The sequence below is a fragment of the Dipteris shenzhenensis genome, chromosome 2 (assembly GCF_047967505.1).
Source record: "Dipteris shenzhenensis isolate YYH24624 ecotype China chromosome 2, Dip_SZ_1.0, whole genome shotgun sequence".
Classification (NCBI taxonomy): Eukaryota; Viridiplantae; Streptophyta; class Polypodiopsida; order Gleicheniales; family Dipteridaceae; genus Dipteris; species Dipteris shenzhenensis.
This window is the reverse complement of record NC_141597.1, coordinates 54961369-55105547: the sequence shown is the minus strand read 5'-3', so window position 1 is coordinate 55105547 and position 144179 is coordinate 54961369. Positions and strand designations below refer to the sequence as shown.

The 144179-nt window shown below is 43.4% G+C and overlaps 4 protein-coding genes across 7 annotated transcripts; all 4 read left to right on the top strand.

Annotated features, from left to right (window-relative positions):
• The first annotated feature begins 13000 nt into the window (after window positions 1-13000).
• Window positions 13001-15519, top strand: LOC147905003 (HMG1/2-like protein). Of its 2 annotated transcripts, none has more exons than XM_087396380.1 (9): window positions 13001-13173; window positions 14060-14128; window positions 14222-14287; window positions 14381-14512; window positions 14600-14657; window positions 14765-14809; window positions 14921-15001; window positions 15093-15191; window positions 15286-15519. In XM_087396380.1, exons 3-9 carry the CDS (start codon window positions 14241-14243, stop codon window positions 15301-15303), a joined length of 480 nt encoding a protein of 159 aa, XP_087252506.1. In that variant the 5' UTR covers window positions 13001-13173; window positions 14060-14128; window positions 14222-14240; the 3' UTR covers window positions 15304-15519. The 2 variants fall into 2 exon arrangements, with proteins under 2 accessions (XP_087252506.1, XP_087252513.1); XM_087396387.1 differs by having other exon boundaries at window positions 14921-15006; window positions 15107-15191.
• Window positions 15520-34262: 18743 nt separating this feature from the next.
• LOC147905002 (RNA-binding NOB1-like protein) lies at window positions 34263-63909 on the top strand. Its single transcript, XM_087396366.1, has 5 exons — window positions 34263-34539; window positions 34735-35857; window positions 52769-52937; window positions 63549-63665; window positions 63756-63909. The coding sequence occupies exons 1-5, from the start codon at window positions 34263-34265 to the stop codon at window positions 63888-63890; spliced, it is 1821 nt and encodes a 606-aa protein (XP_087252492.1). The 3' UTR covers window positions 63891-63909.
• Window positions 63910-73292: 9383 nt separating this feature from the next.
• On the top strand, window positions 73293-118783 carry LOC147905001 (WD repeat protein). Of its 2 annotated transcripts, XM_087389294.1 has the most exons (10): window positions 73293-73373; window positions 73406-73506; window positions 75205-75335; window positions 75429-75715; window positions 75918-75980; window positions 76501-76643; window positions 76814-76851; window positions 76983-77031; window positions 77121-77285; window positions 118206-118782. In XM_087389294.1, exons 2-10 carry the CDS (start codon window positions 73467-73469, stop codon window positions 118373-118375), a joined length of 1086 nt encoding a protein of 361 aa, XP_087245420.1. In that variant the 5' UTR covers window positions 73293-73373; window positions 73406-73466; the 3' UTR covers window positions 118376-118782. The 2 variants fall into 2 exon arrangements, with proteins under 2 accessions (XP_087245420.1, XP_087245428.1); XM_087389302.1 differs by lacking the exons at window positions 73293-73373; window positions 73406-73506 and adding an exon at window positions 74019-74980 and having other exon boundaries at window positions 118206-118783.
• Window positions 118784-132846: 14063 nt separating this feature from the next.
• Window positions 132847-135250, top strand: LOC147905000 (protein trichome birefringence-like 14). 2 transcript variants are annotated; one of them, XM_087396354.1, is made up of 4 exons: window positions 132847-133559; window positions 133675-133710; window positions 133864-134059; window positions 134192-135250. In XM_087396354.1, exons 1-4 carry the CDS (start codon window positions 133268-133270, stop codon window positions 135024-135026), a joined length of 1359 nt encoding a protein of 452 aa, XP_087252480.1. In that variant the 5' UTR covers window positions 132847-133267; the 3' UTR covers window positions 135027-135250. The 2 variants fall into 2 exon arrangements, with proteins under 2 accessions (XP_087252480.1, XP_087252472.1); XM_087396346.1 differs by having other exon boundaries at window positions 132848-133559; window positions 133666-133710.
• Window positions 135251-144179: the final 8929 nt, after the last annotated feature.

Below are 144179 nucleotides of genomic sequence, written 5' to 3'. Positions count from 1 at the left end.
TCTATCTGTTATTGCTGGTGCAGTTTCATCCCATACACAAATAACTCTCACCCCATACCAAGGTATTTATCATTCATAGACATGGTATTTACAATGATCCATTCCACTCATCCTCTCAATCCCATACAATATCTTAGAAAATAGAAATAAGTGAGAGCCGCTAGGCTATCACTTGATACTCAAACTCTTATTAGAGAAAAACAATACCAATCCCAAATAAAATATATCAATTTTTGGTGCCACATCTTCCCCCCCCCGTGGATCCTCTCTAGTAACAGAGAGGGCTGCTGGCCCTCAAAGTGGTCAAGCATAGAAGAATTTAAGGTGATACTCATTGGTGTGTCCAGGTATCACCATGCCATCAACATCCTCAAGCTGATAGGTTCCTTTAGTGAACTTCTTCTTGACTCAATATGGTCCCTCCCATTGGTTGATAAACTTTTTGTCCAGCCGCTTGTCCAAACGGCTATCAAATCTCGTGACCAAATCTCCTTCTGCAATATCCTTCTTCTTGTGTAATTTGGTATCAAAATGGGCCTTGCGCCTTTTTTGAGAAGCTTCCAAGTTTTGTAAGGCCTGTAATCTTCATTAATCCAAGGCTTCTAGCTGTACCAAGCATTGAGCATAGGCATCTTCCTATCCTATTCTTGCAACAACAATGCGAAGACTATGTATCTCCAATTCAATGGGCAAAATGGCTTCTATCCCATACACTAGTTAGAATGGTGTAAACCCAATAGCCAACTTGTGTGTGGTTTTATAAGCCCAAAAAACTTATGTCAAGTGCCTATCCCAATGCCTTTTCTTGGTGTCTACAAGCTTTCCTATTGAATTGCACAACAATCCATTTGTTTTCTAAGCCAAGCCATTAGATTGGGGATAGTATGGCGTGGACATGCTATGATTTATCTTGAGCTTATGTACCACATCTTCAATTAGTTCATTTCTAAAAGAGGTTCCTCCATCAGTGAGAATTTCCAAAGGACAACCAAAGTGTGAAAATTTTCTATCAAAGAGAAATTTTGCAACTATGCTTGCCTTGCTATTGACTATGACCTTGGCCTTTGCCCACTGAGTCGCATAATCTATGGCCACCAATAAATAATTCTTGCCCTGAGATGAGCGAGGGAGTGGTCCCACAAAGTCCAACCCCCACCTCTCAAAAGGTCCATATGCTGGAATAGGCTTCAAGGGCCCAAGAATCAACTATCTTCTTCCAAACTTTTGGCATACTGTACAACTTCGAAGCCATTCATATACATCCTTATGGAGGCGTGGCCAAAAGTAACATGCATTAAGAAGTCTCCTAGCTGTGCTCATTGAAGCAAAATGACTGGAGCATTCATGACACATTTCTAGGATTCTCCTAGTCTCCATGGGATGGACCACCTGATGGAGAATCTTATCTTTTTCCAATTTATAAAGAGTGTCATTAACAATAGCCTTCTTCCACATTTTTTTGAACATCTTGTAGTTCTAGCCATCTAGTGTCTACCAGAGAAACCACCCCTCCGTGTTGTACTACAATGGCTTGAGTAGCTAACTCATTTGCCCTTTGATTTTATTTTATGTTTATATGAACAAACTTGCAAAAATCAAACTAACTACATAGTACCATAGCCTTCTGATTAAGCCCCTTTAAATGAGGACTTCTTATCTTGTAATGCCCTTGCATTTTCTTTATAATAAGTTGAGAATCTCATCTTACTTCTAATTCTTTAACTTAACTTTGAAGACAACCCTCCAAACCAAGAATCGAAGCATTATACTCAGCTGCATTATTAGTTGTGATTCTTGGAATATCTTGCCCTCTTGCCCATATCTCTTGACCTTCAAAATTCATCAAGACCATCACCCCGGCTCCTTGTTGGCATGAAGGACTAAAAGCCCCATCAAAATACAAAACAAAAGCTGCTGGTGGTGTCTCCCTTTCATCTTTAATGTTCTCCTTACATTTCTTTTCTTCTCCTAGATCCTCCCATCCTGTGAGCAAATCTGCCATAGTGCACGTAGTGGTATATTCAATGACAAAAGAGAAAGATAACTCTTGAAGCTTTGACAAACATTTTGCACATCTCCCCCCAAGATTAGGCTTGCAAACTAGGTATTCTAATACAAATTGAGAGGTAAGGAAGAAAAATGGTAGAGGTAATAAATAGGAGCAAAACTTTTTGACTGAAAACACCAAAGAGAGATCTTAATGCTCCATTTCTTCATACCTTATTTCCACCTCTGAAAGCTATCGACAACTAGCATAATAGATGGGTTGCATTCTACCTGCCTCTTCTTTTTGTAGCAATATAGCACCAAGTGAATGCAAAGATACACTTGGATTTACATAAAAGTCTTGAGATCGCCGATCAGAGGGCATCAATATTGGGACTTCACTCATGGCCTCCTTAAGTTGCTGAAAAGACTCTTGTTGCTCCACATCTCATTGGAAAGAAACTCCTTTTCTTGTCATCAAGTTCATGGGATGCACTATCTTTGTGAAATCATCACAAAAGCATTGATAATACTTGCTCTTTCCTAGAATTATGTGAACACCAGTCACACTATCAGGATTTGGGAATGACACGATTGCTTGAACCTTGGCAGGATCCACACAAACCCACCACTTATTTCCTTTCTTTGGTGTAACAATATATTCAAAAATTTTGGACTTTTTTTCCAAATAGGTCACCTAGTACACTCAAAAATGGGTATTTTTAGAGCACTACATATATTCACTTGCACACAACTATGGCCTACAAAACAAGAGTAGAGGTATAGTGCATAGGGAAGAGAATGTGAGGGAAGGAAATTTCATTTTTTATAGTATTTTGCACATTTGAAGTCATAAATGAACTCATTGTCCCTTTTTCAATAGTTTTGACAACAAACATGACTACATTCTCAAATTTCTAGTGAAAGTTATAATGGAAACAGGCTAGCGTTTTTTACAAAGTTTTGTAAGTATATCAAATGCCTAAGGCTAAGAATGACAAAACTTTGTTTAAAAGACATTTTGGCAAGGTTAATTTATCAATTAACAAGAGTGGTCAGCCTAGCAAATTGCATTATAAGTCAAATTTCATAAATAAACATCTTTTTATACTACACATGATAGCCAAAAAGTGTCATATATTAACTATAACAATATTTTATCATAAGGTAAAGTTACTGCATCTCACAATAAAGGCTAAAACTAAAAGATATTAAGTGCTCCTAATATCAACTACCAAAACGGGTTTCGCATTAAATCTCACTTTGAGAGTTTTGAATTATCATGTATATAAGTGTTCTGCATATAAATTTTTTTAATTAGTATCACTTTCATGATTAGAGGCACTCTATAAGTATAATTTTAAGAATATTAAGGTTCTTATGATATCCTTTAACCCTTCTATGATCTTGAATTTAGCATGAATTATAGCACAAGGAACGATCAATATACAATTTGAATTTGGTGTTCTACATGACATTAGGTCCCCTAAAAACTCATGCTACTCCATAATATCCTATTAAAGACATGTAATAAGTATGGTTGAGTTTGGAACTTGTTAGACGTGTCAAAAGATCGAATTTTCCCTTGCCATCAGCATTCACTAAAATTACATTTAAGGCCATAGATCATAATGAATATAATTATCTAGCTCCGAGGAAATATAAACATGTGTTATAGTTATCCTTATACTCTAGGACTTACAAACTCTAAGAAAACTCATTCTAAGTAAGAAGTATGGCCGTTTTATTTAAAACTTGAGAAAAAAGCTTGAAATGTCGATGTTAGGTTGACCTTAAAACTTTAGGTAGAACTCAAAGTAATAGGTGCACGTTCTAATCCATATTAATTCCAAGTTTTTTCAGAATATAAGCTATTATGGAAAATAATCAAAACCCCAAAATACCTTATTGATGCTTTTGAATAATTCTAGGAAGTTGCTAAATTGACATGACATAAAAGTGTCCTAGGACATTTTTATGTCCTTCTACCAAACTAGTGTTAAAAACCAATCCGCACATCTATGAGTACGTCTACACTGTGTTTTAGACGTGCCTATAGATGCATTCCACAGTACATACACGCTTATAGACGCTCTTTTAGATGCGCTACAGAGTTTTCTCATTAAATACTCAAGGAAGAACACATTTTTTGGGTTGTTTATCTATAGGATGTCTTCATCTTCAACAAGTACCTCCAGTGCGGATGAATCCCTCCGTATCGACCATCAAGAAACGTGGTTGGAGCAAAAAATCAAATGTATGTGTGATCAATGTCAAGGAAACATGTATCATGCACATAGAATTACACTCAATCACATCTCAAAGTACAGAGAATGGCATGCTACCATATCCCAGGTAAGTGTTAAAGTGTTGAGGCTGATTGAGATACCTATAGAAGAGCATGGGGTAGAAGAGATGAATCAAGGCACAAAGAGAGAGAGCTCAAGTGAGGTAAAATCCATGTATTAGAATGAAGGAATGTCCCCATTTTATAGAATGAGAGGATGGTGTAGGCACATCCCCTATATCAGTGGCAATCAACCCCTACATTAGTGGAACTGGCCTAAATCAAAGGAACCTCCCATGTGGGGGCCTTTGTGCATACATCATCACTTAGGTCACACACTAGACACCTCATAGCACTAGATGTGCTTCTACAACACACAAACACACACACACTTGTGACTCCCCTAGATGCACACATGCACCTTAGAGCAAGCTCTTAACCATACTTATCCCAACATATCCCCCCTCAAGGGTTTGCCTCTTGCAACGTCAAGGATACATCTAGTCACATAGTTGCTCATGTCATCTCATGGTGATCACACATGCCATCTTAGGGTGGTCAAGGATAAATCTATGGCTAGGATCTCATGCTAGCAAAGGTGCCCAAGGGTCAAGGTTTACAAAACAGGGATAGACCAACACATATCACATGGCCTACATCATATGGTGACTAGAGGTGATTTACAAAAGACAAAACACATAACATTTTTCTTGGAGTACTACTCCAGGCAGAGAATCTTAAAATTTGGCCAAGTGATGATAAACAAAAATTCAAAGACAAGTTGCGCAAAAGGCAAAGGCCTTGTCTTCGGCCACAAAGTTTGATGCTTCATTTGTTGATATCAGGCTTCAACCAAATTTGTCATAGTCTTCTTTTTCTCATTGCAAAACTTTTTAGAGTGATTATTCTTGCCACAATAAGAGCAAGGGTTGATTTTATAGCAATCCTTCTCAAGATGATTGTTTTTCCCATAGTGTTTGCAAGCCTTGTACGTACTTTTTGAAAACTTCACTGCAAGTGCTTCTATGTGCATTTTGCCCATTCTTGAAGTGTTGTTTCTTTCCTCTTCTTGTAAGGCACTGATGATGCCTTCTAATGTGGGTTGAGGAAGATTTTTCAAAGTAGTAACCACATAGTCAAAATCTTGAGCATGCTCTTTAGAAGCACTTCCATAGCATCATCCTCAGTGATAGGAGAATTAATTGAGGCTAGTTGTGTCATAAGGCTCCTCATAGTGTTAACATGAGTAGCAACATTATCTCCCTCGATTTTAAGTTCAAAGAACTTAATTTTCAGATTTAATTTGGAAGTATGAGAGCTAGCACCAACTAATATGTCTAACTTATGCCATGCTTCGAAAGGGGATTCCAAATCTGAAATGTGGTGTACATAATCATCTCCCAAACCTAATGCAATTATTGCATAGGCTTGCTCTATCCTTTCTGCATCTGTAGGTGTAGAAGTAGAGTTAGTGGCCTTTCCTTTACCTTTGGTTGTAGTTGATTCACTTTCCTAAGAGGATTGAGTTCCTTCCTACTAAGTCCCATAGATTTTATTTCATAAGCAGAAACTTTATCTTCATCTGCCAAGTATGGAAGCCTTGGCCATTGAACTTGCTAATTTTATAAGTAGCCATGAGAGGGTCTTACCTTTTTTAGGTAGCGTCTACTCTCTTACAAAATGGCTAATCTTGTGGAACAAATAAATCTCCCTCACCATACAAATGTAGATTGCTAGAGATAAATTCAAAAAATCCTAATTGTTTAGCATATTCATACCTAGTTGGCTTCTCCCAAAGTTTCTTGGTTGGGATCTTCTTCACTTTAAACTTTATCCTTCTTGTAGTCTTCTTCAAGTGCTTAGCATTGGAAGAACCTTTAGAGCTTGGCATTTTGACAAGAGATCAGTCCCAACTGAATTTTAACCTGAAATTGCATTCTCTGATTTGTACTTTAGCATTACTTCAATCCTCAAACATCATCCTAGCATTTACTCTAGCATTAAATTTCCAAAACTATGAAAAATGCTTTGCAGAAGACTAGCTCAACTTGGAGGGCATAATTCACACAATTGGAGAAGAGTTTGAGAGGGATTTCTATGCAAATCTAAAGCTTGAAAACCAAGGTAGATTCAACACAGAGCATAGGCAAAATACTAGTGTGCCATCTTGTTTGGGAGAGCTGTGCCTTCTTCGATTGTCTTTTCCTTGATTTCTCCTTGCTCTAGCATGCATTGGCCTTCAAAATTCACCAACAGCAGCAAGCTCTAGGGATGGACCGACTTGTACTAAAAGGGCTCTAGCAATAGATGAGCACAGAGGCAGAATTGTGTGATTTTTCATCACACCTTGCTTGGATCAGTGTGGGTGATATAGTCCATCTCTGGGGGAATGCTCTACGCTAGAGGTGCACCCCATAGGATAGAGTATTTAGCTTGGAGGGCTTGGCAAAAGATGCAAGGGATGAGGAGAACAAAGCTAAACCATTTCTAAAGAGGAAGGAAGAAGAAAGTTCAAAAGGAGGAAATGGAGAAGATGATGAGGTGGCACTACCAAAATGAGTTCTCCAAAGCTACCAACTTTAATACCGAATATAGAAGAGTGTGGGGTAGAAGAGATGCATCATGGCACAAAGAGAGAGAGCTCAAGTGAGGCAAAATCCATGTATGAGAATGAAGGAATGTCCTCCATTTTATATAATGAGAGGATGGTGTAGGCACCTCCCCTATATTAGTGGCAATCAGCCCCTACATCAATGGGACTGTCTGGCCTAAATCAAAGGAACCTCCCATGTGGGGGCCTTTGTGCATACATCATCACTTAGGTCACACACTAGCACCTCATAGCACTAGATGTGCACCTTAGAGCAAGCCCTTGAACATTTTCATCCAAACAATACCTATGGGTGTTCATGTGTTTGATATATGATCCTTTTTAAATTTGATACAGGATGCAGTTTACACCCACATATGTTGCCCTATGCTTGTCACATGAGGAGGTGAAGCGTCGAAGATATGAGGTGGGATCTTTAAGAGGGACCATTATGGATGCATGGAGTGATGGTGATAGTAGCCCTCCACCATAACCTCATGAGGCCATGGAGGAGGAGGTGTTTGATGATATGGTGTGGGATTTATTTTTCCATCAATCTTCAAGTAGGGATGATAGCATGGAGCAGGACGATCTTTTTACTGCAGCATTAACACCATTGTTTGAGGGGTGCACATTCTCTGTTCTACGTGCCTCCCTTGAGTCACTAAACTTGCAGACCATCTATGGATGGAGAAATGCAAGTTTGAATACATTGGAAACAAACAAATTGTGTGCCGGAAATTCGCTAATGACAAAAACCTCACCCTGGCAAATGACCCCAAGTCAGTGGACTAAGTGCTGAACTACCTCACCTCGGCAAATGACCCCAGTGGACTTAGTGCTAAACTGCCTCGATACCTTTTGTCTAGCCTCTGGGTCAAAACATCTCGACTCTCAATTGAGACCACGTCTCAATTGCTCCTTCATGAGCATGTTTAACATGAGTTGAAATGTGGGAGGAGCATCTCGAGTGACTAATGCAATCATAGATTGCCCATAATTTGATCCAAGTCCATTGATGGTGGCAAGCTGGACAGGTCTTTCTTGTTTGATCTTGTGTCCAAGTGATGCAAGCTGATGCCAAGGTCCTTCAATTTGACTAAGAAGTCAAGACCTAATTCATTTGGAAACATTGGATTTTTGTTTAGTTGATTCTCCAACAAGAGAATACATGACATGTTGGCATTGTACCTCCTTTCCAAAGCTTTCCAAGCAAGTACAACCGAGGTCTGTCCACGAAGAAGAGGGATCATCATATCTTTCACATTGAAATTGATGATATTCAAGGCAATTCGAGCCTTGGTATCCCACTCTTTCTATTTCTTTGTGAGCTCTAGTTTTGCTGATCTGCCATAAGAGTTGCCGGTGTTGGCTTTGGTCTCTTTTCATCTTCCATGACTATGTCCCACAAGTTCTTCAGTTTAAAAATGTTCAGCATTTTGAACTTCAAATTGCCATAGTTGTTTCATAAAGCTTGCTACTCTAATCAAGAAATATGACATCATCATGTGTTTTCGCCATGGTGCACCAAGGATCAAAAAATGTATACAATAGCAACCGAGTGCCGATGATAGCCAGAGGCTTTACAAGGTTTGTAAAAGTGGTGCAAAAACCGAATGCCAAAATACTCAACTAGTGACTTTACAATGTGGCATGTGCATGCAAAGGCACAATTGTTCTCAATCATGAACCCAAACTATCAAGTGACTCCAAAGGACGATGGAGATGATGATCCATATATATTCTAAGCATGTTCTATTTGGCTACTCTGCCCTGGGATGTTTCCCAAAAATGTATGCAATAAATCATGTGTGTTGAGTCAATTAAGGTCCTCTATCTTGGATAGTCCTTTTAAAATGATGTATTGCTTTTATATTTATGGTGTGTGGCTCCATGTCCCTACTTAGTCCCTGGAGCCAGCAGGAGGGGGATGTGTATTGTGGGAGCCATGTATGTTTGACCGAAAAATGCATCATTGTATGTTTGACCGAAAAATGCATATCACAAATCCTCCCCTCCAGTATGCGGTAAGAATGGTAAAATCAAAGATCGCTAGTAGCGAATGGTTGGCGCGCATGTAAGATATGTTCTTGACCACATACATCACAACACCATTGTCAAAGAACTCTTAGATCAAATGTGTCATAGTGTGACAACAATCTGCTACGAATGACAACTACACAAAACAGTTTGTGATTAGGTGCAGGGCATGAATCCTTCCAACTCACTATTAAAGGGGAGTGTGGCTTACCATTGCATGGTCATGAGGGTTAGGACCATTCGCTATAATTATCTGCTCGGAGGAGGAGCCTTCAAGGTTGATCTTGACAATCACAAAGGTGATAGTTTCCATGATGGACATGAAGGGCACTCTCCCAATTTGCATCTACTGCATAACCCATGGCATATACGCACTTATTGTTTTCTCGGGTACGAAGGATAGAGTACCGTCGAAAGGCTTTGTTTTGTGGATACTAGTTGTTACGTCAACATGTAGAGATACCAAGGATGTGCCAATGTTGTCAATGATTCTCTTTGTGATTGTTGGACCCTCTATACACGAATGTTGTTAACTGTCATTTTCCATAGTTCCCTAAACTTATTTAAATATTCTCTTTTTAAGACCACATTAGCAACACCAGACATTGAAATTGTGTTTGTTAAGTGACATAAATTAACTTTAGCAAATCAATTCGAAGTTTAATGATAAAAATGATGCCTGATGATATCATTCTTTTCACTTAGAAAATTTGGCCTTCTATGTTGATTTTTAAAGAGGGTCCATTGCTTTGTAAATGTCACCATGGTTGAGGCCCATTGTAGTGGGAGATAAAATATCTTTACTTATACCAAACATGAAAGTGATAATGAGTTAGGAAAGACCTCTAGTAGGATATGCACAAAAACCATGCCTCTTAATCAAATAAAATGAACTAAATAGCATGAAGACCGTGGACAAGAATACATATTAGATCAAGAGCGTAAAGAAATGAACAAGATAAGGTGAGAATACAAGAAACAACCAAAGGATACTAACTTATACTATTTTAAACACGTCCAAAGCACCAAGCTAACACCAATGAAAGCTTACAAGATTAAGAGACTGAGAATGCACTAATGTGAACGATGATGAGCACCCTTACTTCCATACCAAACATAAAAACAAACCAACGTCAATCCAAAACACAAACCACACTCCACCAATAAGTTCAAAACTAGATAGAGGAACTAATTAAGAAAATCTCACAATGAAATCAAGCCTCATTGGCTACATATCCCAAAAATTAAACTTAACCACATACACACAAAGAACTAAAAGGAATACTAGTAGTCAAAGAGGAAATTCAGCAAGAAGGAAAAAAGGGGGGACATAACTTACATGCAAGTAGAGATAAAGGAGAAATATTTAAACTTATAATAATGTGTAAAGCATTTGAAGTTCAACATAAAAAATTTCTCTTTCATGAGAGAAGCAATAAAAATTGGCCATGGATGAAGTGCAACTCTTCTGATGTGTCAAAATCTTTGTGAAGTCTCTTTCATGTTGGATTTTCTCCTCCATAGTTTATTTTGCACCTTGTTCCATCATCCATGTTTGATTCCAATGATTTTGACAGCAACTCAAATTTTCACAACACTTTCATTTGTGCATACATGTATGTGCATGTACTTGAGTGTATCTATGCATGTACATGCACGTATGCATTTGTGTGTAAGAAGGATGAGGAAATTGTTAAAAGTCATTCATGTCTTAACTAGTTTGTAAGGTGTGGGCTTCCTTGCCAACTCTTGTGCAACATGAACTATTTGATTGACATGTCTACTCAAAGGACACTAGTCCCAGATGGGTTCAATCTCCATCTCCTTTATATTTTTTCCATTCTAGACATGAGTCCAAATGTCGACTCTATTTAGATTTGTGGCTTGTACCTGAATGGGGTATAGTACATTGTTCAAACATTACCACGAATGACAATGGTAATGGGACACACCATGTTACCATGGATGGTACACCATGTTGTTCAAACATTAGGTTTTGTAACTTATTTGAGTAGCTAGTTGACATGTAAAAGGATGGGTCTCAAAGGCAATGCCTTGTGTAAGGCATAATGACTGTAGTTTCTTTTACATTACTAGTAAAAGAGGACTTGCTATGAGGCGACTTGGGAAGAATTCCATTGGAATGAGCTAGTGTTTATAGTGGCATCAGACACAGGGGCTATGCACCACAAATAATACTCACTAATGGTGTTATTAAGCAAATGGGATGTAAGAGTGGCCCATGACTAGTGGCTTGTTTAAGAATTGGAGGCCTTTTGAGGCATGTATCAAGTTGAGCAAACTAACAAATGGATTGTTTTACATAGTCTAGCATTGGTTACATTACATCTTACTCAGGTAGTTAGGCTTTAGTAGTAGCTTACAAAGCAATGGCCATTATTGCTTATTTCCATAATGGCTATGATATGGTCACTTTGTAGCATGATTGTGATGGGGTCGAGTTATTTAGGAAGGCATGTTGCTTGCAAGAACCCAAGCCTAGCAAAGTGAAATAATAGTACCATTAGGCTGTGCAACATAGCAAGGGCCATAGTGTCCCTTGCCACCCTTTTTGTAACGTATAAAAAGGACTAATAAAGGGGAGAGGGAATGAGACACTTGCATCATTGTCACCATAGGGTTGTGGCAAATGAAGTAGTATACATAACTTAAGAAAGTAAAGTTCACCTTTAATCTAATTGATTTTTATGACCTAAACACACCCTACAATTTATTAAATATACATTAAAGTCCGATTTTCGTAGGGAAGGTAAAGTGCAGTAGGGAGACGTTAGTAGTTCCCACAATTATTAAGCAAGGATTTTTTACCTTGAGCCTCAAGACCTTCAAGCTAATTGATTTTCATAACTAAAGAAATAAAGGTTACCTTCAATAGTAATTGATTTCCATGACCTAAAACACACACTACAAATAAATATACATTAAAGGCTGCTTTTAATGTGGAATGTAAAGCGTATGGGAAAAGGTTCATGGTGCCCACAATTATTAAGAAGGCCTTTTGGCCTTGGGGAGCATCTATAAGATGTGCAGGTAAAAGGCATGGCCAAGGTGCCTTATCAGAACTAGTCTTTAAGAACAATGTAGGTAGTACATACTTGTTGCATAGGCATGGAGTGACCCAAAGCCCACAAGCTCTAAATGAACATGGGGACATGTTGCAGAGCCACTTAGTTGTGGAAGCTCATTGGCATATGCCCTTTCTTGAATGCCATGAAGTTGATAGGTAGGTTGATAGGTAATCATAATGTTGGCAAAAGTCTTCAGGTGTGCAATCATGTAAGATTTTTGGGTGATATTTTAGAGACAACCTTGAAAAGCGTGTGATTGGTGATTAGGATGATGATGGTGACAAGGCACTAGTGGCATGCATCTCTCATATTTAAAGAGTGTCCTCCAAATTTTAGTTATACCGAAATTGAGGAGTTCAACTTCTTGACAATATATTAGAAATATTGGAAATTTCATGAAGTTAGCATGCATCATTTTAGGGGTTTGGAATGGAAACTCATAGCACATGGGTTGAGGTCCTTTGATGGTGCAGGGTCACTCTTACCTTAAACTATTAAGAAATGGGTTGCCATGCTGTTGTTTGCTTCAGATGTGCCTGTTCATTCGTGCCTCCACCTTTCAAGATGTGTAAGGTGGGACAATATTTCTTGGTTGAGGAAAGTAAGAAAGGAAATTGGTTTTGAGTGTGATGATTGGGCTTGCAAAAGAGAGAGAGAGAGAGAGAGAACTCCTCCTTTGGTTTTTTACTTGGGAGGGTGAAGAGATGTAGCAAATAGAAAAAGAGAAGTTTTGAAAGGGGGAGTTGTGTGTGTGTGAGAGAGAGAGAGAGAGAGAGAGAGAGAGAGAGAGAGACCAAAGAGAGAGAGAGAGAGAAGAGAGAGAGAGAGAGAGAGAGAGAGAGAGAGAGAGAGAGGGAGAGGGAGAGGGATATTTTGAAATTTGAAGTTTGGGGGGAGGGAAGGAGGGCATGAGAGGGGGGAACGAAGGTGACCGGCTGGGGCCGGTAAACCGGTGGCCAGTCCTTATAGTGACCAAAGATGAAACCCTCAGTAAATCCGTGCTAAAAAAGCACACAAAACCACTTTGCTCCCAACAACAACAAAAGCAACAGCAGCAACAACAACAACAACAACAACAAGGAAGAAGAAGAAGCACAACAACAACAATAACAACAACAACGAGAGCTCTCTAGCCTCTCAGAAATCGATCGCTCCCAACTCTCTTCCATCATCCCATCACTGTAAGCTCTTCTTCTTCTTCTTCTTCTTCTTCTTTTGCTCTGTGCTTTTGCTCTTGTTTTGCCATCGCCCATCCCCTCCTCCCCCCCCCCCTGCCTCCTTGCTCCTCCTCTGCTCCCTCCCTCTCCTCTCAACGCCTTCCGTCTGTAACCCACCTTCCCAAATTCTCCTCTCTTGCTCCTTTCCTGTTGCTCTTAACGCTTTCTCCTTTCTCTGCGCTTTCCCCTTTCTCTTTAGCTTCCTGGAGAGACAAAGAGGAAGCTTCACGAGTTCTAAATCAAAGGGGATTGATTTGGGCAGCTCAGGTTCCTCTTGGGTCCTCTCCTTTCCTCTCTCCCTTCGTGCAACATGCTTTTTCCCTCTCGAATTTTCCCCTCCGCGCTTCCCGACAGTATGCCCGTCTTCAGCTTCCCTCGCTCTGTTTTTTTGGCGGTTGCTGCCTCCCACAGGCAGCCAGATCTCTTCCCAAGTTGAGGGTTTCCTTTCTGCTTAGTATTTTGTACTCCTTGTGCCTGAGGTGCGCTTCCTCTTGAGCTAGCACCCTGAATGGAAACCTAATTTACAGCTGTACTGCATTTAGCCTTACTCCAGTAAAACGTTAGTCACGCACAGAAAATGGTCCACTCACCTGTTATGGATTTGCCCATGGCAGACCTCACCTGTTGGTCGTCGTCGTTGTGTCAGTGCTCTACAATCCGAAAAGCCTAATTTGAGCACATTTTCGGCTACTTATTAGACCTGTCTTGCATGGTAACGATGTGCTTCAATGTTGTGGAAGCAAATGCTTGAACTGCAGCATGGAGTGCTGATGCTGATTTTTTACCGACGACGTTTTCTTTCAATGGAAGATTTTTGTTGACACTTACAGCTTATTGTATTGTGACGCAGAGAGAGTGTACTTCAACAGGCCTATAACTGTAGTTGTTGAATTCTGTCTTCGCCACTACAAATTTAAAGGTGACTTTTTCTATAGACTTATATAATTACGTGCGATGCTCTTAAACTCTTTTTTGTCGAGTCAGGTCGTAAGTAACTTTTGATTGTATGCAGCTATTACATTTATTGAACAATGAAGGACACGAAGGTGAAAAAGACATCTGAAGCCAAGGAGGCCAGGTGAGTTCTACTTATATTTCTGGCAGTTTTGCTTCGTGATTTTGTGAGGTCTATGGCTGGTAATTGGTATTGTTTGTGTTTGTTCACTACTAGGGAGGCTAAGAAAAGACAACAATTGACAGTCAAAGAGCAAAAGGCAAAAAAGAGGCAAGCCAAGATGGAGCGTAAGGCAAAGAAGGATCCTAACAAACCAAAGCGACCGCCAACAGCTTTCTTTATTTATTTGTGAGTCTAATTGGTTGGACAATTAAAGGGGTTTTTTCAAAGCTTTGCACAGGGTTCTCACTTTGACATACTGATATTTTTGTTCAGGGCAGAGTTCAGAGAGCGTTATAAGGAACAGCATCCTGATGTGAAGGGCGTGGCAGCAGTATGTCAAGCCCTTGCAGTCCTTTGTAGTTAATTGTTGCCTTCTTTTCTGTTGTGCTGTGCCATTGTGTTTCTAACCTACTTCTGGAATGGTTCTTTGGTGTACAGGTTGGCAAGGCATGCGGGGACAAGTGGAAAGAAATGAGTGATCAGGTGCTCTTCTTTATCTTGAATCTATCATCATAAAATGATGCAGTTCTGTTTTTAGATCATGGATTTTCCTGTGGTCTGCTCTTAAGTGACTTCCTCCATATCTGTTGTCAGGAGAAAGCGCCCTACGTTGCAAAGGCTGCACAAGAGAGGGCTACATTTGAGAAAGCCCTTGCATCTTATAATCAGAAGAAGGTGAGGTCCAAAGCAGATCTTTGCATGTTAAATGCTACTGTTTTGCAATTTTTCTTTTTCTTTAATGTAAATTTGTTTTCTTTGAGTGAAGACTACTGGAGGTAGTGCTCATGGTGGTCAGGGAGATGAGGCAGATGAATCAGAGAAGTCAAAGTCAGAGATTAATGATGATGATGATGAAAGTGTAGAGGTGGGTTGATTTTAGTGTGGTCTTGATTATGGATTTTGTTTCTTGCAGTCTTCTGTATTCTTTCTGTAACTCTGAACACCTTGGTCAATGGCAGGAGGAGGATGAAGATTAAGCATGCTTCTTTTGTGGGCTTGAAATGCCCCTCCCGGTGACAGGGTTTATCAATGTAGTTTAGTTCCAGAATTTTGAAGCTGACTAACCCTGTTAGCTTTTCAAGCCACTTTTATGCTCATTTTGTAACTCTACAATTACAAGGCTGTTGCCTTTTACTTGCATCGGCAAGTGCAGTTGTATCAAAGACTGCTGGCCAAATATCAAGCTTTCTTGATACATTATTGTCTCTAGAGCTAAAATTCAAAACTCTCTAGATGTCATCTTTGCTCTCCTATTATGTGATCTTTTTGTCAAAGGCAGCTAAACCCCTGGTGGGTCTGCTGATTATTTAAAGAACGTTACCAGGCAACATAGTGATGCTTGTCTTGTATTTCTGTCAGTAATATATTGTAACATCCTTACCATGCCAAGTTTTTACAGGGTAGTAGTCCATGAGTATCTGGTGAGGGAAAATTGAAATTTGGCCTTGTTCTGGTTCATTGGTTAAAAACTTGTTGAGGTTTTTCTGGTAAAGGAAGGGTCAGCAGTATGATCCAGCAACTGGAAATTTGATACTATCATGTGCGGATTTTGAATCAAGTGCTGCCAAATTACATTTCATAATTGAAATTGTTTGTCTTGCAAGTGTCTTTATGACTGGAACCGAATGTTTTGCAAAATTGGGTCCCACATTTAAGTAATGATTCTTAGGACCCAGGACAAATGTAATGAATAAGCTAAAGAAATTATAAAGTGGCTTCTATTCTTGACAAAGCAGATGATGTCCAGCTTGCCTAGGCCTATATTAAATAACTGAGTCGAATTTGATCTTTGTGACCCAAATTATTGTTCAACCAAGGGAAATCAGCATTCCATTCATCTCCAATTTCCAAATTAACAAAGCAGATGAAGTGCAGCTTAATATGCCTATTGAAATTGTTGGGATGAACCTCTTGTGTTCCATACGAGCTTAGTAGCATCAATCTTTAAATTGAGTTGTGTTTTTCCCTTTTGCATTTTCCCTTTTGCATACATGACCTCATGTTTCAAACGTCCCCTCAGGGTTTTGATACTTCATAATTGGTGTTTGGGTATCCTAGGTTTTACATTGGAATAAATTTTTATGCATTTCTCAACAATGTTCCACTAGTCGTCTGCTTTCTATGAAATTTGGTCTTGTGCTCATTTTTTATAAAACCTCTTGAGCTTCTTGGTAAGCAATATGATGCTTAATTTGTTCCAGCAACTGAAAATTCTATATTATCCAGTAATTCAAGCTGCCAAATCACATTTTATATTTGACTTGAATTATGAGCTTTGTGAAATTGGGTTGACATATAATTGATAATTTTTATGGTTTGATGGGGCCCATGATTAAAGCAATTAATAAGCTTAAGAAATTTACTTGTGATAAAGGAGATGAGACTAGAGTAGGGGCCTTTCTTGTCGTTATATAATATCTTTGGAATTTTGGCTTTGGGTATGTTTAGGATCCTTTGACTTAGAATCAAAATGTGATTAAAATAGATGAGAGATTTGATGAGTTGTTAGTACACGTCAAAGTGTAGGCTTTTGTGGATCTTTACTAAGTTTCAAGTCCATGGGAGTGGATGCAATCTTACAATTTGCCATATGAAACCTCTTTATGAGACTATTCACATATTTATAGGGGCTCATGAAGATGCTATTTGAGTCAATTTAGAACTCAATATAGCAAAGGTTCAAGATCTTCAAAAGATGCTATCTAAGTCAATCCAAACTTAATTCCAAGACAAGAAAGCATAAATCCATGACCTTTCATGTCGAACTTTATTACAGTGTTGTATTTTTGCAAGCGATGTATCGATACATTGGTTAACAAGAGGGCATGTATGCATGAAAACATTGGCTTCAACTTATGAGTTGTGTGGGTCTCTAGATACTATTAATAATTGAGTAAGAAATAGTAAAAAAGAAACGGTTTGAGCGCTTGCAAAATTGATTAGGTTTTGTAGTGTCAAGGAAATTTGACTAAGGATGGGAAAGCAAGTTTTTTGTTTGAGGGCTACTAAAATTGGTGCTTTAAAAAAATACAAATGAAAAAATAAAATTTGTAAGGCATGTACTCGTTTTGCTTTGAACATTGGCAATTGCATTGGGGATTGATATGCAATGTAGATGAGGTCATGATCCAGTCCAGTTTGTTTTGAAGAAATTGCTTGTCAAATGTGAATGCGATTGATTTGAGACTTGTAAATCGATGTAGAGGTTTTGTTCACTAATTACAGATGATTTTCTTCCATGAGATTTTGTAGTTGCATTTGCTTTTCAGAAGTTTGTAGCACATTAATGTTGAAATCCCCTTGCAATAGAGTGATGGTCTTTGTTGTAACACACATGCGACTTGTTCCAGGAATCTTTGGAGGTTGCATGCTTTGGTACAGTATATTGCCAGTATAAGCGTTGCTTGCCTTGGATTCGTTGCCTTGGATTCGGTTGAAAGTGTGCCATGAACATTTCGAGGCCAGTCATTGTAAATGTTTCATGTGAAACCAAACAAAGCCTCCATTTGTATAAGAGTGATGTACCCATTCTTGCAAATGCTACGAATGTTGTTGTGTTGATATAGTGTGATGGGTCCATAGTTCTGGCTTTGTTAAGGCAAAGCAAGTCGGAGGCTTAGATGTTATAGTCCGCATTAATATGCTATTCAAGGTTTTGATGAAATAAAGGTTTTCTTTAGAAGTACTCTTGAGAGTGATGTATATGCGATGTCGTGTTGTGGGCGACTTGTAGGTTCAAAACACAATGTTTCTAGTGTTGAGCCTTGTGCACAGTGGACGGTTCTTACTGAAGACGGTTGAATTCTGCGTTCGTGAAATGATGTAGTTGCTATTGCTCCATATTTGTATTTCCTTTGTGATTGGCCATATTGCAAGATTGGTCAATATGATTTTCATACAAGTGTTGAGTTTGTTGACATGTGCATGCTCCCATGGTGGACTAGAGAATTGCACCCACATAATTGCGTTTGAATTAGATGTTGTTGTAGGTTTGAAGTGGCCATGCATCATTCACAAGACCATTAGTTGTGTTGTAGTTCCGTGCACATAGCTTGACAACGATATTCAGTTTTATTTTTATTTCTTTATGTAGGCCAATAATCTTGCTGGGGTCATTCGTAAGGAAAGAGTGCCAGGGCAATTGCCATGTCTTTTATCTATTGCTTCCATTTCATTATGTGCATGCACTAGTTTGTTTGTGCAGAACAGATAAGGTACCATCAAGTCTAGTGGTGGCTTACCGTAACATATTGAATTGATTTTGTCAATGTCTTGTTGACTTTGTGTGTTCGGAATTCGTTTAAGATGTTAGTGAACAATAAATCATTTTGGTGCATGATAGTGGTGAGTTGGTAGCACTTGATCCTTTCGTTCCAAAATTTTTGCTTTAAAGTATTTCACAACTAGAATAGCCATTTATCACACGCAAGGGGTAACTAGTATAGGTCTAATGTTACTATGACGTCCAAGCCCCTAAACGGAATGTTTTGAAGGTGCTTGATGGCACGTAACCACTTATCCACAAAGTTAAGTATGCATTTTCCCATGAGAGAATACCTTGTCTAGGATAACAGCTCAGAGGTCCAAGTATTGTATTGTGAGCTTGTCTAGTTTGTTAGCTACCAATTCAGACAATTTTTTGTAGTTTGTCAGTATATTCAACGTGGAATGGAGAGTTGCACCGTTCATATGGCAAGCATCCCTTCTTGCGTAAGCCATTTTTAATATTTTCATATTCAATGGGTAAGAGGTAGAACCTTTATTATATAGACACAACACAACTCTTGGTGAAGAGCGCTTATGACAATTGTCTTGCCAGTTCTACTTCCTCCAGTTAAGAATATGTGAGGAATATGTAAATTGACTCATATGGCAAGGGGAAAGAGTTCTCCATGAGATGTCTGGTATCAATTGATTTGTTTTGATCCATTGTTGTTGTCCTAAACGTCAAGCTTGTCTTTGTTTTTTTAATTTAAAAAAACCAATGGTTGAGCTTTATAGTTTTAAAATGGATCATTCGCTGCCCCTTCTAAAAGCCTTGCATAATTAGAGAAAGCAAAAAATACAATGAAAAGAATTAAAACAATGGAGACTTTCAGAACAATACCTCCTGGACCAGTAGTTCCAAACAAAGTTTTGATGGCAGCTTTCTTTCTTTTTTCTTTTCTTTTTTTAAAATTCAGTAAACAACAATCTTTTTATTGGCAAGAGTAAAACCCGTTTGGCAAGCAAAAGGCCCTTTGGTAGTATTGGTTTTTTTTTGTTTTTTTATTTTTAAAAAATAGAATAAAAATGGAATAGCTGCTTGAATAATATCTTCTTTTTGCCAGGGAAACAACTTTTTCTGGCAAACAGGTTTTTGGATAATTTTTTTTTTCTAGGCAACAACTTTAGTAGCAAACTTGTTCTTGGCTTCCGAGTTTTGCAATGGATCTTTGTCTTCAAGATTTGTTATTGGTGTGTACGAAACCAGTACATTCCCATATAGTCCAAATTCTCTTGCAGCTCGTATTGAACTAATTTTTCGTAAAAAATATTTATTGTTCTTGTTGAAGTATTGACCAACAGTGGTGGTTATTCCAAGCAGTGCTGTTATCCAAGGATGTTTAACATTGAACCATACTTGGTTGCCGTCTTCTATTTTGATTGTTGTAATCATATGATTGACAATTCCAGACTCGATACAATGTTTGAAGTGAATACAGTTGTAATTGTTCTTTCCTATTTATTGCAACCCGGCCTGCATCTTGCAAAGCATACAAGCAGTGTAGAGTGGCCGAGTAGTTTGGATGAATGCTAATTCCCCACAAATCTGTGCAACAATTAACATTATAGTAAATGAGACAATGCTTGGTAATAACAATTAGGAGTAAAAATCACAAGTACTATTCTCTGTTATCACTCACCAACTCAGTATTACTCTCTTGGTTTTTGTAATGTTCAAAAACTTTTGTAAGCCACTTTATGGTATCTTCATCAACCATTGGTGCTGCTATTGAGTAGGTAGCAGCTGCAGCTACTTCCTCATCTTATATATTCCAATTGTTGCATTCTAAATCACATATCTAGTGGGACGGCCTTTGTTTAGTGCACCCACCATCTCGTCCTTCATATGCTCACGATCACTGTAGAATGCTAGTTGCAACAAAAAGGCAAAGAGTACACGACAGTAATAGTATTACCCATAGCTCCACTCACAATTGGAAAAACAAACATTATTGTAGTGCTACTTATAATTGAGCAATCATCTGGACCCATTCCATCAGCCACCTTTAAGAAATAATTTGAGAACCTTTCATTCGTATGTATTCTGACATCTTTCAAAACCATGACCGCAATGTCGTTAGCTAGATATGTTTATGGGCTTTGTAGTAGCTCTGTTACGATTTTTTTATCATAGAAATTCAATTGGATTGTAGGCACTAGCAATACTATGATAACTGTACTCGCTGTCACTTTTAACGTCAACTCAAAATCTCTTTCTCAAATTTTGGTTTTTTTTTAAAATCTAAAAGTTCTCGGTTCTCACGTAGTTACCAGGCTTGATTATTTCCTCATGTTTTTCGATCAACTCTTTATCAAGTTGCAATGTGGTTGTTGGGAGGATACCTTTTTCAGTCAAGTCTGCTCTTATGTTTGGGTAGGATGAATTTCTTTTCCTACTATACGTGCTGTAATGGCTCAAAATTAACCCCTCAAATAGAATCTTTTGCATGTTTGGAATCATATCCTTTATCATCTTGGAAAACAGTTGCATCTTCAAACTACGCAACAACCTGCCTCGACCTCAACAATACCAAGTGGCACCCATGCCAGTGTATAGGCAATCGGCACTTGCACAAGCGCCCCTAGCTCCGAGGCTAAATCTTGTTCCTGTTCGGACACAAGTCCCACAATTACTCAGGAATCTGAATCCACGACCATATCCAAGAGCACCAAATCTTCTCAGGCAGTTCCAATACATCAATTACAAGCCAAGGAAGTAGACTCGCCATTTGAGTATGAAGCAGAGTACCCAGTGTACTATGTAGAAGGTGCAGAGGGACTAATACCAATCTATGCAAATCAAGTATGTCCCAACACATATTGAGCACCAATCAAGTGCTACGATTGTGGAGAAAATCACCGAATTGAAGAGTGCCCTTATCGTGGTAGCCTTGCTACTTTCTAACCACTCTACAAAGATTGTGGCATAGGACATGCCTGTATGGATTGCCCCATGAAAAATAAGGTCCCACAACAAACAGAGGTTAAGCTTGACATCCCAATGAACATCATTGGGTTGGACCATCAATGCCTGGGGCCGGCAAGCATAGTATCACAACCTGTGAATGTAATTACACATCAGCAAAAAGAGGCCACCAAGGACCCTAACATTCCAATCCAACCAAAATGACTTCTTAAAAAGAAAGCACAAGTGCCTCCACCTCCGCCAAGCAATGAGCAGCCGAGCTCGTCCACATTAACTCCCGAGCCTCAAATAAAAGAAGCTCCATACCCAAATGCAAAGGTGGAGAAGGTTTGTTTTCAGGCACTTCAACAATGGGTACAAAAGGAACAAGCTCAATTTGAGGCTGAGAAGCAAGCACCGGACCCAATCCATGACTTGGCCCCACCAAGTCATATGTTCATGTGCCAGATGAGTTGAGATCCAAGTTGGATCTAAAAGCTGAGAAGTGCATCTTTATTGGTTATTCTTTGCAACAGAAAGGGTATAGATGCTATAACCCTTCTACTCGTAAGTTTACAGTGAGCAGAGATGTTTTTTATGAGATGAGCAGTTGGTATAAACCAGTAAATGTGATTGACGATGTAGATGCACAAAATGGTAATGCTGCACATAATTCACAGTAGCAATCACAAAATATTAGTGGACCTGTAGTGTCCTCTAGCAATGGTTCACATACTTTGCCATGGACAAGCAGATTGAGATTAGGGGGATCTCCTCAAAGCAATGCAGATAGTGGTATGCAAGTATCACAAAAAGCAAAAGAGAAAGTAGATCAGCCCATGTTTGATAAGAATGCAGGTCACTCTTATCTGGATGGTGAATCTAGTGGCTCAGAACAGAGCCTTGATGATGAGTTGGGGTATTCCTTTTGTTGTTACACCTGGAGTAAGGAAGACAAGGGATGTTTTGAGAGCACCTAGTAGTGAGCCTATTTTGCGCAAGTCTACCAGAGCTAGGTATCCTGTGGATAGGCTGAAATATGATGGATTTACAGCCATTCACTATGCCTATATGGTCAAAGTGATACATGAACCAGAACCCACGTCTTTTGAGCAAGCCATGGGAAAAGAAAAATGGGAGAAAGCCATGGATGAAGAAATGGATGCCTTGGAAGCAAATGCTACATGGGAATTGGTGCCTTTGCTTAAAGACAAGAATGCAATTGGCTGCAAGTGGATTTATAAGGTGAAGCACTGAGAGTGCTCTCAACGGAAGCAAGAACGAAAGAGGGAGAGAGAGAGACAGAGAGCCACACAAGTTTTGGTGGGTGCAGAACACCCTAATCTTCTTTTTCATTCATTTATATATGTGTTTGAGTATTGTACATAACCGAGGTAAAGGCATAGTGACCTTTAACCCCCACAACCTCCCACTTAAAGGACAATGTGCCTTTAAGGGAGAACAACCAGTGAGCATACTATCCAATGCCCATCAATACACGACAATACTCAAACTGCTGACTAGGTAGACTCTTTGTCAGCATATCTGCAGGGTTATCATCTGTATGAACCTTGATAAGCTCTATGCGCTTGTCCTCAAGTACCTCCCTGATGAAATGGCACCTAACCTCAATGTGTTTGGTCTTTGCATGAAAGATCGAATTCCGTGCTAGCTGAATAGCACTCATGGAATCACTATGCAATGTCGGTACACCTGTATGAATCCCCAAATCTCCCACTAGCCGATCAAGCCATATAGCCTCCTTGCAACCCTCTGTGGCTGCAACATACTCAGCCTCTGTGGTAGACAAAGCAATGCACTTCTGTGCGCGAGACATCCACGACACTGCACCACGTGCAAAGGTGAACACATAACCAGAAGTGGATCTCCTACTATCCACATGCCCTGCATAGTCTGAATCTGTGTACCCAAGTACACGCATGTCTCACCAAATGTGCAAGAAATGGTACCACCAAGAACTCCCATAGGTATACAATCAAGGGTAGATGATGGATCATCTATTGGTGGAAATGATGAGCCAAATGTGGCTGATATGGAGGTGGGACAGCAAGCTGAAATTCCCTTGAGAAGATCATCTAGAGTGTCTAGACCGCCTGATAAGTTTGTTCCAGGGGTAGACTATGTGATGCTTACTGATTGCGGGGAGCCTTCTTACTACAGAAAGGCTATGATGCACGAGGATCAATGCAAGTGGGAGTATGCTATGCAATCAGAGATGAGTTCACTTATGAAGAATAAGACTTGGGACTTGGTTTCTTTGCCACATGGAAAGAAAGCATTGCCATGTAAATGGGTCTACAAAATGAAGGTCACAGGTGATGATGTGCCTAGGTACAAGGCCCGTTTGGTCGCTAAAGGGTTCAAGCAAGAGAAGGGTGTTTGATGAGATATTCTCTCCGGTTGTGAAGATGACCACACTTAGATGCATGCTTAGACTAGTGGCAGCAGAGGATATGGAGCTTATAAGGGCAAAGAGCATTTAGTTTGCAAGCTGAAGAAGAGTCTCTATGGTCTTAAGCAAGCGCCTAGAGAATGGTATCAGAAGTTTGATGCTTTCATTCGGTCCCAAGGTTTTAGAAGGAGTGAAATTGATCACTGCCTCTACACTAAAAGGGCTAAGGATAATAGCCTGATAATCCTGGCACTATATGTGGATGATATGCTATTGGCTAGCAAGAATACTTATGAGCTAGATGCATTAAAGGCCAAGTTGCATGAGGCCTTTGATATGAAGGATTTGGGACTTGCAGGTCATATTCTTGGTATGCGCATCACACGTGATCGGAGTAGGAAACTCCTTTGGCTTTCACAAAAGGAGTATGTTACAAAAGTATTGCAGCATTTCAATATGGAGGGGGGGAAGGCAGTGAGTACTCCATTGCCTCCATATGTGAAACTGAGTCATACAGATAGTCCCAAATCAGATGAGGAAAGGGCCATGATGGCCAAGGTTCCTTATGCATCAGCAGTTGGGAGTCTTATGTATGCTATGATAGCTACTAGACCAGACATTGCATTTGCAGTGGGAGTTGTTAGCCGGTATATGGCTAATCCAGGAAAGAGGCATTGGGAGGCAGTCAAGTGTTTCATGTGGTACATGAAGGGTACCAAGGAGATGTGCATCTTTCGGCACATGTGCATATGCCTCACACCCAAATATACGTAAATGAGAGTAAGAGGGCTTCTTGCCACTCCATGCCTCTTCAGGAATACCACCATCCAAACTCTTACTAGGTGATCTATTGATCACATGTACTACAGTCTTCATTGCCTCAGCCCAAAACCACCAGAAAGACTTGCGTTGGAAAGCATGCATTGCAACCTTTCTTGAATGGTACGGTTCATCTTTTCTACAACTGGATTTTGCTCTGGAGTACGAGGGGATGTGAGCTCCCTCTTATTCCCACGTGTATCACAGAAATGCTGAAAGTCAAGAGAGAGATACTCTTCACCATTGTCAGTCCGTAGGCATTTAAGCGTTCTACCTGATTGATTCTCAACCAAGGCCAACCATTTCTGAAATACCTGGAACACATCACTCTTTCGAGCTATAGCATAAGCCCACACTTTCCTAGTCATCAATGAATGTCACATAGTATTCAGCCCCGCCTAATGACCGTGTAGGCATGGGACCACATACGTCTGAATGCACCAAATCAAGCTTTTCAAACTCTTTCTTTCCCCTTCTTTTATGGGCTGATTTAGTCTGCTTCCCATAGAGACAATGCTCACAAAACTCAAAATCAGAGAAACTCAGATGCGGTACATAACCCAAACGGCATAAAAGTTTCATTCCATTCTGGCTCATGTGCCCCAACCTGCAATGCCACAAAGAAGTGCTTGGCTGCTTGGTTATTGCAACAACATGATCAAATACCCCTGATACATGTAAGGGATACAAAGTCCCACACTTGGCACCCCTGGCCAAAAGCATAGAGCCCTTCTGAATTTTCCAACTCTGAAAGCCAAAAGTGGTGTGAAAACCAGCATCATCTAGCTGACCCACTGAAATAAGACTCTTGGACTACTTAGGCACATGTCTCACATGTTTCAAAACAAATGCAGACCCATTTGCAAAAGAAAACTTTATGTCACCTGCTCCAACTATGTCACATGCATAGTCATTTCCAAGATGCACACAACCTGTCTTTCCACTGTCATAAGTGGAGAACCATTCCCTATGGGGAGTAACATGGAATGAAGCACTAGAATCCAAAATCCAATCCTGGGAATATGCATCATTTGAAGTGGTAAGCAACTCTGCAGATAAACTAGACATGAAGAGAACGTCATTGTCACTATCATGTGTGACTGCATTGATCTCCTCGATCTTCACTTTTCCTTTGTCCTCCCTTGGACTCTCTTCCTTTTGATTTGCACCTTCTTATCCTTTTGATCTCTTTTCAGCTTGTAGCAATCCTTTTTCATATGGCCCTTCTTGCCACAGTGGTAGCACTCAATGTTCCGTGCCTTGGATTTGCTACAAGACTTCCCTCTTTCTTGGGACTTCCCCCTGAACTGTGATCTGCCCCTTTCTACATTTAAGGCTGCATCCTACTTGTTGCCATCCATAGACTTCCGTCTAATCTCCTCGGCCAACAAGCTACCCACAACATCATCAAATTTCAGTACTCTACCAAGTGCAGAGTTACTCACAGCTATACGGAAGGTATCCCATGAGGATGGCAATGAACATAAGAGAAATATTGCCTTAGTCTCCGCATCAAAATTCATCTTCTAAGCTTGAAGCTAGCTGAAAATAATATTGAATTCATTCAAGTGAGAAGCAATGGAGACCCCTTCCTTCATCTGCAGCTCAAACAACCTCTTCATGAGGTAAAATTTATTAGAGGCAGCTTTCTTTTCATAAGTGGCACACAGTTTCTTCCACAAATCTTCCGTAGTCTGCTCATTTACTACTGTGAAATAAATTGACTCTACAAGATGAAATTTAATAGTAGATTTTGCTAATGCATCCAACTCATTCCAATCATCCTCAGACATATTTGCAGGCTTAGCTTCAATCCCTGCCAAGGGTTTAATCTGCTTCTTTTGAATAAGCACATCCCTTATTTGTTCTTTCCACAAAGAAAAGTTTGTCCCATCAAACTTTTTAATGCTAAAAAACTCCTTTTCAGACATGGAAAAGGATGCCATGATGCAAATGAAGCAAAAATTCCAAATGCTAGTGCCTACAAGAGAGAATCACACCAAATACCAGGTGCACCCAAATGTGTATGCCACAATAGAGTGAAATATCACCAAAACTCAAAGCTAAAAGCATCAAAAGATGCATCTGACTCATGTGCATATACTATGCATACATATGAGCAAATCTGGCCCAAAAGAAAATGCCAACTGCAATGGCAATTCAAAATGCCAATAAGTGCCAAATGACTCAAGCATAAACACCGTCCACTGGCATACGCATCAATAATATCTCATCCAAGAGAGCATAGCACTATCAGTGCATCACCTGCAATGTGTCAAAGTTGTCCCTTAGCATAAAATAGCATCCATGTGCAAAGCGTCCATAAAAATAGCATCCCACAAGGCAATCTGGGCCTATCAGCGCATCCAGTAAGGATCGCAATGCATCCAAATGGCCTATAAATCATCCACTACAACCCAATGCACACCACGAATGAGCACACATGGCTCAAACTACAGCCAGAGTGATCTGCATAAGGTATGCTCAAGAAATCATGGTCCCACGGAAAAGACCGCTACTGAAAATAGAACTTGAGATGCCTCAAAACATGGGCGCCATTGCATAATCGGACTCAACAAGAAAATCTGCAAATATCTCTCTTCTATCGGAACTCCAAAATCCCAACCGATGAGTGAGAAATGGGAGTCAACACTTATCCACTGACATGTGGCATAAATCTAAGGTTTCAAAACCTTAGAATGAAAAATGCATAACAGAGAGACGAAATCGAATACACAGAGATCTATAACTATGAGAATCCTCCACCGAATCACACAAGAACTGACAGGTAGGGGTTTTTGGGCGTCCGGAACGCAATGGGACAAACGGTTTTGAAACCGTGGTCTCAATCACTGGGTCCAACACACGGACTGAAAAACATTTTTGAAAACAGAGCTATTTGTAAACTCCACCGGAGTGTGAATGATGAGCAACATAGAAGTTTTAGGACCTCCTGAGTCCACTGGAACTGACAGATCTGCAAATGGTTGCTCCAAACTTGAGTTCCAACACCCGGGCATAAAAACGCAGAAACTGACACAGTGAGTCAGAAATCCCATGAAATGATCCCAGATTCAAGAATAAAGGTGTTTCCAAGCTCCTGAAGTGAAGTGGACACCAAAAGCAAGCAATATTTGCCTCTACAAGTCAATATGGAGTCTCTGTCATGAAACGGAACAGGGAAAAGCTCAAAAAACGACTTTTTCTTTGAAAACACTTGACAGGCTCTCAAAACCACTTCGCAAAGCCAAAGTGACTTTTCCAAAGGTTCCTCCAAGGTCTCTACACACTCAGATGCAAGTAAAGTCACCCACAAAGCTTCCCACAGAGCTTCTCCTTCCTCCCACAGAGCTGTTGAGCTTCAGGCATTCACGCACACTCAGCTAGATCACTCGGGCTCTGATACCAGTTGAGAGTGCTCTCAACGGAAGCAAGAACGGAAGAGGGAGAGATAGAGAGGCACACAAGTTTTGGTGGGTGCAAAACACCCTAATCTTCTTTTTCATTCATTTATATATGTGTTTGAGTATTGTACATAACCGAGGTAAAGGCACAGTGACCTTTAACCCCCACAAGCACAATGGAGGGAGGAGGAGAGGGAGAGGATGGGTTGCAAGGTTAGAGGAGTGGGGAGGAGGAGTTGCAAGGTTAGGACATGCTTTTGGACATGGAGTGCAAGGAAGCGTGGACACTTGAGACAATTTCTTGGAATACCAAAGTAGAACTCAACACAATTCCCCAAAGAGTGTGGGCTTCATTCCATTATGGGGTATTTATACAAGTTGGAGAGATTCTCTCTCTGCATGTAGGAATTGTAAGACATTGAGACAGCCTGACAGATGTAGATACGAGATATTTCACGACTCACCCAAGAGCAATCATTGTGCCCTAGGTTGCTGGAAACGTCCAAAAATGTATGGAAACACTGTTTCCATACGTTTCCTAGTACCTGGTGTTTTCGAAACATGGAAATGCTTGGGAAATGCCTGAGATGCGATTTAAAATAGATTTTTTGGGCTCCGTTACGATTTGGGACATTCTGAAAAGCCAACACAAATAAAACAATAGCCAATTGTTAAGTAGTGCTTTAAGGATGTAGTGAAGCAAGAAACAAAAAAACTCTTAAAGCCTGCTAGTGTACAACAAGAACAATAAATTTGAAGCATCATTAACTGTAAACATTCAATAAGAGCATGTGCAAGTAAAATTTATAGTTTGAAGGTACAATACTCCAAACAAACAAAGGATGTAACAATAGTAGCAACTAAACTACAATGTTTTTACTGATAAATTAAACCAAGCTTATTACATCGCTCCATGCCTTGCTCATCATCGTTATCCCTACAAATAGCACCACCTAGTGTATAGTTGCCACTGCTTTGCTTTAGCTGCGCTTTTTCAAGCATATCAACCAACAGACTCATGTATGGGTAATGCTGTCGATGCATGGTCTCTTTGACTAAATTCCAAACAAGTTCAATTGACTTCGGATTGACGCCATGATTTGCATTGGACTCTCTTGTTGCAAACCCATAAATAGTAACACATTAGTTAATCCTCTTAACATTTTTGGATGACAAGACTATCCAAACAACAAATAGCATGACAGTGGGTCTGCCAACCATGAAACATCGCTATGTACTTCAACATCTGTAATAGACCCATCATATGTCAGTCCAAGCTTACTTGTTTTTTGGAGGTAAAGGATTGCCTGATGTGCAACAATCTAGTGTTTTGATGTCGGCACATCTTTAAACTCATAAGCACAAAGGCATAATATAGAAAATCAGCCCTACATAGAAAGCCCAACCCTATCAAATTCTCCAATGTGGCTATTTAATGTTTAGGTTTTGCTCCTTCTAGATCCAAAGACCACACAAAACCGTCTATGTCATCATTGGGTTTGATTTGAGCATACCTACCTTCATTGGACCATGGCACTATAATGTTCAAGAACTTGTGCTGGGTATCGTAATCTCTCAACCCCTCAACATGGCTTTTGTTTTGGTATTAGAGCTCATACAACTAGTCAGCTATTGTGGCTACTAAATAACCCACGGATCTGATAGTTAGAATACTAACAACCAAGCTGCTCCTCCTCCTAGTATAAAGATTTCATATGGTTGGACTCTTGATAAAATCGCCATGTAGTAAGAATTCTATGAAAGACGCCCTTCTAGGGGCCTTGACTAAGTGCATTACTATTTTTTGTAGGGTAGATAGAGCAATTAGTAGGCAAATAAATGACAACTTCTTCTGCATCCTTTGTATCAAAAAAGCACATGGCAATTCATTTCCTTGAAGTAGAGTAGAACACCAATTCTTTTGGACTAGCCATGGCACTTGCAATTACAAACAAAAAAGTGTAAGTTCCTTTTAATAGACAAAGGAATGCAACGTAGCTAGTGGCCTCACCATGCATAGATTCAGATTTGAACGATTCACATTTGAACCTGCCCTTTGAGCTTGGAAGGATATTGAATTGATCTCTATCCATTGTGATTTGTGTGTGTGTGCACGCGCACAACACTTGGAACGATTCTCACAACATGCTTACAAAGGTAAGAAAGTAATATCATCGCAATACACAAGGAGCAGCCAAAGACTTGCAACATAATACATAAAAAATGCTTAGTTAAGCCTTTGTCTCACCCGTCCCTTTCTTAAATGTGTCCAATAGAATAGACCAAGGTAACTATGGCGAAACATCATATGTAAAACCTTAAGTAGGGCTACATTGCAATGTGCTTTCTCAATTGGCCGCATACAACTACTAGGATCAATGCCTCATGAGGATTCTCCCCATTCTTGAATGTCCAATAGAATAGACCAAGGGTAACTATGGAAAAATGTCATATGAGCAGGGATACATTCCAATCTACTTCCTCAATTGGATGCATACAACTACTAGGATCGATGCCTCATAGTGATGAAAATAAGCGACAAGCAATATCGAGAGACATTCGCCTACTAGGGTACTCCTTAAGCATTCCTGTTGAGAAACGATTAATTAGCTTAATATTGGTTGCCTTGTGACTGTGGTGTGGTAAAACCTTAAATTGCGGCATACTGTCTTCTACATAGTGATTACATTTATAAAGCCTTGATAGTGTCCACCCTAGTGAAAATATATCTTTCGCAACCATCCAAGGTCTTTTGGTTTCCTAGTCGAATAGTTCAAATGCCAGCTAGTGCTTATTAGCAAACTTTTTTCTCTCCATTTGCGTTCTTTTTTTGTACTCAGAATCCATTTCGTTCGACTACCTAGGCAATAGGCTTCCTGTAAATATTCCCTCACAAGTCATGTGGCCCCAATCTCAAATGCCAACCTGCACCTGTCCCTCAGTTGTACAGGCTTCGGTGCAAAAGTCACAGTTTGTTGCAGCTTATCAAAGTGTAGTTGGTAGCCGAGCCTCTATGCACTCTATAAAATAACTTATATAACATGCTTCCATTAAAATAAGGCACGAATACCCAATGCGGAGGACCCACTGTTAAAGCAAGTGCTCGTATTAACACATTGTGTTTCAGTTGCATCGATGCTTCTTTCAAGGATTCTATTAACTTCATTTTTGCGGTGCCCTTAAAAGATTTAGCTACAAAATATCTACCTGGATCTAGATCCATGACTCCTTGTATCCTAGCCAAGAAAATGTCACCTTCAGTCCTAGAACCAATCCTATTTGTTTTAGTAAGTATCTCATACTTGTCTCGCTGCAACCAAGCAACGTAGCTGCTTATTGATAACCTTGTATTGACAAAAATTGCACTCAAATTGGCACTTGCACCCGTTGACACATCTGGCTCTGTGTTTGCTCCTCGGGCTTTTTTTTTGCTTGGTCCATGCAATGAGCTTGGTTTGAGCTATTTGCGCCTATTGCTTTGCCCATGTCTCCTCCCAAAGTTCTTGCTTTTTTGCTTAAAAGTGTAATGTCATGAGAATAGTTTGCGTGGTGTTTGATATTTTCTATAAATTGTCGTGATTTGTTTGTATATCTCCGATGACCACACATCATGTGCTACATTTCCTAGTTGAGCATGGATAGCCAACACATCCTGTCAGTCACTAATTTTCTCGACAATGACTTGCTTGAAGGCATCTAATAAGTTGTCATTGAGTTTGATCTTCTAAATCATGCTTGCATCCATTTTTGAGATAACTAAGATCGCTTCCTTGTGTATGTAGCTATACGAAAATTTTCATTTCTTTATTTCATTCCTGTTCCCCATACCTACACATAGATTGTGTTATGAACCCAATAGCTTAAAGATATGTTGAACAACAGTTTGAAGCAAAACAAATAGACCGGTTTCCTTATACCTCCAGCAATTTAAGTCGTTCCCTCACTCATTCCCTGCTTCACAAAGCAATAATAGAGTAAAATTCCCCAAACAGAATGACAGTTATGTAAATCAAATTTAACCATGCTCATAGATTGTAGAGCTTCTAAAATCAATATCCATAATAGCAACGTACAAAGATAAGAGGACAAGAAAGATCATTATACCATACAAAATCCAAGTTAGGGGGTGGCACAAGCGTGTTCTGAGCATTGATGCAATTTGGCGCTCCCCCAGGCACGTACTGATCACTAACATCTATAGTTTTAACTACACCTAAGTGGCACATATCCACCATTATGTCAATATGTCTCTTTGTCAAAGGGCTGCCCCAACTAATGTTTCCACATTCAAATAAGATCCTCTCATCACGATTGTCATACAATACGCAAGGATACTCCTCAACCATATGCTTTGCAATATTGTGGGACATCCCTTCAAAAGCTTGCAAGGCTTGGTAGATGCCCATTTCCCCAGGTGAGCATGGAGACAAGTCACACACGGTCCCTTTCAAATCATTTTAGGTTAGTGCATGATTTGAAGAGTATTTTAATTTCTTTGCGCTAGGCACATCATCCTATAGGGATTAATTCATGGAACTCTTCGATTGCATGGCCCTGCCTTTATGGAAACCTACACATTGACTACCATTGAAAAACCTCACTTTCTCTTGTGGTACAATATTGCAAAAAGATTTTGACACTACGCAAAGTAAAGAGCACACCGGCTCAAATATGAATAATGCATATCAACCCATTCAACAATCCCCAAACTGCAAATAGTAGCTATAGCATTCAACTATTGCAACGTCTCTATGCCCCATGGGACTTCATCACCGTGGAATGATAGTATCTCCTTTTTGGGTAGGTACCATAAGTAGGGTAGGTCTTCAATGATATGAAGGGCCATCACAATAGCCTACTCGTAAATTGTGCACCCATGGACCTTTGAATGAGACTTTGTGGCATTGTTTCCCCTACAGAGCATAGTAAACGCATATCAATGCATAAAGTACACGTACCAATCCAATATTCTATTGAAAAGAAGCTCTCTGTTGTACCATACATTATCTGCCATCCTAGTAAATAAAGCTGCTAAGCAGACATCACATGTGAACCCCATGAGTCGTTCTAGTAAGCTCTTACAAGTAGACGGCCATTAATCAACAACTTCCACGATGTGTTCTTTCTCGTTAGGGAAAATTAACATATACAGATGAGGAGGAGGGTGATGCTTGATGGCATGTGTTTACAGGTCCACTCATGCACTAGGCGTGAGTAGATGATTGCCATTGGCAGATGATGCATTTCACTTAAAAATATAAGTAGAGTCTATCAGAGAGATCATACATGCTAATCTGTGTATCATGTGAGGAAGGGTGTGTGAACTGTCATAAACACATTTTTGGTCATTCGGAGATGATGCATTCACATAAATAGTGAGCATTTTCACTTGGCTCGCACTCGAGCGTTTAATGAAATGCTAAAATCCTATGAAGCCATGTGGCACATTCGAAGTCGTTAGATCAACTGACCTATTATTAGCTACTTACAATAGCCCATATAGTTAGCAGCTAGCCCATATACTTAGTAGCTGGCCAAGCATTCTAGTTGGTCATAGGCACATGATACATCTCATGTAATAGTAGACAAGAGTCCATCATATGGAGATTGAAGGAGAAGTATGGGGTGTAGTAGGGCTTGTGGCCCACCGAGAAAAAAGTTTTAAGGAATGGGCGGTTTTGCAACCATTAAGGATGGGTTTAGAAGTACAAGTGTCCATTGTGCCCAGAAGCAACCCTTGTTTGCCTGGAAAGGGTGTAAGCTTTCATGTTCCCCAGCTACTACTACTACGCTAAAGATGTTCTACCCAAAGTAAAATCCAGTGTTGAGGTGGTGTATTAAGGAGCAACGAGAAAAATTGTCATTGGACCTTGACGAGGGTGGCAGAAAATCCCCTCGTGGAAGTGTGGAGCGGGAATTGCTTCTTCCACGTGCTGATGTACGATTGGCTCTTGTGACGGATCTTCACATGGAACGGGCGCACTTGCAACCATTCACGAAAGTCTCATTGCGAGGAATGGGCGTCCTTGCAACCATTCTCTAAAGCTTAATGGAAAGTTCAAGGGCTTGATCATTTTGGAGAAAGGGTTCAGGGTTTTTTTTCTTCTTCTTCTTCTTCTCGTGTTGGCTATGGCGTGGAGCTCCGTAGTTCGAAAGGATGCTCCCCCCCCACCCCCTCCGCCTCGCTTCTTGGATTCCCTCAGCTCAAAAGATGGCATCTCCGTCGCCGTTGTCGATGCCAACGCTCTCATCACTTCATCTTCCAAGCTCCTCGGCCTCGCAGACCGGTTTATTACCGTCGCCGAGGTGCTGGAGGAGGTCCGTGATCCGGGCTCTCGCCTGCAGCTCGCAGCTCTCCCTTTCACGCTGGATTGCATGGAGCCTTCCGAAGAAGCGCTCAGCAGAGGTCTGCAATTTGTTTCAATCACGTCTTGATTTTCGACCCACGCGATTCGATCCTTTATGAAACTGGCGCAGTTTGATTAGCTTCTTTTGTAATGTTGCTTGGTCTGGCATATCTTTCTAGTCGTCTTCTCTAATGTTTGTCATGCTCGATCGCTACCTTTGACGAGTTTTCTTTGACTGTCTGTATTGGAAACAGTGGTTCAATTTGCTCGGGATACGGGAGATATCCAATCTCTCTCAGATGTTGATTTAAAGCTTTTAGCCTTATCATTCACATTAGAGGAGCAGGCCCACGGTTCCGCCCTCTTGCGTACTCGGCCGCCTCCGCTTTATGTCTCTCAGGTTAGAGGTGCACGTGATCAATCTTTGCCAGGCTGGGGCTCAAACGTGCCCAATCTCGACGAATGGGAGGAGATTTCACAGGAACCCGATGACGCGCCAGAAGGCGAGTCACATATTCTAGGTTTGAAAAGTCTGAGCTTGGGTACTGACGGCCAACGGCATGTATCTCCCAAAGTCGACGAAATTATCGTTGATGAGGGACGCAATAATGACAGTATCCTTGGACATGTAGAGGATTCCGAAAATCTATCTGACAGCAAGATGGTTGAAGACGAACATAGGCTTATCCAAAACGAAGCAGATAGTATAGTCTGCAATGAAGAAGTCACTACTGTAACGGGAGTTCACTCTGGAGACGTAGAGGAGCATTCGAGGTCTACTCAAGCAGAGAGCCTTCTAGGCGGGAAGCTCATGGTGAGTGTGGGTTTGGATGCCTCAAAAGGGGAAGAAGAGATCACCGAGGGGGAATGGCAGAAGGCAGTTAGCAGAAGTACGCGAAGGAAGTATGTCAAAAGGGCTGCTAGGGCAGTTATCACAGATCTCTCAGTTTCGGAGCCGCAGGTTCGCTCGTCTCACAATATAGCTGTGGAAAGTATAGGGGGTGATGACAAATTAGGGCACTTTGAAGAAAACGATGTCTCCCAGGGAAATGGATATTGTCAAACTATTTATTCTGAAGGAGACAACATGTGCATCAATAATGACGATGTGGATAGTACAGACGTGCAATCTGGTGAAATTATGCAAGATGGAGATGAGTCCAATGAAAGATGCTTAACTATTGCTGAAGATATTACCAGAGGGGAAGGGCCACCTTCTACTTATGGTGCTGATAGCGAGGATAGTTGGATGCTGCGGCCTCTCTCGCAGTCGAATGTGGCATGCATTACGGCAGATTTTGCAATGCAAAATGTGCTTCTGCAAATAGGTTTGAGGGTTGTCTCTCCAAATGGTCTGCAAGTTCGGCAGCTTCACAGGTACATATCAACTTAAAATGCTCTGTGTAATCTCTGTCTTGGACGTAATGACTTGTTTGAGCTAGGCTGTGCATCACAGAGATGCTTCTATAGTGGCACGCCTAGCTCTGATACCGTGTGAGATAAACGAAAAGGGACAAGCTTCTCAGCGAAGCCCTAACAACAGCAGAAGATTATGTCGACAAGGATTACACTAAGCCTTAGATCCTACTGCACATGTGCATAGGAGTACTGAAAAGAAGCCACATAGAAGTCTGGAATAGACAGCCAAAATAAAGTGTCATCAATGCTGCAAAATGGACAGATCTCTCTCAGATTTTGCCGTGTGGACACTCCATTCTGCTTCTCCAATTCATGCCTGGACTGAGGCAAGGGTCTGTTGCCCTTTTCTGTTCTTCCTCCTGCTGTGTTGCCTTCTAAAGGCTATGAATGGCTTCTCCTCAAGGGGGGCCTTTATATAGGAAAGGGTTAGGTCGTTCCCCCCTTCTGGATCTGGCTGACCAACTATATGCTGAGGTTTGTGAGCTGGATGACCAAACCTATATTAAAACCTCTTACCCCAGTCTTTTGGCTGGGTTCTGATGTCCCATCTCAGCTGTCCAGAGATTGGGAGAGAGAGAGGAGTGCTCAAACACAAGATGGCTAACTGTACACTAGATTGCAAATGAAGGAAAATGAGAATATATACTTCTTACCCCTTACTATTAGGGTTGGGGCTTTTCCGTGTCTCCTTTTAAGGTTCTCTCTAGACCTTAGTATATGGTGCAATTTACACCATTTTCAACACTTCCTGTTATATTACATAGTTACAAGGGGTGCATTACAAATCACTTTTGGATTTTTTGAAATGAAATTTGAGAATTGAAAAATCCAAAATAGTATGTCTATGAGCACATGACCGTGTCGCGGAAGTCTGTATATAAAGTACAACATTTTTATCACTTCCCCCTTTTAAGTTCTAGTTACCAAGTCATATGAGAACTTGTCGAGGGAAAGCGGATTTGCGAAGATATTTGTAGATTGTAATTCCCTCTTCATAGATATGGGATTACTATCTCCAAGTTCACATTTGGAGTTATACCTTTGCAGCCTGTTAAATGTCAAAAGGCTTAAGCCCAAAAATGTATTGTGTAGCAAATATCAATTTAAGGATTAGCAAATGCAAATAATTCACATACAACAACAACAATTCCTGACACTGACATTTCAAAGGTTGGCATTTTGCAACCGATATCTTGATCTCTTATTACTTGCTTGTGAGCCATTTGGATAGAAATTGAAGTGGCAAATATTAGTAATTGTTGCTATCTGTCCATATTGTTGTTTAAGTACAAACTTTGAGCTGTGTAATTGTACTAAACTGGGTTGTAGATCTTGTTGGTAGTTTTGCATGTTTCTTTGTTTAATAATGTTACGTCAATTATAGTCATGGAATCCTAGGGGTTTGCTTATGGTAAGGTGGAGAAGCATAAGGGCTTGTCAGTGCTAGCATTAAGGGGCTTAGAGGGTTTGGGTCTAGGGTTATTCTTAGGCTTAGGCATTAATGGAGAGGTGCAAAGGGAGGGCTTTTACGGAAGGGTCCCTTGTAGGATACATTGCACCAAAGAAGGAAGACAAGTGGCTGCATGGGGAGGGTTCTGGAGAGCTGAACTTAGGAGAATGTCTCGACTTAGGAGGAGGTCTCGAAATGAAAACCTCTCTGGGAATGGATATCATTGAAAAAGGAGGGCTTGGATGGAACCTGTGGTTGGGTGCAAAAAACCCGTCATTGGTGTTCTTGTAATATTAATATCAGAGCTTAGCATATACAATTTCAGGAATTGTGAGTGAAGTCAAGAATGCTTGTGACTATGTTGCATTCGATCATGGTTTTGTTCATGAGCGATAGTTCGCAAAACTATAGACTAGTAGCAAGACAAAAAGAGCGATGGTTGAGGGTTTGTTTCAACCAGTCCTTCTTTTGGCTAGGTCCGCAACAAAAGAACCATCTCGAGAAATGAAATGCCAAGAATATCTCTAGATAACCTGGACCACGAACTCTTACTAAGCTCTCAAGCAAGTACTCTTCTGGCTTCAGTACACCTTGTCCATCACCTTCCAGCAATCTGTGTCTGAGATTTGAAGAAGCACCTACAATTCCCCTTCTGCCTTCGAAGAAGGCCCATTCTTTCCAATCTCACATTACTTGAGACATATGAAGATCAGATTCTCTCCACAGCATGCTACAAAGGCTAAATGTAAGAACATCAAGGACATACTAGACCGTGTACTGCCTGTGTGCTTGCTCTGAAAGCAAACTATGCACCTCATCGAGGCACATTGCAATAACCTGTGCATTACTGTCCCCTTTTGAATTACAGCCATCTGAACATGAAACCCTAGGGCACTCCATGGAATCCACCCTCATGTCAGTATCAACAGCCACACCTGGAAGATTCCAAGCACTCCATGCTGTCCTTCACCTTCACAAAGGATTCAGACTCCCCATCGGCCCTCATCTCAATGTTAGACGTCATCATTGTGGTTTCTAGGGCGGCATATCGTATCTTAGTAACACATGGAGATGTCACCAAGAACAATTCTCCGATTGCCACATTAGCTTTGGCTTTTGTGTCTCCCTCTGAATTTGAGCCGGACTACTCCTTTTTGTTTTTCTAATCCACCTTCTTCTGTCCCATCCAGTTTCCCAGACTCTCCAAAGTTAGGGATGGTGAAAGAAAGAAATCTGGGGAGGAGGAAGGAAGAGAAGGGGCTGAAGAGGCTTCTGACATCAACATCTCTGCTGCTAAACCACACATCAAAATCGAGCAAACTCAACCTTCTACCAGAACTCTGTATGCACCTGACTGAACCTGAGTCATCCTCCTCCTTGCAAGGGCACTATCCTCCAGTCGTGGAAGTCGATTTCCAAGAGCTCTGAACTGAACCAGGATCATCCTTCAGCAAGTTCCCTGTCTTCAGGCTTCCACACTTGTGAGCCTCCTACTTGGGTTCTGATACCATGTTAGAAATCGACCAACAGAGGGTATGCATAGCAGAAGACTGATAGAATAGCCCAAGAGCTCACACAGTGTGTGGGGAGTGGAATCACAAACTTCTTAAACTTATGTGCATCAAATAGATGTGCAGATTCATCAATAGACAATGAACCAGTCATATATAGAAGCTACCAAAAGAATATATATTTCCGTCAGTCTGTCGCAAAAACTGACCCCACAAGCGCCTATTTATTGGGCTGTGGGCACTTCTCTAGAGCTGTGTGCTGGCTGACCTGGTTGGCCAGCCGATCAGCCAGCCCAGCCCTGTTTAAGGTCAGGGCCATGCCCATTTGCTGCTCCTTTTGGCCACGTGGATGCCGTGCATAGCTGCCCTCCTACCAGTTGAGAAGGATCACATATATGATTGTCATAGACAACATAACAACTCCGTAATGTAGGCCCTCACTCACCCAGGGTGACCTAGAAATCTTAGGATATGAATAGGTATCCAAAACATATACACTGGTCTCCTCGATGAATGAAAAATGGGAGAACTCAACACACATAAAACTGTAGGAAACTGTAGAAAAAGAACCACTTGTAGCCCTTGACCAAAATCAGGTGAAGAGAGACCCAAAACCTTCTAATCTCAGCAAAAGATCTCTGAAATGATTGAATTGACACCAAATTCTCTCTCTCTCTCTCTCTCTCTCTCTCTCTCTCTCTCTCTCTTTGAAAAACACAGTTCAAATGAGAAACATGGTTAGAATCTTCAGACTTCTAAGGTCCGTTTTAGAAAGGCCGACAAGTAAAATTCAGAATCTGAAAATCACTTTCTGGTGGCCTGGAAGACATGAAATGGAACTAATTTTGGAGGGAACAACATAAAAGAAAAACACAGGCAAAATTAGGGGCCCAATGTGCGGCGTATGCTTGCTTGGTGGCTGGTTCTAGAAGTGGGAATTGTAGAAGCGGGTGACGTATAGCAAGAATCTGAGAGAATTCTCAGTAATACGTCAAATTGGAGGTGAAGGAATAGCCGTAGCAGGTAGGCGGACAGCAGGACAGCAAGAGATGTAGCAAATAACGTGGGTAAGATGAGTGATGAAGGTAGAGGACAGACGAGTGATTGGATCAACAGTAGCTTGGGAGCGGGAGGAGCAGGGCGCCAATAGGAGAGGGTGGATAATCTTGAAGCGAGGTAGCAAGGTAGTAGGAGGAATAGGGCGCCCAAGAGAAGTGAGTCGACTAGAGCTGGAGGCCTTGATCATATAGATTTCTGGGAGAGCAAAAAGCAAGGAAAAGCTGAAAAGTTGAAGGCTAAATTTGGGTGAAATGCAGTAAAATTTGAAAAGTGAGAAAGGCTGGAAAATCTCTCGAAAAGCAGCAAAAAGCTAAAAAACGAATTCTAAAAGCTGTTGGGCTAATTAAATACTTATTAATTTTTAACACTAATTTGGTAGGACGTAAAAGTGTGCTTTTGATGTTTTGGCAAAAAAATCACAACTTGATGTAGATGTGTTTTTTGATTGTTCCCTCTCTTGAGCTTAAGGTAGACTCATAATACTATTTTTAAAAAATATAATGAGCACCAAAAACCATTACATGTGATTACAAATTTCTCACAAATATATTGCAACACAGTTTTTCATAGGCAGTATTCAAATTTGAAACTTTATCTTACATGCTTGAAAATAAAAATGATTTCAATGATCGAACATTTTTTTACAAAGTGTTATAAGTATATATCACATCTAAGAGTTACAAAATCTTTGTTAAAAAATAATTTCGGCAACATGGATTTAGCAATTAACAAGAGTGCTTAGCCTAGTGGGTTGCATTGTAAGTCACATTTGATAAATAAGGATCTATATACTACACATAATAGCCAACAAAGTGTTATATCTTAATAATACTAAAATTCTATCATAGGGAAAAGTCACCACATCACAAGGAAGCCTACAACTAAAAATTTAAGTGTTCTTAATCAACTATCAAAACAGGTTGCGCATAAAATCTCGCTTTTATAGATTTGGATTATTCCATATAAAGTGCACCTGATTGGTCCCAAACACTGTGGCGCCCCTTTCGGTATTTCTTTATATTTCACAGTGAAATGATTACACGTTGCATCTGGGAGGCCTTCCCTGCAACTAAGCACGCAACCCCAATTCAGTGAGCCTTCGCAAGGCTTTCAAGCATAGAATACCATCACAGAAGTGCACTTAACCCATAGGCTCAATCCAAAGGCATTCTCTTTTCCGAGTGCAATTCCATTGGCTGTCCAGATGCAATCACACTGCACCCCAGCTGCACTCTCTTTGAGTGGTTTCTAGATGGCATTCACAAAGCTTTTCAAAGCTCCAAAATAAAATCAGCAAAGTACCCAACCAAAGAATGACTCATGTAGCATTGCCTGGGCACCTGTGAACCAAGAAAGAGGCGGCACATGTGACCAACCAATAGGTTATGGCAAAAAGAAATTGCAGCAGCAAAATCACAACTCACCAAGCCTTGCAAACTCGAACCAAGTACTCAATCGCCAAGAGGACATAGTAGCAAATGCCCAATTGCATTCTCAGCCAAAGAGGAGTACAACGGCGTGAAGAAAGAGCATTTAGAAGAGCCGACCAACAAGAATTCTTGTGAAAAATGTGAAAAGAAGTACTTCTGTCGCGAAGAGGTGGGGGTTCTTGGGCTCAAAAGAAGCGTGCTTTAGAGAGGAATGCATTGAGAAGGTTTTGGAGAAGTTTCATCGTTGGAAAGTCCTCCAAAACTGAGAAAAATCAGTCAACCACCGCCTGGGACCACTTGAAATTCAACAGAAAGCTGTAGCTTTGCAAGAAGAGAGGCTCAGGAGATTGTAGAAGCAAAAAGGTCCAGAAAAAGCCACTTTTGCAAATTCGACAAGCAAAAGAAGTGCTCAACTGTGCCTGTTCTACCAAACGTGCGGAGGGAAAAGCATATCACTGGGAAGGGGAGGCAGAGGGGAAGCCAAACGGAAGTCCAAGAATCCAAACGGGTGAGGAGTTATGAAGAAAAACGGAATTCAGCTGAAGGAGGCTGAACAACCAGTCCAAAATCTGAACAAAGGGAGAAGATGAGAGGGAAAATTACACATGTGAAGTTTAGAAGGTCCAGGAAGGTCTAGGAATGGCAAAGGAGCATGTAGAAGGCACTAGAGCCACTTGGAACTCTAGGGGGGCCATTGAAGGTACATGGTCCTCTAGGGGGCCCATAAAAAATGCCACGTCATCATTTCCCAACAACCACTCTTTTAATTCCTTGGAACGCCTTTGGGCCTAGGGATCAATTACGCTTATGTGCTAGGCACCATGCCGCGTTTAATTACACATTATTAAGCCCACACTTGGACTTTTAAAACCAAAGTTGTCACGGTCTTGTAGTACATTAAAGTACTTAGAATTTCATGCCCTCGTGACAGGATGTCATAGTAGCTAGTCCCTGCTATGTGTGATGGAGTTTATGATTTTCAATCTAATAAGTGACTTTCATAAGATTGAAACTGCACTATGTTGTGTTTTAGAGGATATGTTTTTGGATTCATCTAGGTATATGTCAAAGAATGTGCACAAGATCAAATTTTGCCTCACTGCTGTTAGCATTCACTAAAATTACATTTGAGGCTATAGATCACAACAAGTATGATTATCTAGCTCCAAGGCAATCTAAACATATGTGTTATGGTTATCTTTAGACTCAAGGACTTATAAACTCTAAAAACTATAATTCTAATTAAGAAGTAACCATTTAATCTAAAATCTATGAAAACAACTTGGAATTTCGGTGTGAGGCCGACCTTAAACTTTAGGTAGAACTCAAAAGTAATAGGTGATACGGCATGTTGATAACATAAGATTAGGTGGAGTGAGGAAGGAGATAGTCAAATGACTCATAACTTCACTGATGTGAAGCCCACAGCATGCACTAGCTTCCAACGTCTTGTCACTAGATATGACTAATATGAATCTATCACTATACTGAAGATGGTGTAATCAAGACCGTACTAAAGACGACGAAATAAATAAGTCATAGTGGAGATGACAAATCACATTGAAGGTGAATGAAGTCATGTTGAAGGTGACATAGACACACTGAAGATGCCAAAGGCTATATTGAAGATAGCACTGTAAATAATGTGGTCATGCTGAAGATGAATAGAGGTATACTAAAGAGAAATAGAGGAGAGGTATACTCATCTAAATGATCTTGGGGTCCCCGTGAGCTCCTGTTGAGCCGCCGCGCCTCCCCTTGGTTGCTCCGCTACCTCGCCCCGTCCGCCTCCCTCTGCTCCCCCTTTGTACGCCCTCGTCCGCTCTGTCCCTTGTCTGCTCCCGCCTCTCTTGCTTCCGTCGCCCCTTTAGCTCCCGCCTTCTTGCCCCGCCCGCCTTCCCTCCCGCTTTTGCCTCTTCTGTCCCCCTCCGCCTGTTGCGCTCCCACCAGCCCCGCCCGCTTCCGCCGCCTCCTTCTCCTCCTTCTCCACTTCCATCTCCGCCAACCTCGCCCACTCCCTCCACCTCCATCTCCGCCTCCTTTCCTCCACCTTCGTCCCCCCCGCCACCTCTGTCTCTTTCGCCCCCACGTCCTCTTCCTCTCCCTCGTCGGCTCCTCCCCTCTTTTCTCTCCTGTCATTTCCTCTTTTTCTCCCTCCTCGTCTTGTCGCCCTTCTTCTGCCCCCGCCTCCCGCCCTCCTTGCCCTCCTTCTTTCACTTCTATCCTTGCCCCCTCCTTCACCTTGCCTTGTTGCCGCCTCCCCCTCTGACGCTTCTCTTCCGCACCCTCCTTTTCTTCTTCCTCCCTGTAGTGGGAGCACTTGTGCTTGTTAAGGCGAAAGAAGAATCTTGGTGGTGACACTTGCACTGGTCAAAGGGGCTCCATGGCAGCACCCTCGGATCCCACAGCCGTTAAGGTTCTTCTTTCCCCCAGCTGACAAGCAATAGGTACAGTAGGCAGTTCAGTCCCTCCGGGACAAGGCGCTCGTGGGCAAAATTGTAGGCCTCACGCCTACATGGAGAGAGGTGGGAGAATGGATCCAGGCGAGCTTGGCATTAGAGGGAGACTACATTCAGGAGGTCAACATCCATGGACGAGGCGTTTTCCTCATCCAACTGAGCTCCCTTGACATTGTCTCGACACTTGTGGTGCAAAGCCCCATCCTCCTTGGCCCGCATTTTTGTCTACCTCTTTCCTTTGTATCATGGATTCACAGTGGAGGACATGGATACGACACATCATGTTTCGCGTTTTTCGGTCACACTCCGTTTTCCAGGACTCCCCAAGGAGAGTATCGTGCCATCCTCCCTTCCATTGGTTGGGCATTTGGCACAGTGCTAGAGTCCCCGCTAGAGTCAGCCGTCTTCGTTCTAGCAGATGATAGAGTTCCCAGGATCAGGCTGTTGGTTGAGAGCCCAGAGTCCCTCCCAGAGTTGATTCTTCTCGAGACCCTGGAAGGGGGCACACTTCGCCAGAGGGTGGAGATCTCCGGGTTACCAGGCCAATGTCTTCGATATAGGCAGATGGGTCACCTCGCCAGAGATTGCCCCCGTGGCCTCCCTCATGCGCCTCCCCTCCCCTCCTTTCCTCCCCTCTGCTGAGTAGGCAGAGTCAGCAGGCTCGAGTTCAGCGTCCTCTCAGGCAGGAGCAACAGGAGTCTCAAACCCCATGGGTTACCTTCTCAGAAGGGAACTGGACACAAGTAAAAAACCGGAGGTGTTCGATGCTATTTTGGGTAATCGAACGCTATTTTGTGTAACCAAATTACACTCATGATGGACGAGTGGATGGGACCATAGGGACTAGATCTTTGGTACATCCATGGCGCGGAGGTGAACTTTCAGTTGAGCTTCACGTGCGAGGAGTCGGTGTGTGGTTTGGCGATATGAGTTATCAGATTGTCGTTGGAGGCAAAGGTGGAGCAGGCACACTTCTGGCCCCTCTAGAAGTACGCGGAGCTGTTCGGGGTGGAAGCCTTCTTCATGATGAAGCGGGCACGGAAGATCGATATAGAGCCGGTATCCACCCTAGTACGACGATGCATAGACACTGACTACTCGTCCTTCAAACTCGCAGCAAAATCACACAAGACATTCTGTGTGTCACGAGATTGAGCGAGCTGTACTGTGGTGAAAGAGAAGCCTGCAGTCTTGTATTTTCCTCCCATAATGTCTGTCCCTCTACGGCAGCCTCCCTTAGGCGAGCATTCTCTTGCTCAAGAGCCTTGAGTTGAGCTGAAGGTACCTGCTTCTGCCAAATTTTCGAGACCTGTTTCTGCAGGCATTGCAGGGCATGTTGTAGTTTCACATTTTTTTTGCAATAGTAATAATGTTTGCATGGGCCTTGCCTGTGAGATCCTTCAGGTGATCGACCTGAGACCCTTATTTGCAAGTGGGACTTGGTCGGATTTTCTAATATGGTGTTTAGGATGAATTCAACTGTCAAGTAATGAGTTCATATTTGACCATGTGGCCAAATCTTAAACATATTGGGAAGTCTCAAACTATTTGAAAATTCCCAAATTCCCTAATATAGTGTTGCCTCCCATTTCAGGTTGCCATAGTCCATCTTCATTTCTTCGTGTGCCTCCTGCAACTAAGTTGCTATGCGTGATGGAGTTAATGGTTTTCAACCTTGTGAGTGACTATCATGAGATTGAAACTGCACTATGTTGTGTTTTTAGAGGATGAGTTTGGGAATGTTCTTGGATTCATCGAGGTATATGCTTCTGCCATATTAGCGGACATGCAAATTTCACCTTGTGAAGTTTTCGTCCAAGTTGCGGCTTGCTGGTATTGCGATAATTCTTTCTATCTTAAATGGTGCGTTGCCCTATCAGCTAGATTTAGATGCTCGTTTGGGAGAGACTAAAATGAAAACGTTCAGACTTCACAAGCAGGTGTAGCTTGAATGAAGAGATTTTGGACTACCTTTTGATTAGCCTTCTCCTTTAGTGCTAGCCTTCGAGTCTGCCCTTCATCTCCAGAGTGCCAACAGAAACTCAGTACGAAGACTTATATAAATGGATGCTCAAGTACGTGTGGGTGTGTGGATTTGTATGTGTGAGAGCATATTTTTATACTATGGTCTACACCCATTGTTGGGCACTGATGACGTGAGTGGGGATGTCATAGTAGCTAGTCCTTGCTATGCGTGATGGAGTTTATGGTTTTCAACCTTGTGAGTGACTATCATGAGATTGAAACTGCACTATGTTGTGTTTTTAGAGGACGAGTTTGGGAATGTTTCTAGACTCATCTAGGTATATATTTAGCCTTTACGTCTCAGTTGTGGTAAGATCTGCAACTGCAGATCAAATTGCCTTATCTACTACAACGAAGAAGAAAGGGCTCTGCTTCATCAAGTACATGTACGAAGATTGAGCCATCTGCACAACAACAAACAGAATCTAGACAAAGTATACACTTGCAAGTACCAGTGAGGGATTGCAATCTTCACACCTATTGTGTTGTGCTCACCCTGTGACCCTGTCATTCACAGATTCATTATTTAATGTAATCCTCAACCACCGGTGAGGGATTGCAATCTTCACACCTATTGTGTTGTGCTCGCCCTGTGACCCTGTCATTCACAGATCTTGCCATAGCACAAAAGACACCACGTGGTTTGGCTTACAAGTGTGCTCTTTGGCATTTAGGAAAAACACTCAAGAGGAAGGAAGTCAAAGGATGGGGGAGAAGCCACCTTATGGCTTCAGGCGTAAGTGTGCACAATGGAAACCCATCTAATCACATGTGGTGAATACTCTCACCTGATGGTTGCCCTAGGGTTAGTGGAGTGGTGGGTGCATGCTTGTATGAGGTGCGGCAAGGCCACTTACATAGAGTAATAGAATGGTGCCATTAGACACCAGTCCCCGTATCCACAATGGATTTATGTGGGATGTAGGTGGCCCTTTAGACCCAACGTACTTAGAATGGTCTAATGTACCATTGTAATAAACCATCTAAATACCCCAAGGGTGAATTAATGAACTAATCCATAGTCCATCATAGTAGCTATGCGTGATGCAGTTTGTGGTTTTCAACCTTGTGACTGTCACGAGATTGCAACTGCATGTGTTATGTTTTCAAAATATAAATATGGGTGCATATATGTGTGTGTGTGCGTGTGTGTGTGAATGTTGCATGGTCTGTTCTCTCGTGGCTTAAGCGGGCTGCTCAAGCTAGGCAGTGCAATGTGTTTGCAAGGAAAATATCTCCTCAAGCAATCCTTCTGCACAAGATTTTGAGATGGAAATGCAGACCTGAAAACAAAAGGATTTCGGCTTGACATGTGGTACACTCCTGATTTTCTGGTAGGAGTCAATACAACTGATGGCGTGCAAGGTCCCAGGGTGAGTTGTCCCTGCATGTGTGGTACTGTGTTCGTGACATGCTTGTTTGGCACTTTTTGCTTTGCACCATCTGTGGGGCAGCAATGTTGCAGTTCATTGCCTATGTGGCGCGTCCATGACTCATGTGTTGCTGCTAGTATTTAAAAGCATCCAACTGACAAGGTTGTTGTAGAGTGAATCATCTTGCAGTAAATTCTATTTTGTCCATGCAGATTAGAGCACACAAAATTGGGCTATGCATATACTAATTTACTGAGTTCAACAGTGCAAGTAGCCCCAGTACATCCCAGTGAAAACGACACTCATGAAACACGTTGGGCCTGTGATCAGGCCCTAAACATCTTAAGAGAGATCCCACATGTAGGAAAGTTTTGGTAATGAAGATTTAGGTACCCCCTCGAAGAGAGCCAAATTTCAACGTCGAGAGAGAATAGAATTCCCAAAGTATGATGGAGCAAGAGAGGCGGGTAAAATCCTCAATTGGATTCGCCATTTTGAGCTATATTTTGCCCATCAAGATAAGACCGGCCACTCTGAGACTTGCAGGGTATCATGCACACTGACCCACAGGAGATTCTTGACATGACCATCGGTTTTTACAGTCAGCTCTTTCAGACGGAGAAGATGACCCCAGCTAGTCTTATGGCCCGAGAGCTGGTTTGGGATCACTTTCCGACAGTAGTCTCACAGGACTTATGCAGTAGACTTGAGGAACCTTTCACAGATGAGGAGGTTTGGGAAGTCCTCAAGGCTCTCCCTCAGTCCATGAGCAGGGGGTGGATTTGTTTGATCTCGAAAGGAGGAGATAGGTCAGATATCCGACAGTGGAGGCCGATCACTCTGCTTGATACCGCATACAAGATCGTCGCCAAGGTCTTGAGTTTGCGGTTACGGCCCCATCTTACCGACATCATCCATGACACATAGATTGGGTTTGTCCAGGAGCGTAGCATTTTGGACAACATCTTCACGTTCTAGGAGGCAGTGGATTGGTCCAGGCAGGAGTCACAGCTATTGACCGTCCTTCTCTTGGACTTCGAGAAGGCCTACGACAGGGTGGAGTGGTCTTTCCTGGAGGGCACTATGAGGAGATTAGGTTTCTCAGACAGATGGGTTAGAGGAGTTTCAACGCTATATGCAGGGAGATCTAGTCAGATGCTTATCGGAGGACACACAGGCGAGGCCTTTCCTCTCTCTCGCTCAGTTCGCGAGGGTTGCCTACTAGCTCTCTTTCTCTTCTTGTTTGTAGCGGAGGCTCTGGGCTACTATTTGAGATCACAGGTGACAGGTCTCACAGGGTTGAGGCTTCCAATTAGATAGGAGGAAGAGCTCCTTGACTTGGAGTTTGCAGATGACACAGCCTTGTATGTTGAGGGCACCACAGCGAGTCTAGAGAGAGTAAGAGGGCCTTGGCTATCTACTATGAGGCCTCGGGGGGGTCGGATCAACTAGACGAAATCCATAGGCTTCTTCACGGGCTTTGAGGACACATGAGATCCGAGAGTGGGGGAGTGACTTTGGCTTCAGATGGATACCGTCGGGCCAGACAGCGAGATACCTCGGATGTCAGGTGGGTATTGACATCACAGCAGAGCAACAGATTGCCTCGGTCCTTGAGAGTGTTCGGCGCAAGCTTCTCTATTGGAGCTTGGCCAAACTTTCCCTAGCAGGTCGTGCCTTAGTGGCAAACCATGTTTTTCTTGCCACGGCCTGGTATATTGCCTCCTGCTGGTGCTTTCACAGAGGATTCATTGGGCAGCTCCGACGGTTGGTACGGAACTTCCTCTGGACAGGCAGACAGTGATCATGCCGTAGGCACTGGGAGGCTTGGGTATCATTGATCTAGAGATGCAGAGCAGGGCTCTTTTGGGCAAGTTGGTGGTTCGTGGCCTCACCCCAGGTTCAGAGCCTTGGAAGCTCCTCTTACAGCGAGGGCTTGTGAGGAACACTCCATGCACTGGGGGACAATGGCAGCCTTCACATAGGTGGATCTTCTCAGAGGCCCCCCTTACGGGGAAGGGCTCCCCTCTGATGAGGAGTCTTCACAGGGTTTGGCAGAGACTGGCAGGGGGTCTTATCCGTGCTCCGTCCAGATGCAGAGAGGAGTTCGAGCGCCGGTCCCTTATGTGGCATCCAGAGGTCAGAGATTAGAAGGGACGTATGCTCGGACAGCGGACTCACATTGGTTGGGTACTGTGGGACAGTGGTCCAATAGGGTCTTTCGGTCGTTGGAGCAGACTACCTATGGAGACAGAGGCGAGGCTTGACGCCCTAACACATCTGCGAGGGGTAGGGTATCGGATGGGCGAGATTGACCTAGCCATTCCTAAGTCCTGGTGGGAAGGACTTCACGTTTGGAGAGACAATAGATGGTTGGGGCAGTTTTCTTGTAGTGGTGTTCCCTTGAGGATGTTGATGCAGCGTGGCAGCACGCACTCCGGCTTTTTCCGTGTAGGATCTGGAGGCCTACTTCAGCCACTCACTGAGAGTGACCTTGAGATGGATGGGAGCCTTGATGGGATTCACTGGTAGATGATCAGAGTGGTGGGATGTTTGGGGTAAGGAGTGGCACATTGACCCTCCTAGTATCTCAGAGCAGGACACCTCTAGATGGCGACTTTGGCTGTGGGAGGGTAGACCCTTGAGGGAGGTCCAGTGGGATTCAAGGGAGTGGTTTTGGCTCGGCCTAGCTGAGACGGTGGATGAGGTGCCCTTCTTTTCCTTCACTACACGGATTGGCAGGAGGCTTCAAATGGACTCGTCAAGGTGAACCCCCTCGAGAGAGAGAGACATTGGGTGACCTAGAGAGTGCCCCGGGATGTGTGCTTCAGGTTTTGGACGCGGTTGTGGTCCACCTTGCGGTCGAGGAAGATCTCATACTTCTTTTGGCTGGCAGCCCACGGAGGCTTGCCCATTGGCCCGTGGTTGGAGCAGATGCGAGTAGAGGGGCAGTGCCATTGTTGCTCTGATGGTGCCCTGGTGACTATCCCGCATTGCCTATGGAGCTGTCGTAGTGCAGCAAGGATCTGGATGAGAGCCCTTAGGATCATGACACGTATGCAGAGTTTTCACAGAGACTACACCTGGGGGATGGTGGCTTGGTTGACAGAGGGAGGACATGCGTTTCAGATTGATGAGATCTCACCAGTCTACCGGATATAGGGTTAGAGCATCTAGAGGATTGCACTCCACGAGGCGGTCCCCCCTGACAGCCTAGCTCCTACTTCTAGGGAGGACTGTGTTTTGGGAGGTGGTAGCCAGCATCACGGCTTGGAACATTTGGGTGGCTCGTTGCAGTCTTGTGATGGGAGAGCACCCGGTTCCACCCTCGGCTACCTTAGTTGCCATTTGGCAGGATATTATCTGCACTCTACGATCCACCTGGGAGTGTGGGACTCCAGGATCCAGGGCGACTATTGAGAGGCATGCTCATTTCTGCAAGGCTTGGCCTGCAGGTGTTTTCTGCATCTTCACTCCACGAGGAATTCGCTGGCTGTATAGTCCCCCCACTTGGCTGTTAGCCCCAGTTCCAGAGTTTCCCTAGGTAGTGAGCTGGGTTTCTCTTGAACAGGCCGGTTTCTTTCTTTCAGCCTTGTCTGGTTTTTTCCATACTCAGCACCTTAGGGGCTGCTGTCTTGTATGAAATCTTTCAAGCATTAATAGAAGGTTCCTTTATTTGAAAATAAAAATAAAAAAAATAGAGGAGAGGTATACTAAAGATAGCATACATGGTGATCAATCATGACAAGAGCTTTCAACTGAGAATAACGGTGCGCACAAGACCTATAGAAGATAACCTGGTCATGCTGAAGATGAATAGAGCTATACTAAAGATAGCTTACATGGTGACAACCATGACGAGCTTTCAACTGAGAATAACAGTGCGCACAAGATCTATAGAAGATAACCGGCCGGCGGGTGAAGTCCTGTCACAGGAATTCACACATGTGGTCAGGTAAATCAAAAGTACAGAGGTTACAAGTGTTGACACCAAAATATGCAGTGGAAAATATTATAACTGTAAGACCTACAATGTTCCAAAGATCTTACTCTATGTGTGCACACAAGCATACCTTAATACCTACAATGTTACAAAGATCTTACTCAATGTGTGCACACAAGCATGAATTTGCTAATGTACAGATCTGCAGATATACAAACAGATATGCAACCAAAGAAAGTGTAAATTTGTCCAGGAATACGACCAATAGCTGATTACAAAAGGTACCTCCTGCACCATGTGGACAGAGGGTACAAAATGTACCTTACCACACCTGCACCATATGGACAGCAGGGGTTGCTCCACTGATGCTGCCCTATCTGCTGCTCCTGCTGTGTGCCACTTCTTCAGTGGCTTTGGAAGAAGCCTTTAACATTCTTGCTCAGCTTGTGTTATGCTTCCTTGAATAAGTTTTACACAGTGCAAGAGCTGTTGGGAATGCCTTTAGAGAGGACTCAGCCCCCCTAACCCCCTTGATGAGGTTGCAGGTTGCCCCCCCCCTGGCGGACCGGGTCTGTCCAGGGGCTGACTGAGTCTCTGGGGGGGGACCAACCTGTATTGGCAACCAGCTGCCCCTCCTGGTCGACCATTACCATATTTTGGGCCTATAAAAAGTCTCCACTCCCAGCGTTATTTGCTGGCTTTAGTTTAGCCATGGGCCCTTTCATTGGGCTCATGAGCAGCCCAAAGATGCGTAGCTCTATGGTTTTTTGTGGAATGTGCAGCCCTAACTGAGGGGTCCAATCAAAACCAAGAAGGATTTTGATCTGCTGCCCATGTGGCAGCCACTGTGCTGCTATGGAACCCTCTCTCTTTCCCCCTTCATACCTACAGTTTTCACTTCCTGTCGCACTTCTTGTGGGGGATTCCATTAGGAGTTGACCCTACCATTCCAAGGTATCACCCAAGCAAGTGGAGAAAGAGGAAGTAAGTAGGGGTGACGTTGGGCAGGGTTTTTCCTGATTTTGTTCACAAGTTTCAATTGATCCCAGATTCGCAGCTGGCTTTTTTGGATTTAAAAGCTTAGCCAAATTACTGTTTTTCCTTGATCCTCATCCTGTGCGAATTTTCTGCATCTTTATAAATGTTTGTGTGGGGTGGGGTGGCCTGAGGAGGTTCCAGTTTTGTTTTTAATAAATAAAAGTGACCTAACAATGTTTGATTTCAAGCCTCTTACAACATACATTCCATTTGTTACTCAATTACAACTAGTTATATCTACAACCTTTCACCTCCTTCCATCAGAGGACAGAAGTCGTTTTACAAATGTCTTTAGTTATTGTCCTCAGTCAAACATATAGAGACTTTGCTTTGGGTGATTTGCGTTTGCTATGACTCTGATTTTCTATGTTGTGAATTCTACTAATGCTGTATGGCTTGAATTATCATTATCTGCAATCTGCCTAAACTTTTACCTTTGAACCTCTATGTTGGTGTGTAAACACACTATGAACTTTTATGTAATGCACAGCAAACACTTATTGTTGACGTCAAATTAGAGCAGCCTTTCATATTTATTGCATTTCATGAAGTTGAAGGGGCCTTGGATTCCATGTGTGCAGGTGGGTGCTTAAGTGTGAAGCTTGCAGGAATGTTACTTCAGAGGTTGGACGCATTTTTTGTCCCAAGTGTGGTAATGGGGGAACTTTGCATAAGGTATCAGTTACAATTGGACCCAATGGTGTAGTCCACACGGGGACCCGAAAGCGCACGAATATTCGTGGCACCAAGGTTTGGACCGATGCACGTCTCTTTTCAACCACCTCGTTACTGCTTGATTTCTTAGAAGGATGCCTCTATTCTATTATGCCCATTGCGTTTGCTCGATGCATCTTCATGTGTGGCCTGTCTTAGCAGCTTCCTCCCTAGTGTGCCTTCTCCCCTTGGATGCTTTCTCCTTCTTGTTGATTATCTCGGTCTTTCCCAATCCTTCTCGTTGTTTTCTTGTTTGGGTTTTTTCCTCCCTCCCATTTAGTCTGCAATCCTGACCCATTCTCTTCCCTTAAGGTTCAAGGGCCTCTTTGTTGCTTTCTAATTTCCTTTGCCTTCCCTTCTTGTTCTTTTCTCTTCTTTCTAAGGTCAAAGGCATTGCGTGAATGCTTCATATTATCTGTAGAACTTGGGGTGGCAGGCTTGTTGAAAACCATTCATTCGCTTTTACATACCCCAAGCACAAGTAGGCAGAATCCCATTCAAGGGAGCTCGTTTTGGAAGTGATTCTAGGCAATGATGGAAAGATGGCTCTCCCTGCTGTTGCTTCCCTTGATAGCTCCTTCCTCCTCCCTACCCCTGCTCATCTCCCTTCCTCGACTCCATCTCCATCTCTACCCCTGCCCATCTCCCTTCCTCGACTCCATCTCCATCTCCATCTCCCCCCCCCCAAAAAACCCCGCGGTGGTGTTGCAAGTTCCCTCCACCCCCTCCACATTCGCCTCTCCTCCGCCTGATTGCTTGTTGCTTCCGCTTTTGCATGAGGTGCGGGCTCCTCTCACACCTTTTTCGTGCAGCCATTGTAGCTGTTGCTGTGGTAGCTGCAGGTGTTTTTGCCGGCTTGCTGAGGTGCTTGGTCGCCGGACTTGGACTCCCCCTTCTAGTTGATTGAACAAATCTCGCTAGCGACCTGAACTTGTAGGGTTTGAAGCATGAAGTTTCTCTCTGTTTCGGGTTCCTACTTCTTGTAGAGACCCCCCCCCCAACACCCTGCTCTTTCATATCTCCCCTTACTTTCTTTTTTCCTGTCTTCCTTTCCCTTTTCTTTTCTTGCCTCTTCCTCCTTCCTCCTAGCAAGACACATTGGTACTGAGGAACACAATCTTGGTGGTGAACACTTTTTGGATTGGCAAGAGGCTCTCATGGCAGCTCCTTGGGCTCCCCAAGCCACATTGGTGGGTATCATCATTGCCCTCACACACACTTTAAACCAGGTTTGTGATTGGATACAGGCGAGTTCGACAAAAGGGCGTGAATTTAGGGGTGTTTTTCTTCTCCAATTGAGCTCCTCCGACGTCACTTGTGAAGCAAAGCTTGATTTTACTGGTCCTGCATGTGGTGTTCTTCATACCTTGGTACCATTGCTTCACAGTCAATGATATGGATTTGACGCACCATGTGCCATGTCTTGTGACACATTTTCCCCTTGAGTCCCCAAAGGAGTATCGTCTCATTCTATCTTCAATCAAAGTGTTTTGGTACAATGCTATAGTCCTTGTTTCTCGGTTCTAGTAGACGACTTGGTTTTTGGTTGGGCTACGGTGATAGTAGAGTACCCAACATCCTTACCAGAGGAGATCCTCCTTGAGGCCTTGGATGGGGTTAGTTTTGTCGAAGGTTTGAGGTTTCAGGATTACCGAGGCAATGTCTCCAGTGCAAATAGATGGGACACTTCGCATGAGGCTGCCCTGGCAATACGAGTCGAGTCACCACTCAACCGCAACCTTGCTCAAGGTGGCAGTGGGAAGATTGTGCAGACAGACTGTCTCGTACAAATAGATAGCAGCACAAGATACAATGTGGGTTGAGCCTTCCGAGGGGGCTTTGATCTGAGTGGACAAAAGGAAACCATTCAATAGAGCTACGAAGAATCATAGTTAGGGCACGCCAAGAGCAGCATGCGAGTATGAGACCCTCACAAGCTCCTTAGACACAAGAGGAGCAGGGACAAGCAGGGCACGAGGGGTGATCGCAGACATGGGAGGACAAGGTTTCTTTCAATCTCTCGGTAGATCCTCTTCAGGCAGCATCCCAAGGCCTTTGACTGGCTTACGAGTGTACAGGCTCAAGAGAAGTGCCCCTTCCCAAGTCTCTCACTTCCGTCATTCGGTCCCCTCTCTCTCTTGCATCTGGATCCTCTGCCCCCTCTGCTCTCACATTCTTTCACCCCCTCTCCTTCGCTTCTTCTCCACCTTCGGCCCGCCCTTCTCCAGCAGTTCTTTTAGATATCCGGCCTTCGCTCAGTAGAGACATAGCTACAACGCTTGCACAATGAGAGGGGCGAGACACGTTCAGACCTTAGGAGATTCAAGAGATGACCACTGCATTCTATCGACATGTGCTCCAATTTGAGGAGTTGCCACGTCAGGTTCTTGGATCTCGAGAGTCAGGTTGGGGCCCCATCTTAAACATCATTCACGACACTTAGATAGGTTTTGTTCAAGAACACAGTATCGTGGACAATATTTTCACCGTTGGGATGCAGTGCACAACTTTTTGTAGACCAGATCGGATGGCACGTAGGAACACTAGAGCCAGGTAGATGGTGATCTTGCCCCAACAAAGGGAGGACTTGGATCCAGAGATATAGAGCAGAACTCTTTTGGGTGAGCTGGTAGTGTGAGGTCTCACCTCAGGCTTTAGTCTTGAAACTCTTGCTTTGCGAGGGCTTCTTAGCAGCATCTCTTGCACAAGAGGTCAATGGCACTGGTCTCATCGGTTCGAGGCCCCCCTCATTGGGAAGTGCTCATTGTTGATGAGAGTCTACGGAGTCAGGCAAAATTGTTTGGGGGACACATTCGGGCCAGCCCTCAATGTCGCGAGGAGTATGAGCGTCAGTCCTTTCTTTTGAATTCAAAGGTTCAGGATTAGAAGGGCTTCGTGCTAGCGCAGCGGATGCACAGTGGTTGCTGTGGGACAGTGGACTAGCTAGATCTTCTGAGCATGGAGTTTGTCTCCCTATTGAAGAATGGTGCTGTCTCCCCACCGGCATGTGTTTAAGCCCTCTCTCACTTGAGGGAGGTAGGCTTGCGGATGCTAGAGATAGACTCCACCATCCCTCAGCTTGGAGAGTTGGTTTGCATGGAGCCTCAACTCCCTTGTGTTGGTATGGATAATTCTCCAGGATTGGGGTGCACCATGCTCTTGAGGTTTAATATTTGCATTGAGCCCTTAGATCCTTTCATTCCAGGCACACTAGAGTGGTGTTGGGATGTCTTCAACTAGAGATAGATGGAGACCTAGAGTTGGATGGGTCGTGGACTTGCTTGAATGACACATGATTAGATTAGTGGGCCGCTTGGCCAAAGGATTGGACCATCGACTTCAAGCCGAGACGGGTTGCGGTGGTGCGCCTTTAGTTGTGGGAGGGCCGGCCCCTTTTGTGAGGTGTAGTGGGATCCGAGTGAGTGGTTTTGGCCTTCTAGAGTAGGGCACTCAGATAGGTGTGTTGAGGCGCCCTTCTCGTACAGCATAAGCATTTTTTGTTGCCTTTTAGTTGGAGATGGCTGCTTGGACGCCTTCGTGGTTGGATCGAGCAGCATGTGTCTCAAGAGGTCATCTCTAGATTTCGGTCTTGATTATGGACCAGCTCCCCGGCCACGAAAGATTACATATGTCTTCTGTATGGTTGCCGATGGGGGATTTCCCATCAGCCCATGGCTGGAGCAGATACGTGTTGATGGGAAGTGCCATGGATGCACGGGTAGTGAACTTGAGACGATCTCGCTTTGTCTATGGAGCTGCCCTGCAACACATAGGGTTTGGCAGGGGGCCCTCTAGATTATGGCTAGACACTAAGGATGCAGCTGGGCTTCAGTTGGGGCCCTCCAGATTATGGCTAGACACTAAGGATGCAGCTGGACTTCACTTGGGGCATGGCACCTTGGCTGAAAGAGGGGGGGTTCATGCGTTCTCCATTGACACGGTCACACCAGCTTACAAGATCCAGGGACGGAGGGTCTTCCAGATCAAGGTACATTACGCAACGACTCCTTCCTGTTTCTTCACTTGATACAGTATTTTGGAGACGGTGTCCAGCATCACTGCTTGGGACATTTGGGTCGCCCGTTGCAGCTTGGTGTGGGACGCCACTTGACAGCCACCCTCGTTGCCATTTGGCACGATATGATCTGCACTCTGCATGCTATATGGGAGTGTGAGATGCCAGGATTTTGGGTGACGCTGAGACACGGGCGCGTATCTGCAAGGCTTGGCCTGTCTATGTCTTCAAGGAGGGAGGCATTTGCTGGATGTATAGCCCCCCACCCTGGTTGTGGCCCCTATTTCAGAGATCCTGTAGGCAGGCAGCTGAGTTCTCTAAAAGCAGGCTGGTTGACATCAAGTGTTTTTCTCCTTTTGTTTCTTCCACAATCAGTGCCCAGACTGTATGGTTGGTTTTTCAAGCATTAATAGAAAGTTCTTCTCTATTAAAAAAAGAAGTGATTTTAGGCTTAGCCTAGTCATTAGCTTTGTTGATATCATGATCTCAGATAAAGGGTGTTTTTATACAGTTGGTCTCTTTAGGTGATGATGTATGGATGCCTGATACGAGCCTCAGTGAGGATTTTACAAAAGGCTTGTATATCTAGTACAGTGGGGACAATGATTTTCTATGAATCATGAGGAATATGGAGATATCAACTACCATTTGTACCCCTCTTGTTAGGGACTTTGTATTGTCCATATAAGGCTATCGTTTTTACTTAGGGAGCTTTTTGGCATAGCCTTGGAGGTTGTATGACATTGCCTCAATGTGCAGAGAGGATCAAGGTCTATTGTTGTGACCTCATGATATCCCTTTTGCTAGAGAGATTGGATGGTAGTGCCCTTATTATTGATTGGAGGAGGCGTAGGTTATTGGTAACAAGCTCATCACACATACCCCTAGCAATTCTTCAGCTTCTATCCTACCAATTGCCCTAGAACCATTGATGTGTGTGTGTGTGTGTGTGTGTGTATTGGGAAGGGGGGGGAAGAGCAGGAGAGAGAGGGAAGCAGGGAGCAAGAGTGAGATCTGTTTACTCATGTCTCAACTTTGCAGCTCTCTGCCAGTGCCTAAAGACGAAGAGGTGGTATTTGAAACTTAATGTTGAGAGAGGATCAACTCCCTCACAAACTGCAGCATCCTAAAAAGAAAAAAGTTATATATATATGTATGTATGTATGTACATACACACACACACACACACACACATATATACATACATATATACATATATATATACACATTTGTAGGCCATCCTCTGGTGGTTCTAGTGATGCCCTATAGGCCATGGTATGAGCCTTGTAGGCATAAATAAAGACACTTATAGTGTTAGTGTCTTTTAGGCCACATAGGACACTTAGTCCTATGTGACACCTAGGACACTTAGTCCTAGGTCTAGGTACTTGTAACTTGTAATCCTTTGTTTTTGGTTTACGTGACGGCTAACTCATTGCTTCTTTAGCTAACCTGTACTTTCTCTCTCCTAAGCGATCCTACAGTGGTATCAGAACCACGTTTAGATTAATCTCCTGCACCCAGACTCGTATCAGCTCCCTTCAGCTTCACTGACCCTTCAGCTCCGTACAGTCGTACGGTACAGCTCCGTACCTGTTTTGTGTATTTCGTACTATCAACGCCTTCGTACAAGGCTCTCGTATCTTTGTGTTTTTCGTACTATCGACGTACAGCCGTACTGCGTGGTACCTACGTCGTCGTACAGCTTGCACACTAGACGTACGAACACCTCGTTGCCGTATAGCCTGCACACCAGACATCCGTAATGTCATGTACAGATACCTGCGCCGCAGTACACTGCATTACGTACATTGCACCTATGCACTTCCGTCGTACTTGATCTGTACATCGTGCATATTCCGTACTGCTTCTCCGTACAGTCACGTGTGCACGCACCAGGCTACCGTACAGTTCCGTACAGATGTCGTACTCAGTCCCGTACAGCTATTGTACACTGTTTCGTACAAGCACCGTATTGACATCCGTACAATTCTACTTGATCCGGAATTTGGTCAACAAAAATTTTGGGGCTTTTGCGTTGGAAGCTTAATTTCAACTGAGTAGTAACTCATACTTTTGAGATTGGGATAGTAACTCATACTTATGCATTTTCAAGCCTTGAGGCTATACATTGAGTCACTCTTGCAGGACATTGAGTCACTTTTGCAGGACATTGAGTCAAATCTTCATACATTGGGTCACATTTGCAAAAATTCCAGCAAAATTTGGGGCTTTTCTGTATTTGCCCCTTTTTTGGCCTATTTGCCCTCAATAAATTTGGGGCTTTTGCCAGATTTGCTGTTTTTGTAGTGAACATTGCCTGTCACAGTCACATTTGGGTCAGAAATTTGCAGATATTTGCTGTCATTTTTGGACAGCCAGCTTTTTTTGTAGTGATAGCCTTGAGGCTTTTGGGTTTTCAGGTCTTTTTCAGGGTATCACATTTGCTATGGCTGGGAACAATCAAGATTTATTTGGAGTTCTTCGTGAAGATGATAAGTTGGATGGCACCAACTATCCGATGTGGTCTTATCTCATGAAACATATTCTTGTTGCAAAGCATTTGTGGAATATTGTTTCTGGGGCTGATCTGAGGCCAGCCAATGCTACAATGGTTGCCTCTATTGCTGGTCGTTCTGCAGGGGGTACTCCTCTTGATGCCTCTTCCTCTAGCACTCCTGCTGTTGCTCTTCCAACTCAAGAACAGTCAAGATGGGATGCAAGAGATGCAAATGCACATTCATGTATTGCTTTATCATGCAAGAGAATCATTATTTCACACATTTGGTCTTGCATGACAGCAAAGGATGCTTGGGATAAATTGGCTTCTCTCTATCAAATTCGCAATGAAGCTCGTGTTGCATATTTGAGAAGGCAATTACAGGAAGTCAGTATGAATGAAGGCGACTGTATGGATGCATACCTAACAAAGGTCAAGGACCTCATGGAACAGCTTGCCAACATTGATGAGGTGGTGCCAAATTCACAGCTTGTCAGTACTACATTGAATGGACTGCCAGATACATATCAAGGGTTTGCAACAACCCTTCGATTAGTGGCCATGGATAATCTAGACCACTATTCTTTTGATCGGCTAGTGACTTTGCTTTTGCAGGAAGAGCAAAGTAGAGCTAATAGACAAGCCATTATTCCTAATGATGCATTTGCTTCACAGTAGACAGGAAGAGGCAAGGCTTCCAAGCCTATGGGCAAGCCAAAATCTGTGCATAGCAGCTGCAATTCCTCCCATGCATCTAAAAATATAGGAGATAAGCCAAAGAAGAAAAGATGCAACTATTGTCGCAAGCCTGGACATGACATTTCAGAATGCAAGAAGTGCATTGCTTCGGAGAAAAAGAAAGCAGGATTGACAGATAATGCCTCACATGCTATTGAATCCCATGAGCCAGAAGATGCTTCACATGCACATGCTCTTCAGGATGATTGGGCATGGGCTGTCCATTGCTCATTTGATCCCTCCAAAGCTGATGCATTCTTTACTGCTAATGATGCTCAGTCCTGGTTCTTTGATAGTGGTGCTTCCAAGCATGTCACTTCTTGCAAACAGGTGTTTCATTCTTTAGCTGATGCACCTCGAGGGGGGATTGTCACATGTGCTAATAATGCTTCATATGCTGTAAAAGGAATTGGAGATGTGCAGCTCACATCCATTTCAAGCCATCCAGTTACTCTGACAAATGTTCTTTTTGTGCCTAGAATTGAAGTCAACTTGATTTCAATTTCAACAATTCCCACTTCAGGTTTCAGAGTTATTTTTGATGGCTACAGATGCCTAGTTTATGATCTTCGTGATGACAATGCCATAGTTCTCACTGGCACTTTGCAAAAAGGGCTTTATCACCTTGATCATCATTCAGCTGCACTTTCTATTGAAGCATTGGCTATTTCAGATTCACAGCTTGCTGAAACTCATCTCTGGCATGAGAGAATGGGCCATCTCAATTATAGAGCTCTTGCAAAGCTACATTCACAGCAGATGGCAAATGATGTACCTCAGACTCACACAGTTTCCAAATGTGTGTGAGGGCTGTCTTTTGGGTAAGATGCATCGATTTCCTTTTTAAAAGAATTGTCCAAAACTCTCACAAAGGAAATTGCAGCTAGTGCACAGTGATGTCTGTGGCCCAATGAGGGGGTACAAGTATTTCATGACTCTCATTGATGATTTCACAAGATATTGCTGGATATATCCTTTAAAACTTGACATCATCATCATTGGCAAGTGCACCAACTTGACATCAAGACTGCTTTTCTTCATGGGGATCTGCAAGAAGAAGTCTATGTCACACAACCTCCTGGCTTTGAGGTTGTTAATTCTGAAAATAAGGTATGCTGGCTTAGAAAAGCCCTTTTTGGTTTGAAGCAGGCACCCAGGGCATGGTATGCCAAAATTCATGCACATTTACTATCCCTTGGTTTTCAGAATAGTTTCTCAGAACCCACTCTTTATGTCTACGGGAGTGGATCTGATTTTTTAATGCTGATTTTATATGTGGATGATATGCTCATCACGGGCCCAGATACTCAGAAAATTGCAGCTTTCAAGGCTGATTTGCAGCAGATTTTTGACATGTCAGACATGGGACAGCTTTATTATTATTTGGGCATTCAGTTTGCTCATGTTGAGGGGGGTATCATGATGTCTCAGTCCAAGTATATTGGACAGCTCCTTGATCGTTTTCAGTTTGAGGATTGCAAGCCAATCTCTACTACGGTGGACCTTGGCTTCAAATTCTCAACTCATGATGGGAGCCCACCATGCGATATCACTCTTTATCAGCAGGCTGTTGGTTGCCTTATTTATTTATGTCACACCAGACCTGACTTGCAGTATGCAGTATCTCAGCTTAGCAGATTCATGCACATGCCCAGTTCAAAGCATTGGCAGGCAGTGAAGAGAGTCTTCAGATATCTCAAAGGCACTCAGGATTTAGCCCTCTTCTATGGTGATCAGGGTTCACTTACCATGCATGCTTACAGGGATAGTGACTGGGCAGGATGTTTTGACACCAGAGTGTCACATACTGGCAATTGTTTTTTGCTTGGCAATTCATGTATCTCTTGGCTCAGCAAGAAGCAACCAACAGTTGCCACATCTAGCTGTGAGGCTGAGTATAAGGTAGCTTTCACCGCTACAGTAGAGTGTGTTTGGCTTCGACAGTTACTTACAGATCTTGGTATTCGCCAGACATCCTTCACTATTGTCTACACTGACAGCCAGAGTGCTTTGGCCATTGCGCGTAACCCAGTGTTTCATGCGCATACCAAGCATATTGAAGTTCACTATCATTATGTTCGGGAGCGGTTGTCAGTAGGAGACATAGAGTTGTCCTATCTTCCCACAGAGGACAACATTGCAGATATGTTTACAAAGGCACTTCTTCGTCCCAAGTTCGAAGTCTTTCGACAGGCTTTACACTAAGTTCCCTTTGTTACATGATCTGACATCCCTTGTACATTCATAGGTGGCTATATCCTTTTGGATGAACATGTGCCACCATGACCAGAAAATACCAGGTATTCTGAGACGTTTCCAGAGTACTTCAATCCATCCCATGGAGGGGGGTTTGTAGGCCATTCTCTGGTGGTTCTAGTGATGCCCTATAGGCCATGGTATGAGCCTTGTAGGCATAAATAAAGACACTTATTGTGTTAGTGTCTTTTAAGCCACATAGGACACTTAGTCCTATGTGACACCTAGGACACTTAGTCCTAGGTCTAGGTACTTGTACCTTGTAATCCTTTGTTTTTGGTTTATCCAAGATTTGACGTGACGGCTAACTCATCGCTTCTATAGCTACTTGCACTCTCTCTCTCCTAAGCGATCCTACAACATTATATATATATATATATATATATATATATATATGTATGTATGTATGTATGTATGTATGTATTATGTAAGTTAGGGTTAGTTTAAGGGGGTTTGCAAGGTGATGAGGGGGTGGGTGAGGGGCATTGGGGTGCACAGAGAGAGAGATGCTCACCCACATTTAAACCTTGCAGTACTCTCTGCCGATGCCTAAAGGAGGACGTAGGTTATTGGTAACAAGCTCATCACACATACCCCTAGCAATTCTTTTGCTTCTATCCTACCAATTGCCCTAGAACCATTGATGTGTGTGTGTGTGTGTGTGTGTGTGTGTATTGGGAGGGGGGGACGGATGAGCAGGAGAGAGAGGGAAGCAGGGAGCAAGAGTGAGATCTGTTTACTCATGTTTCAACTTTGCAGCTCTCTGCCAGTGCTTAAAGACGAAGAAGTGTTGAGAGAGGATCAACTCCCTCACAAACTGCAGCATCCTAAAAAGAAAAAAGTTATATATGTATGTATGTATGTATGCGTATATATATATGTGTGTATATAGAGATATATATATATATATATATACATATATATATATATACACATATATATACACATTATATATATATATATATATATATGCATGCATGCATGTATGTATGTATGTATTATGTAAGTTAGGGTTAGTTTAAGGCGGTTTGCAAGGTGATGAGAGGGGGCAGGTGAGGGGCATTAGGGTGCACAGAGAGAGAGAGAGAGAGAGAGAGAGAGAGAGAGAGAGATGCTGACTCACATTTAAACCTTGCAGTACTCACTGCCGATGCCTAAAGGAGGACGGAGAGGTGCTATTGAAAACCCAGTTTTGAGAGAGGACCAGCTCCCTCACAAACTGCTGCATCCCAAGAAGAAAAAAGTTTCACTTTCAGTAAGTTCCAAACTCAACTTCTTATGTTCCTCACCATCCTTTGTTGATATTTGGTGGTTATTGGGGGTTTTCTTTATTCTGTGGCTGCAGTCTCAGGAAGTTTTCACAGGTTCCGAATCTTTTACAAAGAAAAGTGGGAACAAAGGACAGATGGGGCCTCCTATACGAGAAGCTCTTGCCATTTTCAGTGGGAAGCGAAACCCAAATGATCGCCGTTTCAAATAGATACATCGAAATCCACTTTCAAAGTTATGTCTTGCATTGTGAAGCAGTTTCCAGCCTCTCCCGCAGCAAGGGATTGTTAGATAGCGCTTCACCGTGTTTGAGTCAGCCTCCTCACCTCGAACTGAATCATTAAGACAAGGCTTTTCCCTGATCATACTTCAAAAAGTGCAGGTGTTCTCTTGTTATATCAGTGCTCTTTTCAAATTTAAGGCCATTGGTTTTCCACGTTCTTTGTTTTTGAGATAAAGTCCGCCTTTATTTCCAACATGATATCAAATAGTTAGGTTTTTGTTAATCCTTGCATGCGAGATTTCAGCTGATAGCATGCATCATGGGTATTTGAAGATCCAAATCTCAAGTCTGTTGAGGATTGAACTCCCAATATGCCATGCTTTGTGGTTGGTTTAGTTTCTGTTTATGCTGTGTGTTCGTGGGTGGGAACCATTATGGAGACGCGCACGACTTGTAGCAATGCCAAATCTGAGCTACTTTATGTAGGATATTGCATCCATGTAGTACCTAGTTTGGTCCATGATCCAGCTTAAATTGGCTTGGACACATGTACCTTGTCCATTCAACTTCTTGAGGAATAATTTTTGATAACTTACGATGTTTTTATAGCCTTAAAAAAGGAACATAATAGATGGTGCATGTTTTGATGTGATTATTTTTGTTTTATGAAAAGGTTCTAGTTGGTTAAGGGGAATTATATGCAATATTCTTTCAAGTCAATTGTGTATCTTAATCGAGTATTTAACTTGAAGCTTGTAAAAGGGGAGTCTTATAAAAATGGGCTTTCTAGAAGGTATCATTTAGGTGGCTTTCATGTTCAGGATGGGATGTTCTAATGTGGATCTTCTTGTCTAGTTTAGTGGTAGGGTGTATAGCAACAAGTAGAAAGAAAGGGGAGCCTTCGCCTTGACTTTGTTTGTTACTAGGCTATATGTGTGTAGTAGGGGCACAATATGGTGTGTGCCTTGTTGACATATTGTGTGTAATTGTGTTGTACTTCTTTATACAGAATCCAAAATGAGGAACCTCGAAGTGCCTTCACAAACCCCTTGCTGCAAGGATTTGTAATGATGATCAGTACTAGGGTATACTAAAAGGATAAAATGGCATGTTTTTGTAGCAAGAAAGCACGGACAACCATACATAAAGATGCTACTCTTTCTTTTTTTCATAAGAATGAAGTTCAAGGGATTGAATGGAGGTACATTGTTGAAATGAGAGTAGAAAGTACTATTTAATTAAGTAGTAACATTTTCTCATAGTACAATTAAGCTTGGATTTTAAAAATCAATGGTTGGATTTTTTGGCTTGTTAATATGCCAACACCTCTTGTGATTGCTTGGAGTAATTGTGAAATTGTGAAGATTGCATGGGGTTAGGGTAGGTCTTTTATGTCTTGCAACGTGGAAACTCCGCAATTGTCACAGCATAACACGTGAAACACATGCGATGATATCCTCTTTCAAAACCTCGCCACTTTCTATCATTACCTTTGCAATCCTTTCTTTGAATTCCTTAATTTTGATCTCCATCTCACAATCTTTTCATCACGATGACATGGACGTGCATGGCTTATTGTGTTGCCTTGTTGCACTGGATCACTTTGCCCAACATCCTCAAGGACAAAGCCTACATTAGTTTTGGTGTTTTCTTGGTGTCCTACTTTTCGTATTGATGAATTTCTTTACCATGAATTTTCAGTTTGTCTTGTGTTTCGTGGTCTTTTCAAGTGGTTGCGTTCAGCACTTGATATATTGGTGCTCTCATTAGGTAATGTCACCTTTGACTAGGACAATGGAGGCACTGAGTGGATGTGTAGTTGCCTAATAGAGAAATTCAGAACTAGTTAGATTTGGGTCATTTCCCAATATATGCATCCATTGCGAAAAGATGGCCACCTTGCCAAAAATTGCCTTGATAAGGTTCTCTCTCTTTTAATGAATAAGAGGACACCTTGGATTCTAAGTAGGCAGGTTTACGAGGGTAAGCGGGTTGTGTGTGTATGTCCAATGCTATTAAAAGCATAGTTGTATGAGAGAGTTGATAAAGTGCAATTGTAGACTTCGTTGAAATAATTGTTGAAATAATTAATGAGACTTGTAAAGAAGCTCTATAAACTCAAGCTAAATAAGTTATTTCTAAATGCATCACTATATATATATGTGTGAAAACTTTTGGGGTGGAAAAAAGGTGTTATTGTATCATCACTATGTTGGATGCTTCATATAAGGTCTTTCCTTAGGGTTTAGCATTGAGGATAGGAGATGTATGCAAGTAGCTAGCTAATGATGATTAATGGTTGAGACATATTTGAAAACTTGTTGAACTTTTCAACCATAGTTGACTACATTGTGGAAAGGAAATAGTGTGGCATGCTCTTTTGGCATTTCCGTTGACAATATATATGACAACTAAGATGGGACTATACGGTGATAGTATTGACAAATTGTGATTCGGTGCAATGTTAATGAAAATGTTCCAAGCTCTATTTGCCAATGGAACAACTGGGAGGATGCCCTTTAGGAGCTTTGCTATTTGCCTTGGCTATGGTATTGCTTATCACCCTTTTGAAGAATGTTACAGGTGAGGGGAAATTAGAGGGGGCCAAGCTTCTGTCAAGCTACTTGTTCTAATATTTAAATGTTTATGGATGACACTACAATTGATGTAGAATAAAAAGTACATCTCTTAGATGATATTAGACTATTCAGTATGTTCGAGGGTCCATCTATAGCCATTAAAAAGTTATGTAAAATGGTTAGCTAATAGGGAGAGACCTCCATGGACAAATGTATTTAGTTAAATGGGTAAACAAAGGAAAATTGTTTGATATCTAGAGGCATCCCCTTAAAGTTGGTCAAGTAAAGGCTCAATTGGTCCATAGTTAAGGTTAACGTGAAATTGAGACCCTTGCATAGGAAATAAATAGGTTGGATTGTAAGTGTCACCATGAATTTCATTGGACCCCTTTCGGCATCTGCAAGAATGTGAAATACTCACTGTTTAACCGTTGTTGATCACTTTAGCAAAGTTTGTATGCTTATTCCTTGTGCAGATGGCCAGTGCAAAAGACATAGCCTGCTTATCTATCAAGTATTGATATTCAATTGAAGGATTGCCATCGTTCAATACCACAAACAGGGATTCCAAATTTACGTCGCATCTTTGGAGGGTCTTGTTTTTAAATTGATGTACTAAAATCTTCTTGTTGTGATGCACAGTCAAAGTGATAGTAGTATCTTCCGCTCATACAGGTTGTATATATATTCATGGAGCATTGGTCGTACACCGAACGAAGTAGCTTTTGGCATGAGTTTTTCTTCACATCTCCCCATCTCTTGAAGTCTTGAAGCCATTAAAACTACAAATTCTATGGTAGAGCTTACAGAGTCAGTTAAAGACCGTCTCGCCGAGGCACAGGCAGCATCCACGTGCCACGCCAACAAGTCTCGGCAAGATGTCAATTACAAAGAGGGTGATTCCCAAGCTCTCCTTCAAAAGTTTTGGACCCTTCCCAATTGTTAAAAAGATCGACGACGTCTCCATGAAGTTACGCTTTCAAAAAGTTGGATGATGCGCGTCTTTCACTTCTTGTGGTGGAAGTCTTATACTGGCCCAGTACTCACTGATATGATAGATGAAAAGCAACTTGAAGTGATTGATGATGTTGAAGTAATAGAGCCAAATTAGATTCTCCTCCATAAATGAAGCATGGGTGAGGACGATGCATCCATGAATTCTACACCGAGTTTTGAGACTGAGGGATCCATGAAGTGGTTTGGCTAGATGAAAGTTTATTATAGGATTTCCTATAAATATTTGCAAACTACGTGGGATCCATGAAGTGGTTTGGCTAGATGAAAGTTTATTATAGGATTTCCTATAAATATTTGCAAACTACGTGGGTGAGGACGATGCATCCATGAATTCTACACCGAGTTTTGAGACTGAGGGATCCATGAAGTGGTTTGGCTAGATGAAAGTTTATTATAGGATTTCCTATAAATATTTGCAAACTACGTGGAAGGTGGGAATGTCACATGCACGCCTGCACTTGTGTGCAAGGTAACACTTTGTACATTGACTCTATTATGATCCCTAGTCCAGGGACAATCAAGCATGAGCTATGTGGGTCTGTCTCTCAAGCCTCAGATCAGTCCATGTTCACTAGTTCACTAGTTTAGTGTTTCCATCTTAGGTTTTAGTTAGGTTTAGGTCTTAGCCTAGGATACGAGCTCGTAAGGGCTCCCAAGGGCTAGCCTAGGAGCAGCTAGAGTAGGAGCAAGTAAGGGAAAAAGGGCTAGGGAAAGTGCCCATTTATAGGTTGTCCTTGCCCTCCAAGTCAATCCCTAGGGCTAAGCAAAAGCCTACTAGCCCTGTCAAACTAGTTGGCTAGTTGATTGGCTACCTAGGGTAGTTGGGTCAGCCAAAACAAGCCCCTTCCAACCCCTATTTAAAGGCGGGCCTTGCCCCCTCATTTCTCATCCAATCCTCTAGACTTCAGCTCACTATCTCTAGCCTTGGTGCAGCCTATTGTCCCTCTAGAACTCGCAATACAACTGCAAATCCCAGCAGCCCCTATTGCGATCCCAGGGAGGTGCCCACACAGCACCATAACTAGGGTTGGACTAGAGATTTGGGATTCTATTTCAATAGCTTTTCCTATTTGGTTTTCAGCTCTTTCATTGCTCTTTTCTCAGCTCTCTCAGCTCCACATCTCTTAGCATTCACTCAACTTCTCAGCTCTGTAGCTCTCAATTTTTTCGTTCCTCTGACTCATACAGCTCCGCTTCATGCCCACGAATAGTACAAGCCTCTTTGATAGCCTTACACAGTGGTCCACATTGATAGTGTGGGCAGCATTGGGCCTTGGTCATAGCGTGTCCATTTCTCAGGCATTCTTGTGTCAGCTATCAGTGTTCGAAGGGTCATCCTTAGAGTTGCATTCGGTGCTCTCTTGAGGAGTGTCATTTGAATTTCACAGTTCTCTAAGTATAAAGCAAATTCTTCCCTATTTGAGGAAGGGGGCCCTTAGTGGGTACTTTGGTGGTCTTTATTTCTCTAACCCTAAAACTCTCTCTCTCTTCCTCTTGTGGTGCATAAGCATACGCCTCGCAATAAGGTTTAAAGAAGGTCTTGTTGCGATGATACAAATGTGAAATTTTGAAAAAAAGGGGAGGCAATTACCTTAAACATTAAGAGAAATGTGGAAATTTAAGAAATTGGTGGGGGACTTACCTAGCTATTTTTAAAAGATTGGACATATTAATTTTTAAATGAATGAAATGAAACTATGACGATTTTTTTGGGTGGTGTTTTTGGGTTTACGGCTAGTAGGCTACATATGTTTGAAATAATAATTGTGCTGTGTGTATCAATTAATAATTGTGCTATTTGGATTTATGCCTATGCATTTGTTAATTAATAATTACGTTCATCTAGTCTCATGATACGCTAACTTGGTGAATACAACATGAAATTTCTATGTGAAAAGTAAAACATATTTCTCGTGGAATCACGCTCATTGCACATCTAGATTTGAAGCTACAAATTTTTAAGCGCCAACACCCAATATGTAGAGATGGCAAAGGATGTATAAATCATTTCAAATTTTTATTAAAGAAAATTCGAGAGAATTGAATCTCTTGCCACTTGACTCTAACATGTCAATGGATGAGTAATTATGTCACTTACAAATACACCTATAAATATACATACTATCAATAAAGTTAGAAATAACTAAACCAATGCTTTTCCTTTAAAAAAAACCAAAAGACATCTTCACTAATGTATATAATAAAAAAATCTTATTGCAGCAAGCAAACATGGATGTACAATTCATAATGGATCCTTATGTTGCAGCATCATATTGCACTTCATATGTAACAAAAATGGACAACACAATAACTAAGAGCTTTAAACAAACAATGAGAACTTGTATGTAAGAAAGCTCTAACATATAAGAGAGAATGCACAAAATAATAAAAAATGAGTTCCCAATTAGCATCCTTTATTACTCTCTCCTCACCATTGCATAGAACAACTAGAGAATTCCAATATTAATGAGAAACAAAATTGAGCATTCATTCTTAAAAGGAAAAAACAATTGCAACATCTTACTGAATCAACAAACATAGCATGCAAAATAATTTATCGACTAGCACATAAGATGATAACATATGGAAAATATTACCTTGATGCATTTGGAGTTGAAACCACTAAAACAATTCAATCCAAAAAAGGAAGAAGGCAAGAATTCTAAAATTGTGAAGTCCAATAAAATAAAAGATTTAGAGCATTCAAAAAAAAAAAACATTATGCTTACAATTTGCTATATGAAAGGTGATCATAACATAGAAAACCTATGTGAAGAAGATGACTTGCACAATGAGCTTCCTGCACCAATTGCAAAAGTTGATGAAGAGCAACATGATATTGCTTTAGATATGCAAATAATGAATAAAGAAACTACAAATAAAGATTTTGTTATATCTATTAAGAAACAAATACTTCTTCCTACTTCAAGAGATTACAATCACTCACAATGAAGAACAAAGAGATTATTTGATGACATAATATTACCCAAAAGAATCCATCCATTATGGAATTCCATTTGTTCCTCTTGCAAGTGAAGCAAGAACCAAGAAAACATACCTACTATTGTTTTTTGTGCAAGGGTGGCTTTGATATTGCGACCAACATACCGTAGATATAGATTTACCTTAAGTCTTTATGCTTGCATGTACAAGTAAAGATGCCTATAACCTAGTGGACCCACCACACATTCTATATTACACTTGCCAATACATAACAAGAATCTTATATCCTTATTAAAAGGAAAAATGGACAGTCTCACAGTAGTTTATGAACAAGTTTAGTTCGTATTTGATGAGATATCTGTAGTAGGGAAAAGAACAATGGACTTTACTGAGTTGCACATGTGCACATTAAAAAGGAATCACACAATATATTTGGAGAGGTTGACCTTATTACATGTGGAGACTTGTACCAAGAAAAAAAAATGCAAGATTTTTGGGTGTTTAAGAAAAATGATGACACACTAGAAAGTGTTGCCAACACATATTAGCACACAAAACCAAAAAATTATGAACTTAAAACAATAACGAGACAAAATAATAGCTCTTTCGTAGATGCGGTAAAGGCTTTTAGAAAATGTACTCACACTAAATATCAAATAGACTACATAAATAATAGGTGCTTACATCAAATATCTAAAGAGCATGCATTCCCACACTTAACCTCACAACAACCCACACACACATGCATGCACGCATGCGTGTGCGTGCGCACGCACACACACACATGCACGCACGCTTGCACGTGCACACATGTGCACGCACACGCACACGCACACGCACATGCACACGCATGCATGCATGCTAGCATGCACGCACACGTGCACACATACATAGACACAACCCCAAGGGCAAGGGGACAAGAGCAAGACATACATACAAACTCTTTTTTTTGTTTGGGTGAAGCAATGCACACATGCAAACACAAAAACATGCATGCACATACACATGCACTCACATTACCCCCAAGGGAGAAGAGAGGGTTATGTGGTTGGGGTTTTTTTTGGTGGGGTGGGGGAAGGGCGGGGGGATGCGCACAATACATACATCTCTCTCTCTCTCTCTCACACACACACACACACACACACACACACACACACACACACATGTATCTATGTATATATGAGTGTGTGTCTCTATATATAGATACTTATTTCATTAGAACCACTTTCTTTTAGCTAATATGCACATGTTCATCCACACATATCCACAACCCTAGAGGCAGTGGCCAAGGAGGGGGAACAAACAAAAGTACATACATGGACGCACACACATGCACACATTCCTGAGGGGGACTAGAAGTTTTTCGTGCCTCCCCATAGATGTGTCTCACAAAAGAGACACTGGCTTTTGCTTAGATGAAAAGAAGCAATCTTAATAGCCTCTTGGATCATTTGCACCTCACAATGCACCTCTATTTTGCTGGAACATATCTCACAAAAGTAACTCTAATGGAGTCATCTCTCTGATAACTTTTTCTTGGATCATTGGCAAGTCCTTGATTTTCTCTTCTTTTGTCATAGCTCTTCCCTCTTTGGTCTTCCCCATCTTTTTGTGTATGTGTCATATTGATGCTTGATCGCTCCCCTCACCTCCTCAAGAGCCTCCCTGTGTGCCCCCTACTTTATGTGAATTGAGCTCCTTCGATTGTTGATGCAAGCTGAAGCTAGCCATTTGAAGGTAGAAATGTGATGCAACCAATGGGAAGTTTGAAGTTGGCAACTGAAATTTCACAGCTGGCAATAGGCTGAAACTTCACAACTAGCATCAAACTTTTTGGCCAAAAAGATTGGCTCCCGGCAGAACAAACAAATAGAAATTATTGTCGTTCATTCGAATTCTAGATTTCTGAGAAGGTGAGAGGTCTCAGAAGGTAAGTTGAAAGTTGTGACACAGCTTACATTAGATGTTTTGGCCAGAATGAGTGGCTCTTAGGGAACAAACAAACAAAAATGGGGGAGCTAAGATGAGGGGTTGAGGAGCATCCATGAGGAGAGGGGAGGTGACGAAGCAACCACGAGGAGAGGAGAGGAGCAGTGAGGTGAGTTAGACTGCATGCACACGTAGATAGACATGCCCAAAGACTCAACACATATGCACACCATGTCCCATGTTCACACATGTACACGTGTGTAGACACACCATGTCCTACATTCACACACAAGCAAACACACACATATGCATGTGTAGACACATAGGCATACGTACATGAGCATACATACACTTGAGTATGTGCACACATGGGTGATATACAAGTGTAAGTGTGTGTGTATACACATATATACATATGCATATAGCCCCACACACACACACGCACACACATTTTTTTATGGGAAAACTGTTTTTGGTAACATTGCATCTCTCTCTCTCACACACACTCAACATGCATACACACGCATACACACAATCTATAGATTGCGTGTATGCGTGTTGAGTGTGTGTGAGAGAGAGATTTTTCCCAATTAAAAGCAATACTAAAGAACCAATTTGAAATCTCCTTAAAAAGCATTCAAATATTGAGATTTAGCTAAACTATTATTCCTTGAAATGAAGGGCACCTTGAGAACCTAACCTTGAGACCTAGTGAAGCGGGTCTCTTACCTGTCATAGACGGGTCATGCTACTCGTTAAGAATGAATTTCAAGCTTGTTTTAGTGCCATGTTGCACAACAACTAGTGTGAATAGGAACTAAATCTTTGAAACAGAGAGTTGAATAGGGGAATGGGCTGGGGGAGCAATTTTCTCGGGGAAGGAAAGTGCGACCCTGGTTAATTTCTTCACATGGAGGCGTCGCTTCGATGTTGCGATGTCGTCACCACGCTACCCACATCGCATTGCCATGTCATCATTGCACTGCCACATCATCGCCACGCCGTTGCCTAGTTGTGCAGTGGTGGGCATGAAAGTGGCCAGGGTGGACGGTGAAAATCCGACCTCCGACCTTTACGTGTTTCTGCTGCAACAGTAATGGAGCTCACGTTTGTAGGGGATGGAAGACTTCGAGGAGGTAAAGTCCCTCTTGCATCTGTCTTCTTCCCATTTGAAATTTCAGAAATCTTATCTCAGCAGTGGTTAGTCGACTAGCTTTGTGTCTATTACAACGGAATCTAGCCACAGCGCTACCACAAACCTGAGGTGTTATCTGGGTTCCCGTACTAAATGAGCGACATCACGTGCATACTTCTAGTCTCTCCTCGCACGGAGGTGGCTGCATGATCAGCTGCCACCTCGACGCACCACTTAACAGCCTCATAGATGGTGCTGCCTACGGTCGCGTCGCTGTATTCTGTTGGCATGTTTTGATGTCAACGTGTATCTAGAGCCTGTTGTTATCAATGTTAGCATACACATTTGATAAAACTATCAAATTGAACCCCGATACAGAGTGGACGAGTTGCCATTTTTCTCCTGCACCACTTGCTGCTTGAGGCAGTAGCCTGGAACCCCCCAAGAGAGTGCCATAGGGTTGACCAGGAGGTCAACCGTGAGGTTATCTTTCACTTTTGGTCGCGTCTCTGAAACAGCTTGAGACCACAGAAGATGTCATACTTCTTTTGGATGATGGCTCATGGATCTGTGGGTCGGCCCCCAGTTGAAGCAGATGCGGGTGGATGGCAGCCACCACTGTTGCACAGATAGGCTGCTGAGACAATATCTCAGTGTTTGGGAGCACGAGGCGGATGCAGACATACTTAACTTGGAGGATGGCCATGTGGCTCATTGACAGGGGCCATGCTTTCTCAATCGATCCTACCTCTCCAGCTTCTTGGATTCAGGGTGAGCAGGTGATAAGGATTGAGGTGTATGAGGCGGCTCCTCCTAGTTGCGCACACCCTGCCTCTTCGTCAGAGGATAGTGTTTGGGAGACGGTGTCCAACATCATTGTATGAACTTTTTAGATGGGGGAGAGAGGAAAAAAGTAGCATTTAACACCCGCAAGGAAAAGTTGAGCATGGAGCCGATTTTGGTTGTTCCCGACTTATAGAAGCCCTTTGATGTGGACTGTGATGCATGTGGAGAGTGTGTTGGAGCTGCTCTTCCGCAAGATGGTCACGTGGTGGCCTACGGAAGTCGGAGTTTGTGCGATGCTAAATGCATATGAATGTTTATGAGAAAGAGTTATTGGCTGCAAAATACTATGCTTTAACTACTGGAAGCATTATCTTTTGGGAGCTGATTTGATGGTCAAGATGGATCATCAAAGTCTTAGGTATTTCTTGACCTAGACTAAGCTCTCAGAAAAGCACATGAGATGCGCAAATTGTTTGTCCATGTTCCATTTCAGATCGTGCATACTCCAGGAGCATGGAATAGAGTTTGAAACCCATCGTCTTGAAATTCACAGCAAAACTCAGCAAAGTAACCCCAAACTGCAATCAAACCATAGGAATCATGCGATGGTAGTTGGCAGCAGGAGCGTACCTAACGATTTGAAGCGTTCCAAAAATCCCTAAACTCATCGAATCACACCTATCCATTAGGTGTGCATTTTGAATCAACCATGTGCTAAATCAAATCCATGGGAATGACTCATTTGGATGCAAGTTTTAATAGATAAGCAATTCTTTGCCAAATGCTGTTGGATGAATTTATGTTTTCTTTTTGTTAAAATAAGCAAAAAATCGGTTACAAATTGCTACTCACTGGCATCACTTCTGTCTTGTGCCTTCTTGATCCTAAATATTTGTATTCTGTGTCTTATCAGGAACAATCTTTGAGCCTTTCCTACATTGCCCTAAAGGCCAAAACGGGATGGCTGGATTACAGGCAAGGTTTCAGGTGACAAAAGCAGTGAATGGCAGACAGAACTTAAGATCAGACATCCCCTTTTTTGAGGTAAGAATTATAGGACATGCGATTAAAGTAAGCTTCTTTTTCAAGCACAGCACTCAAGAGTCGAAAGTTGTTACAGTAACCACTGGCTTTCAGCAAGGAAGATATACTGCAATGTCTGGAGACCAGCATCCTTATCTGAGAAAGAACAAGCCTGAAGAAATAGAGCCTTGGAAAAGTCCAAACTCGCTAGAGAAGTCGGACAGTGGAAGAATCCAGGTTCATACAACAAAGATTACCAATGAAGGAGAGGATCCATACAGGATTCTTGAAACTGGAAGAAAAGTTTATCTTGATGAACTTGATGTGCTTACATTGCTCGATCCACCTTCTTTTTTGATACCTATGAACGCAAACACTTATGATCAGGCTGCTTTTCTCTGGTATGATAATATATACTGGTCTTCTTGAAATAGATGCTCAATTTCAACATCCAAAATCCTATGTTCTAACTGGGAGATGCTTCATTACTTTATCTAGCATTTGTGAATGTACATACAATCTTACTCGTGGAAATAGCAGGTTTGTTTCTTTAAATTTTTTGGCATCAAAGTCATGAGATGAAGAGTGACGATGTGGAAACAGGAAAAAAATTGGAGACATACCAGAGGAACGCAGACATCGTCTTCTTGATCTTCTTACACCCAAGTATAACTCTTCAGACCTTGGCTTTTATAGTTGGGAACTGAGTATGTAGTCTCTTATGACCTGTAACATTGTAATATATACCATTGGTTCAGGTAGAGAAAGAGACAGTTACCTTCCTCTGATGAGACTCAGGCTTATTGAAGCCTTTTTGAGCAGTGAAATCTCTGGAATGTTTTATAGAATTATAGAAAAGAGAAAATCCTTGGCAAAGAGGATAAATCTAAAATTTTGTGAGGCAGAATGTGGATGGGTTGTGTGGGTTTTTTGCATTATGTCTGATTGGATATTATTCGGGATATCAAGGAAAATTTCACGTCCATTCCCATGTGTTTCATATGTAAGCGAGAACACAAGTGTAGCTTGCTTACGCTCACTCTCCTACTATTTCAGTTTCGTTTTATGCCCTCTTCTAAAGAACAACAAACCCTCTCCTTGCCTCTCTCTCTCTCTCTCTCTCTCTCTCTCTTGTGTGTGTGTGATTGTTGATTTATCAATTGATCTGCTAGCTGAATTGCTGCAGGCAGATCGCAAACATGTGGGAAATAACAGGGCAGATGTTTGAAAATTCAGATTTTTCCCCACCAGACTCAGGAAGTCTTCTTCTTGGTTCAGAGAGTGAAACCCCATTGAAACCTGTGATATGGGCTGGCAAACTTGCTAATGGTACTGTCTTATATCTGATATCTGTGTATTGCTTTTGTCCAAAATGCTGATACCTGCGTGGTTTCCTAAAGGTTTGGTTTTTAATGTTTTTAATTTATTTAAATGAATGGTCAATTGGGTCAATTGTTTTTTTGTCTGCATACTAATGCAAAGTGCTTATATTGTAATAGCATCATGGCCATTGGATTGGTTCGGCAGGTTCAAAAAGGTAAGCCAAAAAAAGAGCACAGCTGCTAACATGTCGGCAATACTGGCTTTTATGTATCTGCTATATTTATTAACATTACAGTGTTTGCTCAGAGTAATTTTCATAATTCTAATGGAAATAAATTTGAGCAGGTTTTTTTTCTTGGAACAGATGGGAGTACTTATGGGCACGTAATTACAGGTGCTTGATTCTGTTTTGTAACAGTATCAAAGCAACTTCTGACATCCTATGAATTGGCTCCATCTTATAAACCATATGCGTTGGCCCAGGTGGTTGGCTGCTACAAAAGATAACCGGATGGTTATTTCCTCTGTACTTTGAAGTGAGGGACACGAGGAAAGTTATTGCCACAGAGGAACCCTGCAACATAGGTTTGGAATATGGTGAAGGGCAACTACATCTTCTTGACATTCCCATGGGTTTTCCAAGGCCAGGTACTCTTATCCATACAGAATTGTGATTCATATCAGGCAAGTGTGCATGTTTGTGTTTGGCTGGGTGGCTGCAGGTATATTTGTCAATTGTGGGTATATCATGAGCACTAGTGGATACATTTCAAGGCATACTAACCTATGAAATTATCGTAATGTTGGATGGGCCTGATAGAGTGGATAAATCCAGTCATAATGTTTGACTGGTAAATGCTCTGTGTGATCCTCCGGCTCACAAAATTGCAACTGCCAGCTTTTGTGGACCGCTGTGCTATACCTTTCTTGCATCTGTGTCATCCCGAAAGTAGGGACAGATCAAATGACTGGTGTCCTATCCCCCTTCTTGAGGCCGCTTACAAGATTGCAGCTAAGGCCTTTAGACTTTGCCATTGGCCTCTCTCCTATCCCCCTTCTTGAGGCCGCTTACAAGATTGCAGCTAAGGTCTTTAGACTTTGCCATCGGCCTCTCCCTCCTAACCTCATCCGACGCACCAATTTAGTTTTGCCAGGACTGCAGTATTCTGGATAACATCTTAACCTTTTGGGTGGCCACTAACTTGGTGCAACAAATATTGATTCGATCTGGCATCCTGTCCAGCATTGTGGATTTTTAAATTTCTGATACCCATTATGCTATCATGCATTGGCTCATAATGGCTCTACTTAAATCCACGTACCCCTCAATTAATTACTTTACCACTCATTGTTCAATTAAGCTATGTTAGTAGACCCATTTATTTTTCTTTGGCCTAATTAAGGTATGCTTATGTAAACAAATTATTTGGAGTATATGTAGGCACATTATTTGGACTCACCTTAATTTCCACCTCAGATGAAATTAATCTTATCCGTTGATGGGCCATTTGTTTTTTGGTGCATAGCCTCAATTAATCACAACAATTTTCCACCAAAATCGTCGAGCTCCCTGCAAGACCATTCAATGTTAGAACACAAACACATGGATACACATGGTGTTGTCTGGATCAACCAGCACACAGCAGCAGCCTGCTGCATCACCTTCAGCTACAGCCGCAAGATTTCGTTTGACTTGGGAGAAGAATTCTCAACAAGGGGGGGCGTCAAAACACAGAGTTAGTACAAGGATAAATGCCCAAATTTGGGGACAGAGTGGCTTTGACATAACAGAGACGGGCACCCAAGGCGTGGGTCAGCTAGGGCCCAAGTCCTACAAAAGAACCATCAGTTAGAAAGACTAGATTGGGGGAGTTGATGAGCTTACCATCCAGCCATAGATCCAATAGATCCAATAGAAAGGATCACTCTCCAAGCGTGACATCAGCAAGCACCGTGCCATGTCCATAGCCACAACCCTATGTGCCACACCATGGGAGTCCTCCAGTCTAGGTGTTCGTCTAGAATAGGTATAGGCTTGCTAAATGTCCCGATATCTCAAGGAGTTCATCTTGAGGGATCCTTGTGAATGAGCCCACCGGTCGGCGGTCATATATATCGACTCACCTAGGGGTGTCCTTAGGTGCCCTTACAGGGGGTGATATTAAGTGACCCCTTTTAAAGGGTCCATCCCTTAGACCTAACCTAATGCCATCTCATGAATGACTTTGGGGTCATTCACATATGTGAATATATTTGAGCTCTCCAAGGAGGCCAACACCTACTATGGATGCAATTAGACACCAGCTCAGCATAAAGAGTAGTTAGCCATAGGCCATGGCCAGGTTTTTCTGGCATCAAGGGGCGAATTTCTGGAATGTATTTTTAATCCTGAACTTGATGACAAGGAGGGACTTCTCCCATGTTGACTTATACGAAGTCTAGAAAGCTGTATACAGGACTTCAAACTGAAATTGCCAGGTCTAGAGGGCAGCGCTCTTGGAAGGATATCTGAAAAACAATCTCTAAAATTTTCAAGAAAGTGAAAATTATTCTATTTGGGGAACTCAATTTAGCATGCATATCCTTCTCTACTTTTTTAACAAAAACCATACATACAGAAATTGCAAATTTCTCCCACCCCCCTCTTCCCCTTGTGGTAGGGCTGAATGCGCTCCTCCCTCTCTTGAACCTCGACTACCTGCAGAATTCTTTCAGCCTAGGGTTGCCTTCACCAAGGAAAGTGGTGAACCTCCGCTTTGATACCATTGTAATCAGCTCCAAACCCTAAATTGCAGCAGAAACCCACAATTAATTCGCAGCAGCCTTAAATCAATTCGCAGCGGATAACTTCCATAGAACAATTCGAATTTCAAGGCACACAAGATAAAACAAGTGCCTCGCAGATTTGTCTAGTAGAAACAGTAGCGATTTCTTCTGGCAATCAACTCAAACTGAGAGGGGGTGATGAGAGAGAGCGCACACACACTAGGGGCCAGAAACAAGGGTAGCGCCCCGCCCTGCCCCCCCCCCCCCCCCCGCGCACGCATTCTCTCTCCCCGAAACAGCAGCGATTTCTTCTTACAATCAACTCAAACTGAGATGGGGTGAGGAGAGAGAGAGAACACACACACTAGGGGCCAGAAACAAGGGCGCACACGCGCGCACACACACACACACATCCCCGGTCCTTCCACCACCATCTCATTTGATCACAATTAATCCTTTTCTATCCAACCTTGTTTTCACCAAATTGGAGTTCGTTTAGCATCTTGGGACATCCCTATCTTATATTGCAAACAAGACCAAGCATTTGGACACGACAATTTAAAATCAGAATTTGTATTTGAGGAGATTATCATGTTTGAAATTCTTGAAGTTGACATTGCTTAGATTTCCTAACCCTTGTGCAGCTCTTTGTAGGTTTTTTCTTTTGGAATTGGTTCCCTAGAACATGCTCACATCAGTTGAGATCCAGGATATTCAGTTATTCTTTTACAATGAGAAACATCCAAGTCTTGTAACTCCTTTGTTTGAGGAATAGTTTTGCCGAAGAGTCTCGATTTTCTCTCTCTCTCTCTCTCTCTCTCTCTGTAACGCCCTATATGTTGGGGGGGGGATGAAACAAGGGAGCCAATCAAGGGAGAAACCCTTGATTGGCAAGTTTATAGATGCAGAGATGAGACAAGGCTTGGCACAGAGAGCAACCCTGAGGCGGCACCCTAGTCTTCATTAATGAGAATTTCACACATGTCAATAGAGCAATGCAAAGAGGGCATCAAAAAGGTCATGGAAGCCAGGGAAAACGGAAAGTGGACTGTTTATAGGGATGGAAGGGTCATCATCCAGGATAGGAGACCTCCTCCCCTCCCCTCCCAAATAGGGGTGCGTAGCTTGTGGGACCACCAGTGCTTTGTATTTCACTTTCTAGAACTGGAACTGGACTTCATGGTCATCATCAGGCAACTTTTTCAAGACCTTTTTGGAGAAGGATCTCTTAGTGTACACTGAGACATGTTAGAGCCCAAAGAGAGCCCAAAGAGAGGGTGACCGATAGTAAATGGGTACACATGGCAGTTCGTATACCGCTTAGACACCCCGAGTAGTATGTGGATCGGGAGGAGTGTTACTTCTCCTCCTTTCACATCTATAGGCGCATATGACAGTCATTGGCATGGATGAGCATGTGCAATATATGTGGATCCGACTTAGGAGACCCTAGGCCATAAATGTATACATTGCAGCATGGTACTTCTCTCCACAGACATTGGATTATTCTAGGACTGCATCAGGGAGAGGACTGACATCACCTTTCTTGGTATTTTATGAGGACTGTCAGAGATAGACAGTCCTCATTGGTGACTTCAATGCTAGGACTAGGGGATTTTTAGGATGATGCCTTAGCATTGCCACATCTTCATCTCGGAGAGTTTAGGTGCAGATCAGAGGACACACACCAGATCACTCATCATGCAATATGGGATATATTTGCTAGAAATGTGTACCACTCGTGAGCTGCTCATATGTAATGGGTTGTAGAGGCGGCGGGGCTCAGATAGATGTACATGCTGCCCCCATGGAGGTGTTTACAGTGTGATTGACTAAATGTGATCACACTGTAGATATCTAAGCTCATCATACACTCCCTTATGCCAGAAGCAGATGACTCACAATTATTCTTCAACTTGACCCTCCCCCAACCTATACAGGACACACATCGATCGTCCTCTTCTACCTACTACAAGTACGATTTTGATCATTGACTAGATCACATCCAGCTATCTTGCCGCTCTCCTACTGCACGTAGCCGAGCAACTAGACATAGATGCCAAAGCTCTTCCCCTGACTACCTCCATCCACATTGCAGCATAACACTCCTTCTACACAATTAAAAACATCGGACAGCCACTTGAAGGGTTTGTCTGTGAGAATAGATTATATGATGATGGCTGCAAGCGTTTAGGCATCGCTGACACTTTGAGACCAATCAAGGACATCTTGATCTAGGACTCACTAGGAAAGAGTATCCATGCGTGGTTTGACAGAAGAAACAGTAATTTCGTGTCCGCCATGAACAAGATCTCTAAAGTGTCTCTTATAGCGGTACCTGCAAAGAATTTTGGATGAAGCTCTTAGAAAAAAGATCACCGTGTCTTATCAAATTTTTTAGTTTTTGGAAAGCTTACATGCACATACTCTACGATTTTCTAATCAGCCCCCATACCTGATCTAGAGGATATCTTGCACCCCACGACATCCATGCTCTTACCTAAATGAGGCCATTAAGAAGCTACAAAATGGCAAAGCAAGGATGAGGTGGGCCTCCAAAGTCCCAGCAGAACTCCGTAATCTACAGGTGGAAATACTTGCTACGATCTTAGCCAAGCTGTTTAACGAAGGTTTTGTAAAGGCCTCCCCACTTCGTGGACTACAGATACCATCATGCCCATTCACAAAGCGGGGGACCCGTGGTTGTAGGGAACTACCGGACTATCATGGTTGGCCATTTGATGGTGTACGGGTCATACACATCAGCGAGTGTACTTGGATGGCAAAGAGAGCATGCATGCAAGGACTTGGCAGCTAGGTTTTCACCACACTAGACCACGCTAGACCACATTTTCACCCTGAGTGACACGACCCTAGCACTCCTGAAACCTCTGATCTGCAAGCAAACACAAGAACACACCAAACGTGAGGAAACGGAGCAGGCTGCTCACCACCCAACCGTGACATCTACGGGATGCAATCCCGAATTAGGAGATGTCCCCTTCGAGCCACGAGCTGAGCTATTGGCACGAACTCCCAACCAGATCCTAACTAGCCTGGTGTCCCATACCACCACCTGGCGTTGTGAAGCCTGGGATCTGCTGTTGGGCCTTGGGCTACACTATGATGCAAGCGCGCGTCCGCGACTCAATCCAGGATTAGACCTAGCACTTGGGAATGAGGCTTGCTCCGATCGGCTCCTTGAGAACTGAACCTCTGGGCATAGAATCGGGCCCCAAGCGCCAAAAATAGCAAAGACCTCTAACTGGTTCGTACCCTTGCCACTCAACCCGATAATCAAGCCTGCCTAGCTCTAAGCCTCCCCAGGCTACCTAAGCTAGTCTTGTGTACCCAATACATGTAAGATACCAATCCGTGCACATGACATAATTCCCCTCCTCTAAGAACTCACTCTTGAGTTCGCTTAAAAACCCGGGAATGTCCTTTGGAGGTTCTGTAATGTCTCCCATGTTGCATCCTCCTCAACACGATCCTTCCACTTGATCTTGTATTTTGTGATAATTCTATTACGAATTTGTCCTTCACGAAATTCAAGAATACTCTCAGGTACGTGTCGAATAAAAGTCAAATCTGTAACTTTTATTATTTCTTGAGGAGAAACAAGTTGATCATCCCCACCCAGTAACTCTTTTAGTCTACTGACATGAAATATTGGATGTACTTTAGCATCAAGAAGCAATTCTAGTTTATATGCAACTGGTCCAAATCTTTTAATAACCTTGAACGGACCACAGTATCTGGGGGATAACTTCGGAACCAAACCAGTACTTACGCTCTTGGATTCCTTGGGAATACGCAAATATACCATCGTTCCTTCAGAGAACTCTCTAGGTGAACGATGTCTATTAGCATAAAATTTGTCCCGATCTTGGGCACTTCTAACAGACTCCTTGGCAAATTGCAACATTTCTTGCATGTCTTGCAAGAATGTCTTTGCAGCATCATTTTGGATTCCCTTTAACCCAACCATAACTGGTGACTTAGGTTGAAACCCGTACATAAGCATAAAAGGACTGTATCCAGTACTCGAATGCTTTGCACTGTTATAAGCAAATTCTATCATAGGTAGATAATCTTCCCATGAAGACTGTCTCTTAGAAACATATGCCTGAAGCATATCTTCAACCAATTGGTTGACGTTCTCTGTACTGCCATCAGATTGTGCATGATATGAGGAACTCATACTTAAAGTAGTTTCCAACTTCTAAAAAACAAGTGTCCAGAAGTTACTTGTAAACTTTTAGTCGCTGTCGTTGACTATGTCAGAGGGCAAACCATACAGCTTAAACAAGTGGTCCACAAACTTGTGAGCCAGCTGAACAGTTGAGATGGTTGTTCTAGTAGGTAAGAATCTAGCCATTTTTGTCAGATGGTCCACTATGACCCAAATGGAGTCATGACCTTTGCGCCTTCTAGGCAAACTGGTAATAAAATCCATGGAAATACTTTTCCATTTATTACCCAAGATTTGCAAAGGCTATAATAAACCCGTTCTTCTAAGGCGTTCTGCCTTAGTAACCTGACAAACCTGGCAACCTACCACATAGTTTTCAATAAATGCACGCATCTTAGGCCAATAAAAGGTATGCTTTACAAGAGATAGAGTCTGATGTATACCTGGATGTCCAGCACTAGGAGCTTCATGACCCTCCTAGAGAATCTTGGATCGAAGATCGGAAACATCTGGCACACATATCTTTCCATTCCGGAACAGCAAGCCATTCCTGAACAGCAAGCCATTCCTAATCATCCACTGACCTCCCGCCGCCTGTACCATAGGTGGCACAATCCCTGAGTCCTGGTGAACCATGGAGCTCCCATCCTGGACTTTCTGCCAATAAGAACTGAAATGACTATCAGTTGCGCAAAGCCCTCTCAAGGATTGAAATAGGTCTGAGGATATTTCCGTAAATGACATAGCATTTACAAACTTGACTCGACTTAAGGCATCCGTCACACTATTCAGCGAACCCTTTTGATAACGTATTTCAAAATCAAAATCTTGCATTAGCTCTGCCCATCTAGCCTTTCGTCCCCTCAATTTAGACCCGTCACACACATACCTGATTGATTGGTGATCGGTCGATACAAGAAAATTCGAACCATACAATTAGTGTCTCCAAACCTTCAGAGCATACACAATTGCATAGAGTTCTTTTTCTAGTATGGGCCAACGATATTGGGTGTTGTAGCTTCTTACTCTCAAAAGCTATAGGTCTGTCCTCTTGGAATAAAGCTGCCCCAATCGCAAAATCACTCGCATCGGCCTCTAAAACATAAGGCCGGGCAGGATCGGGTAATGCAAGAACAGGTGCTTCCTTGATAGTTAACTTCAAGGTTTCAAAAGCCTTGTTCAATGCATCATTCCAAGAGATGGGCTGGGTAGACTTGCATCCATGACCTTTCAATATGTTTGTCAGGGGTGCCGTGATGTGTGAATAATCATGCACAGACTTCCGTAGAAAAATCATGAATCCTAGGAAAGAATGAAGTTGTTTCACAGTCTGAGGGATACGCCATTCCAAAATCTTCTGGATATGATCCAGATCAATGCTAATACCTTGAGAAGAAATCTTGTGTTCTAAGTAAATGATCTCCTTCATAAAGAAGTCACATTTACTCATCTCGGCATAGAGCTTATGCTGTCTTAGAATAACTAAGAGAATCCGGAGGTGTCGAATGTGATCCTCTAGCGTTCGGCTAGATACCAAGATGTCATCTAAGAACACGAGCACGAATTTGCCCAGAAAATCTCGGAACAAATCGTTTATCATTTGCTAGAAGGTAGCAGGAGCATTGGTCAAACCAAAAGGTAATACGAGAAACTCGTAGTGGCCATACCTAGTTCGGAATGCGGTTCTATCTATGTGTTTAGCATAGATACGGATTTGCTGATAACCCGTACGCAAATCAATCTTAGTGAAATACTTTGCTTCAACCAAACGGTCTAACAAATCATCGGAATGAGGAAGAAGGTATCGATTCTTAATTGTCACTTTATTCAATCGTTTATAATCTATACACATTCTCCACAAATTATCTTTCTTCTTTCTTAAGAGGAGAGGTGCTCCCCAAGGTGATTTACGTGGGCGAATATAGCCCATATTCAGATAATCTTGTAGTTGTGAAGCTAACTCATCCTTCTCAAGCTGGCTCATCCTATAAGGTGGAACACTAATAGGTTGAGCCCCAGGTACTAAATGTATGCGATGATCTACTGCCCGTTCTGGAGGTAAACCTTCCGGTAGTTGAGTAGGGAATACATCCATGAAATCATCCAACAACGTTCTCAATTCACGATGTTCAAACACGCTTAAATCATTCTTGTTATTAACAGAGACAACAAATGAAGAAAGTGGAATCAAAACACACTGATACACATTATAATGAGAAGTGTTTATTATATCCTGAAGTTGCAGTGCTTTCAAGCATAGAATATCATCACATAAGTGCACTTAACCCATAGGCTCAATCCAAAGGCATTCTCTTTTCCGAATGCAATTCCATTGACTGTCCAAATGCAATCACACTGCACCCCAGCTGCACTCTCATTGAGTGGTTTCTAGATGGCATTCACGAAGCTTTTCAAAGCTCCAAAATAAAATCAGCAAAGTACCCAACCAAAGAATGACTCATGTAGCACTGCCTGGGCACGTGTGAACCAAGAAAGAGGCGGCACACGAGGCCAACCAATAGCTTATGGCAAAAAGAAATTGCAGCAGCATGTTAGAATTATTGTTATAATTTAGCAATGACCAATGTAATGTAATAAGTAGGTTAGGGGAACTTTTCCCTCATTTTAGAGGTTTTTCCCCCTAACCACAGTTAGTTCACTAACTACGGTTAGTGAAGGATAAGGTTTTGTCACTTAGACAAAACCTATCCCACTCTTCAGTTGTATCACACTCTTCTATTGCAACTATTGCTTTCAGCTCTCACTCTCCTACTCTCTTGCTCTCTTGCTCACACACTCTGCTCTCTCTCCCTTAGTACTCACATTTGGTATCAGAGCAGCAAGACCCTGCTCTTAGCTTCCTTGCCTGCAAGCTCCCTGCCTAGCCACCCTGCTCCCTGCTCTTTCTGCTCGTCGTCCGTACAGCCATGCGCTGACTGTCCGTACAACTTCCATACGGATTTTTGGAGATTACCATCGTACCATCGTTTATTGCGTCGTACTACTTGTTCCGTACGTACCTGTGCCGTACTACCCGTTCCGTACAGACCTGCGCCGTACTGCAGTTCCTACGCAATACTTCTCCGTACATTCGTCGTACAACCGTCAAGGCATACGGATTTCGTACAGTTGAATGTACTCTCCATACAGGTCGATCGTATTGTACCAGCGACTGTACTGTACCATCGACCCTACTGTACCAGCGACCGTACTGTACCAGCCTCCGTACTGTACCAGCCTCCGTACAAATTTGCGCCAGCTTCAACAAAGAGTATCTCTGTTTGCAGAGAAATTGGGACCTCTGAATCATTTGCAGACACATTGCAATTTTGGGGCTTTTGTAAAATTTTTGGCACACATTGCAAGCAAATTGCATAGATTGGCCAAGAAATTGGGGCTTTTGCAGGAGATTCACTATTTGGGTGAAATTTGGCTCAATTTCAACTCGAAATTTGGGGCTTTTAGTTTTGCACTGCAATTTCTTGCATTTTTGGGGCTTTTAGACCATTTGCCCCTTTCTGGTTGCAATTTCAAGCCACAAATTGGGGCTTTTGTGTTGGGAGAGCAATTTTGCAGGTTTCAGTTCACATTGCCTTTCTGTAAGTGTTTTGAAGCACTTTTGGCAGGTTTTGGGATAGATTGGATGCTCTGGCAGATTTCTGACAGAGACATTACAAGATTTGAGTTGCATTTTCAGCCAGTGTTTGGCTGTATTTTTTTTTGGGAATTGTGCACTCCATTCCCAGCAAGGGAATTCAGATTTGCATTTGTTGTATTTTCTTTCTCAGACATATAGCACAGCAAAATCAGAATGATTTCCAGTTCAGTGGTCTCTCACAAGAGGATAAGCTGGATGGTACCAACTACTCCCTGTGGAGTTTTATGGTATGCAACATTCTGATTTTCCGTAATTTGTGGGACTATGTAAATGGGGATGAGATCCGGCCAGCAAATGTGGCACCTAATACCCCTCCCCAGCAAGGAGGCAGAGGTCATGCACAGGGTACAGCTGCAGGACAAGTTATTGGTGCAGCTATAGCTACTACTCCAGAGCAAAAGAGATGGGATTCACGTGATGCTGTAGCTTTGTCATGTATTTCTCTTTCAGTGAAAAGATTCATCATTCCGCATATCCGGTCGTGTAAGACCTCAAAGGCAGCATGGGATATTTTGGAGAGCATGTATGCAGCTCGGAATGATGCCAGGGTGTCTTTTTTGAAAAGAGAATTGTCTCATACACATATGGAAGAGGGTGACTCCATGTCAGTGCACCTCACAAAGCTACAGGATTTACGAGAGCAATTGCTGAATATTGATGAGATCATTCCTGATTCAGAGATGATTACCACTACTCTGAATTCTCTTCCTGAGTCTTATCTCAGCTTTCATACCTCGCTAAATTTGTCATTGAGGGGGGGTGCAAATCCTCTCAATTTTCATGAGTTGATAGGACTTCTGTTGCAGGAAGAGCAGACCAGGAAAAACATGGCTTCACGAGCAGGTGAACATGCCATGCTTTCAAAACTCAAGCCTAAAGGAAAGGGACAAGCAAAGACATCAGCAAATCAGCCTTCCAGTGGTTCAGGACAGCCTTCTCAAAAGGCTAAGGGTGATGCAGGTAAGCCCAAGAAGAAGGGTATATGTCATTACTGCAAAAAGCCAGGTCATTACATTGGAGAATGCAAGAAAAGGCTTGCAAAAGAAAAGAAAAACAGCTCCGGTATGGCTGTTTCAGATTCAGCTCCTCATGCATCTGACAATGAGGAAGCTGCAGCCCAACTTTGTGGAACACGACTATGCCTTCTTGTCTTGCATTTCAGACTCTCAGTTGGCTGCTCCGGATATTACAGCCACTTGTAATGATGACTCTTATGCTTTTTTGACATGCAGTTATGATTCTTCCAAGGATGCATCAGCTTTCAGTGTCAATGAGACACTAAACACATGGTATTTTGATAGCGGTGCCTCAAAGCATATCACTTCCTGGAAGTGTCTTTTCACATCTCTGCATCCACCTCCTGTTGATAAAAAGGTCACATGTGCCAACAACTCCTCCTATTCAGTTCGTGGTACAGGAGAAGTTGAACTTACAGCCATTGATGGCTCAACATTCAAAATTTCTGATGTCTTGTATGTGCCTGGTATCACAAAAAATCTACTTTCAGTGTCCACTCTTAACAGAGCTGGATTTCAGGTCATTTTTGAAGATGACGAGTATGCAGTCCATGAGAGAGAGAATGACTATGCCTTGAGATTGTCTGGCACTTTGTTACGTGGTCTTTTCAGCTTGACATGTATGAGAAAAGACCAGCACATGCTCTTGCAGTTTCCACTCCTACTGCTGCTATGCAGAATGCGGAGTTATGGCATGCCAGATATGGACACATGCATTATGGCAGCTTGATGACACTTCAAAAACATGCTATGGTTGATGCATTGCCTCCTCTTGAAACACCTCCTCCACATGCCTGTGAAGGGTGCATTCTTGGTAAAATGCACAGATTTCCTTTCAAGAAGGATGGATCAGTAAAAGCTGTTCGAAAATTACAGCTTATTCATAGTGATGTCTGTGGTCCCATGAGGACTCCATCATTGGGTGGTCATCTTTACTTTGTCACTTTTATAGATGACTACTCCAACTACACTTGGGTTTATGGGCTGAAACGCAAATCAGAAGTGTTTATGGTTTTCAAACACTTTGCAGTCATGGTTGAGAATGAATCAGGACTCAAGATACAAACATTACGCACAGATAGAGGAGGGGAGTATTTGTCTACAGATTTTGATGCATTTTTGAAAGACAAGGGCATTGCACATCAGCTTATAGTGAGGCTAACCCCTCAGCAAAATGGCAAAGTTGAGAGGAAAAATCGTACTCTTATGGAGATGGATAGATGCATGCTAAAAAGCAAAAAATTGCCTCACAAATTTTGGCTTGAAGGTCTCATATGTGCCAATTATGTTTTGAATCGGGCTCCCACAAAAGCTTTGAAGACCAAGACTCCCTATGAAGTTTGGAAAGGGAGAAAGCCTTCTGTGGATAATTTTCGTGTTTTTGGATGCCTTGCATATGCTCATGTGCCCGTTGAGTTTCGGCATAAGTTGTCTGATAAGGCAATCAAATGCATTTTTGTTGGGTACAATGCATAGAGCAAGGGCTACCGTCTCTACAATCCTGTCACATGCAAGATTATTGTCAGTAGAGATGTTATATTTTCAGAAAATTCAGCTCACACTCAAGCTGAATTTGATATGCCTACTTCTTCCGATGATGTCTTTGAGGGATTACTACCCATTGCCTTGGGTTCCCTTGCTGATATATCTGATGCAAATCACAATTTACAGATACTTCCACATGCTCCGATTCAGCCACAAGATGTCTTACCACCTCCACAAGCAGTGGAAGAGGTTGTTTAGCAAGAAATTGCAGATATACATGCAGTAAAATTGGCTGTTACAAACTCTCAGGGAGAGTAAAATTGATGCTCCAACCTGGCAGAACTCGCAGTAAGGCATGGGGGGGGAGCTCTTTCAGTTGAATCAGCAGGTACTCTTCTTGATGAGGAGGAGCCTGAGACATTTGAAGAAGCACAGGATAATGTGCATTGGATGAATGCCATGCACGATGAATTGCAGTCCATTCAGAAAAATTAGACATGGGAAGTTATGGATTTGCCACCAGGTAAACATGCCATAGGTACACGGTGGGTTTTCAAAGTCAAAAGAAAGCCAGATGGGTCCATTGATCAGTACAAGGCAAGGCTGGTTGCAAAAGGATATGCTCAGAAAAAGGGCATAGACTATGAGGAGACTTTTGCTCCTACATCCAGAATGACAACCATCCAGTTAGTTATAGCCATGGCTGCAAATTTTGAATGGAATGTTCATCAGTTGGACATTAAAACAGCTTTCCTTAATGGAGACTTGTTGGAAGAGATTTATGTCAAACAACCTCCGGGCTTTAAAATTTCAGAAAATGCACTTCAGGTATGCAAGCTGAATAAAGCTTTGTATGGGCTGAAACAAGCCCCACGTGCATGGTATGCCAAAATTCATGCCTTTCTGACTAGCAAGGGGCTGCACAATAGTCCAACTGAGAGCACCCTCTACATCAAGAAGGATGGGAGGGATATTTTAGTCATCATTCTTTATGTAGATGACTTACTGCTCACAGGGTCAAATGAGGATAATATTGCAGATTTTAAAGCTGAATTGCAGACCACTTTTGACATGTTAGATTTGGGGCTGCTACACTTTTATTTGGGGATCCAGTTCATTCAAGAGAAAAGTGGCATTGTTATGTCTCAATCCAAGTATGTGCAGAAACTCTTGGACAGATTCAACATGCAGGATTGTAAGCCCATAGCTACTCCCATGGAGCCGGGGCTGAAGCTTACAATGCATGATGCAGGTAAATCAATTGATGTCACACTCTATAGTCATGCTGTTGGATGCCTCATTTATCTTTGCAATACACGACCTGATATTCACTTTGCAGTTTCTCAGGTGAGCAGGTATATGCACAGCCCAAAGACTATGCATTGGCAGGCTGTAAAACGCATCTTCCGTTACTTGCAAGGTAGAAAGTCTTTTGGCTTGATGTTTCCCAGGGGGGGTGACTTGTAGATCCATGCCTACAGTGACTCAGATTGGGCTGGAGACTATGACACTAGGCAGTCCACAAGTGGCAATTGTTTCTTTTTGGGCAAAGCTTGTATTTCTTGGTTGAGCAAGAAACAATCTACAGTGGCTACCTCCTCATGTCAAGCTGAGTACAGGGCAGCTTTCATAGCGACAGTTGAATGTGTTTGGTTGCGTCGTTTATTTGCTGATCTTCATCTTTCATTGGAGGGTCCTTCTCCAATTCTCACTGATAGTGAGAGTGCTATTGCAGTGGCAAAGAATCGTGTGTTTCATGCTCGCACGAAGCACATTGAGGTTCACTATCAATACGTTAGAGAGAAGTTGCATGCAGGAGAGATCAGTATGATCTATGTGTCAACACATGACAATGTTGCAGACATTTTCACCAAAGCACTTCCACGTGAAAAGTTTGAGGCATTTCGCAGTGCCCTGAACTTATCTCCTTTTGGTGATTGATCATTTCCTTGTACATGACATTGGCACTGCAGGGGGGTGTTAGAATTATTGTTATAATTTAGCAGTGACCAATGTAATGTAATAAGTAGGTTAGGGGCACTTTTTCCTCATTTTAGAGGTTTTTCCCCCTAACCACAGTTAGTTCACTAACTACGGTTAGTGAAGGATAAGTTTTGTCACTTAGACAAAACCTATCCCACTCTTCAGTTGTATCACACTCTTCTATTGCAACTATTGCTTTCAGCTCTCACTCTCCTACTCTCTTGCTCTCTTGCTCACACACTCTGCTCTCTCTCCCTTAGTACTCACACAGCAGAATCACAACTCACCAAGCCATGAAAACTTGAACCAAGTCCTCAATCGCCAAGAGGACATAGTAGCCAATGTCCAATTGCATTCTCAGCCAAAGAGGAGTGCAAAGGCATGAAGAAAGAGCATTTACAAGAGTTGACCAGCAAGAATTCCATTGAAAAATGCGAAAAGAGAATTTCACGCCCCCGTGACATAGCCCTCTCTTGAAACAGCAAACCACAGTTTGTTGCCCCAGCGAGCATGAAATATACCATGAAAGAGTATACAAGAAAGCCGTAGCTATAGTATACAGAGACAATGAAAATATGGCTAGGAGAGGCATGCATCCATCCATATACACTGCTCAAAATCTATGTGATCCCGGCGATCAATAGTCAAGATGCATCAATATCATGAAGTCTCATAGCAGAAATACTGTCAGCTGAGTATCTCATATGAAACATATAGTGTCATCAAGCGACCTCATGAAATCACGGTGAGCCCGTCTGTACTGAGGGAGTGGAGGTGCTACCCCCCTCTCGAACACCAGGTAATGCTCCAGACGCTCGCTCTGCTGAGCCCGGGCCGCAGTCGGCTCTAACTAGAAAGCATCAAGGTAAAGCTGCAATATCCCAGGTGAATCTGCCAGTTCACCTTCCTCCATCCATTTCGCATCGAGTGATGGGTAATTTTGAAAATTTACCAAGTAGCAACGGATAACTTTACCCTTGAGCTTTCTATCTCTGTGTGCCAGAATCTACTCTGGGACTAGAAGTTCATCCTGTTCTTCTACTTCAAGCTGTACCTCATCAGGAAATCCTCAGGAACATCTCCATGATATTGCTTTAACAAGCTCACATGAAAGGCATTATGTATCTTCCAATGCGGAGGCAACTTCAGCTTGTAAGCTACCTCGTTTATCTTTTCAGAAACCTGGAAAGGACCATAGTAACGCATGTTCAGCTTTGTGTACAACCTTTCCTTGCCTTTCTTATTTTTCAGCCTTGCCTTCTGAAAACGCAGCAAAACCCAATCACCTTCTGTGAATACCAATTCCCTGCGGTGCTTATCTACTGCTCTTTTCTGTTGCTCTTTTCTGTTGGACTGACTTCTTTCCATGGCATATTTGATCTTCTTGTAAGCCTCTTCAAGGCTTTCCACAAAACTATCAGCTTCGAAGATTTTCTCTTTTGTATGCAAAATGGGAGGTATCTTCCTGGCACCTTTCACTATTTCGAAAGGTGCTTTACCTGTGGATGTGTGCATCGTATTATTGTAAGCATATTCCAGCAAAGGCAAATAATGCTCCCATTTGCTTTTGTGGTCTGAGACATAGCATTTAAACATATCCAGGATGGTAGAGTTTTCTTGCTCCGATTGTCCATCAGACTGAGGGTGAAAACATGACGAAAAATTCAGCGTAATGCCCATATTTTGAAACAGCCCTCTCCAAAAGAGGCTGGTCATCCTCGGATCTCTATCACTGATTATGGATTTAGGCATCCCATGATACTTGAAGACATGCTGCAGAAATAATTTGGCCATTTGATGTGCTGTAATTTTCTTTCTTACTGGCACAAAGTGGGCTTGTTTGCTAAACCTGCAAATTATTGTCCACAATCCATCATGTCCAGTAGGAGTACGTGGAAGCTCAAACACAAAATCCATAGCTATGCTTTGCCATGGTCTATTTAGAATTGGCAAAGGGTGTAACAACCCAGGTGCCTTCCGCCTATCAAACTTTGCTTTCTGACAAACCATGCATGTTCTCACATATTCTTCCACATCTTTCCTCAAAGATGGCCAATAAAAGTATTGCTCCATTGCTGTAATTGTTGCTGTAATTCCCCTATGTCCTGCATATGGAGGAGCATGACTTTCCATTATGACTTTTTGTCACATCTGATCAATGACATAGAGTCATCCATGCATTAAAATGAAACCCTCTTTCAACATATAGTGATCATGCCTTTGACCATCAGAAAGCTGATCATAAATAGTTGAAAAATCAGCATCATTAACATATTGATCTTTCATCACATATAACACATTGTTGTAAGCAATGTTTACTGCTGAAACACTGGGTTTCTTGGGGGCTGCTTCAGGCTGTGGGTTCCTGGAAAGTGCATCAGCCACAACATTTTTGTTACCTGACACATGTACAATTTGAAAATGAAACATTGAGAGGAAGTTAGTTCATCTCATGTGCTTTTTAGATAATTTTCTCTGCGTGAGAAAATATCTAAGTGACTAATGATCTGTCTGCACATAAAAATCAGCTCCAAGAAGGTAATGTTTCCATGTGGTCAAAGCATGTATCACTACTAACATTTTCTTCGCATATGTCTGCAAATACAATTCATCATCTTTGAGAACTCTACTCTCATATGCAACCACTCTGCCATCATGCATCAAAGTGCCTCCTATGCTGTTCCCACATGCATCACAAGTTACAGCAAAGAGTTTTGCAAGATCTGGCAAGATAATAACGGGTTCATAACACAACTTTTGCTTCAGCTCTCCAAAAGCTGCATTTTCCTTTGGTCCCCACTAAAACCGTACAGCTTTCTTTTGTAGAGCATGCAAGGGAGAAGCAATTTCTGCAAAGTACTTTATAAACCTCCGATAGTATGAACACAACCCAAGGAAGCTTTTGAATTCATGCAGATTTTTCAGAATTGGCCAACTCCTTATGGCCTCAACTTTTGCAGGATCCATCTTGACTCCATCCTTTGACACTATATGACCGAGAAAATGAATCTCATGCATAAAGAACTCACTTTTCTAACAGCTTGTGTCTTTTCAACTCTTGAAACACAATAGTGAGGTGTTTCCTGTGCTCCTGCTCATTTTTAGAGAACACAATGATGTCATCGAAGAAAGTGCCCACAAACTTTCTGTGTGCTCTAAAAATTTTGTCCATCATTCTATTGAAAGTGGCAGGTGCATTAGTCAAACCAAAAGGCATCATAAGGAACTCATATAAGCGAAATGAAGTGCGGAAGGTAGTCTTGTAGACATCTTTAGGCCGTATCCTTATCTGATGGTATCCACTTTTAAGGTCAATACGATTGAACATTGAGGAACCTTGCAACTGATCCAATATATCATCAATGCGTGGAATTGGAAAACGGTTCTTAATTGTGACTTTATTCAAAGCCCTATAATTAAAGCACATTCTCCAACTGCCATCCTTCTTTTGCACAAGCAACACAGGGGAACAGTAAGGAGAATTACTTGGCTGTATCAATCCCTTTTCCAAGAGTTCCTTCACTTGTGACATTATCTCTTCCTGTTGTGCCTTACTGACACGATAGGGAGGTATATTAGGCAGTGAGCTACCTGGAATTATATCAATTTGATGATCCTCGGGCCTCTTGGGAGGTAATTCTTGAGGAAGTGCATCTGAGAAACAATCCTGAAAATCTGAAATAAAAGCAACCCTTTCTCTATCTAAAGTAGAAAGAGTAGAGCCTTCCTGAACTGGTTGGCTGTCCTCTTTGACAAAAATCAAGTACGCTGAAATATGACGCTTTATTACATTGGAAATACAAGAAGTTGAAACTACAGGGATGGACTCCCCTTTCAACTTTACATCAAGTACATGATTTTTGCCGCTATGAGTTAAAGAAATCTTCTTGTTTCTCATCTGCACATCAGCCCCCACCTTGTACATCCAAGGCATCCCAAGCAAAGCATCACACTCTGGCAAAGGCATAATATAGAAGTCCTCTGCATCCTGATATCCTTGGATATGCATCCTCAACTTGCCAATGATAGGAGTGACAAGTGTGTTGAGTTCAAGGTTGGCCATATCACACATGCCGGATGGCCCCATTTCCTCAGGCTTGATGCCAAGCCTTCCTGCCATATCAGGAGTTATGAAATTCGCCTTTGCCCTAGAATCAAAGAAAAACAAACAATTCTGATTTCTGATTTTTCCCCATGCTCTGCACATCTCATTCTTTTTCGATTCCTCTTCATCATGTGCATGTGGCAAACTCCCAATCACATCTGGAAGAAGTCATGCAGAAGGTTTAGGCCTTTTGCCGTTCCGATCAGTCTGTTTATCATCATTCTTATCATCATCTGACCTGTCTCTTTTCATCATAAGAGGCTTGTCCCTCTCCTTTGCATATAAAACATTTGTTTTGCTCCATGAGTGACTTTTTCTCTTCATCAGATAACTTGGTACGGGGCTGTTTATTAGGCTATCCACGCATTTGACCAGCTTTGAATTGGGCTTTTCCTCCCTTTTGAAACGGTAGTTTGCCATAATTTTTATTTTCAGATTTGATGTCCTTCTTATCCTGGTGTTTGGCAGCCTGTTTGCTTTCTTCTTTCTTGCTGTCCATAAAGCCCAAATTCTTCTCCTGTTTCCATGCATATGCTGTCCCTGCATTCCCTGCATTCTCAATTAAGTGAGTCATAGAACCCACCTTGGTTTTGATGCAATAATCACGTAGCTCACTAGGCAATCCACAACAGCACCTCTCTATTTGCTCTTTCAAAGAAACATTCCTGTAAGAGCTCAATGGCAGCAAAACATCCCAAAACCTCTTGGTGTAATCATCAAGATTCTTGTAAAGTTTGTATGACAAGTCATGCCAGTGTGAAAGTCTGTCAACTTCAGAAGTTGGAGTAAGCCAAGTAGAAGAGAACACTTGCTTAAATTCCAGCCAAGTAGCAGGTGCATCTCAATGAAGCATAAGGTTGGTGTACCACTTAAGTGCATTGCCTTTCAAAAATGTAGCAACCTTCCTCATCTTGGCTGCTTCTGTAAACAGACCCCCAAGAAATGCAGCATCAAACTGTTGAAGGAATGTGAGGGCTTTTTACCTGTCCTGTACTCCATTATATGTCTCAAACTTGACATGAGAACCACCATCCTTAAATTCGTTATATACATTTGATGTTGGCTGTCCCAAAGATGGCTGTATTTTTGCAGCATTCCCTTTACTAGGAAGAGCCATGCTTGGCTGCACATTAGGCATGGGAGCATGTGCTGTGGCTTGCATGCCTAGTTGCATTCCCACATTGTCATACATGGTTTGCTTTCTATGCGCAGTTGGCGGTGAAATCAACATAGCATCAAAGATAGAATCTGTACCAAAATATTCAGGTTGTTGCCTCAAATATGGTTGAGGTGGTTGGGCCACATTTATGTACTACACATTATTATTTTGAGGAGTAGAAGTACCCAAACCAAGGCCTTGTGCTGGCTGCTCATACTGTTGCACTGGCTTGTACTTTTTGTACCTCTTTCTCAAGTGCTCTTTTGGGGGATTCCTCTCTCTTGGAAGTCACTTTCTGAGTCATTTTTGATGGCTGTCCCTCATGGGAAACTGATGCATGAGTGAGCTGTTTGCCATGAGAAGCTGATGCACGTGTGTACTCACTCTTTCCATGCTTGTGCTTTCTTGATTTCTTCTTCTTCTTGGCATTTGTTTGCACAATTTGAGCCAAGTTTTGAGTCAGTTGAGTCAAAGCAGTCACTGCACTTGCAAGCTGTGCATTCAACATAGTAGCATCATCTGACTCATTGCTAGAACTAGTATCACCGTTGAGCTGAGTTGTAGCTTCATGTGTGGCCTTTCAAAAGGCATTTGTTGTGCTCCCTGTAGCTGTATACTAGCTGGATCATTAAGGCTTTCCTACCTTCTTCTTTGAGGAGTTGTGGAGCTCTCTTGCTCATGGGTACTCACCATGTTATGGCTGTAATATTCAGCTGTCAAAAAGTGCAGTAAAGATATCCTTCCATCAAACTACCGAGGCCCACCTCTTAAGGAAGACTATGTGGCATCTCGGCAATGGAACCAATGAAACCGGCCTCTAATCACTCAGAGGGCAGTGGAACTAAACCCTTAATCACTTCAGCACTTATTTATAGCTCACAAAGCATATATCACAACCATTAACCATTGCATGATCACCATTTGGCATTTACCGATTTGTTCACAAACAAAACCACTGAAAAAGGGATGGAGGCTAGAATGCCCCTCCTCAACAAACATAGACAAGTGCACCCGATTGGCCCTAAACACCATGGCACCCCTTTCGGTATTTCTTTATATTTCACAGTGAAATGATTACAAGTTGCATTTGGGAGACCTTCCCTGCAACTAAGCACGCAGCCCTAATTCATGGAGTCTTCGCAAGGCTTTCAAGCATAGAACACCATCACATAAGTGCACTTAATCCATAGGCTCAATCCAAAGGCATTCTCTTTTCCGAATGTAATCCCATTGGCTGTCCAGATGCAATCACACTGCACCCCAGCTGCACTCTCTTTGAGTGGTTTCTAGATGGCATTCACAAAGCTTTTCAAAGCTCCAAAATAAAATCAGTAAAGTACCCAACCAAAGAATGACTCATGTAACACTGCCTGGGCACCTGTGAACCAAGAAAGAGGCGGCACACGAGGCCAACCAATAGCTTATGGCAAAAAGAAATTGCAGCAGCAAAATCACAACTCACCAAGTCTTGAAAACTCGAACCAAGTCCTCAATCGCCAAGAGGACATAGTAGCCAATGCCCAATTGCATTCTCAGCCAAAGAGGAGTGCAAAGGCATGAAGAAAGAGCATTTACAAGAGCCGACCAGCAAGAATTCCATTGAAAAACGCGTAAAGAAGCACTTATGTCGCGAAGAAGTGAGAATTCTTGGGCTCAAAAGAAGCGTGCTTTAGAGAGGAATGCATTGAGAAGGTTTTGGAGAAGTTTCATCGCCGGAAGGTCCTCCAAAACTGAGAAAAACCAGTCAACCAGCGCGTGGGATCACTCGAAATTCAAGAGAAGTTGTAGCTTTGCAAGAGGAGAGGCCCAGGAGGCTGTAGAAGGAAAAAGGTCCAGAAAAGGCACTTTTGCAAATTCGACCAACAAAAGAAGTGCTCAGCTTTGCCCGTTTTACCAAACGCATGGAGGGAAAAGCATATCACTGCGAAGGGGAGGCAGAGGGGAAGCCATCGGGCCAAATGGAAGTCGAGGAATCCAAATGGGTGAGGAATTATGAAGAAAAACGAAATTCAGCTGAAGGAGGTTGAAAAACCAGTCCAAAATCTCAACAAAGGGAGAAGATGAGAGAGAAAACCACACATGTAAAGTTTAGAAGGCCAGGAAGGTCCAGGAATGGCAAAGGAGCATGTAGAAGGCACTAGAGCCACCTGGAACTCTAGGGGGGCCACTGAAGGTACATGGTCCTCTAGGGGGCCCATTAAAAATGCCACGTCATCATTTTCCAACAACCACTCTTTTAATTCCTTGGAATGCCTTTTGGGCTAGGGATTAATTACGCTTATGTGCTAGGCACCATGCCGCGTTTAATTACACATTATTAAGCCTACGCTTGGACTTTGAAAGTACTTAGAATTTCACGCCCCCGTGACAGGATCCCGCGTGTCGGTTGGCTGCTCAAGGGTTGTGATGGCAGGTAGAATGGGAACACAGGAAGGTGCGCAGTAGGATAGGGCTAGATTGCAATCTAGGCTAGTTGCTTTTCGGGGGGGGCCTAGAGGCTTAAAAAAGCACTATCCCTCTGTTTTTGGAGGGTGAGCTTTTGGAAAAGCAGGGCTTTACTAAAAGCGTGCTCTCCCGTTAGTAATTCGGCCAGTTTGTCTTCTCCATCGACCAACTTTCCCTTCTTCCATCGCCTCCTTTCTGGGCAGCTTTCACTTCATCTCTACCTCCTAGCTTCGAGGCCACCTGCTTGATTCTCTTCTCTAGCCTATCTTCTTTTCATATCAGATTAACTACCATGTGAAGGATGACCAGGGTCTCTACGATGATTTGATTATGAAGACAGCCTTCAGTGAATTCACTACTGCTCTCGATGAAAAGTTTGAGTAGGTTAACACGAATCAAACGGGGTTGACGTAGCAACTCCAAGGGATTCAGACTACACGCACACTTTCGACTAGCACTGTTCACACGCTCATGCATGTGAATGTCTTGCCTTCAGTGTTAGGTCCGAATATCACTCCAAATTCTTTTTCTGGAGATCAGAAGTCTCGTACCAAGGAGGTTGTTGACACTTGGTTGCACAAGTGGCAAGTATACCAGTTTCACCTTTACCCAGATGACAAGAAAATACAGCTTGCAGTAGGGTATATGTCAGGAAAGGCTTTATTGTGGTGGAAGGAACTCCGAGCCAAGCCTGCAACATGGATATAATTCGAAGGGGTCTTCAGGAAAGAGTTTCTGAAGAACGAGGAAGATTATGATATCATAGGCAAGCTCAAAGCCCTCGATATGTCCAAGCTGAATCTGACTTTTGAAGTTTATCTTCAGAGGTTTCGGGATTTGCAGACCAGAGCTACAAAGATGGATCCAGTGACCTTGTTAGGTTTCTTTGTGGATGGTTTGCCTGACTCATACAAGCTACAGATCAAGAATAACAAGTGTACCACTTTGCAAGAGGCCATGAATTATGCGCACATCTATGATGATACCATGGCTAGCGCAAATGGGAACCACAATTGTTGACACGAGTGGGAAGAACAAGAGGAAGTTTTTCCTATCTACAACTGGTACCGGGGAGTCGAAGTCTATAGACAACGCCTCCAAGAAGCATTCGACTCAGATGAAGAATGGTCGTGCCCGTTTCCTTTGTACATTGAAGTTAAAGAAAGAAAGACGTTGCTTCATATGCGAGGAGCGGGGCCACACTAGGAATTATTGTCCTAAGCGCAAGAACCAGATGCAACCGTCGGGACCGAAGCTCCATGCGGGTCTAGGTACCAAAACTAAGGGAGCTAATCAAGTTTCGATGACAGGTATTTCTGTAAATGTCATTACCTGTCCACTTTCTTGTAATTGCACTTTTAATAATTCGTTATTTGGTTCCCATGATCTTTTCCGAGTTTATGGAGAAGTTAGGGACCAAAGAGTTCACATTCTCTTTGACCAGGGCAGCTCTCAGAACTTTGTTAATTACAAACTTGTGCAGAAGATGGGCCTGTCCACGATACCTAGCGATCACACCAGCTAGGAAGCAGTTTTGGGATCGCAAGATTGAAGCACTTTCTATCCAAATTGCACTTGGAGCATGTGGACTGGTTAATCGGAATAGAGTGGTTTAAAACCCACGATATTTGGATTGGATGGAAAGAGCATACCCTTTCTTTTTTGGATAAGGACACCCAATTTTGTATTCAGTGTGATAATATTCTCAAGGACCTTTTGTATCTGCGATGTAGCTTCGGAATATAATAAACACTTCTCATTATGATGTGTATCAATGTGTTTTGATTCCGCTTTCTTCATTTCTTGTCTCTGTTAATAACAAAAATGATTTAAGTGTGTTTGAACACCATGAATTGAGAACGTTGGTGGATGATTTCATGGATGTATTCCCTGCTCAACTGCTGGAAGTTTTACCTCCAGAACGAGCAGTAGACCATCGCATAGATTTAGTACCTGGGGCTCAACCTATTCGTGTTCTAGCTTATAGGATGAGCGAGCTTGAGGAGGATGAGTTAGCTTCACAGCTACAAGATTATCTGAATATGGGCTATATTCGCCCAAGTAAATCACCTTGGGGAGCACTTGTCCTCTTAAGAAAGAAGAAAAATAATTCGTGGAGAATGTGTATAGATTATAAACGATTGAATAAAGTGACAATTAAGAATTAATACCCTCTTCCTCGTTCCGATGATTTGATAGACCGTTTGGCCGGAGCGAAGTATTTCACTAAGATTGATTTGTATACGGGTTATCACCAAATCCGTATCTATGCTAAATACATAGATAGAACCGCATTCCGAACTAGGTATGGCCACTACGAGTTTCTCGTATTACCTTTTGGTTTGACCAATACTCGTACTACCTTCCAGCAAATGATGAACGATTTGTTCCGAGATTTTTTGGGCAAATTTGTTGTCGTGTTCTTAGATGACATCTTGGTATATAGCCGAATGCTAGAGGATCACATAGGAGACCTCCGGATTGTTTTAGTTATTCTAAGACAGCATAAACTCTACGCCAAGATGAGTAAATGTGACTTCTTTATGAAGGAGATCATTTACTTACGACACAAGATTTCTTTAGAAGGTATTAGCATTGATCTTGATCGTATGTAGAAGGTTTTAGAATGGCCTATCCCTCAGACTGTGAAACAACTTCGTTCTTTCCTAGGATTCACGGTTTTTCTACGGAAGTCTGTGCGTGATTATTCACACATCATGGCACCCCTGACAAACATATTGAAAGGTCGTGGATGCAGGTCTACCCAGCCGATCTCTTGGAATGATGCATTGAACAAACCTTAAAGTTAACTATCAAGGAAGCACCCATTCTTGCATTACCCGATCCTACCCGGCCTTATGTTCTAGAGGCTGATGCGAGTGATTTTGTGATTGGGGCAGCTTTATTCGAAGAGGGCAGACCTGTAGCTTTTGAGAGTAAGAAGCTAAATGACACCCAATATCGTTGGCCCACACTAGAACAAGAACTCTATGCAGTTGTGTATGCTCTGAAGGTTTGGAGTAACTACTTGTATGGTTCGAAGTTTCTTGTATTGACTGATCACTAGTCAATCAAGTATGTGTGTGATGGGTCTGAATTGAGGGAAAGGAAGGCTAGATGGGCAGAATTAATGCAAGATTTTGAATTTTGAAATACGTTATCGAAAGGGTTCGCTGAATAGTGTGACGGATGCCTTAAGTCGAGTCAAGTTTGTAAATGCTATGTCATTTACAGAAATATCCTCAAACCTATTTCAATCCTTGAGAGGGCTTTGTGCAACCGATAGTCATTTCAGTTCTTATTGGCAGAAAGTCCAGGATGGGAGCTTCATGGCTGACCATGACTCAAGGATTGTGCCACCTATGGTACAGGCGGCGGGAGGTCAGTGGATGATTAGGAACGGCTTGCTGTTCCGGAATGGAAAGATATGTGTGCCAGATGTTTCAAATCTTCGATCCAAGATTCTTTGGGAGTGTCATGATGCTCCTAGTGCTGGGCATCCAGGTATACATCGGACTCTGTCTCTTGTGAAGCATACCTTTTATTGGCCTAAGATGCGTGCATTTATTGAAAACTATGTGGTAGGTTGCCGGGTTTGTCAGGTTACTAAGGCCGAACGACCTAGAAGCGCGGGTTTATTACGGCCATCGCAAATCCCAGGTAATAAATGGAAAAGTATTTCCATGGATTTTATTACGGGTTTGCCTAGAACGCGCAAGGGTCATGACTCCATTTGGGTCATAGTGGACCATCTAACAAAAATGGCTAGATTCTTACCTACTAGAACAACTATCTCAGCTGTTCAGCTGGCTCACGAGTTTGTGGACCACTTGTTTAAGCTGTATGGTTTGCCCTCTGACATAGTCAGCGACATGGACTCGAAGTTTACAAGTAACTTTCTGGACATTTTTTTTTGAGAAGTTGGAAACTACTTTAAGTATGAGTTCCTCAGACCATGCAGAATCTGATGGCAATACAGAGAAGGTCAACCAATTGGTTAAAGATATGATTCGGGCATACGTTTCTAAGAGACAGTCTTCATGGGAAGATTATCTACCTATGATAGAATTTGCTTATAACAGTGCAAAGCATTCGAGCACTGGTTACAGTCCTTTTATGCTTATGTACGGGTTTCAACCTAAGTCACCAGTTATGGTTGGGTTAAAGGGAATCCAACACGATGCTGCAAAGACATTCTTGCAAGACATGGAAGAAATGTTGCAGTTTTCCAAGGAGTCTATTAGAAGTGCCTAAGATCAGGACATATTTTATGCTAATAGACATCATTCACCTAGAGTGTTCTTTGAAGGAACGATGGTATATTTGCGTATTCCCAAGGAATCCAAGAGCCTAAGTACTGGTTTGGTTCCAAAGTTATCCCCCAGATACTGTGGTCCGTTCAAGGTTATTAAAAGAATTGGACCAGTTGCATATAAACTAGAATTGCCTCTTGATGTTAAAGTACATCCAGTATTTCATGTTAGTAGACTGAAAGAGTTACTGGGTGCGGATGATCAACTTGTTTCTCCTGAAGAAATAATAGAGGTTACAGATTTGACTTTTATTCCACACGAGCTTGAGAGTATTCTTGAATTTCATGAAAGACAGATTCGTATTAGAACTATTACGGAATACAAGATCAAGTGGAAGGATCGTGTTGAGGATGCAACATGGGAGACATTACAGGACCTCCAGAGGACGTTTCTCAGTTTTTTAGCGAACTTAGGAGTGAGTTCTTAGAGGAGGTGAAGTATGTCATGTGCATGGATTGGTATCTAACGTGTACTGGGTACACAAGACTAGCTCAGGTAGCTTGGGGAGGCTTAGAGCTAGGCAGGCTTGATTCTCGGGTTGAGTGGCAAGGTACGAACTGAGAGGGAAGGAAACAGGGAGAAGAGCAAAAGGGGGAGAGAGTGAGAGAGTGAGAGACTCAAATGTGCGGGTGTGAAGTGATGAGCCACACCACAAACTCATTAGTTTTATTAGGATTAGGTTTTACCCTATGACTGTCTTAAGACAGTCATAGATGTCCTATCTTTAATAAAGGGGTGGCAATGTGTCTTTACCCCAACAACGTCCCACCTAAAGGCCAATGTGCCTAAAGGGGAGAAAAGAATAAAAAATTACAGCAATATACAATTACTGTATACAAGACCATAAAATAAGAATGGTCTTATCCTAATCCCATGATGTGGCGGCAATGTGCAAACCGCTCTGTAGGCAAGCTCTTAGTGAGCAAATCTGCAGGATTATCATCAGTATGCACCTTCACAAGCTCAAGTCGCTTGTCTTCCAGTACCTCCCTGATGAAATGATATTTCACATCTATGTGCTTGGTCTTCTGATGAAAGGCCGGATTCTTTGCCAACATGATAGCACTCTGACTATCAGAATGCAAAACTGGCATATCTCCTGTAATGCCCAAGTCTCCCACCAGCCGAGTAAGCCATATTGCTTCCTTGCAAGCCTCAGTGGCTGCAACATATTCAGCTTCAGTAGTTGACAGTGCAACACATTTCTGCAACCGAGATACCCATGATATAGCACCTCCTGCAAATGTGAAAATATAACCGGTAGTAGACTTCCGGTTATCTGCATTCCCTGCATAGTCTGAATCTGTAAAACCATGCACCAATGCATCCTGCCTACCATAGCATATGCACAAGTCTTTGGTACCCTTGAGATACCTCAAGACACCTTTTCACTGCTTCCCAGTGCCGCTTGCCTGGATTTGCCATATACCTGCTGATGACTCCCACCGCAAAAGCAATATCCGGACGAGTGGCAACCATGGCATACATCAAAGAACCAACTGCAGATGCATACGGAACCTTGGCCATCTCAGCCTTATCATCATCTGATCTGGGGCTGTCCTTACTGCTGAGTTTTAAATGTGGAGGCAACGGGGTACTAATAGACTTCTCCCCCTCCATTTTAAACCTCTGCAGTACTTTGTCAATGTACTCCTTTTGTGACAGAAACAAAAGTCCCTTGGACCTGTCACGAGTAATCCGCATGCCAAGAATATGATTTGCATCACCCAAGTCTTTCATGTCAAAAGACTTATGCAGTTGTTTCTTCAAAGCACTAATCTCATGCTGAGATTTACTGGCAATAAGCATGTCATCCACATATAGAATGAGTAGCATCAAACTGCCATCCTTTGCCCGTTTGGTGTACAAGCAATGATCGGTCTCACACCTATGATACCCTTGGGACTGCATGAAGGCATCAAACTTCTTGTACCATTCTCTTGGCGCCTGCTTGAGTCCATACAAGCTCCTCTTGAGCTTACACACAAGCTGCTCTTTCCCTTTAACAGCATATCCCTCTGGCTGACTCATATAGATCTCATCATGGAGATCTCCGTGAAGAAAAGCTATCTTCACATCCATCTGACATAAATCCATGTCGTCATGAGCAACAAGAGCTAACACTGCTCTCAAAGTAGTCATCTTGACTACAGGGGAAAAGATCTCATCAAAGTCAATGCCCTTCTCCTGCTTAAATCCCTTGGCAACCAATCTGGCCTTATACCTCGGTAAAGCATTTGAATCCACTTTGACTTTGTAAACCCACTTGCATGGCAAAACCTTTCTGCCTGCAGGTAGCTGCACCAAGTCCCATGTATCATTTTGAAGTCCATTTCTGACTGCATGGCTTTCTCCCACTTCTTTTTCTCTGTTCTTCCCATAGCTTCCTTGAAGCTGGAAGGCTCACCACAATCTGTCAGCATGATATAATCAGCCACATTATTGGCTCCTGGAACAAACCTGGCAGGAGGCCGTTGTACACGGGTGCTCCTCCTAACAAAATGTTCCGGATTAGGCTGCTGTCCAGCCTGTTCGTCATGCATGACGGGTGGCTGTACCACCATATCTGGCTGTTCTACAGCCCCATCTGCTGGCATATCCAGTGGTGCATCATTGGCAAAATTATCTTGCTGATTTTCAGCCTGTATACTTTCTTGAACAGGGTTATCTGCAGCAGCCTGCTGCTGCATATAAATGGGCATTCTTTGCTGTCCAACATCATCATAAATAACCCTCCTGTATTCCACAGGTTGCACGGGTTCCTTGTGTACACTATCCTCTTTAAAGATGACATCATTGCTGCGTATAATCTTCCGTTTAACGGGATCCCATAACCTGTACCCCATTTCACCTTCGTCACCATAACCCATAAAGATGCATCTGATAGACTTTGGATCCAGTTTGGTGCGCAGTTCTTTGCGTACATGAGCAAAGCACTCGCAGCCAAATACACGTAAGTGCTTATATGAAGGTGGCTTGCCAGACCACACCTCCTCTGGCACTTTCGACTCCAAAGCCTTGTTTGGCGACCTGTTAATAATGTGAACTACTGTTTGCACGGCTTCTGCCCAAAAGCCATGGGGTAATGCAGCATAAGACAACATACATCGAACCTTCTCCTGAATAGTTCGATTCATCCGCTCACTTGCACCGTTTTGAGATGCATTATGAGGGGCTGTGAGTTCCTGTTTAATGCCCTTAGCTTCGCAAAACTGCACAAAAGCATGTGACACATACTCACCCCCATTATCGGATCTGAGGCATTTCAGCCTACGACCTGTCCGATTCTCAACCTGAGCGACAAACTTCTTGAAAGCATCTAAGGCATCGCCCTTATGCTTCAAGAAATAGACCCACACTTTGCGTGTGGCATCATCAATGAAAGTAATAAAATATTTTGCACCCCCTAGTGATAACTGTGGCATCTCACACAAATCAGTGTGTACTAGATCAAGCGGTGCTCTATTCTGGGGAGTCCTCCTCTTATGAGGAGTCACAGAATGCTTGCCAAATATGCAATGATCACAAGTAGGCAAATCTGAAAAAGAAAGAGACGGCAGATAACCCAAACGTGACAGTTCTTGCATTCCTTTAACAGACATGTGTCCCAACCGGCTATGCCACAATGAAACCTTTGGCAGCTCGGTTATGGCAACAACATGATTACCCACACTGGAAACATAAAGAGGGTACAAGGTATCACTCTTAAAACCCTCAGCCACTACAGCCTGGCCATCAGTAATCACCCATTTGGAATCCCCAAATGTGGTGTGGTAACCACTGTCATCCAATAAGCCAGTGCTAATCAGATTTTTCTTGATTTGCGGCACATGGCGAACACCATCAAGCATGAAAGTGCGTCCATCAGGGAACACTATCTGTATACTGCCAATCCTTGCAATCTGACATGCATAGTGTTCCCAAGATGAACAACTCCATAAGTACCTGTGTAGGAAGTAAACCACTCCCTATGAGGAGTAACATGAAAAGAAGCACCTGAGTCCACGAGCCAGGTGTGCATGTCATGGCCATCAATAACCAAAGCATGTGCTATTACAGCAGAAGAGCATAAAACATCATGTATGTCACTGTCACTGTCCTCTGCTGCAACATTCACTGCATCCAAGTCATCTGCCTTGGCCTTGCCTTTGCCTTTGCTTCCATTGCCTGCATCCTTTGTTTCAGCCTTCTTGGCTTTCTGATCCCGTATGAACTTGAAGCACTTAGACTTCACATGTCCCTTCTTGCCACAGTAAAAGCATTCAATATCCTTTTTACCACGGGACTGACTGCGGGATTTGGACTTACTAGCAGATCTCCCCTTCTGCTGAGTCCTGCCTCTATCCTGTACCTGCAGGGCATTTGAAGACTTGCTGCTCGCATTATTCTTCCTGCTCATCTCCTCCATAAGGAGAGAGCTCTCTACATCAGCATACATAAGAGTGACATTCGAATTTGACAGGGTGGTCTTGAAAGTGTCCCAACTCTCAGGGAGGGTACACAGCAAGAAAGTAGCCTTGAACTCCTCATCAAGGTTCAATCCCTGTGCAATAAGCTGTGTAAAGATGGCATTGAACTCACTCAAGTGTGAGGTCATAGCTGTACCTTCCTTCATGCGAAGATCAACCAGCTTCTTCAACCAATAAACCTTACTGGCTGAGCTCTTTTGGGCATACAACTCTTCTAGCCTCTGCCATAGGCCATAAGAGGTCTTTTCAGCCTGAACATTGAACACAAGAGTATCAGAAATAGTGAGCATGATAGCTGCCCTTGCGGACAAATCAAGCTCTTCCCAGTCATCATTTGTTATGTCAGATGGCTTGACACCCTTCACCCTTATGGGCTTAGAAATCTTCTTTAACAGAAGTACATTCAAACACTGTTCTGCCCATAATGCATAATTGTGTGCCCCTTCCAACTTCTTTATGTTCAGAATTGATGATTCACTTCCCCCTGATGCCATATCAGATAAGGAAAGTACCTAACTCCCTGTAAGTCAAGAAAGACTGAATAAAATTCTGATTTCTCAGAAAAAAAAACCTGCTCTATCAAGAGCCAGGAGCACTCACAATAGTGCTGTTTTTTACTGTCAGAAAATCTGCAGCAAAACAGAAAATTCCCCCCAGTTACTGTACCTTTTGAAACACTGTACCGTGCTCAAATAGGCATAAAAAACAGTAATTTCAGAATGCTGCAGCTGCTCCACAAGTGCTTTAACAGTGCATAATCAGCTGACAAAGCACAAACACTGCTGTCCTGATCACTTCTCCCACCTCAGATGAGGTATTGCACTGATTTAATATGCATAAACCACTTGGCATACACCAAAAAAAAATCTGACACTTCAGCCTGTCACAAAACCTGCAACAGAAAATGGGATAAATCCCAAGCAATCACCCTTCTGCCAAGGGGATAAAATGCATCTGAAGATCTCTGTCGGTAACCCAAGTGCTCTCAAACAAAATCTGGGCAAAAGCCCCTTGATCTGACACCTGAACCAAGTGAAGAACACCTCAACACTGAGGTAGCATGCAATGTGAAAATCTCTCTGACAAAATCAACCAACAGTGTAATGCATATACTGCCCTGTGTAGAAATGACATACACAGATCCCAACGTACAAACACTCAATGAGGAACCTTTTGAGCACTGTCAACGATGGACAGTTAGGGACCGAGTAAACTCGATGCGCCCTGGCCAAGCGTGGCTCAACTGAAGTTCTCTGAGTGTTGCACAAGAAATGTGACCTGCATGAAAATGTCACCTCCACACTGCGGAAATCGAGGCAAATGTGTGCTCTCTGGCACCACACTACCTCAAGGCATACAAAGCATCAACTGCCAGGCAAAAGCCCTATGATCTGCTCACCCGTAAACTGAGATTCAAACCCAGTAAAAGCATAAGAGTCCTTTGCAAAATCAAGGCATTTCCTTCACGAAAACAGATAACTGTGCAATCAACCACACACTGTGGTTCTGTTCACCTCAAGCACGAGGGAGATGAAGGTACTTGCTGTACTTTCAAGAAAACACAGTTTTGAGAACTGAAAGATGATCCTGAATGAAGAGCAGAGTGCTCTTTCTCCTTCTCTTCTTCCCAAAAAAAAAAGTGTACCTGCTGTACTTTTGTACTTGTGTACCTGTGCAGGGTACAAATGTACCTGTTGTGCTCTTGAAGAAAATCGAAATTTTCTTTATCTTCCTCAAATGCCACCTAGGCCTGCGTGCCTAGATGCCTAACGCTGCTTCCTGCAGATAAAAGGGAACACCTCCCTGTCGCAGTCACCAAGAGACAGGCGACGTCCGTATTGTACGGACGACGGTACGGACGGCCGTACGGCCGTACACCTGCGCGAACCTGCGCGAACCTGCGCGACGCCTGGACGAAGCCCGAAGGCTGTAGCAGCTAGCAGCTGCTGGCGCGGCTCGGCGCCGCCCTGCTGCAGCTAGCAGTTGCGCTCCTGCCCGCGCCCTGCGCTCCTGCTCGCGCTGCCGCCTGCTGGCCCGTTGGCCCTTGCTGCGCTATTGCCCTTGCAGAGGCTAGGTAGAGGTCGAGGGGGTGGGTAGGCAAGGGTAGAGGGAGAAGAGGCTCTGATACCAGTTGAGAGGGAAGGAAACAGGGAGAAGAGCAAAAGGGGGAGAGAGTGAGAGAGAGTGAGAGACTCAAATGTGCGGGTGTGAAGTGATGAGCCACACCACAAACTCATTAGTTTTATTAGGATTAGGTTTTACCCTATGACTGTCTTAAGACAGTCATAGATGTCCTATCTTTAATAAAGGGGTGGCAATGTGCCTTTACCCCAACACGAACCAGTTAGAGGTCTTCGCTATTTTTGGTGCTTGGCGCCCAAGTCTATATAAAGGGCCCAGAGGTTTAGTTTTCAGAGAGCCGATGGGAGCAAGTCTTGTTCCCAGGTGCTAGGTCTGATCTTGGATTGAGTCGCGGATGCGCGCCTGCATCATAGCGTAGCCCAAGGCCCAGTAGCAGATCCCAGGCTTCATAGCACCACCTGGTGGTATGGGACACCAGGCTGGTTAGGATCTGGTTGGGAGTTCGTGCCAGTAGCTCAGCTCGTGGCTCGGAGGGGACATCTCCTGATTCGGGATCGCATCCTGTAGAAGTCGTGGTTGGGTGGTGAGCAGCCTACTCAGTTTCCTCACGTTTGGTGTGTTCTTGTGTTTGCTTGCAGATCAGAGGTTTTAGGAGTGCTGGGGTTGTGTCAGGGTATGAAGAGGTGAACTCTATAGATACAAACTATCTGAGATACTGCTTTCTCCCGCTCATCCCAGTCTATCCATCATGATGCTATGTAGGCCAGAGAGATCAGCAAGTCTCGGCAGATGCCCCCGATGTCGCGCAATGATGGCCTGAATTTGTCTATGGAAAGGGCGCCTGGGGCATGACCTTGGTAGTTGGGGACGCCGTGCTCGACTGAGTGCACATGCTCTATCCAAAGTGATCCCGCTTGAAGAGGATGGTGGTTGCTGGCGACTGAGGGGTGTTGGTGCAGAGGCTGCTGCTGGTGTAGGTGGCACGATAGCTGGTGGACTACTTTAAAGAAATCAGTGACAGATCTCTGGATGGGGAGTGGGTCTGACAGAGGTCTGCTTCCTCAAGATGGCCGATTGGCGACATTGAATCTCTAGCAGGAGTAGACGCAGACATCTTTGATCCTCAAACTCCATAACCTGACACAAAGGCCCAAAACCCTCTCTGAACAAGCAATGATACCTCCCCCAGATATCGTAGTAAACGGTGTATTTGCATATGTAATGCTCCTCTATCTCAGCCTCTCTCCCACGAAGCGGGCATATCTGCTGCTTTGCGTCCACATGTGTCCATCTGCCCTTGAGATCCTGTTTTTTGGTATGGTAAAGACTCAGTTCCCAAACTGCTGCTCCATATAAGAGTGGGTGACACCATAGTATCAAAGAGTCATAATTTAGCGCGTGGCTCCTGAAACTGAATATGTGCACATTGTCTCTCCAGTGCCACCAATGCTGTTTTCTGGTATGGTAAAGACTCAGTTCCCAAACTGCTGCTCCATATAAGAGTGGGTGACACCATAGTATCAAAGAGTCATAATTTAGTGCGTGGCTCCTGAAACTGAATATGTGCACATTGTCTCTCCAGTGCCACCAATGCTGTATATGATCGTGTCAGCCTGGCCTCTGATGCCCCTCTCAGTGAGCACCGTGGCCCTGTGAAGGTAAACCCAAGATAAACATACTCCCGGACCAGCTCAATCGCCTCTCCTTCGAGGGTGAAAGTGCAATCAAATCTGGTGATCCATGCTGCCGAGGTGTTGAACACCATAATCTTGGTTTTCCCAAGGTTCACCGAGAGGTCTCTATCCATACAAAAATCCTGTAATGCGTCTAGATGCTGCTGCAATCCCTTCGGTGAGTCTGAGATAAGTACTAGTCATCTGCGCATAACAAGATCAGTATCTAGACTAGCTCCAGCTCCTCCCCCTCTGTCAATACCCTGCTTCACTCCAATAGTGCTAACCACCATGTCGGACATCCCCGCGGGGGCCTGGACTCTACCAGTCACCGTCTCATGCAATGTGTAAATCCCCCGTCTTGGGTACACCGATGTCCTGCAATCTCTGCATCAAACGAGCATGTGGTACTGTATCAAGAGCCTTGCGAAAATCCGCAAAGCAGTAGTAGATCCTCCCTTTTCCTCATTGCTGTCCACGTGCTCGTCCCTCCTCAATGATGGCTCTCAGTGTGAAGATGTGATCCAGGGTAGTGAAGCCCCCATCTAAAACCGGCCTGTCTAGCTGCTCTCAAGTCTCTGTTCTCTGCCCAATCACTCAGCTCATGCTCCAATATAGATCCATAAAATTTGGCCAATCATAATCGTGCGATAATTACTAGGAGACCTGGAATCACTACTTTTGAACAATGGCACTATCATATGATCTGGCCAGCTGGCCAGAAAGCCCTCACAGCTAAACATGCCCATTAATAGAAGCACCATACTCGTTCCTGCATGTGTAAAATGCTCTGCAACCAGTCCATCATGATCGTATGCCTTCCCATTTCAAACGTGCAATCGCATCCCACACCTTCTTCTCAAGTACAGTGTGTCGGCCTAGAAATCGATGGGTGAGGCATGGGTGGCTGCCCTGGAACATCATACATGGATCTAGCATAATCATGCCATGTCTCTGGCTCTGTAATCAAGATCGGTAACTGCCTCTCATGGAACATCCACCATGCTTTCTTGCTGTCCTGCCCCAAGAACAGTTGGTATATCTTTGCCTCAAGCTTCGCTAGGTAGTCAGGCGGCTTCTTTCACACAAGGCAACGAAAGAGCATCCTTGCCTGGCTATGTGTATGGACACCAAGTGTAATCTCTCGTTGCAAATGAGCCCGAGTTTCTTTGTACTCTCCATCGTACCAACCATTTTGTGGGCAGTCGAGTGCGAGGGCAGGAGGTACTCTAGGTGGGAAAGCACATGTTGCTGACTCATGTAATATCTCTGCTAAGCGACTAGTGCATTCATCCAGAGATCCACTCATGTCTAGATTCTGTAGGCTATCTCGTACCTCGCAGCTGCATACATGTAATGTCTCCTCAGTAAAGTGGTATCTCGGGAATGGGGGGTTGAAGGACACTGCCTCTCTCATCCAGTGTCACATGAAAACGCGTTTCGTCCTGTCGAAACAAGACGAAACGTTTCGTGCCGAAATGTTTCGAAACAATACGAAACGCTCCCAACGAAACGCATGTTTCGTCCCAAATCCCAAAAAGGCGTTTTTGCCCCGTTTTTTCCTTTCTGCCCTTAGCGAATCGATTGCGATCCTCCCGGCCTGATTTCGTTACTCAGCATCCTCTCCAGTCCGCAGCCCGCATCTGCTCCCTATGCTTCCTACGCTCACATGAGCTTGTGGCTCGTGGCCCGTGGGCTAGCATATGTGCTAGAGCCTAGCACTGCCGTTGCTCCGTTGATCTGCAGGCTGCTTGCAAGGCTCAAGCTAGCTGCTGCTAGCCACCACTAACACAAGGCCTAGAGGCTAGAAGGGAGACCTGCGCTAACTGGCGCCATCAACGACCTGTTGCTTGCACAAGCATCAACGCTATCGACGACTTGCACAAACAGGTTGCAATCGACGCCCACGCCTAGGGCCTGCTGCCATCGACAGTCCTGCCCACCATCCCCTTTGTTGCTGCTGTTTTTTGGTTCTGCTCAAGGAGCAGCAGCCCAATTTGCCCCAATTCTCTGTTTCTTCCCAAATTTCAAGGCCTTCTCCATCATGCCTCCTCTCAAGTCTCCCACTCAGCATGATGTTTGGCAAGATTCAGTTCTCATTAGCAAATATGGTACTTCTGGCACAAAATGTGTGGTTTGCAAGTATTGTGGGGAAACAATTCGAGGAGCATCAAACCGGGTGAAGGCACATTACATTTGGGAGAGAGCACAAGGAACACATGGCTGCACTCATGTTCTAGAAGGTATTTTTTTGGTCCATGATGGATTGCCATCAAAGTTTGTTGAAGAGGTCCGGTCATTGCTCCTTCTACCTTTGCCTTTGGAGATAATTGATGGGAAGGTGCAAGAAGCCAAGGAAAGTGAAGCGCTGAAAAGAGGGGTCTCTACTTCAACAAGAACCTCAGTTCAAGTGTCTTCTCAAAGTAATACTGGGGCTTCTTCCCAAGTTCATATCACCCCGGAGTCTTCCAACATTGGTGAGTCTTTATCCAATGTCAATGCAGATGAAGCTCCCTCGCATGTTGTGGCTTCTCTACATTCATCAAGCTTTGTTAGTGTTGCTGTGGGTCATGAGAGGATCCCAACATCCTCCCATATTCATCTCAAGGCTGCAACAACAAGAAAGAGGGGAAGAGAGCTGCCAAGACGCTAAATCACCCTTGATGCTAGCTTTGCTCCAAAGTTGAAGCAAGAGGCTCAAATAGCTGAGCATCGTTTCTTCTATTAATGCAACCTTGCTTTCAACATAGCTCGGTGTCCAGCATACCAAAAGTTCCATCGTGCACTTGTGGCAGCAGCCGCAGCAGGAGCTACAGGTCTACAACCAGCAAATTCTGAGTCCTTGAGAACTACCCACTTGACAAACCAAGTGAGGCAGATTCAAGAGGAGCTTGTGGGTTTGAGAGCTTGTTGGGAGCGATATGGTTGTAGCATCGTGTCAGATGGATGGAGTGACACTGTAAGTTATAAGTACAACCCTTCACTCTTGACTCCTGAGTCTTTGGTAAGATTTGTGGTGGCTGATTTTAGTATTAATAACAAATGTATGATTTACTTATGGATCTTGATTCTTGTGACTTGCCATATGTGGCCAGCGGCGGCGCCACATGATAAATATCTTGGTCTCATCTTGTGCTGGCACTACATTACTTCGTGTAGTTGATGCCTCCACCCCTGGCTTGAGTATCACTGGGGAATGGATTTATGGACACATTAAAAATGCCATTGAGGAGGTTGGGCCACAAAATGTGGTCCAAATTATTACTGACAATGGCTCCAATTGTGCCAAGATGGGAGAATTGGTTGAGAGAGATTATAAAAGCATTGTTTGGACTCCATGTGCTTCTCACTCGATGGACTTGATGATGGAGGACATTGCCAAGTTGGATTGGGTGCAATCTACTCTTAATAAAGCAAGCCAAATCATCAAGTTCATAACAAGAAAGAGCCTTGCATTAGCTCTTTTCAGAGCAGTATGCAAGTATGATCTTGTGAAGCCATCTAAGACAAGATTTGGCTATCTCTTTCTTGTTCTTCAAAGGTAAGTCAACATCCTTTTTTAGCTAGCCAATTGAGAGTTCATTTCAATTCTTAATACTTATGTATTCAAATTTTGATTCTTAACTTGTCCTAAACTTGTAGGATGACACAAACGAAAGATGCGCTTAGGCATCTCGTTTGTAGTGAAGAGTGGGAAGCTTGGAGAGGAAGCCGCAAAGCGGAGGCATGTACAATCACTTCATACATCTTGGACAGTATGTTTTGGGAAGAAGCTGCAGCCATAAAGGCTGCCATTGCACCTTTGTACTTCATTTTAAGATTATTTGACCATGAGGGAAGTACAATGAGTCATCTTTATCACTACATGCAAAAGCTTAAAGAGAGTATGCTCAATTGTAGATCTCTCTCAAGTCATAGGTATGCAAACTCTTTAGTGATTCTATCATGACTCATGAGCTGCTACATAGAATTTAGAGAATGTTTATTTATACATAGTATTGAAATTTAATATATTGCAATTTACAGGGTGGATGATCTTCGTGCCATATGGACAAAAAGATGGAACTGGTTTCATAAACCAATCCATATTGTTTCCTACATCGTGCATCCATTGTACAAGCAGGAAAGTCATTGGTCCGATATTGTTCTTATGAATGGATGGACATCCTATGTGGATACAGTTATCCCCTCTGAAGAGCAAGGAATGTGAGTACTAACTTCTAAGTATCTTGATTCTTGATTCTAGTATATTGTGCGATCAATAAGCTTTTACTTGCAACCTCTTTTGACTCTGGCATGCATGCCTTTAAAGTCTACTTATGAATCATTATCCTAATTCCTATCTAACACTAAAGCAATGTCCATGACTCATCTTATAGGATTGAAAGAGAGTCTGTCCTCTATGTTCATGACCGTAGCCAATTCAGGCGAGATGTGGCTATGAGTCTAGAGCAAAGGAAATCTGCTGTATCATGGTGGGAGATAAATGGGCGACTTACTCCCACTTTGCAAAGATTAGCTCTTCGAGTTTTATCACAGGATTGTACTAGTGGATCAGCTGAGCACATATGGAGCATATGTGCGGACATCATACTAAGAAAAGAAATAGGTAATCCAACTTATAAGTTATGAATGGTTGGATGCATTTCTTGAGTCTTGAGTCTTCTCCAATTTTACGAATCATGACTAATTAGAATCTAGATGCATTTTCAATCTTGTTTTAGTTCAAAATATTTACGTTTTATGTGATGTATCATGTTACAGATTGAGCACATCACAGCTTGATAGGTTGGTCTATGTAAATGCCAACCTTCGTCTCTTGGAGCGGTTCAAAGACAAAGAAAGTACCAGTGGGGCTGAAGGGGCTGAAGTGTTACATTGGAAGGTGAAGAGGTTGATCCTGAAGTTCTAAGAAAGCTTGAGCGAGGCTTGGCTCGAGGGGAGAATATTGATATATCATTCATCCAAAGGCGCAGCGATGAGGATATAGCATATGATTTCCTTCGAGAGGATGACGCACACTTTCGACGCGTCACACGTTCGCAATCAAGGGTTATTGCACAAGCATCTACTAGTGCACCACCCTTGATTGCAAGCATTGGCACTTCATCTTCACCACGCTGTTATAGACGCCGACGAGATCGTGGTCGTACCCTTGCTACTAGTGGTCATAGTAGTGATTCCTTTGAGGAGATGGTAGCAAGGGTAGAGAAGGAAGAGAGTTCCGATGCCATAGAATCCACAGATGAAGATGCAGATAGTGATAGTGAACTTGGTAGAGAGAGTAGTGAGCACTGAGTAGTTTCAAATTATGATTTGTTATCACTCATGCTACTCATTTTTGGAACTTTGAAGTTTGAGCTTACAACTCGTCACTTTGGGAACTTATTATTTCATATGTCTATTTTGGGAACTTATATTTACTTGACATTTTGGAAAGTAATGACTCATATATCTAGATTCAAATTTCAATGAATCAGTGATGTTCATATCTCTAGATGCTAGAATCCAATGTCCAATGTCAATATGCTTTTAAGTTTTGACTCCATAAATATTAATTGGTCTAAATTTGAAACTTGAGAAAGGAGACTTAAATTCTGAATGTGTTTGTGTTTTGGATTACCTAGACACTGGGTGTCTTGACTAAGGACTTGACACTTGTATTTCACTTTGTTCACTCTAAACTTGAATATAACATGTCTTACCTGCCCCTATCCTTGTATATATCAAGTATCATTTCGAAACCTATCCGTTTCGTCCGAAGATTCAAAACGAAATGAAACAAAACCTGTCGAAACCTCGAAACAACGAAACGGACGAAACGTTTCTTGTGACTATGCTCTCATCTGTCCAGACGCCAGAGTGGATGACGAAAGAGAATGGTCAGCTGCCAGACCAATAGGTCTACCCGAGATCTCAAAGCTTTGTATATCCTGTATCAGTGCCGGCGATCCTATCAAATAATCAACCATACTCGTCCCTCCTTTTGTGATTTTAACATGTGAAGCATTTGACCCTGGCCATCGTGGCAAGCCATTGAATATCGCTAAGCCATGTGAGCTCCCCATATGCAGCACGTGTGTGCCATATGCTGTCACCTCACTATCGTGGGCTGATCTCCGAAGGCCTACATCCTCCAAGAGAGAGAGAGAGAGAGAGAGTCATCAATTGATATTAAAGATATTTTTTGTTTCCTTAACGATTTTGATTGTTGTGCAGCTAAACAACCATGGCCCTTCAATGATTGCTGTTTTGACTATCTCCGCCCTGCTGGTCCTGGAGTTTTTGTTGGTGAGTGGTGGCATGAGGGCAGAGATCTGGAGCAAGTACCCCAAAGGCTTGGAAACTTTGTGGTGGTGAAAGAGTATTCGAAAAACTCAGTTGATTAATTTGCTACGGATTTGGTGGATTTAAACAGACGAAGTTCAAGAAAAACAGTTGCTTCATAGAGATTTTGTGCTGAGGTTGTATCTGTCAATGGTGCAAATATTCCATCTGACATGTCATCCAGAAGAGCAAAGTGTTTCTTGATATACAAGGGGAGAGTCATAGGGATATCCTCTTTTAATGTGTGGTTCAAGTAAAGTGGTATTTAAAACCTCTGTTGTAGTAGAGGAGCTTCAAAGGGTGATATTCATAGTTGTAAAGTGCTTCTGGGCATGAAAAATTAGTTGTTCTCCACATGATTGTCAAGACTTCATTAGAGCTGCTAGCTGCTTGATTTTGCTTTGACTGGCTGTATGGGATTAATGCTGACCCTTTGTCTGGGAGGTTGTATAAGGTGTTTAAAATAAGGTGCTTTTAAAGAGTCAAAGCCTGAAACTGGAAAGAAATTTATATGGGAATGTGCTTTCCTTGCTTGCAACAATGAATGGAGAAAGGAAAACCAGGAACATTAATTTCGTATCAAAAGAAGCAACAAAGGGTTATGCTACTGACAGAGGCCATATTTGTCCTCTTGCAAATATGAATTCAGAGTTAACTGATGAATATATGTTCAAGTGACATAGGGTATATGCTGGGAAGTCACTAGCAGTTGTGCTATATTGGAGTGTGCTCAGAAAATATATGTTAATCAATTCTACAAAGTACTCTTAGTTGGGCTCCATATGCAAATAGAGCATGAGCTCTGATTAGGGGGAGTTGAGAGTTCGATAAAATGACATGACAGTTACACTACTATAAGATGAGACATTTACTCATATAGAGGCATCTTACGAACCAATTTGTTATCTCAGGAGTCTGCAAGCTCTGCTCTGCTTAAAATTCTGGTTTACTTCTAGACTCGGTAAACTGTTTGAGGTTGTGAAAGACCAACACAGAAGGCCAGCAGTTACAGCACTCGATCCCACATTATTATTTGGGTAAATTTGAATTTTTAGAAGCCAAAATATCAAAATACAATCAATCACTGGGTATAGAGTAAGGTTTAGAGAGAATACAACATAAGTTGGCTGTGATTGGGAATTACACAATCATAGAGCAGGGTTTTCTTCCTTCATTATTGACTACGAGACAATGAAGGAATAGGCAATACAAACCACACAAATAGAGTAAGGTTTAGAGAGAATACAACATAAGTTGGCTGTGATTGGGAATTACACAATCATAGAGCAGGGTTTTCTTCCTTCATTATTGAATACGAGACAATGAAGGAATAGGCAATACAAACCACACAAATAGAGTAAGGTTTAGAGAGAATACAACATAAGTTGGCTGTGATTGGGAATTACACAATCATAGAGCAGGGTTTTCTTCCTTCATTATTGAATACGAGACAATGAAGGAATAGGCAATACTGAAACATTAGAAACTGATTTCTGACTTCTTTCCGATATATCACGAGCACCGGCACTTGGTTTCTCCTCCCAGCCAACCTTGTTGGTTCCAAGCTTTCAGATAGATCTAATTACGTAAAGCTTATGCTTGCTTTTTTTTTTCAACGACCCCCAAAACTCCCTAGATGAATCTAGTATGCCACATGTCATACTTGTAGGGTCCTTCCGTAATGCATTATTTACCCCTCTCTTGGGATATCTTTTAAAACATTTGCCCTTAGGCACATTTAATGCATTAAAGTCCCTTAGCCTTAGATTCACCTAGTCTAGTGCCATGTCACCCTCACCAAGGACCTTGACCTTATTTCTTTTTGATCTTTTACATGAAGCCCAAACAAATATAATACAAACATTGATCCTTTAAAGGAAAATGTCGACTGACCCTTCCGAGGTCATGTTACCTCGATTTGAGCGTAACATTCCTTCCCTCTTCAACATCAGCGTCCTCGATGATAAAGTCTGGAAATACTCTGTGTAACTGGTATATGGATTCCCAGGTAGCTTCTGATAGAGGTAGATCATGCCATGCAACCACCAACATCGTGGGTATCTTCCGATTGCGCACTTGCATTGTTCCTCGGTCCAGGATTCTTGTTGGTTTGTGTCTTGCATTATCCTCTATCTCCTGAAACAAAACAACACCCTCAATTAGTGAGTCACCTGTATGCAAAAATTTCTATCTCCTGAAACAAAACAACACCCTCAATTAGTGAGTCACCTGTATGCAAAAATTTCTTTAAACGGGAAACATGAAACACTGGGTGCATCTTACAACCCTGTGGTAATTCTAATTTATAGGCTATTCTTTTTAGAATTAACCATGGCCCACAATATCGAGGTGATAACTTAGCACACTCTCCTGCAGTCAAAGACTTAGAGTGCGAAGGAACTCTGAGAAAAACTTTTTCTCTTTCCTTGTATTCTCTAGCGGATCGATTCTCATCTGCATACGCCTTAGCTCTATCCATAGCTTGGCGAATGTTAGCTCTCGCAAGTGCTAGCATCTCTCGCATCTGAACCACAAAGTTCGCGGCACTAGGCACTTTCTGAGGTACTTCAACTATAGTCGGATTCGCTAGTCTATAACCATAGTTCAGCTCAAACGGACTGAATCCTATAGAGGAATGTTTTCTATCATTGTAGGTAAACTCTAACAATGGCAACCACTTGTCCCATGTACGTTGCCTCAATGACACATATGCTCTAAGCATATCCTCAAAAATTTGGTTGATTCTTTCCGTCTGACCATCCGTTTCTGGATGATCCCCACTACTCATTCCCAACTCAGTCCTTAGTGTTTCAAATACTGCAATCCAAAAATGATCGGTAAATTTGACATCTCTACTGACACTATGGATTTGGGTAATCCATGCAAACGAAATATATGTCTAATAAACAAATCCGTCACTTGCGGGGCACTAACAGCTTTTAAATTTTGTAGCCATCAAAGAGAATCAATCTTCCATTACTCTAGAGTTTTGTTTGGATTTGCTAAGTGAGAGGTATTTTTGTCTCTATAAAGGATCCATCATGGTATATCCTCTAGTTTGTCACTTACCTTGTCCCAAAAACCATCTTAGTTTCGATAGTGCAACAAATATGATGCACTTAATTACTGGAGTGGCCCTTGAAGTCGTGGCAATGCTTGACACCACCAAGAAGATGTAAATGCATCAACAAATACGTGTTCTAGACATTTGATGTTAGCCCTATCACTATACAACAAATATGTGTTCTAGACATTTGATGCTATCACTATACAACAAATACATGTTATAGACATTTGATGCCAACCCTATCACTATACAACTAAAATTTTGAGGACGCATACTAGTACTTTGATTCCCTTGTAAAGATGATGGCATCCACTATAGGGATGGAGTACTCAATGATGAATTGAAGTGGTTTTTCCAATTAAAAGTTTAATGTTTAAAAAGGAGATGTGTTTTTTGTGAACCCGAGTGCTCCTGTGAGCTTCCCCCCTACCGCCGCTCGCTCTACCTCCCTTAGCTCCTCCTCCCGCCGCCACCACCTCCGCTCCCTTCCCTCCCCTTCCACCCTCGCCCCCCGCTCCCCCTCCCCCTCACCCGTCGGCCACCTCGCTGCGCCCCTCCCCTCGCCTCGCCTCGCTCTCGCCCCCCCCCCTCGCTGTTCTCTTTCGCCCCCCGCCGCTTCGCTCCAAACCGCCCCCCCCTCACTGTTCTCCCGCCCCGCCCCGCCGCGCCGCTCCATCTCCCCTCACCCCCCGCCGCCCCCTCCCTTCGCCTCTAATCCCCCCTTCTCCCCCGCTCCTTCTCACCTCACCCTCGCCGCCCCCTCCTTACGCCTCCACCCCCCCCCTTCCCCTCGTCTCAGCCGCCCTCTCATCCCCCCCTCCGCTCTCATCCACTCCGCCCCCCTCCGCCCCACCTCGCTTCACCCCTCCCCCCCCCTCGCTTCGCCTCACCCCCTCCCTCCCCCGCTCTGCCTCACCCGCCGTCCCCTCTCACCTCACCCGCCCCCCCGCCTCCATTTCGCTCTCCCCGCCCCCCGCTTTACCTCTCCGCCCCCGCCACCCCCCCCCCCCCGCCCTCCCGCGCCCCCCGTTCCCCGCACCCCGATCCCTTCACCCCGCCCTCCGCTCCAACCCCCCCCGCCCCCTCACCCCGCCTCGCCCGCCTCACCCCCAGGCTCCACCTACCGCTTCGTCCCCCCTTTTTTGGGGTGGCAGCCTGTTCATTCTCCCCATCGGAAGCTTGCAGTTAGTCTTGGCGGTATGGCGGCCCCCTGCCCGGATCCGGAGGCCCAGTCGGACCCTCCCTCTCCAGATGCCTACCGCGTTATCCTCACAGAGCGACAGTCATCTCGTGTTCAGGAGGTTGCCATTGACTTTACGCGTACCTCTGTTTACGGTAGAGTCATTGGTCACTCCCCCTCCAGGTTAGCCATCAGGGACTGGCTCCAGTCCACTCTCCTGCTAGAGGATGGCCATATTGAGGAGGTGGCCCTTATGGGAAGGGGCATCTTCTGGCTCAAACTCTCCACTGAGAAAGCTGTGAGCAACCTGATTGCCAGTTCCCCCACCTCGGTGGATGGGAAGATTATCATGATAGTCCCGTGGTACCGTGGATTCAGCGCAGCGGAGTTCGATGCTCGGTTCCGCATACCTCGACACCCAGTGACACTTGTTTTTCCAGGGCTTGCTGCAGAGTTGCGCCCGATTGTCAGGGACTTGGGCTCCCATTTTGGCTGGGTTATGCACGACACCTTTGCCGACGCAGTGACCACGGCAGGAGCCCCCCGAGTCCGAGTGGCGGTGGCGGATCCTGCGACTCTCCCTGCTGTGATCGAGATTGTGACAGGTGCCGGCAGTATCACCCAGAGCATGATAGTCACCGGACAGCCAGGTCAGTGCCTGCGGTGCCACGGCTTTGGGCACTTGGCGGCTGCTTGTCCACGGTTCGCCAGCTCGTCTCGACCTCCCCCGCCCCCGACCCCTCCGCCCCCACCCCCACCCCCTGGACAGCCACGTCAGGAGGAGCCGAGACAGCAGGAGTCGGGTCCAGAGGTTGTGGGCGGTTGGACCGAGGTTAAAAGGAAAAGGGGAAAGAACAAGAAGACTTCGGATAAAGGCAAGGAGGCAGAGGTTACCCTTCCTACAGCAGCACCCCAGAGACCTGTCAGGCAGCCGCCCCAGGGGTCTGGGAGAGCTTCTTCTTCGACGGCAGCGCGCCCTCCACAGCCTCAGTTCCCCCTCTCTCCCGTTCCCCCGCCCCTTTCCTCCCCGCCCCAGCCCCCTCCCCAGTCTCCCCCCCCCCCCCGTCGCCCGACCCGCAGTTTCAGCCCTCGCCTCCTCTTCCTCAGTCTTCTCTTCCTCCCTCTCAGCCCCAGCTCCAGCTGCACCCCCATCCCCCCCCCCCCCTGGTCCCCCTCGCCTCTCCCTCAGAGTTAGCTGCACCACCGGCTTCCCAGCCGTGTGCAGCCCCCGCTCCACCTCCTCCACCTCCTCCGCCAGTCGCCTCCGTGGAGTCAGAGCTGCCTATCCCTCAGCCTCCTCCCCCTCCCCCCTCGCTGGCAGGACACCCGGAGTCTACACCACCAGTGGAGCAGGCTTCCCTTCCCGCTAGCCCCTCAGTGGTAGACTCAGTTGGGTCTCAGCTCCATGAGAGAGAGCTTCCGCGAGACTTCTACAGATCTGGCCCCTGGGACTACCTGGATGTAGCCGACCTTGGGACCTTCCCGGCTTGTCTCGACATCAGTATTTTCCTGCTCCGCAAAGGGGCGGATGGGAGGATTGGTGCCTTGGCTCCCAGGGATGGCCCTAGCTTCGCTTTCACGTTCCTCAGTGATGGCACCGAGACCTGGACAGACGACTCGGTTTGGGAGGCTCTCAGAGAGCAGACGCACGCCCAGGTGTGTTCCTGGATAGGCCCGTCCGGTGGGCAGCTCCTCGAGACTCAGTGGTCCGAGGGCGACGTGCGCTTGCGGTGGCGTTGCGCCGCCAAACGCTTCCGACTGATAGTGATCCTCCGACCTCCCCTGTCATGGCCTCTCCCCCAGGATGTCAGAGCTTGGTCCCAGCAGAAACTCCGAACCTTCTACGGGATGACCTCTTCAGAGATCTCGAGCTGGCTCGAGAAAGCATTTGTTCATGGCACCAAAGGCCTCTCGCCTTTGCTGAAGGTGTTGAAGAACGGGCAGGACGACCCCGTCTCCCCCTCCAAACCTTCTCATAAGCGGCAGCGCCTCCATTCCGATACGTCTGGTTCTTCTTCGACTTCGACCGCGAGCAGACAGTTGTTCGCAGCCCCCCCTCCCTCTCCATGAGCTTACACCTCGTATCCTGGAATGTGAACGGGTTTCACTCCTCTGGCACCCGTGGTCCCAGGAAGCTCATTTTGCGGCAGGAACTTCAGCCTGCAGTGATTGGTCGTTTGGATGTACTTCTGCTCCAGGAGCACAAGCTTTCTGTGGCTCATTCCCGTAGCTGCGGGAAGATTCTCCCTGGACGGTCCTACACTTACTGGGAGCCTTCTATCGGCGCTCAGGGGAGGAGTGGGGGTGTCTGTACTTCCGTGTGCGAGCAGTTAGCCCAGGGAGTTTTTGGTCACGGCACGTTGATTCCTGGCCGAGCCCTTTGGGTAGGCCTGGACCTGGAGGGATCCAAAATAGGCATCCTCAACATTTATGCCCCCACAGACCTCCGTTGCAGAGCCACCTTTTGGAGGACACTTACAGGGATTCTTCCAGACATGGATTCCTGGATTGTTGGAGGAGACTTCAACAACCTGGAGACCCTGGAGGACCAGCAGGGCAGAGGCCCGGAGTTCACAGGTATGGCCCAGGCAGAGCAGTCAGCTTGGGACTCTTTCATCTTCGAGACGGGAGGGAGGGACAGTTGGAGAGACCCGTCCTTCCGGCGTTGGCACGAGAGCCTAGACTTCTCCTGGGGCTTCCGCAGGGAAGGAGGCAGACTCCTGGAGAGGCTTGATAGATTTTATGTCAGTGACTGGGCCATCAGCAGAGGCGGCCAGGCGGGTATAGTTCCAGGGACGACACTCTCCGATCATGCGCCTGTGCTCCTTTCCTTAGATTCGGCAGCCCAGACCCTCCCCTCCCGATCTTGCAGGATTCCCGACTCCATCTTCTCGAGGGTGGACGTGCGCAGTAGCATTTGCAGTCTTTGGGACAGAGATTGGGGGGAGGGCGTGGATCTGGTAGACTCAGTCGCACAGGCTCTGCAGGAGTCTAGCCAGATCTGCCAGCTCGCAGCTTTACAGGTTCGACAGGATTGGTGGGACAGAGAGAGAGCTCTTCGGAGGGACCTCGCCTCCATTCAGCGACTCCAGCAGGCTTCCCCGGGTTCGGAGGAGCTGCGGATCCAGGCCCTTCGAGCCAGAGCCCTCCTGGAGGAGACTCTCCAGCGTCGCTCCGAGTTTTCCTTTCACGCCTCTCGCTCCTTTTAGGCCCGAAAGGGTGACCGGATGTGCAGGGAGTTCTTTAGGACGCATGGCCAGAGAGCTGCAGGTGATCAGCTTCGGAGTCTCAGGACAGCGGAGGGTCACATCGTTACGGATCCAGGGGAGGTCCTGGGGTTGGCCACGGACTTTTACAGGACCCTCTTCCAGCAGGAGCCGCTTGCCCCTCGTGCCGGTCGGGCCCGTGAGGAGGTGTGGAGGCACATTCCATCCCTGGTCCAGCCTAGCATGCAGGCGACGTTGTTGGCGCCTTTCACCTCGGATGAGATGTTGGAGGCCTTGATGGCTATTGATGGTCAGAAGTGCCCAGGTGAGGATGGGCTATCCCGAGCTTTCTTCACCTCCTTCTGGGACCAGATCCATCAGCCCCTCCTTGCAGCTCTGCAGGGGATTTTCAGCAGCGGGCAGATGCCAGAGAGCCTTTCCTCGGGACTGATTTGCCTCATCCCGAAGGGAGGAGATAGACAGGAGATCCGCCAGTGGCGTCCGATCACTCTCCTTACCACTGCCTACAAAATCCTCGCCAAGATGATCAGTGCCAGAGTTCGACCTCTACTTCCAGACCTCGTCCATGACACTCAGACAGGCTTTGTCCAGGATCGTAGTATCCTGGATAATGTCTTCACCTTTTCAGAGGCGGCGGAGTGGGCTCAGTACAGCGGATCACACCTTGCCATTTTACTTCTCGACTTCGAGAAGGCCTACGATCGCGTGGATTGGTCCTTTTTGGAGGGGACTCTGGAGCGGCTAGGTTTCCCGGCAGGCTGGATTCAGGGTATCTCAGCTTTGTACAGGACAGCGTCCAGCAGGGTCATCATTGGAGGCAGGATGGGTGAGCGATTCAGCTTGGAGAGATCAGTACGTCAGGGCTGTCCCCTGGCTCCTTACCTGTTTCTCTTCTTCGCCGAGGCCATGACTTACTACCTTCGGGCGAGGTCCACAGGGCTCAGGGGTGTTCGCCTTCCACTCCGGGAGGACACGGAGCTTCTGGACTCAGAGTACGCAGATGATACAGCCCTTTATGTCCAGGACGATGAGAGGATGCTAGAGAGGGTGCGGATGGCCCTGGAGGTTTTCTGCTCGGCCGCTGGTGCGAAAATCAACTGGAACAAATCAGTTGGTTTTCTCACAGACCCGGGGGCGTGTTCTCAGTGGGGGCGATTTCTGGGCTTCAGATGGATTCCACGTGGACAGACAGCTAGATACCTTGGCTTCCAGGTTGGCCTAGACATTACGCCAGCTCAGCAGTTTCTCCCGGTGCTAGATTCCATCCGACGGAAGCTGGCTTTCTGGAGCACTGCTAAGCTTTCCCTTGCAGGTCGTGCTTTGGTAGTTAACCAGGTCCTTCTAGCCACGGCTTGGTATGTGGCTTCCTGTTGGTGCTTCTCGAGATCCAGCGTGGCACAGCTCAGGAGGTTGGTTCGGAACTTTCTTTGGTCTGGGGAGGATGGGCATAGAGATACCAGAGCCAGGGTTGCTTGGCAGACAGTCATTCTTCCGCAGGCTGAGGGTGGTCTGGGGGTCATTGATCCAGAGCTTCAGAGTCAGGCCTTGTTAGGCAAGCTTATCATCCGCGGTTTGACCCCAGGGGGGCAGACGTGGAAGATGTTACTTCAGCAGGGAGTCGGCTCTTGTGTCCCGCGCTGAGGTGGAGAGTGGCTACCGTCCTTCAGGTGGATCTTCACTTCCGCCCCGCTCACTCAGCCCCGCTCCCCACTCGTTCGTAGCCTCCTCATGGTTTGGAGGCGGCTCCGTCCCAGTCTCATTCAGTCCCAGCCCAGCTGTCAGGAGGAGATCGATCGACAGCCGCTCGTCTGGAATGGGCAGGTCAGAGACGCCGAGGGCCTTCAGTTGGGGGAGAGATCACATATCAGGTGGGATGGCTGGATGAGGGGGCCAGCCCGGTCCCTTCGAGTTTGGAGGGATACGTACAGACATCTGGAGATGGCCGATCTTGCAGACGCAGCTGGAGGTGCACGCGGAGTCCAGGCGAGACGCACAGAGATCGACGGTGCGATCCCAGCCGCTTGGTTAGCTCCACCTGAGCCTCAGGTCCTCATGCCTGGAGACACCCACTGGCTGGGACAGTTCACCCCCCGTGGCATCCCACTGGTGGTCGCAGGACGTTTGGATGACTCCTCTATTGCCTTCTTCGCGGTTTCAGGGGATGGACGACTCAGGAGAGAGGATGCGCTCATCGACCCCCTACTCCCGTGGCAGAGGGTTAGGGTCGTAGGCCTTCTGGGGAAGGTCTGGCATGCCGAGAAAGTACCAGTGGGGCTGAAGGGGCTGAAGTGTTACATTGGAAGGTGAAAGAGGTTGATCCTGAAGTTCTAAGAAAGCTTGAGCGAGGCTTGGCTCGAGGGGAGAATATTGATATATCATTCATCCAAAGGCGCAGCGATGAGGATATAGCATATGATTTCCTTCGAGAGGATGACGCACACTTTCGACGCGTCACACGTTCGCAATCAAGGGTTATTGCACAAGCATCTACTAGTGCACCACCCTTGATTGCAAGCATTGGCACTTCATCTTCACCACGCTGTTATAGACGCCGACGAGATCGTGGTCGTACCCTTGCTACTAGTGGTCATAGTAGTGATTCCTTTGAGGAGATGGTAGCAAGGGTAGAGAAGGAAGAGAGTTCCGATGCCATAGAATCCACAGATGAAGATGCAGATAGTGATAGTGAACTTGGTAGAGAGAGTAGTGAGCACTGAGTAGTTTCAAATTATGATTTGTTATCACTCATGCTACTCATTTTTGGAACTTTGAAGTTTGAGCTTACAACTCGTCACTTTGGGAACTTATTATTTCATATGTCTATTTTGGGAACTTATATTTACTTGACATTTTGGAAAGTAATGACTCATATATCTAGATTCAAATTTCAATGAATCAGTGATGTTCATATCTCTAGATGCTAGAATCCAATGTCCAATGTCAATATGCTTTTAAGTTTTGACTCCATAAATATTAATTGGTCTAAATTTGAAACTTGAGAAAGGAGACTTAAATTCTGAATGTGTTTGTGTTTTGGATTACCTAGACACTGGGTGTCTTGACTAAGGACTTGACACTTGTATTTCACTTTGTTCACTCTAAACTTGAATATAACATGTCTTACCTGCCCCTATCCTTGTATATATCAAGTATCATTTCGAAACCTATCCGTTTCGTCCGAAGATTCAAAACGAAATGAAACAAAACCTGTCGAAACCTCGAAACAACGAAACGGACGAAACGTTTCTTGTGACTATGCTCTCATCTGTCCAGACGCCAGAGTGGATGACGAAAGAGAATGGTCAGCTGCCAGACCAATAGGTCTACCCGAGATCTCAAAGCTTTGTATATCCTGTATCAGTGCCGGCGATCCTATCAAATAATCAACCATACTCGTCCCTCCTTTTGTGATTTTAACATGTGAAGCATTTGACCCTGGCCATCGTGGCAAGCCATTGAATATCGCTAAGCCATGTGAGCTCCCCATATGCAGCACGTGTGTGCCATATGCTGTCACCTCACTATCGTGGGCTGATCTCCGAAGGCCTACATCCTCCAAGAGAGAGAGAGAGAGAGAGAGTCATCAATTGATATTAAAGATATTTTTTGTTTCCTTAACGATTTTGATTGTTGTGCAGCTAAACAACCATGGCCCTTCAATGATTGCTGTTTTGACTATCTCCGCCCTGCTGGTCCTGGAGTTTTTGTTGGTGAGTGGTGGCATGAGGGCAGAGATCTGGAGCAAGTACCCCAAAGGCTTGGAAACTTTGTGGTGGTGAAAGAGTATTCGAAAAACTCAGTTGATTAATTTGCTACGGATTTGGTGGATTTAAACAAACGAAGTTCAAGAAAAACAGTTGCTTCATAGAGATTTTGTGCTGAGGTTGTATCTGTCAATGGTGCAAATATTCCATCTGACATGTCATCCAGAAGAGCAAAGTGTTTCTTGATATACAAGGGGAGAGTCATAGGGATATCCTCTTTTAATGTGTGGTTCAAGTAAAGTGGTATTTAAAACCTCTGTTGTAGTAGAGGAGCTTCAAAGGGTGATATTCATAGTTGTAAAGTGCTTCTGGGCATGAAAAATTAGTTGTTCTCCACATGATTGTCAAGACTTCATTAGAGCTGCTAGCTGCTTGATTTTGCTTTGACTGGCTGTATGGGATTAATGCTGACCCTTTGTCTGGGAGGTTGTATAAGGTGTTTAAAATAAGGTGCTTTTAAAGAGTCAAAGCCTGAAACTGGAAAGAAATTTATATGGGAATGTGCTTTCCTTGCTTGCAACAATGAATGGAGAAAGGAAAACCAGGAACATTAATTTCGTATCAAAAGAAGCAACAAAGGGTTATGCTACTGACAGAGGCCATATTTGTCCGCTTGCAAATATGAATTCAGAGTTAACTGATGAATATATGTTCAAGTGACATAGGGTATATGCTGGGAAGTCACTAGCAGTTGTGCTATATTGGAGTGTGCTCAGAAAATATATGTTAATCAATTCTACAAAGTACTCTTAGTTGGGCTCCATATGCAAATAGAGCATGAGCTCTGATTAGGGGGAGTTGAGAGTTCGATAAAATGACATGACAGTTACACTACTATAAGATGAGACATTTACTCATATAGAGGCATCTTACGAACCAATTTGTTATCTCAGGAGTCTGCAAGCTCTGCTCTGCTTAAAATTCTGGTTTACTTCTAGACTCGGTAAACTGTTTGAGGTTGTGAAAGACCAACACAGAAGGCCAGCAGTTACAGCACTCGATCCCACATTATTATTTGGGTAAATTTGAATTTTTAGAAGCCAAAATATCAAAATACAATCAATCACTGGGTATAGAGTAAGGTTTAGAGAGAATACAACATAAGTTGGCTGTGATTGGGAATTACACAATCATAGAGCAGGGTTTTCTTCCTTCATTATTGACTACGAGACAATGAAGGAATAGGCAATACAAACTACACAAATAGAGTAAGGTTTAGAGAGAATACAACATAAGTTGGCTGTGATTGGGAATTACACAATCATAGAGCAGGGTTTTCTTCCTTCATTATTGAATACGAGACAATGAAGGAATAGGCAATACAAACCACACAAATAGAGTAAGGTTTAGAGAGAATACAACATAAGTTGGCTGTGATTGGGAATTACACAATCATAGAGCAGGGTTTTCTTCCTTCATTATTGAATACGAGACAATGAAGGAATAGGCAATACTGAAACATTAGAAACTGATTTCTGACTTCTTTCCGATATATCACGAGCACCGGCACTTGACTCTCCTGCAGTCAAAGACTTAGAGTGCGAAGGAACTCTGAGAAAAACTTTTTCTCTTTCCTTGTATTCTCTAGCGGATCGATTCTCATCTGCATACGCCTTAGCTCTATCCATAGCTTGGCGAATGTTAGCTCTCGCAAGTGCTAGCATCTCTCGCATCTGAACCACAAAGTTCGCGGCACTAGGCACTTTCTGAGGTACTTCAACTATAGTCGGATTCGCTAGTCTATAACCATAGTTCAGCTCAAACGGACTGAATCCTATAGAGGAATGTTTTCTATCATTGTAGGTAAACTCTAACAATGGCAACCACTTGTCCCATGTACGTTGCCTCAATGACACATATGCTCTAAGCATATCCTCAAAAATTTGGTTGATTCTTTCCGTCTGACCATCCGTTTCTGGATGATCCCCACTACTCATTCCCAACTCAGTCCTTAGTGTTTCAAATACTGCAATCCAAAAATGATCGGTAAATTTGACATCTCTACTGACACTATGGATTTGGGTAATCCATGCAAACGAAATATATGTCTAATAAACAAATCCGTCACTTGCGGGGCACTAACAGCTTTTAAATTTTGTAGCCATCAAAGAGAATCAATCTTCCATTACTCTAGAGTTTTGTTTGGATTTGCTAAGTGAGAGGTATTTTTGTCTCTATAAAGGATCCATCATGGTATATCCTCTAGTTTGTCACTTACCTTGTCCCAAAAACCATCTTAGTTTCGATAGTGCAACAAATATGATGCACTTAATTACTGGAGTGGCCCTTGAAGTCGTGGCAATGCTTGACACCACCAAGAAGATGTAAATGCATCAACAAATACGTGTTCTAGACATTTGATGTTAGCCCTATCACTATACAACAAATATGTGTTCTAGACATTTGATGCTATCACTATACAACAAATACATGTTATAGACATTTGATGCTATCACTATACAACAAATACATGTTATAGACATTTGATGCCAACCCTATCACTATACAACTAAAATTTTGAGGACGCATACTAGTACTTTGATTCCCTTGTAAAGATGATGGCATCCACTATAGGGATGGAGTACTCAATGATGAATTGAAGTGGTTTTTCCAATTAAAAGTTTAATGTTTAAAAAGGAGATGTGTGGTGCTTTGGATGGGGTAGTAGCTAACTTGGATGACTCCTCTGTCTCTCTCCACCTTGAAAAGTTAGCTAGTACCCATCAAATCTTATTAGGCATTACTTTTCCCCATTGAATGGCATTCAAGGTCACAATGAAGTGCACTCTCATAGAAGATAAAGTTGGGCACCTTCTGTCCATGTGAGAAGATGAAGTTGGGCACTTTTTCTCTCCATGAGAGTGTCCAAGACCGATAGAAAATGAAGTTAGGACCTTATGAAGTTGGGCGCTTTCTCTCCATGAGAGTGTCCTCGTGCATAATGGGGTACCATGAGAGTGTCCCTCCATGCATAATGATGTATAAAGAGAGGTGGACATGGGAGACACATTAACAACCACCTAGAAATCATGATTGTTGGGCGATCACTCTCGTTGTGTGGTCGATTGTTATTGACCAATAGTCTCCATGTCTTTGTTAATTATCGTTTCTTCTTTCACAATCCACACAAACTTCCAAACAATCACGTAGGTTGTGAGCGACCCACCCTTCGATGATCGATCATTTCCCTCCCACTCGACTTCTCCCTTTTAGCTACTTAGACGTCGGTACCTTGTCCTTCACCTCAATTCCTCTGCTTGCTGCTTTCTCGGATATATTCCTCCACAATTCGATCTTCCTTGCGCACTGCTGACACTTCACAATTGTCTCTACCGGGCCCCGTTTACCACCCTTATCTCCTCTCCGTCGACTTCCTATGCCTCCCGGCCCACTACTTGTCCGATCCTTCACTGCCTTTATCAGTACAAACGAACTACTTTAATGCGCCTACCTCATCTTTGTCTCACCCACAAGAAGCAAAGTCTACGCCCACTAGAATTAGCAGCGTTCGAGAAAGAGAACTAGCAACTTCCTCCCACAATGCATGCCCTAGCTAAGATGCGCTCTGAGCAATTGGCGAGCCAGGAATCACTTTTGCGTATCAATCCTTCGTACACAGTATTGGAATCGGAAGTTTGATAGTGTATATACGGCCGGTCCATGTTTTTAGTAGATGCGCTTCGGTCTGTGAATTCAAGTTGGAGCTCTTCCTCGTAATGCTGCGCATGAGGGATACACAGGCTACTGTACATTATAGCACTCTGTATCTGCGAAGACATAATCAGGGGCTTTCCGATAACCGTATATCCCATGAAGATAATCTCATTGAGATAACTCGAGCTGGAAAGCCCGGAAAATGGAATGGCACTAAACTCAGGAATCTTATGACCAGGTTGTTTACTGTCATGTGTTTTCTTGTACTCATAATTAAGCAGGCGAGATGTCCTTCGATAGCCAGCCTGATTGCTGTCGAAGAAAGGTTGATATCGTTCCTAAGAACAGAAGCAGGTTCTCTCTCCCGCCTGGGCTCTCTCCCTTTCAAACCCACACATACAGAAAAGGTTTCTCTAGAAAAAATGTATTCGTCTTTGAGATGCTGATCACGTTCTTGCAGGACTGTTAGATGATGGCGAAAACGAGGACGTTTCCGTGCAATCAGGTAATGACACCTTTCCGAAGGCACCTTAAAAGATTCACATTTTGTATAAGAGGCTCGATATCGAAACAAGGTTGAGTCATTACTGCTATGAGTACGGACAACGCGGGTACTGGGTTCTCATCCAAAGTATTTGAACCGTTTTTCCTTCATCAGACTGCGACTACAGCAAGGGAAGATGGGTCAGATCCAATCGGGGGGCTCCTTATTCGGGCAAGGAATGCACTCGATGGCTTGCGCTTATGTGGGCATGTAGATTAAGTAATCGAACAGATTTCGATTATGAAAACTTCCATTGGCAGCCCGATGACTGCGATCTTCCTGTACTCAACCCGAGAAAGTTTCTACGAAGGTGAGCTCTTACGGCGAAGTGCAACTGGAAAAGCGTGCTATGGTCTATGGCTATGGAAGGAATTTTGTCTTTATTGTTTAAGTTCCTGTGACGGAGAGCATATTGATTTATCTGCGATGATTCCTTGGACAGGATGCGGAGCAAGAGTATCGCCTTTATTGGCGATTCCTTAGGAAGACAGCAGTTTCAATCGTTAATGTGTCTCCTTACGGGAGGAAGAGGCAACGACAGGGTTCAAGACGTGGGTGGTGAATACGGCTTCATTGTGGCTTCCAAATCCTTGCGACCAGCTGGTTGGGCGTATCGTTTCGAAGCCACCAACACAACGGTTGTGTTTTATTGGTCTGCAACTCTCAGCGATCTTGAACCTCTCAACCAAAGCGATCCTTCGAGCGAAGTAGCAATCCATATAGACCGGCCGCCCGTGTTCTTAACAGCAAACCTCCATAAATTCGACGTACTCATCATCAACACGGGGCCTCACTGGAACCCGGGAAAGTTCACCAAAAACAAGTGGAAGATGCACGTGCAAGGAAAGGCGCTGGGCTCGGAGAGCGAATTTGTGCAGGATATCAATCAAGCATACAACTTCACGGTGCATAGAGTGGTAGGATGGCTACAAGGAGAAATAGAAAGGGGAGCTGGAGCAACTATATTCTACAGGACACAGTCTCCACGCCATTTTTTTCATGGCGACTGGGATTCAGGAGGGCGATGCGATAACACAAAACTGAGCTCTGGAGGCAAGAGAGTGATGAAGGGACCATTGAGAGATACAGCAGCAGAAAGCGCAGTGAGAGGGAGCAACATAAAGCTCATCAACATAACCTTCATGTCTCAGATGAGAGATGAAGCCCATATTTCCAAATACACCTTGAAAGCCAAGAATGGTTCTCAAGATTGTTTGCATTGGTGCTTGCCTGGAGTGCCAGACACATGGAACCACATCCTCTCTGCACTCTTGTAACATTAATTACGTTTTTTGGGTCACACCTCGGGTGGTTTCGGTGTTTGTAGAAACCACCCGAGCTTTGTCAAACTATTATAGGAGTAGTTTGATTGCAACAATGAAGAGATGGTGTGGATCCTACATGCTTCAAATGAGAGCTATAGTGGGATCCTCATGCTCGCTTATTTTGTCCTACTTCAACTTCCCTTGTAAGTTGTGGCTCTTTCAACTCACTCATAGCTCACGACTCCTTAATATTTCTTTGCTACTCACTCCTTGAGTGACTTTGCTCAATAGAATCCTAGACTTTTTCTATCACTAAGTGCTTGATCTCTCAGAGTTCGAAACTACAATGCACTCTACAATTTATTCCCTAAGTTCACTCCAGTGACCTTAGTCTTAGACTAGGTTCTCTAGTGCTTAAGTGTGTGCAAGCTCAGAAGCACCCCTTTGCAACTGAATGTGTGTTGTATTCATAGAGCAACCTCCCTACCTAATAATCTTGAAATGGTGCAACTTTTCATCCAATATCTGAATAGTGCTAGAGCCTCCTATGGAGACTAGAGAGATTTCCCCCTAAACTCTTGTGTAGAAATTGTGAGACTTCAATGGCTCCTAACTTGTCACCACCATGAATGACTATAGGTCAATGTCTCTTACAAATCCAATCATCATGAACGTTCATAGGGAAACCTATCTTTTGAATCCAAGTTTTTAATCCTACCTTCAAGAAATAATCCTGGAATTCTATCTTGACCTCTCAATGACATCTATATATGCTCAAATGCATGCACCATTCATTCAAACCCTATTTGTTAAATGTGTTACATTAATGATTTGGTGATTATTGCCTACCAATCTAACTCAATGTTCATTGGAATCCTATTCCTCAAATTCATTGAATTGATGATCTGGCCACTATTATTAGTTGAACATAGTTTGGTAGTTGTAATTCATCTTTGCTTTGAAGATAGAATTACCCATTTGTACTTCAACTTCATCTTTGCTCTAAAAATTGAGTACAAATCATCACTTGCCTCTTCATGCTCTTATTTGGGGCTCACATGTGAGGTAGTGATCTCCAATACCCCCCTTGATGACTCAATGTGAGCCTATCAAGAGGGAAAAGATGACCAACACAAAGAATAACTATTTTCAAGTCGAGAACCATGAGCAGAGGCTTAATCTTGGAAGGTGAAAGACCTTGGTAGCTGAGAGAGAGAGAGAGAGAGAGAGACACAGATGATTGCATCACTTAATGATGTGAGTTCTATATTATTTTTATCAAGTACAATGCTTTTGGCCTAGAACCTTTAAATCTTTTGACTCAACACAATCACATGCACACACATAGATGATTACCATGTAGCACGCTTATCAACAATAAGAAGTGAGTCATACACAGAAAGGTCAACATACACAAAAAGTCCCACTATCAAGCATCTTTGATTATTTGGTTCTGATGATTAAATCCATGGCCATAGTGGCACTAGGACCAAGTTGGATTCAAGGAGTGAAAAGTGTATCTTTGTTGGCCACAGTGAAGAATCCAAGGCCGATGGTTATTCGAACTAGTGACATCAAACTAGTGACATGGAATCAAGATGTGATCTCTCAAGAAAAAAAGACTCCGAGTTGAAGTTCGTAGATAGTGAGGTATCCTCAAGATCATAGTCTAGTGAAGAACTAAGTCTAGATCCAAGGACCAATACAGACCATGATCGAGATCATGTGATCAAAGTTAGATCCTAATATAGGCCTCAGTAAGAGAGAATCTTTGATAGCTAAGAAAAGAAGATTATTTTGGAAAGACATGGGAAGACTTTGGAAAATGTTGAAATCTTGAAGTTTGGTTCTAAGATACTGCAAAGGTTGAGGAAGCTTTGAAGGATGCCTAAATTGAATTATAGTATGGTGTCTCAAGTCAAGTCAATCAAAGAGTCCAGGTGCTTTTAAACAACTCAATTTGGCAATCTACAAAGGAAACTAATATGGAATTTATTGGGTCTAGTTCAAGACTGGTTGATGCAAGGTCATAGGGACCAAGTAGATATATAGCAATAATGGTGACGTTTTGGTGGCACAAAAATACGAGAGTTTCTCCAAACAACAAGGACATCTGTAGAAAGTAGACGGGATGCAAGATGTTTGACGAGCACATCATACACATGCTTGTTACAATGCAGGTCAGTGGTTGCCTAAACCATCCCAGTGGTTGTTTGTGATTGAGCCTTGGGATAGTTTACTTGTCCGAGATCTTTGAAGGACATTATATTTACGCAATGATTTTAGGACAAGGGCTCGACACTTCGCATCGTGGTAGCTGTTAGCAACATACTTCGTAAACTGCAGGTTCTTATAGTATGAAGGCCTTCCCACAGTTCATCCTGCAATATGACCACCTTGTGAATGACACTCTTGGGAACTCTATACTGCTCCTCCAAGAGATCAATCTCATCTACAACAATCTTGGGTTATCGAGGGAGGACCCCTTGCAAAATGTCTCATCAAGCTCAGGACAAGCAGCAGAAAAACATCATTGTTACTGTGGCTTTCCATCTCTGTTCCTCTGTTGTTCCTTCACTCAAGACCTGTCAGTTTTTAAAACTAGTTTGCTCTCCTGCTATCCAAGCTGTTATTGTTTACATATTCTAATATGTCAAATCAAGCCATCTTGACATGCTCAACGATGTAATCTAGTGAGATCTTTGCCATCTTTGAAGACCCGTGTACCAATAGATTGCCCACACATTACATTAATGAATATGACAAGTTAGTTGTATGATAGTTAAGGCTAGAGGAGGTAGGCACTAGTTAGAGGAGGTAGGCATTGGCAAGGAAATGCATTTTCGTTGGTTTAGGATTAATTGCAACCCCCACAAAATATAACCTTGAGTAAAGCCCAAACAACCATCGTGCTTGTTTTAGTAAATCCCAAACAAGGGAAGATGAGAATCCCAAATAGTATACTAATCCCAAATAGCCACCGAGCTTGTTTTAGTGACAATGACTATGCATGAGGGACCATATAATTCATAGGTTCAGATTAGCATTCAGTTTGAATCACACTATAATAACAATGATTGTGCATGACGGACCATCTAATTCACAGGCTCAGATTAGCATTCAATCGGAATCATACTATAATAACAATGACTTTGCATGGGGGACCATCTAGTTCACAAGCTTAGATTAGCATTCAGTCGGTTCATCAGGCTGTAATAATAATAGTTCTCATTCTTATGACTGAGAACTATTGTTATTACAGTCTGATGAACCGACTCAATGCTAATTTGATGTCCTATTTTGATCTTTCCTTTCTTCTGTTGACTATAATAACAATGACTATGCATGAGGGGCCATCTAGTTCATAGGCTCAAATTAGCATTGAGTCGGAATCAGAATGTAATAACAATGACTTTTCATGAGGGACCATCTAATTCACACACTCAGATTCGCATTAAGCTAGAGATAGATTGTAAAAACATATCAGACTATTAGAATTTTTTGATGATTGAGAAATTCCCCATGGCAACCATCTAATCACATGTCATGGCTAGACGATGATGTATATGACCACCTACGCTAGGCTGGGCTACCAGCAAGCTGAGTGCATGTGCCATCACTCCTCGCCCCTCATCCCATTGAATTATTATGATCTTGGGTCGGATGCCCGAGAAATTCTCCCATGGAAACCATCTAATCGCACGTCATGGCTAGAGGATGATGTATATGACCACCTACACTAGGCTGGGCTACCAGCAAAATCTTGCGGGTGGATTGTGTGCTCTTAGCCATGAACGATAGGCACCTAGAGTCGCACAAACTAACATAAGAAACAAAGGGGAAAAGGGTGGGAGGGCAGAAAGTCTAGCTATATAAAGGCCTTAAGGATAGAGAAACAATTTACCGCACTAAGAAAAATCCCTCTCCTACCCCCTTCCATGCTCTCCAAGCCCCCTCCCACCCCTGTGTGATGAATCTTCTGCTGCAACCTTGATGCCCCTTCATAACGTTGCCCAAGTCATGGGATCCATTGTTTGCCTTGGTGCTCCATCCTACAACACTCCACCAACCATAGCCATGACCAAGGGAGTTGTGGGATGGGAAGCTAAGGAAAATGGGTCACTGTTGTTTAGTCAGGCAGTTTAGTCAGGCACTGGGAGAGAATTCAACTCGGTGATGAGCCTCTTGTAATTGAGCATGGCCTTCGGCACTGGGGAAGGACAACTCAACTTGGTGATGAGCTCACTAAGAGCATGTGTCAATGTGCTAGAGCTCACCACCAGATTGAGTTCCTTGTCCACTATTGAATGTTGTGCTCGATTGAGCACACCACCAAGTTGAGTTCTCTCTCCCAGTGCCTTGAAAGAAGTTGCTATGAAGAAGGTTATGTTCAATTACGAGGTGCTCGTATTTTCCCCTGCATACGAGGAGTTATGGGTCCAAATTGTAAGAAAGTCCTAACTATTAAAGCACTACGAGGTGCTCGTATTGTCCCCTACATATGAGGCACCAGGTCAGGAGTGTAAGAAAGTGCTAACAAGGGCGAAAAGTGACACTAGGTCCTGCCCCACAGTGGTGGTGTTGACAAGTGCTGAGCAAGTGCTAAAAGTGTTTAAAGAGGTGTCATAAAGATAAAGTGCTAGCCTCTTTGGATGTCACCTATTTTGTTAAATGTTTACTTTGGATGTAATTTATTTTGTTTCAATTTCAATGTAATACTATTATCGCAAAAACTATCGGATGTAATTTCTTTTGTTTCAATTTCAATGTAGTACCATTATCGCCAAAACTATTGTTGCTATTACTTCGGTAGTGAAAGTGGCTCTAAAGAAGCACAAATGGCATATTTCTTCCCTCATTTACATTTTACTGCAACCATAGGGATCGTTGCACAAGAAACTATTGAAAAACTATTGTTACTGTAGTGAAAATGGTTCACAAATGCCCTTATTTAGGATTTACTACAACCAGTGCAACTGGTGCGATTGTTGCACAAGCAATTGTTGTAGAAGGACTAAAATACTATCTAAAACAGGACTAAATTTTCCTTAGCTTGGAACTAAAATAGCACTAAAACAGCTGCAAGGAGTAGCATAAATTGTTGCACAAGGACTAGTAGGACTAAAATAGCTTCAAAATAGGAGTATATTTTCCTTGGTTTAGAACTATAATAACTCCTAGAACTAGCGTGGTGGTTTAGAACTATAATAACTCCAATAACCAACGTGGTGGTTGCAAGGAAACTATCATAAATTGCAAATGTCTACATTTTTCTTAGCTTGGAACTAAAATAGCTCCAAGAACAAGTGCGCATTAGGGGAGAATTGGGGTCTCAAAAGGGCCTTATAAGGAATGGATTAAGAAATGGATTAGTCCTAATGAAAGGGCCAAGGTAGGTCCCAAAAAGTATTAACCCCCCCTCACCTAGGTGGGTTAAAAGCCCAAAAGTGACCCCACCTCTTACACAACTCTTACTCCTAGGTGGGAACCAAAAAATTCAAAATTCAAAATTTGAATTTTGAATTCCCTCCCTCCTTCTCTCTACTCCCTCCCTCCCTCCCTCCCCCTCCTCACTCCCCCTCCCTCACTCCCCCTCCTCACTCCCTCCTCCCCCTCCCTCCTCCTCCCCCTCCCTCCCTCCCTCCTCCCCATCCCCCCCCCTCCCCTCCCCCTCCCCCTCCTCACTCCCTCCTCCCCCTTCCTCCTCCTTCCCCTCCCTCCCTCCCTCCTCCACACCTGCTCCTCCTGCCCTCCCCCTCCCTCCCTCCTCCATGCCTGCTCCTCCTCCCCTCCCCCTCCCTCCTCCTCCACCGCTGCTCCTCCTCCCCCCTCCCTCCTGCTCCTCCCTCCTCCCTCCCTCCTCCTCCACGCCTACTCCTCCTCACCCTCCACACCTACTGGTCTGCCCCCCTTTCCTCCTCTTCAACTACTGGTCCTCCCTCCCCCATTCTTCCTCCTCCCCGCCCTCCCTCTTCCTGCATGCTGCTCCTTCAAGCTTGCATCTCCACACCTTCTCCTCCTCTACACTCCTTTAGTCATGGCACCATTCGAGGACGTCTCCAACAAGTACCAGGTTCACTTAAAGTTGGAGGCTGAATATGCAAGCACACATAGTCTAGGATTGAGGGAAGCTTCCAAAATCCACAGTCTTCGTTTGCAAGGAAAGAAGCATCTCAACCTTTGCGTAGAAGGATCCTTGTATCCTTTAGATCCTGCCAACCAAAAGAGCCCTCCTTTCCATACAATGCATGAGCTAGTTCGGTTTGTTAAAAATGGACATGCGGGGTTGCTTGGTTATTGCAATCGGTCAAACAATGCTCAGTCAATGGCTATGCAAGCAAGCGAGATGTGCAGAGCCCAAGCAGAGATGCTAGAAAATTTAGGAAATAGCACCATTGTTGCAATGCATAACTCTATGCAGGATCTTCAAAGGAAGAACCAGGATCTTCATGATAAAGCCAAAGCATTCGACTTGGAGCGAAATGCATTGGACTTGGAGCAACATAAATTAGAAGAGTCACTCTATAAGTGAGTTGAGTCCAAAAAGGCTTGGAAAGATCTATATACAATCAAGTTCAACGAGCTGTAGAGAAGGAATGAGAGAAGGCAGAAGAACGAGTGCAAAAGATGAAAGAAACACCTTTGGGATTGAAGGAGACGAAAAGAAGGTACTTACATAACATGGATGCATTGGCACCCACTGGTGGTGCTAGAAAGAGGAGAGTTCGGGGTACAAGGTTGGTTATCAAATGTTCCAATGAAATTACACTCTTTTGTGCTACACTATTTGTGACTAAGTTTTTATTGTGTTCTTCTTTAGGAACTTCATGGAAGATGTGATGGGAAGAATGGACGCGGATGATATTGACTGTTCATATGCTCTAGCTAGTTTATTGAAGTCAAGCAATCTCATTGGGATACTAAGGGACCCAAGACACAAGTGCCTACATGTGCAAGTTGCTGAAGAGGTGATGGACTTCAAGGATATTGTGGATCCAAAGGAGATGCTTATAGCTTGTGATATTGTAGGTGTCAGTCGTGAAGCTTACACATTTGTTTTCAAAATTTTCAAGTCTGCTATTTTGGGAAAGTATAAGAAGTCTACAGTGCCCCTACCCACACCTTGGTCTGTGAGACGTGCACGGCGAGAAACAAACTCATGTGCAAGAGAAATGCTTGGAGGGTACCATTGTGTAAGGGGCACAATGACTTGGAAGAGTAAAAAGAAATCTAGCTTGCAAACCTTTGAGATGAATGCTTTCAACAATGTCTACTTAGATGTTGAGAAACTGCAACAAGCACTGGTCAAATTCTATGGCATGAGAGAAGATGGTAAGAGGAAATCCATTATAGCATTGCACTTTACTTTAGTGAGACTTTAGTTCATTTCCTATATCATGTTTATCCTAATGATTTCTCTCTTTTGTTGTACAGATTGCAATGGAAAGCTCATATTTGTCATCAAAATGGATGAAGCTCAATTGGTGAAAGAACACAAGTTAGAGAGAGTCAGCATCTGCATTTTGAATAAAGCCTTAGCCTTTGTTCAAGGGAATGAAGAAGTAGAGCAAGATTTCTCAGTGCAATCAGAGAAAGATGTATGGTGGCTTGCAGCATTTGAGACTCCGAAAGAGTGCCATGAGACATTGAAGTGGGTTCTAGATAGAATAGGAATCCCATCGACGATCCGAAGACAAGAGGAAGGGCAAACATTAACAGTCAAGGGCCATGGAGCCTTTCAAGTTGAATGGCATCTTGCTGGTGATTTAAAAACCCTCAAGTGCTTGCATGGTTGTGATACATGGGCAAATGCAATGAACACATGCCTTTTGCATGTGTTCGCAATAGAAGCAAAAGGCTGGCTTACAATGGGAGAATGGCATTCTCTCTTGCAGCCAAACACAAGCTCCTAATCGCGACAAGAAGGATCCAAAGTGGGATCCCATCTTACCCATCCCACTTTGAGAGAGTACCTAGAAATGTATTAAATTAACACAACTAAAAGACATGTAGTCATGTATCCATTGAAATATCCATTTAAATATATGCTTATATATACAAAAAACCTCACAGGCTATCTTTCTTCTTGGCTAGTTCGAGTACATTGAGAATAGGGGTCTTTGAATCCCCTAGTGGATTCCTAGATATAAATCTAGCTGCAACAGCACTAACATCCTCCTCTCCTGCTACCAAAGACCTAGCCATTGCCATCAATGACCTACCATGAATGTTCGATCCAAAGGCATTAATAGCAGCTAGGAGGTGTACCAAAATGACTTTATTAGCATTCCGAGTAATGTTGGAGTGTCCGATAGTGTGCGACAATGCCTTGCACTTCAACAGCTCCGGAGGACCTCGAGGAGAAAATTTGTTGTGAAAGACCACGATTTGCTCTAAGACTTTGCCAAGGTAATGGGCCAAAGAATGATCTCGCCCAAATGGGCTGCGAACATTACCCCGTTGAGATGAGAATTCATCAAGTTCAAATGCGTCCTGTAACAATTCAACAAACATTAGAAGACCGACAAAACAAATTATACTGAAAGAACATCAAAATAAAAAATATTGTTCAAACTTACCACTACAGCGTCGTTGGCTTCTATCCCTTCCCCATTTGCAATGTTGATAGAACCAGGTGTTGTGTGATGTTCCATTTGGGACGTGGACGCTTTCCCCTGACCTGTGTTGGAAGTGGAAGCTTCTGCATGAGAGGGTTGTGCATCATATGTGGACATGTCTGCATCCCTCATTGAAACTAGCGTCGTCAAGAGAAAGTCTTCCATTGTCTGGTCTTCGGTACCTAAAACCCTGGGATCTTTGACACGTGTCAACACCGGACCCCGATAGGACTTCAAGTGCCTCATCCTCTTGTAGTAAAAAAGGAACCTCTATGTCATGGAGGAATATGTACTCTTTTCCATGGATGATGAGGGGGGACAAGGACCATAATTCTGAGTCTGGGTCAGCGATCTTTGCTGATGCAAATTCTTGCTCTACTGGGGGCTCTTGAAGTAGGCTCAATGCTTGAGCTACTTCCATCTCCTCTGTTGGATCGTCAAGACTCTCTTCCATGTACATGTCCAAGTCGACCAGATCATCAGTTCTACTAGAGGGGGTGCTAGACGATGAGGCTTCTTCCTCTAAATTTCCTTCTTGGAGAAGGAA

What these genes read in the sequence shown, in the direction of transcription:
- LOC147905000 (XM_087396346.1), top strand. Translation starts at nt 133,268, where the DNA reads ATGCTGCGCATGAGGGATACACAGGCTACTGTACATTATAGCACTCTG. An exon ending in GTTCCTAAGAACAGAAGCAG is followed by an intron (nt 133,560 to 133,665) that starts GTTCTCTCTCCC and finishes ACGTTCTTGCAG; the next exon opens with GACTGTTAGATGATGGCGAA. An exon ending in GGACGTTTCCGTGCAATCAG is followed by an intron (nt 133,711 to 133,863) that starts GTAATGACACCT and finishes TTCCTTCATCAG; the next exon opens with ACTGCGACTACAGCAAGGGA.
- LOC147905002 (XM_087396366.1), top strand. Translation starts at nt 34,263, where the DNA reads ATGGCGTGGAGCTCCGTAGTTCGAAAGGATGCTCCCCCCCCACCCCCT. An exon ending in CAAGTTCGGCAGCTTCACAG is followed by an intron (nt 35,858 to 52,768) that starts GTACATATCAAC and finishes CCATGTGTGCAG; the next exon opens with GTGGGTGCTTAAGTGTGAAG. An exon ending in AGAAAAAAGTTTCACTTTCA is followed by an intron (nt 63,666 to 63,755) that starts GTAAGTTCCAAA and finishes CTGTGGCTGCAG; the next exon opens with TCTCAGGAAGTTTTCACAGG.
- LOC147905003 (XM_087396380.1), top strand. Translation starts at nt 14,241, where the DNA reads ATGAAGGACACGAAGGTGAAAAAGACATCTGAAGCCAAGGAGGCCAG. An exon ending in TCTGAAGCCAAGGAGGCCAG is followed by an intron (nt 14,288 to 14,380) that starts GTGAGTTCTACT and finishes GTTCACTACTAG; the next exon opens with GGAGGCTAAGAAAAGACAAC. An exon ending in CATCTTATAATCAGAAGAAG is followed by an intron (nt 15,002 to 15,092) that starts GTGAGGTCCAAA and finishes CTTTGAGTGAAG; the next exon opens with ACTACTGGAGGTAGTGCTCA.
- LOC147905001 (XM_087389294.1), top strand. Translation starts at nt 73,467, where the DNA reads ATGGAGCTCACGTTTGTAGGGGATGGAAGACTTCGAGGAG. An exon ending in CAGACATCCCCTTTTTTGAG is followed by an intron (nt 75,336 to 75,428) that starts GTAAGAATTATA and finishes ACTGGCTTTCAG; the next exon opens with CAAGGAAGATATACTGCAAT. An exon ending in CTTGATCTTCTTACACCCAA is followed by an intron (nt 75,981 to 76,500) that starts GTATAACTCTTC and finishes GAATTGCTGCAG; the next exon opens with GCAGATCGCAAACATGTGGG.